The sequence below is a fragment of the Vanellus vanellus genome, assembly GCF_965231255.1.
Source record: "Vanellus vanellus genome assembly, chromosome: Z".
Taxonomy (NCBI): Eukaryota; Metazoa; Chordata; class Aves; order Charadriiformes; family Charadriidae; genus Vanellus; species Vanellus vanellus.
The window spans coordinates 58,303,785-58,447,963 of record NC_138908.1 but is presented as its reverse complement, the minus strand read 5'-3'; the positions used below and the strand labels follow the sequence as shown (position 1 = coordinate 58,447,963).

General features: G+C 39.4%; 3 protein-coding genes across 4 annotated transcripts; 1 reads left to right on the top strand and 2 right to left on the bottom strand.

Moving 5' to 3' along the window:
* Positions 1-1,368: 1,368 nt before the first annotated feature.
* On the top strand, positions 1,369-7,505 carry KCNV2 (potassium voltage-gated channel modifier subfamily V member 2; the record flags this gene model as incomplete). The annotated part of the gene is made up of 2 exons (XM_082497991.1): positions 1,369-2,793; positions 7,230-7,505. 2 exons carry the CDS (start codon positions 1,369-1,371, stop codon positions 7,503-7,505), a joined length of 1,701 nt encoding a protein of 566 aa, XP_082354117.1.
* Positions 7,506-20,835: 13,330 nt separating this feature from the next.
* On the bottom strand, positions 20,836-48,434 carry PUM3 (pumilio RNA binding family member 3). Of its 2 annotated transcripts, none has more exons than XM_082497420.1 (18): positions 48,371-48,434; positions 47,874-47,974; positions 46,146-46,328; positions 43,994-44,129; positions 43,192-43,267; positions 42,351-42,444; positions 42,063-42,129; positions 41,335-41,509; positions 39,525-39,628; positions 38,947-39,025; positions 37,081-37,179; positions 35,900-35,953; positions 34,249-34,329; positions 30,005-30,147; positions 29,002-29,224; positions 27,828-27,915; positions 25,829-25,919; positions 20,836-21,342 (listed from the first exon to the last, which is right to left on the bottom strand). In XM_082497420.1, exons 2-18 carry the CDS (start codon positions 47,962-47,964, stop codon positions 21,213-21,215), a joined length of 1,914 nt encoding a protein of 637 aa, XP_082353546.1. In that variant the 5' UTR covers positions 47,965-47,974; positions 48,371-48,434; the 3' UTR covers positions 20,836-21,212. The 2 variants fall into 2 exon arrangements, with proteins under 2 accessions (XP_082353546.1, XP_082353547.1); XM_082497421.1 differs by lacking the exon at positions 48,371-48,434 and adding an exon at positions 48,352-48,359.
* Positions 48,435-59,162: 10,728 nt separating this feature from the next.
* Positions 59,163-133,265, bottom strand: LOC309682902 (histone-arginine methyltransferase CARM1-like; the record flags this gene model as incomplete). Its single annotated transcript, XM_082497031.1, has 12 exons — positions 133,082-133,265; positions 107,538-107,663; positions 93,339-93,445; positions 93,027-93,131; positions 84,633-84,743; positions 73,601-73,778; positions 71,112-71,202; positions 66,749-66,830; positions 64,945-65,030; positions 63,462-63,551; positions 61,053-61,190; positions 59,163-59,256 (listed from the first exon to the last, which is right to left on the bottom strand). The coding sequence occupies exons 1-12, from the start codon at positions 133,251-133,253 to the stop codon at positions 59,163-59,165; spliced, it is 1,380 nt and encodes a 459-aa protein (XP_082353157.1). The 5' UTR covers positions 133,254-133,265.
* Positions 133,266-144,179: the final 10,914 nt, after the last annotated feature.

Below are 144,179 nucleotides of genomic sequence, written 5' to 3'. Positions count from 1 at the left end.
TTAATAACATGAGAACAAGAGCTTGAGGACAACAAATGAAAAACACTGCTGCAGGCGCTCTGGGATACGCTGTCCCAGCAGCTTGTGTGAAAGGGCAGGGAGCTGTGAGTGGAAGGCAGGCTACAGGATTGCAGATGGAAGGTTTTCCAGACCAGCGAGGGTTTTGCCAAAGCTAGCCATTCTCTAGTGTCTTGTCCCTTCCTGCACCAGCCTGGATACGGGTGGAATAATGAGCTGGTGTTAAGAAGCTCAGGGGCTAAGAAGCAGCCACCCATTTATTGTGTGTATCTTCTGCTTTACAGGAGCTCTGTAGTTCAGCTGAAGTGCTCCCAGTGACAGGGGGAAGTAACCTGGCTTTCAGGATGCTCGTTGTCACTGGAGATGCTTGTGCCAGCTCAACCACAGCTGAGGATGACACCTCCGTCAAAACAAAGAGAAAGCATCTCTCCTGCCCTGCTAGGTACCTAGTCCAGCTTTATGCTATTAAACATGCCCTGCAAGAGAAATAAGAGTGGCTTTACTCTGTTTCTCAGCATTTCATGAAGAGTTTGAAGTGAAGTAACATGCTGGAAACCCCTTTACACCCCTGCCCTTCACTTCCACTGGGTTGAGGGGAACATGGGAGTTGGGATCCCAGAGCACAGCCAAAGCTTCAGGCACAGACTGTGACTTTCCTCAGCCCTTAACCAGCTAGAGGTATTCTAACTGAGAATAAAATGGGACAACTTTTATTTGCTCACCTGTCGAAAACATTTTAAAAGCTACTGTAGTGAATACCTACCCAGTATCTGCATATCAATTATTCATGATTTTCATTAAGGAAAACCAAGACATGTTATACTCATGTAGATGAAAGAAATGTGTAATGTTCTCTCTCTCTCCCCCCTCTGTCCCTCATACATTTTCATTTTGAGATTATCTTTAATCCATATATACTTGAATTAGGAAAATGTATGGTTTTTATTAGCAATAAAACTTTAGGGTTTTTCTCCCCCTACTGATTTTTCATAGATTTATGGATCCATAATCGTTCACGTCACAGCCTGAGGGAGATGAGGCTGGAACGGGATAATAGCCCTTAAATCCCCTTCTCTAAGCACTCAGATCTTCCCTGTCAGCAAGATTAAAACGGTCAACAGCAGTCTTCATGTGTCTATATCCCACAGGGAGCTTTCACAACAACTGGAGTGGTGGCTGGCAGGGAGAAAAATGCAGAACTGCTGCTGTGCGTGATACTGCTGAGATAAAGAGGGAAGAAAACAGGATTGTCAGCCTTTGTAGTGTTGGACAGGACTGGTGTTAATTCCTTGATCAGGTGAATGCAAAGAAGGGAGAGGAGTAAGGAACAATAGTATGTTCCAGTTTAACATGCGGCAACAGTTTCCTTTCCTAAAACATAAAGGCAGAGACAGGGAATCACCAAATGTCCTCCCACAGCCTGACAAGGGGAAAGATAATGAAGGCATGCATGCAGACAAGCAGAGTGGCTTTTCTGCTACGGCTCCATTAAATTCCCAGCCCCTACTGCTCCTGGGACCTGAGGGGAATTACAACTATTATGTGGATGATGAAGATGAGGAAGAGGAAGAAAAAGAACAAGGAAAATGGCCAATCGGAGACACATTTGAGGGTGAAAACAAGCCCTCATCATCTATTCCTTGCTCTCCTGCCCTTCCGTCTGGAGCCCCAGCCACAGCTTCCACTTCATCTGTGCTGAACATTAACGTTGGTGGCCAAAGCTACCGCCTCACCTACCAGGCAGTGGCTATCTATCCCAAGACCCGCCTGGGCCGCCTGGCTACCTCCACTGACCGTCGCTGCCAGCTGGGCCTGTGCGATGACTACGCTGCCCAGGTAGATGAGTATTTCTTTGACCGGGACCCGGCCGTCTTCCAGCTGGTGTACAACTTCTATGCCTCGGGGGTGCTGCGCGTGCGGGACGAGCTGTGCCCCCGTAGCTTCCTGGAGGAGCTGAGCTACTGGGGTGTGCGGCTCAAATACACACCTCGCTGTTGTCGCATCTGCTTCGAGGAGCGCCGTGATGAGCTGAGTGAGCAGCTGAAGGTCCAGCGCGAGCTGCGTTCCCAGGCAGAGGCTCAGGAGAACGAACAGCTCTTCCACCACATGCGCTACTATGGTCCTCAGCGCTGGCGCCTCTGGAATCTCATGGAGAAGCCGTTCTCCTCTGTCACCGCCAAGGTGATGGCAGTGGCCTCCAGCTTCTTTGTGCTTATCTCTGTGGTGGCCCTGGCACTCAACACAGTGGAGGAGATGCAGCAGGTAGACAGGAAGAGCGGGGACAGCCGGCCTGTCTTGGAGCACATTGAGACCCTGTGCATTGCGTTCTTCACACTGGAGTACCTGTTACGCTTGGTCTCTACCCCAGACCTGCGCCGCTTTGCCAGCAGCGCCCTCAATGCGGTAGACCTCATTGCCATCCTGCCCCTCTACCTGCAGCTACTGCTTGAATGTTTTGCTGATGACGACCAGCCCCGAGGTCGGGGCTCTCAACACGAGCACGACATCGAGAAGGTGGGACGGGTGGGCAAGGTGGGACAAGTGCTTCGCATCATGCGCCTCATGCGCATCTTCCGCATCCTCAAGCTGGCCCGCCACTCCACAGGGCTGCGTGCCTTTGGCTTTACCTTGCGCCAGTGCTACCAGCAGGTGGGCTGCCTTTTGCTCTTCATTGCCATGGGCATCTTCGCCTTCTCTGCCATGGTCTACACAGTGGAGCACGATGTCTCCAGTACCAACTTCACCAGCATCCCCCATGCTTGGTGGTGGGCTGCCGTAAGTAAACGCATCTCACCTTGCTGAGTAGCCAGAGACCCTCCCTCCCTTCCCCTCCCCTTCCTTGCTAGAGTCACTGGTAGTCTTGAAAACAGCAGGCTCAGATCAGTGAACATCTGCTCTGAATTCTGAGCTCACAGGACATATGCACTCACTCACGCACACACACGCTTGCACACATTCATCTCTGTTGTAAGCTTAAATCAGGGCTTAATCAGGCAGACAGTGTTGAAATTCCCATCTGACCAAATGCAGGCAGCACTTGCACTTTTAAAGAAATGGGCAAAGAGACAGGAAAGAAAAGCATTTCCCCATTTAATCCCATTGTCAGTGTTGCCGAGAAAATAAAATAAAAATGCTTGCTTCAGGCCAGCTGGGTTCAGGTGGGCACAGGATTTTCATTCCTGTTCTTTTTGCAGATCTATTGTGACCTATTGCAAGATGGCAAGACCTAGTTTATTAAATATAGGGTGGTCACTCAAACTTGCAAAGCTAAAGCTGTCCCAGAGCTCCGGCCACTGAAAATGCATTAGGACCAAGAGTTGTTTTACACAAGAAATTGTGTTCTGTTCCTTAGTTGGCACATCTAAGGCTCACGTCTGCCTACACGCTAAACATTGGTGTTTTTTTTAGACTGTGCCAGACTTGCAGAGGAATAAATACAAAAAGAAGCAGAATGGCTCAAGGGTTTGATAATGGGATAAACTGCCTTCTACATCTAGGTCACTGGTTTGAATACCGCATCAGTCAGTACTGAGAGCTGGTTAACATCACCTTGAATCTTTCTTTGCGACCTCTGCCAGAAAGTGTGTGATTTTAGTCCCATGCCAAACACTTGGAGTGAGGGCAACTGGCTTAGCTGCAGCTGAAAAGCCTTAGAAATGAAGAGAGAATGACCTCGTTTCTGGAGACTGCCTCTGGGTTAGTGCTCTAAGGCATTTGGGCACGTCTCCTTGAGAGGTCTGAACAATTGCTGACCTGTACTATGCTGTGCAGAGGTGTTTTTGAGGCAGCATTTTCCAGGCTGTTGGGTTCACATCTTTCAGGGGCATGAAGATTTAGCCGGGAACAGAGACCTGTGAGATTTTAAAGTCCTCCACCTTGCTTAAATGCCTCCTGGCTCTGGCAATGTCCTGGCAGAACTGTTCCAGTATCTCAAACTCAGAATTCAACTCTAAAGGGTTTGGGAAGCTGTTAACTCCAGACTTGGATTGCATTAACACCCAAGGAGGGACATACATTCACTTATAGAAGGCTAACCAATACTTTTCAAACTATTGTAAAAACAAAATTATAGTTATACCCTTCAAGGTGAGCTGTGAAGACAATAGGAACACCCCTGAGTTTATCAAGACTAGCAGACAATGGAGAGGGAGCTGCAAGCTGTAAGCAAACGCTTAACAGATAATATTCACGCGCAAGTATGGCAGTTTCACAATGATAATTTTTACAGCAATGTTTTGGCAGGGAGGTGGGTGGTTTTATCAAGAGCATTGGGGAGAGGGGGAAGTTGATCCCTGCCTGTGCTGCTGCCTGCAGCCTTTCAGAGCTGGAAAACAACAGCTCTGTTATGCTGCCGAAGATGTGCATACCTATAGCAGCCTGGATCAAATCAGAGGGTAGGCAGAGGGGCCCATATCTTGGCTGTCCATAACTCTAAGGCTTATTCTAGTCTGTCATCACGTACATGTCGTTTGCAGCACCTGATGCTGGCCACCGTAATCCATGTTTATGGCAGGGCCCCAGGAGCACTTCTGACCTCCTGGGTCTGGCTGTGTCCCAGTCACTTCCCTGGGTAAGGAAGCCCATGCAAATGGGCTGGAAAGGAGTCAGAAGATCTTCTCATGCTGGTTGATCAGCGTAGGCACCGGAGACACCGAGCTGCATATGGAGCCCACAGGACAGCAACCCCAACCCATCCAAGGCTGCTTCTTCTGGCCAGCAGCCCTGGAAGCCAATGGCCTGCACTTCTGGTTCAGCAACTGCTGATGAGATGTGGTGGTTTCCTATTCATATATTTGTAGTGATTCAGTGCATGACAGATAACCTGGCCCTACAGACACACATAGACTTTTTTATATGCATATACATATGTACATGTGCTGAATACCCTTTAACCTGTGGCATGGGAAAGAGGGAAAAATCAGTGAGTAAAGGAAAGGGTCCTGTAGCATGACCTTCATGGGTCATTTTTAAGTGATATACACAGGTTATGAAAAAATTCATACTTCATACATCACTAGAATAAGGACATTAGCCTTATATTTTGTTTTCTGAACATGCAGGATATATGCAAAAACTTCAGGGCTCATTTCTGCAAGCTGGTGACACCATAATCATTTAGATGCTTCTAAGAAACCTGTATGACTATGACTACATGAAAAAAGCCTATTTAGCTGAGTGAGTGCCTCGAAAAGAGGAGCTGTAGCATGCACATTGCAATTCCGCGGCATAAAACTTTTTTAAAGCCTATTTGTTCTTTAAGAGTGAAAATTAAGATATCCGGATCACTCAAATTTCATTAAAATCCAACCGCATTCACAGTCTCACACACAGAGGAGAAGTATCTCTCCCAAACGGTCACAGCCGATGTAGAAGACTATGCCAGTGGAACAGAACCTTATCACAGGATAATGGTTTTGTCCTGGCTGGTAGAGATAAACATCTTGCCTTCATCTCAGTATTTATTTTTGGAGATATTTATCCTGTATTATCATTCAAATCCAGTGACTTAATTTCCATTAAACCAAGTGACTAATCCTTTTTATTCCACAGGAAGCACCAGGTGCATCCTACAAATGTGCTTACCCAGTGCTGCCTCTTGTACCCTAATGCTTTCTTCATTTGAAATAACATTTTATTTAGCATGTTAGAGGACGACAGGCTGCACACCGTGACCTTCCAAAGACTTATTTCAGTGTTAGAGCTACAAAGGCATTACAGTGAAAGTCCTACTGCCTGTGGTTTATTTCTGCCAAAGTTTTAGATTTCTGTTTCACGTTGAGATATTGTGAAAAAAAATTAAATACAGTTCATTGTCGGAAAAAGATACCTTGCACAGACTGGGAAGTGCCAGATGGCAAAAGTCTGCAAGTTTTACCTGCCAAAGAAAAATGAGTCATATTTACTAAATGTAAAAATTATAAACCATCAAGATATGTGCAGTGGAAGTATATAAATTAGGAGTTATTTTATGCTGAATGTTTGGGAGTACATAATTCATATGTAGCATCCCCATAAGCAAACATCCATGAACTTTTGAACCTAAATTTTACAAAGAAAATATCACAGTACTTGATATAGTACTGGCTCCATATAAAACACAGTTCCCTCGCATATCCATAAGCTAAAAAGAGCAAATGCTGATGGCAGGAAGAAAAAACTGGGTAAAACTAGGTAGACAATGTGATGGCAAAATGTACAGATATACTAAATACCAATACTCTCACAGAAATAAAAATAAACAAAAAAAAAAAAAAACAAACAAACCCACGTTTTAAACTACCCCCAAAGCCTTCTTCAAAAGGGAACTCAGCAAAAATTTCCCATCTGTGTACCTGTCAGCTAAAACAGGCACGAATATGCCTTACTGAAGGCACACATACACCTTTTGTAACGTCTGACATAGAGCTGAGCCAGAAAATCAAACAATTTGCACTATAAACATATATGCTGCAAGCATACAATATAAGATAAAAACTTACAGGCAACGGAGAACGACATTTGCTTTATCCACAGCTCCTTGCAGGTATGTAACCATTAATGGGGATTTTATCTAGAAACTTACCTAGAAATTTATCTAGAAAGTCCTAGGTCACTTCTTCCTATAGTGCAAACATTATAAAAATATATTTCACAATTAGCGGAAGCTTTTAATGTGTTTTTCAGTAGTTCATAAAATATATGTGCCAACCACAGGTAATACTCAAAATGCCCTCTGAATAAGTCCCCAGTTACTGGGTTTTATGAGCACACTGGATTTAGACACAGGGCATCTGTTCCAAGCGACACGATGAGGGAGCAGGGCTGCAGTTATCACTGGATTTTCGCAGTCAGTGAGCCACCTCTGTCCGCTCACCACAGTCGAGCAAACCCACCTTCTGGACAGACTGGTGTGGAAATTGTCTGGAAATTACCTCTGCAGGACAAAGCTTTTAAAAATCCCCCTGAACGCTGCCAAACTGCACTGTTGTCTTTCTTCACTGCACGAGAGGGATTTTATTTAATTAGGATTTTATTTAATTTTATTTCATTAGATATTTAATTTAATTTAATTTGCATAAAATGGATGCTACAAAAAAGAAGGCAGCAGAGAGTATTTCAGATTTATGATGCAAAGTGCAAAGATGCTGACTTTAAAATTGTCCCTGACCCCTGAACATATCTGTTTGTATGCTTCTTCTCAGCTAATAAGCTGAATGTTGGTTTGCCTGTAGGTCAGCATCTCTACAGTGGGATATGGAGACATGTGTCCAGAAACTCACCTTGGCCGCCTATTTGCTTTCCTCTGCATTGCGTTTGGAATAATCCTGAACGGCATGCCCATCTCCATTCTCTACAACAAATTCTCAGACTATTACAGCAAGCTGAAGGCCTACGAGTACACGGCTCTCAAGAAAGAAAGAGGGAAGGTGGACTTCACACGGAGAGCCATGAAGAAACTATCTGAATGCTGTGGAGAAGGTGCAGCCCGCCCCCTATCACAGCACTGATACAGGTTGTGGTTTGGATATTGGGAGGGAACAAAGAAGCCGAAGGAGAAAGAAGAGAAACAGATCAGCCAAGCTAATCTTAAAAGACCAAAAATAACAAAAGTAGATGGTGAAATCTGTTTTGACAGGGGTTGTTGTCACAAGAAAAAAGGTTCAGATTACAACTTTTTTTTTTTTTTTGGCTTTGCTAGGCTGGGAGCAGAATTTAAGTGCTCATCAACTATCTGGAATGACATTCTTCAGATTAACGACCCAGAAACTCTGAATTAGACACACATGAAGATGTAACCTTCTGCTAATGATTAGACCCACAATAAAGACCCACCATAATCAAACCAAAGCTAAACAAATTGCTGCCATTAAGAGTCAGCCACCTCACTGCTGTCAAGGCAGTCTCAAAAATTAAACAAATAGAATACCCGATATACTGACTGCATTGCTGAAATTGGGTTTGTACCAGCTTTCAAAACCAGGAAAACAGCCTAGAGCGCTTACCTGAATATTAGCAGCATCTATACTCCTTAAGTTTTCAGCTTCTGTTTTCACTGTCAGATAGTTATGCTTCACTTTTCCAATTTTATTTTTCAAATGCAGCCCTGCAAATGATCCCCATTTTAACACCTAGGCAAGCAACACACTGACTTTAGTATTTCCTCTAGCACCAGCTCCATAATCATCTTTCGTTATGCCAAGAACTAGTGAAGAAGTCTGGAGTCTGAGTTGATAAATGTCATTGATCAATTTTGAAAGCATTTCCAAACCAAAACCTTCTTTAGGTATAGGATTAAGTGATAAATCTGTTTTGCAACATTTAATGTATCTACCTATTGAACTGTTAGAATAATAACAGGCTTGTCACGGGACGTAAGTGTTAAAGCAGCATTTAAAAAAAAATACTCAAACGAAATGTAATGGATAATATCTCATAAAGACTTTTCATACAAAGGATCTTATCAGTACTTATCTGTAACCAATTTTAAATATAATTTAAAGTCAAGATACTTTGTCTGGTGGATACAGCCATTAAGGACACAATTCTGACAACTTAGCTCACCGCCAGTAGTACCTCCCTTCCTAAGGTTACCGAGCCTTCTTGCACAGCTGGATGCAATTTCTCATGCATCGGAAACTCACCGCAAAACCTACAAAACAAATAACAGCAGCAACATCAACAACAATTAAACAGCATCGGAATTTCATACATTAGTTTGCAGCACATCAGGAGTATTCTTTTTATGTAAAAGCAGCCATATCAGTTTAGAAATAGTAACCTGAATAACAGATCTGCAGGAATAATTATTTTATTAATACTCAGCTAGAAATAGAGTAGAAAAAAGGGTAACAAAAAGAAGCAATGGTAACAGTCACTGATACGATGCACGGCTGTTACTCAGCACCACTCTTTCTGCACAACAGCCTGATGGCAGAAACGTGTTTTAAAATTCTTGAACTCTCACGTTGTGTCTGCGCTGCCCTGCTGAATGTAAATGGCCGCATTCAAATCTCACAGCCATGCTGAAGACAATGGTGTGAAGCTCGCTCTTGGGACAGCTAAGGGTGAAAAAGTTCATTAATTTTGCCACGTCCATGCAAATTGTGTCAAGCATAGGGACATTTCTCCTTTCAATAGTGAAAAGGTAATTAGTAACCAAGTTGCTCTTCTCATTCTCTACCTCCAGACAAACATATCATAAGCCCATCTGTCATCTTGTTCTTTAAGAATGACAGTCAGCACATTGTGTGCTGATCAGTGCTGTTAAAAGCCAAACCATGTCTTTAAGGCACAGCTGAGCCCTGGGAGTTGAACGTGATAGATGTTTGCTGTTCTGGACTGCACACAGTGCAGCAGGCACAATCCTGGCACTCACTGAGAAGAATAGCTGCTTTACTTTGGCTCTAGGGATGATATGAATTTGCATGGGCCTTCTGCACAGCAACAATGGGATGAGGACCTTCCTGAAGCCACAAGAAGCCCCTCTCTTAGACCCCCACTGCAGTCCAGTGAGGTGGCAGGTTACAAGTGTGCAAAAACACAACTGTGCTTTGCTTTCGATAGGCAGCTTGGGTTAGATCCATTAAAAGGACTTAAATGTTGGTGACTACCCAACTTTCCAAGGTATGGGACACCCTAAATTAATGTCCTTGTCTGAAGGAGTCAGTACTTGCATATATCACGCAGATGGGCTGCAGATGCTCAGCCTTGCATGGCAAGCTCAACAGCTTCTTGCCACTTAGAGAAATCCAGAGCCTGAACACTTACTCTGCTGAGGCCAGACTTACCCATCACCTCAGACTTGACACAAACCACCAGCCTCGTTTTCCACCCCACTTGCCTCGCATGCAGCACCCATTCAAGTAGACGTTCTTCAAGACATGTAAGGCGATAGGCTTTCCACACAAAACATGAGCAGGAGAAAAAGGACTGTACGCTCTTTCAGTCAGGAGTCAGAATTGAATGTCCTCAGCGAGTGTTTTCTTGTCTGTCCAACAAGATTTTAGTGCACAAGTCCCATAGTACTGCTCTAACAATCCATATACAGCTTGGAGTGGGCCTCTCCCACCCGTCCAGCTGAAGCTGTTCTACTTTGCAGTGAGTAAATAATGACCCACCAGGTGACAGTAAAAGCAACTTTGCACAGCTCAGTGTTTGCAGCACTCGGCTGGGTGGAAAGGCGTGGGTCACAAGCCCTGCTTCAATAAAGAGCTATGAAAGTACCCTGACCAAGCAGAAAAATCTTACCAAAGGCTCAAACTCCTCTGGCCCAAGCCATTTTTGGTTGAAGGATTTAATCCAGAAGGACTCCAGAGTCAGTCCCCACATACTGCAGCCACACAAAGGCAAAACTTATGCTTAAGAGTACCTGACAGGCTACGTAAGCGAAAACACTTCCCAACACGGAGGAGACCAATTTCTGTGCCCTCAGGAGAAGACGACATTGTAACGGGTACCACCAGGTCCCATCTGGGTGCCCTCAAAAATGAGGCCATCACAGCTCAGCTTACCTAGCTGCTGCATCACTCTCTTCTTTCTCAATGCGCTTTGCTCCCTCACCCCTCCGCCATCCAGTCCCACCATCTCACTGATGGCAGCTTTGGTACCTTTTTGATTCCTCTTTGCACTGACTCAACACACAAATGTGACAGTTTGGGAGACCGGGGTTAGATTCTTGACCTCACTCAATTTAGAGAGCTCTGGCTAATGCTAGAGTTGACACAAGGTAGGTGGTAGAAGTGTGCAGTCTGGAGGACAGACCTCTGGCAACTGCCACATGGAATGTTAAGCAGAAGACTATGCAAAGTTGCTGTTTTTCTGTTTTGTAATTCCTGGCTCACCTGCCCTGCTGCATTCAGCAGGTGAACGGGTCCTTAATGGAGTAAGGCATTTTCCAGCAAATTAGAAGTTATTGGGGGGGGTGGGGAGGGTTGGCGGTGGTAGTTGTGGTGATGTTCATTTTCTTTTCTGGATTACCTTATGCAGCTTTCTGCCTTGTGGCTTAATTAGTCTTATTTTAGGGGTGGCATGCATAAGTGTGCATTTCAATAGGAAAGAGTATGCCTAAAGTTGAGGTACCAATATACCAGCCAGACATTGCCCTGAATGCCCAAAGCTCTGTCAGTTCCAGCATTTTCTGTGGATGGCTAACTAGAAAGGTCCTCCCACGAGGTCCTCTCCCCCTGTAAGATCCTGTCTGAGGCTCATACCACACAAAGAGGACCTCCAGCCAGCTCAGAGGAAGGAAGAAGTTCACATTCCCACAGAAAAAACTTCTGACAACCTGCAGAAGGCTGTGCAAAGCTGTATCAGCCGGTTTTGAAATAGGATGCAGCGGTTTTGCATTTTTTTATTGACACAATGGTTCCTTCTGCCACATCCAGTAAGACTTCCAGTGGCATCATCACTGTCCCTAGATTACTCAAATGAAACTGTCAAATGATACACATGATGACATCCAAAAATAATGCAGGACAGCCGTGACTGTCTTCCTTACTGAATGCCACAGGGCTTCGGCAATCAAAAGATTTCAAAATAACCACATCAAGGGAAAATACACTTGAACGCAACAAAGATGGGCAATACTATTAAAGCCAAAGTAGATAGGGCTTGGTTAATGAGATGTTAATTTGGCATAGCTGAGGTTTTGGGGAAACTGGGTGGAGGATTCTCAAACCACTGAGACATTAGAAACCTCTCTGAATGTGGCCACACTAAAATCTTCTATTTTAACTAGTTGCAGAGATTAATGAGCCCCAGAGGGAGAAGGAAAATATGTTCTATCATTATGTTCACTACAGATTCAGCAAACGTGTTGTGTCTGGTAGACAAAGAAAAAGTCAGTTATCCGGATGGCCCAGCTTCTTTTTTAGGACAACTAATTGTTGTTTCTTCTACTCATTTTAGGCCCGGGAATTATTGAAAAAAAATTTAAAAAAAAAAAAAAAAAAGAGAATAGAAAAAGAGAAAAGAGAGGGAAAAGAGAAAAGAGAGGGAAAAGAGAAAAGAGAAAAGAGAGGGAAAAGAGAAAAGAGAGGAAAAGAGAGGAAAAAGAAAAAAAAAATAGGGATGGGGCTGGTAGAAAACTAAAGTCTGCCCTTACATGAGACAGTGGAAAGAATTCCAACTAGAATATGTTTTTGCACAAATCCTTGTCTTAGAAGAACATAATTTTTTCAATGCAATTCAGCAGCTGTTTGCTTTTCTCATTCAGAAAGATAGCACTTAAAGGGGTAGCTACAGTAAGCCATGGATTAATGGGCATCTGGTACTATTCCCAGGCTTCTAAGGCAAAGAGTAATATTCAGTCTTTAAATATGTATAATTTTAAAGATTATAAACTAGGTATACTTCAAAGATTTTGGAGAAAAATAATGACTATCAATAAGCCTAGGAAGGAAAATTTGTCTCCTTGTTTAAAAAAATAGCTTCAACTGTTTAGAACATTCTGTTTTGTTAAGTAAAAATGTTTGATTCATGCTTATCTGCTATTTTCAAAACCTTTATTAACTTCTTTATTCAGTAGTAGAGAAATTACATGGCATTTGACTGTAATCCAGCTCTTTATCTTGGATTGAAAAAGGGAAAGGTCAGAGGTACTAGCTTTTTATGTACTTAGGTAATTTAATGGAAATATGCTGAGAAAAATTAAAGCATTCTACAGGTAGCTCCTGAAATACAGATTATCAAGGTTTTCAAATAAAACTTGTCAGAGTCTAATTCTACTCTATCAAATGACTCCGTGCTGTCATTCTAACTTCTGAACCAGATTCGCTCCATTTATAAGCAAAAGCATTTCCCCCCTATTACTAACCAGATAAACAAGTACCATACTTAAAAGCCAGTCTTTCGCCACCACTGATAACTGTTCTTCAGGCCACCACCTACTCCTGCAACACTATTTCCTTTGCTGGTTCTGGCAGAGGAAACTGCCCGAAAAGCATTTCTACTACCAGCTGCCAAAGAGAAGGCAGAACCTGCTTTGGCTGCAGCGCTAACGTAGCTCTACATGACTAAGACCAGCTAGCACTGCCCCTGCAAGCGCCTCTCTGCAGAAGAGCTTTTCCATACCCATATAAGAACAGCCTTGCTTGGTAGGATGCTAACACTTCTTTTTTCTCCCTTACCAAAAACTGCATGTGGAGGCGAAGGCATGGACTGCAGGTGAATGCAACAGCCCACCCGTAACAGAAGGGCTGGGCTCTGCGGTCAAGTCTTTGTGATCAAGGCATAAGTCGGATCCACACTGACATCAAAGGGACTCCGCGCTCCTCAAGCCTGCTCCAGCCAAGTCTTGAGGGTCAGGCTGGTCTGACTTCCAAATATCTTAACATCCAAATATTTAATTCGGATAAACAAACAGAAAACAAACAAACAAACAAAAACAACAACACCACCAACAACAAAACCAAAACAACAAAACAACAAGTTCCAGAAATTCGGAAAAATTCAGGAAATCACACACAGGTTGTGACAGCACGTCTCGTTGTGATGGGGGCCACAGCGCCCCGTGAGACAGGGCAATGTAGCTGGGTCTGCTTGTGGAAAGTACAGTGCATGGAAAATTGTTCACTGCTGCCGCCCGGAGGTCACAGGCTGCCAGATTCCCCTTTTCCTTAAAAATACCGATTGCCTGCTACTCCCTATATTAGCGAGCTCTGCTGCATCTCCTTCAGGTACAGCGTACCAAAAGCCTGCAGTCCTGCCAGCAGGAGTGTTTACAGTTACTTAAAATTTAATCTGTACTGTAAAAATCTGTATTATCATCCCTATGGACTAAATGAATCTTCACTTTAATGCTGCATTAATTCCACTGGAGGTGAATTCCCCCATTCCTTTTGTTTCTAAAAGACAGCTCCAATGCCTATAATATTCCCCAAAAGTCACGACAAAAGAAGAGAAGCGATTCTAGGCAGATCTGGATGATGTCAGGATATGTTTAATATTCAGTCTGCATATTTCCAGAACAGTTTAAACAAATAAAAATATCGTCATTAACACCGGAAAATCCGTCAGGGAACACGAAAGTTCAAGGGAGTTACCTTAACTGTAGGTTGAATGGATTGTTTTAGATGAACAGGGGGTATTGCCCAGGCTTTTATTGACAGGATTTAACATAAGCAATCAAAACACAGGTCTCAACCAATTGTCATTCTACTTTGAGGCGTGGCAGGCTTAAAATAATGCCGATTTTCAGGCAGTATTTTTCCCGGCAGTACAGAGCGTGTTCCTCTAAATCTCCATGTGCTGAAGAGAGAACAGTGCCATTTTATACACAAATTCGAAATACAAGTTTGATCACACGGCTCAGCCAACCCAGAAGATCAGTTTGACCCCCTGCAAAGGGAAGGTCTGCCCCTGGCTAATGCCAGACTTCTCATTGTATCACCCTCCAACGCTGCTGCTGAGCTTGTGCTCCGGTGTCCAAGCGGGTTGCCCTTTGTTCAGTGAATCTTATCAGCTCACTAATAGAAATTAATTCAACACCACCACACACAAACCTCTAACTGGTTCGTGAACTGAATCAGCTTAATGAATAGCCTGACAAATGCCAGAGCCGCTGTAAGGAGAGGGATGCAGCATCTTCTGTTCAGAGGCAAAAGAGAAAACACTGACTCGTGTTGCTGCAGGCAAGCTGCTGGATGCGAAATCACATTCATTAGATCAACTGAGGGGCTGGAGGAGGAGAGAGAAAGACACACAAGGTTTCAAGCACGCTGTTCCTGCTTTACCTCTTCCACAGGCCGCCACTACTCTTTACACAGCTGTAACACCCCTATTACACTTGCACTGCCCCAATGCAACTTGCTTTGGAGTGGCTTTTCAAAGGCATCTTTCCTTCTACAAGAAGTTCTTTTCCCCCAGTCCCTCCCCCTTCAGAAATCCGCAAACACCTGCTTGCTTACAGCTTTAGTCCATCGGTATGGCACAGGAGACCACTTCCTTACACGCCTGCCTTCTCCCTGCGTTTCTCCCTGCGCAGGCTGCCACCTCCCCTCTTTATTGAAACCCTACCACAACATTCACCTTCCGAACAAGTAAGATCCGCTCTCTGTGACAACGCGCACCATTACAGATGCAGTGCACTATCCTAAGGCACTTTGTGTACCTGTCTGAAAACAAATTTTCAGCAATAAATATGGTTTCTGTTCATGGTCAGTTATGCAGAATCCTCAGTAAAACAGTGATCAGTCCAGTGCTAACACACTTTCCCTTTGCAAAGATGAAATGCTTTGCGCTTCTTTCATACTCTTTAGTCTCTATTATTATATTTCCACCATTATTTTAAAAAGTCTAAAAGTAAGCTTGGTTTAATGAAACTTACACTGCTTATCTCATTTCATTTTCATGAAAAAAAAAAACAAACCCATGCAACTTTATATGGGAAACCAGTTAAAAACAACAGCAACAAAAAAAGCTTCCTAGGTATTGTGACACGGTGCAAGTTACTTGTTAGAAAGCAAAGTCTACACATTGCAGCAATTGCAGTCTGAGCAGTATCACACTGCCTGAGAGCGGGCAACTCATGCACAAATTCTCTACCTCAGTGCACCACACCAAGGTTAAAAGACAAAGTACGACCAGCAGCAGACACTCAAAGTGCACCCGAAGCAGAAGAAAACAGGTGATTTGAGATGCACTGTTACGGTGCTTATTCCATGTGTGCTCTCCATAGCTCTGACCCTCTCAAGGGCTGGTTCCAAGGTGCACTTCATAACACCCAAGCAGCAAACTAAAGAGGCAAATGCTCAGACACCGCAAAGCTGAATCGTCATCTGTGAAAGCAAACATCCTCCAAGTTGGGCATGATGCTGTGTAAAATAGGAAATAAAACATTATGTTTGGCATCTGTCATTGATGAGGACATTTTAAATCACTGGAGCTGCACGGAGGCTGGTGAGCTGCACTGATTCTGGAAGACAGAACCCTATAGCTCCCTCGTGCCTGGGCCTTGGCTAATAAAATACCTTGAAATCTGACATGTGAAACTGCAAGTGCAACCATTTTTAATTATTCTGAAGAGAAATCATACAGACATGTCTTTAAATTCGTACTGCCTGTTCTTTTCACTGCCCACTATCAAAAGACTTGGAATTTGAAACAGGTGCTAAATATTTTACCTCTTCAGATAAACACACAGAAAAAAATGCTTAAGTGGAAAAACTGATGGGCATCAATTTGTAAAACAGCCTCAGAAAGCATTTCAACCATAAGAATGCCATGAAAACCGGTGCTACCACCATGCTGTGAAGATAACTCAATAGCAGGTGTTGCGGCACCTAACCGCTCACTGGGAGCAATGCAACATATTGAACCAATTCTCATATTCCCTTATTACCTTTTTCCACAAAACATGTCTTATCAGGAATGCCTATAAATTGGTACATCTTTAAAATGAAAAGCTGTGATATTTTTTTTTCCCTACAAGTATCTTCATTGCATCTCTTTTACAGAGAAAAAACCTTAGTTCAATGCTTCCAGAACCTGTTCATATATACCTGCATACCCAGAGCTCCTGTCGGCTCCTTCCCGTATGCTTTTTGTGACTGTCCCACTATTCTAATAAAAGATGTAATCCATGTAGACACATTCTAGTTAGCACAGACTAACAAGCCACAGAAATGACAGGCAGAAGCAGCTGTGGGGAAGACAGAGCAAATTAGAGAATCTGTAAGATTTTTATATTTTGTAAAGCGCAGGTGTACTTGTAAGACACATTCTATTTGAAGGAGCACAAAAATCCAACAACCAAAACCATCTTCCATGACAGCAGATGACAAGATGACTAAACCCACTTCAATTAGTATGGCCCTTGACAAAACTTTAAATTAAATTTAAATACATTACTATTGCAAGAGAAAATCACAGACACATATAACGTTAAATTTGGCATATGTAAGGAATTACTGCTGATAGCTGAGTTTACCTGGCATATTTTCCAGTTTTCCAGCCATCAGCGGCTTTTCCCTCCCTCAGTCCCTCCCCCTAGTACAGCTTGTAAATGGTACTCTACATCTACTTCGGATGTTTGCAGAAAAGTGGGTTAGGGCCTTTGCATACGCTTGAAAGAAAAAAATCACTTCAAGAAAAGCTTGCCCTGCTGAAATTTGCAGTTACGGGGACTGGAGAAAAGGTGGAGAACACAGTACAACAGGTTCATATTTCTTAAATAGCAATGCTTCCCAGTAATGCCTGTTTCTCTTCACTAGATGGTTAGTACAATGGTATCTACCAGTAACAGATCTTGAAAAAGGTTACATATCCTGGAAGTCCAGGGTCTCAAAGCAAGACACAGAAGACAAAATAAGAGGCTTTAAAATAACAGCAAAAAATTGTTAACAGTGAAATAAAGTGCCACTTACAGAACAGAGCATGTAAGGGAGCAACTCAATACAAGAGCTTTAAACCCCAAGCAGAAAAGAGAAGTGCTGGAAGAATAACATGGTTAGAGTAAATGAATTTTTGCATTTTCACAAAGTAGCTGACAAATGGTGTGCACATTAGTGAGGCAAAAGGGACACGAGGTTTGACAATGATTTTGAACTTGATAATGCCAACTGGCTAATGGGCACTACATATTTCTTCCAAGAAGTCAGAAGGAAATGTGTGATTAATGGAATGAACACGTACATGACTCTGTTTTAAAGATGGAAGAAACAACAACAAAAAAAGCTACTTTTAATATTTTATTAGCACCGTTTTTCATTTTTTGACATACCACAGGAACAATGAGAACACTTATGTACAAACCCTGAAGCGCCAAGTGGTGTGCATACACGGATATGGCCCTGTGTCCATTCTGACAAGTTTACAACCCATGTAGGCAAGAGATGGACAGAAGTAAGAAAGAATAACTCCCAACTGATGGGTCACAGTCTGCCTGGAATGCATATTAGTGCCCCAAAACATTCCCCTTTTTTTTTTCCAGCTACTCCAATCATTCTGCATTTTCTGCTGACCCCACTTTGGCCTCAGTTCTGCACTCAGAAACAAACTCCGTGTCGTTGTGTACATTTTCTGCTTTTGAAGGAAAGGTAAGCTGGTGCAGAGCCAGTGGAAAAGTTAAATACTGCATGTTCTTCGTAGCTCCTGCTGTCAGCAGCAAAGGGGAACGCTGATCCCTTTGTACCTGGAACCAAGAGGTATTAAGTTGCAATAGTACCTATCTATATTCCGCTATTTCCAAGGTAATGGGAAATACACTACTAATCTACACTATTACCATGGTAATGGGTCCTCTGTCTTCTAAGAACCAAAAATAAAATAATCACGACCACCTCTTCTGTCCTCGCATTCACAATGATTAAACATTGGCTGTTCGCCCTCCAACTTCTGCTATGTAACATGAAAGAGAGAGGTGTTCGCTCTGGATGGCCAAGGAGATGGACTCTTTACCCCTGGACGACGACTTTAAAACAAGAGCCCCATAATTCCCGGAACAGCTTCTCTTCTGAGTGAGCGGCACAGACACAGATATTTGCTGCACATGCACTTCCATTGTCTTCTTGGCAATAAAAAAAACATACTGCTAGCCATATTAAGACACTGGCAATAATTAGAGCGGTTTGGACAATCTAAAGTAGGCAGAAGTCCTTGCCAAGTACATTTCAAGCAAAAGAAAAAGGACACACTGAAAAAAACACTTTTGCTTCAGAGTCTTTCAAACAACTTCTCTCTCAGCCTTCACAGCCACAGAGACACCGACAGCAGATGGGGACAGAAAAGGCACTGCATCCAACCAACTTCTTCAGTGGGAAAAATGAGTCCATTCTCTGAAGTACCTTAGGCAACTGAAAGAGTCTTTAGTGTCCCCCATAACTTCTTTTTCCTCTCCTTCCATGAGACTATTTCAGAATTCAGTTTCAACTGACATTAAAGACACACCTTGGCAGTAAAATTTATGTTCTATCCCTGGCAAGAAACTAGTCGCCTCTTTAGCATAACCTTAACTGTCTACTTAATCAAGAGTGGCATTTCTCAACCTGTGGTAAGGAAAATTAGTAGTTGGTCACTCCAAATTACTGCACATAATTTAAAATAAATACACAGTCTCAAAAATGCAAATAAACCACCTGGTAGACATTCAGTTAAAGCAACCAGAATTAAAGCACACAATCAAAGCATCAAATCAGATTCACTTAAGCAGACATTCTTACACAGCTTTTGCTATTCAGTTTATTAATGTCTATCTTTAGCTATGACTTACTTTCACTGCCCCCTTTAATTCTCTTGATTGGAAACATGTCTGTGCCAGATTCTAAGCATTACTTTATTCCCCTCAATAATCTGAAAATTGAGAAGGGCTGCATCAGACTTTTTTTTTCCCCCACTGTTTTGCTCTACCACTAATTATTCAGTCACAAATCTGTTGCATATTTAGTTCAGGTTGTTTTTTTTGGCAGTAACCGAGACTTCTTTATAAACAGTTCACTACAGTTTAAATTCATTATCTGTTGCTAATTAAAATGATCTGTTTTATTGTCACAAACGAAAATCCTGTTACAGAAACTAATGAGCTGCAACCTTCAGTAACTGAGAGGATGTGTTTACAAGCATGAACACTTAATGCCAGTGCCAATCAGGTCTAATTGGGATTAACCTTTCAGTATTTACTACTCCTCATAAACTTAGGTGGAATTAGAGGGAAGCAAAGTCAGCAGTCTCAGTAAATCAACAGATATAAACTGAAACAATGTCAGGAACACTTCTCCTAACTATAACTTTCACATACCACTTAAATCAACCGAAGTAAACTATGAATTATAATAGGGTTTATGATTTTTTTTTTTTTGGCCTATTATATTAAAAAATGTTCCCCCTTGACAGGACCAGTGAGAACCAAGAGGTTACTTATTAAGATGAAAAAAATGTATTTCATTGCTTTGGATAAACTATTTATACTTAAACATACACATCTAGAAAACGTACTTTACAATTACAGCACCTGTATACACACAGGTGCTCCCTAGAGAACCAGAGTATTTTACCTCATGCTAAGCATGCAAGTCTGGGTCTCAAGATGAGTAATCTGATTTTCATGGACGCTGAGCACTGCAGTTCCTGATGGACTGTAGGAGTAGTTGTGAATCATCACGACCTCTGACAATAAAGTAAGTAATTTAGAAGACTGATTTGAAGTACGTAAAATACGGAAACTTAAGCCAGTTTACTTAACCACTGGCAACTTCCAATTAGTTGCATTGTCCTTTAAGTTGAGGAAGCTGTATCTTAGGAGAAATAATGGCTAACTATCTGCGATTAAAAATGGAGCCACATCCTATCAGGCTAAGTGACAGTAGAAGAGTGACTCCTACAGTTGGAGATCTAATAAATTTGGTCCTCTGTTTGGATGAGTCTATCAGCATGGCACTAAACACCACCAGGGTGTTGTATGAATGCCTCACCAAGAAAGTTTTGGGGTTTTTTTCTTTCCTTGCTTAAAATGAGAAAATAAAATAGACTTGATTTTTCTAGATCAAAATAGGGAACAGTAGAAATCAGTATGATGCTTATTTGATAGTAAATTCATCCCTTCCCTATTATAAGACATCAACCACCCCTCCCCCACCACCCTGCCCCCCCAAATCCCTCTGGTTTATTAGGGCTTGAAAGTCTGTACTTTTCAGAAGACTTAAGAGAAACAAAACCAAACTGTGGTCCATTGACACAATCAGCCTCTCCTTCAGGACCTTCTTTGAAAAAAGTAGGAGACACTATTTTCATTCTATTCTTGTTAATTCCTGAAGGATGAGAGCCTCCATCACTCCTTCATAGGCTAAGAATGGGACTTGAGTTGTTTTTCTGCTTTTTTTTATTTTTTTTTTTTTTGAGGAAACGAGGAGAGAAGGGGATTAAGAACAAGTGTATTTGCCCTGTATATAAGAATATCTCTAGAACAGATGCTTCTGTTTCTATGGTAACTATGACAACATACACACAAATTTTAACAAGACTCAAATCATTTTTGTGCAAGTTATCAGGAAAGATTTAACTTCTTGATCACATGTTCAGAAGCTTCCACTAGCTCTTAAATCTTCTTGATATTTCAATCTCTGAGAACAACCACAACAGAATGAGTACAACAGAAAAGTTGTTTTAGAAATTATTTAATTTACAAATGCATACACTGCTTCTCAAAACAAGCATGGTGTAAAAATTTTACCAACTCTCAGTTGGTTGCATTGATGCAAATTGTCTTTTTAGCTTCATTTACACTAGGAAGTCAATTTCTCCAGTAATGCTTCAATTCCTTTTACATTTTTATTCAGCTTCAACTTTGGGACAAGCTTTTTCAGTCCTTTTTTGACTGTATTTGCCACTTTTTGATCGGTGCTCCGGAGAAGGCTACAAGAAACAGGAAAAAAAACAAGGATGTCAAAGGTCAGCATGTAGTCACAGGAAAAGAAGCTCTCCATGTAAGGAAAGAATAACTATTTAGGAAGAATATATGGTGACCTTTTCACCTCCTATTAGAAAAAGACTTAAAACTTTCTGGAAAGCATGAAACACCAAGTGAGACCACAACCACCACAGGATAAATCAGACTGGAAGGAACTGCAGATCCCCACTCAAAGCAGGTTCAAACATTGGGTCAGACCAGGCTGCACAGGGCTACACCCAGTCCAGGCTTGAACACCACCCCACCCCCCCCCTCCCCATGCAGGAGACAGCCCAACCTCCCTGAGCCCTGTCCTCACCACTGAGCTGGCCTCATGGGGAAAAGGCTTCTCCCTCATCTCCAGCCTGAGCCTCTCATGTTCCAGCTTGTGCTGCTGCCTCACCCTCCAGCCACACACGCACTGCTGTGAAGAACCCAGCACTCCTCCATCCCCTCGGGTGCCGGGGATGCTGTTGAGTGCCCCCAAAGCCATCCCTTCTCTCAGGTGAACCAGCCCTGCCACCACAGCATCTCCTTCAAGGCCAAGGAATCCAGCCCATGACTATGCTGGTCACGCTCCACGAAACTCTCTCCAGTTGTTGATCCCTTTCTTGTCATGGGGGTCCTAAAACTGGATGCAGTGACGTACATCTAATACACATTGAGTACTTTCACTATTGTACTTCTGTGCTTCATTTGACACAGGACTACATAGACTTACTAGTAACAGTGAAATGTTCTTGGATGATAACACAAAACCAGCAGAGGTAATGGTAAACTTCATTTGCTTCTTCAAAATGATGCATGAAACTCCCTAAAAACTGTCATGTCTTCTACAGCCAATGTGTGCAATCCAGAACAGAATTACAAGATCGGCATACAAATAAACTAAGATTGGAAGCAAACAATAACACCTGTGTACGGGTACCAAGCCAGCTGCATGATATTGTAAGTCTTTACAATCCCTAGGATTCTTCCAAACGGCTCCCCAATTTGCAGCTACCTAAAAGCTTGTTACTTGCCTACTTTTTAAACAAGGATTAGACATAGCAAGCTGAACTGAGTAAGACAGAAAAAGAATTAATGTAGCTTAAGGTGAGATTTAAATTTTGTCTCCTTAGGACTCCAAATCCTGTGCGGGATGGCAACACTACAGGCAGTAAAGCACGGGGTGCCCATCTGACATCACTGTTTTCAGCTACTTTATTCCTAGATTATTATGACTAGCTTACTTGTAGCAGCAACTTCTGTTACGCTTTTAGCTACAGCAGTATTATTTAATCAAGAGGCCTTCTTTAAAACTGAATTAACACAGGTGAGGAATGACACTTTTTCAGCTTTTCTGTAAGTCGTATACCCCTGCACACAGCAAGATAGTCAAGAGTACTGAAAAGGATGTGCTGAGCACACTGGCATTTAACATGTAGAGATTCACACAGTTCACCACCAGGTAAAAAAAGCATACAAAATAGCAAGCCACTCTGGACTGCATTTTATATATTTATAAAAAGGAATTTCATCTGCCAACAGCTGTACATGTAAAGCTGCTTTCACACTCTTGGTATCCACAGATATTTCAAGACACCATATTTTTAATACAGAACATCTACATGTCTGATAATACAGCCAAAAGACCAACATAGGTTAGGTGGTTGGTTTTTTTTTTTTTTTAATTATTATTCTGAAAGATCTTCTAAGATCTGATAAGTAGGCACCTATGTATTTTGTGGATATAAAATACAACTTTTACAGGTTACAGAAATTACACATAGAAATCAATTAAGTCATTAAGTCCTTTGGTGAAGTATGTTTTTATCCATTTTCTACCCTAATGTAACACATCACTGACAATTTCAAAAATACTGTGGAGGAGTCAGATGTAGAAACATAAATAGACCAGCATCCATGACATTCAAGTATTTACAAGGCTTTATTTACACTAAGCTGGACTGTAATGTCTGCAAAGAGCCCTCTCATTACCTTCGGACTCTTCACACTTGTACTAGGTCAGAACAAGGCCCCACATTTTTTATAAAAATCAAATTAAAAGCAAGTTGGGCAACGAAAGGAGAGTGTCCAGAGGACACCAGGTAACTAATCAATCAAGCACATCCGATGAACTGCTCATAACTGGTGAATAAGCTTAAATGACTAGAAAGCCAAAAATCTTCAAATGGACTGACTGGGTAATTCTGAGTTTCAGACCTGCACATTAAGTGACAGATGGCTTCCAAAAGCCAACAACAAAACAAAAATCAATCATAGCTTCAGGGAGAACTGGCAGCGTCTGAAAATTACCTCTGTCTGAGCAATGTGAGCTCCTTTAAAACAAAAAAGAATCTGAATATTTTTTAAACTATTTTATGTAAAAAAAATATTGCGGTTATTATCTATACCAGACTAAATTAAATTTACCATTGCTGTATGATTTAAGTAACCTTTCTACTTCAATGCATGCACGTAAACAAAGATGAGATTAATTACTACATGTTAGCGAGGTAAGCAGGTGTCACACAAAATGGAATAAAAGCAGCTGGTTATGTTTACAGGTTCTCAGCTGCCTAAACAAAAGGGCATTATGCCTAATGAGTCATCAAGAGAAGTTCAAACTACAAAGGATTCAGATTTAATTAAAATTAAAAAAAAAAAAAAAAAACTCAAACCAAAATTCCATCAAACAAACAATCTACCCCCCCTACTTTTATCTCTCTTTCCTGTTAGGTGAGTTTCAGTACTTGTGAAAAATGTTCTACTGGCACTCTAGGAGACAAGCTCCCATGCGTGGTAAGAAAGCACGCTCGTCAAAGCCCCGCCCTGTAATGCCACGAGTAATAGCAAAGAGAGGGAAAGATTGACAGTCTTCATAGACTTTTCCATAAAATACACTGCTCCTGTGCTTGTTTTTACTAATAAGCAATTATTGCTTTCCTGTTTTTTCTGTAAGTCTTCAAAACCAATTAAAAGACTGCTGTCACAGTGACAACCAAACAATTCTGAAAGTGTTATACTTGGAAAAAAATCCACTAATTTACTTCGCAACTTTCCTTGGACAATCAAAATAGCTTAGTACATAAAGCAGCAACACCACATGTTAAATTAATCTCCTCAGCCTTGAGTTAGAGGAAAAAAGTCCAAGCATTAATACACTGTCAATGAGCAAGCCTTTACAACAAATCTTTACTGAACAGGATCAGATAACTTAAAGGCATTAGATGGATTGATTGAATTCTAAAGGCCTGTTATGACAGGCAAAGAAAAAGTGTTATCATTTCAGCAGCTGAACAATCTTAACAGTCAGACCCATATGACTACTATGATGTTACGTAAACAGGTTTTGTATATGGATTGCAACTACTCTTCTACTACCAATTCTTCTCACCAGTGCTCTGAATGACAATGACTAAACAAAGGTAGAATCAAACTCAGATTAGAAGTCCTATTAGTGAAAATAGCTTTTGATTCACCTTGCAAAAGAGCACCAATTTCAAAGTAGCCTCACTGTGAAGTCATAAAGAGCAGACGGAAAGCAAACAGCAAGGACTCTAAAGTAACTTTAGGAGAGGGAGAAGTGGGGCAGAAAAAAGGTAGAAGAGGTTTTTATTTTTCAAAATCATATTGTCCCTTTGAATCGTTTGCTGATTTTGCCTCAGTGCAAGTCTTTATGAAGAGCCAGCAGTGCAATGCTGACCCAGCAGTTCCAGAACACAGACCATACACTTTGGGCTAAAGACAAAACCTTGGGTTTCTATGCCCTGACACTGACAGATAGTTACACAGTGAAAACAGGGATGATTAACACAGCTGTTGCTGTTCCCATTTGATAAAACAAAATGTTAATGTTAGTCCCCTTCCTGTGGGGTCTTGCTAATCTCACTAGTTGCTCAGTTCACTGCTTCAAAGTTGGGAGCCAGTCAGCTCATCATAAGCCTTTGTATGGTCTATTGCAAATACTTTTTTACTTCAGTATGAGACATACTTAGGTTCTGTAATTAAGGCATGAACATAAAGCAATAAATTACAAAAAAAAAAAATTTGGATTCTTTTATGCTACTGCCAGTCACAGGTATTTCCTAGCTAATTATTTTAACGTAGCTATTTGTGGAGTGCTCTTTTGAGAATTTTATGCTTGTCAAACAAGACGTGGTTGGCATGATTTTAAAAATAAATTTGATTTTTAATCTTAAAATTTCCCAACATTGAGCTACTTCCTAGTACTGCAAAAGTCTGAGCTCAAGAAATAACCTATGGAAACTTTGAATTTTTCCAGTATCCTGTTCCATTTTTTGAATTTTTCCAGTATCCTGTTCCATTGCAGACCTACCAGTGGCATGAAAGACAGTACACATTGAGCAAAAGCCAGCATTTTGCTGGTAGAAATTGACTGATGTTCTCCGAGCTGTTCAGTAAATTAACACTGGAACCTAATCAGAAATAGCTATGTGCCTTACATACCAACAAAGAATAATGGCACCTCGATTTACTTCTGCCCAGGTCTTCATATTCTCAATACCAACACGTTCCACCAATGTTCTTCCAAAGCAAACTATAAAATGTGGGAAAGGAGTAGGGAGAAGAAAAAAAATTAAGACAGCATCTTTATACAAAGAAGCCTGTTAAAAGTTCTCTGTGGTTGTGATTTAATCAATACTTTTTAGTCATCAAATATTCACAAAGTTTTGCTCTCACGAAATAATTGACTATTCAATGCAATGAATACCTTTATAGATGTTTGACTACTTCCAAGTATTGCTTAAAATTAGTTAGACAAGAGTGGCACTGTGTGACAGTTTACTAGTATAAAGCAGGCAAACTTGCCGCTTCTTTTTTAAAAGGGTGTCAAAAGCTATTCATCTCTTAATGAAGGCATCCACTCCAAAGAAAGAACTTGGTAAGAACTGACATAAGACATAATTATATGTAATGTACTAATACATACACAATTCTGCTGACAAATGCTACATTTAAGCATCTGATTCTACAACTGAAGAAACAGAATTTGCACAGATGAAATTACTTAAAGCTTCACTTCTAATCCTTTATTGGTGCATAAAAAAACACTAGGAACCTTATTTCTTTCAGCTGTACTAATGCCACAGGGCTCTATTTCTTCATTAGCTTTTAAAGCTTAAGATGACCTGCAGATTTATTGGAATAATGGCACACGCAAAAGAGAACCTAAGCTGACCTGAAATCCCCAGCTGAATTTGAAGAATTGAACTTCAGCAAACCTGCTCTGACAAATTGTACGCTGACCTAATGTATCAGTAAGCAACCCAAAAAACCCCAGCCAACCCCAGCGAACTCCAACCTCCAAACCACTGAAGCTATTTTTCACTGTCACTTTAGATCAGAATTCCATCTGAAGAATAGGTCAGTTTTTATTCAACTTGTTCCCTATGTGCTAACAATTTGTTTGTTTTTTAATGCCAGTTCCATAAACTCAGATCAACAATTCTGAATGGCGCACTCTTTGGAGGAAAACAAAGAAACCAAAAGGAACAGCTTGTGTTCAAAATGGGAATTGCATAACTTTAGCAGAAATAAAGCCAGATAACTATTATCATCTCAGTTAGGCTAGTCTTTGAAAGACACTCATATAAAACTTCTTATTTGCACATTTTTAATCATCCACTTAAGTAGCAAAACAGCCTCCTTTCAGAAATATTTAATAAAGCCAAACTAACCATTTTTAAAGGAAACAGTGGATATCTGAATGTAGTAAGAAGAAAAAAAGTCTGACAATTCTACTAAGAAAAAAGCCCCCTAAACAGAAAGAAGTTCCCTCCAGATTATACTATGCCACCCCCACCTCCTTCCATTTTTTTAGGTTTTTGTATGAGAAAAAGTAATCTCTATTAGGATATGGCGATTCACACAACAAGATTTTACAGTTATGTAATAAAATAAGTTTAAAAGCTAAATTAAGATGAGAACATCTGTGCCCAATCTCTGCCTTCTGGGATATAAAATAGCAAAGATGTCCTATTTTTGTGCATGAATTATTGTAATAACAGCTATAAAGCATTAACCCAGCAGCGATAATGAACACAGTAAAGATTACAGTTTGGCTCACAAGCACTAATGAAACAAGTCTTTCTGTTAGAAAGACTTTTTCTATTATTATCCTTTAAATTGCTGCGTAATTTAGCAAAGCTATCAAGACATTTTAAGCACAGAAATGAACCCTTGTCCCAAATATACAGTAAACCCCTGAGAAAAAAAAAAACAGACCAGTACATGCTTTGCAGAAAAAGCAAATGTATCCTTGGCATTCTGTTCATACAACAGCTCACAACAGCAAAAAGACAGAAACAATAACCTTAGAGAGTATGTTAAATTTTCCATATATTAGTATATTCAAAGAAATACATGTACCAATCTTATTTTAGGTCAGATAACTGATTACGGTGAAGTTATAATTTGATCAACTAAAGCTGAACTTCCAACATACCTTCTTTTCCACTCTCTCTCATTTTTTCATCTTGCTCTATTAACCATTTCAAAACTAGATGGCCTGCTGGATGCTCTGCAATGTGAAGCTTTAATGGGAAAAAAAACCAAACCAAAACAAAATTATTTAATGATGATGTTTCAAAATGCAGTTACAAGTCTGTCCATAAATATTCCCGCTTGATTTATCCACTCCGCCCTCGGACACCACATCACACTGATACATTTAGTCATCACCTATGCAAATAGCGAGTACCTGAATACTTACTTAAACTGACCAGTTTATTTTTTTATCCCCTTGCCTGTAACATCTAACTTTCAGTAATATAAACCGTATCAACCAATGTTTCATTTGCCCCTCCCCAAGGACTTCGCGCTTACTGACCAGAATCTCTCGGTCTAGCTACCTTTACAAGAAGTTCCAGACTTTCCACATTTTCAGAGACTTGAAAATTCACTACAGTACGGTTCACAGACAACATGAATAGTTCTCATAAAATTCTTTGAAATGCCCATCTTAAAGAAGGGGAAAGACAGCCCAAATTCAGCACAACTACAAAAATCTGGAGGCCATCTCTCTTAAATATAGTGTACACAGCATTTTGCATTTTCCAGTCTACACACATATCTGATTGAGCTTAACTCAACAAAACAGGAGAGGCACACTTTGAAGAGAAGGTCATAATGTAAAGACAAACAGCTATTACTGGAAGGACAAACACCTATTATCTAAGATCTTTCCCTGCATGGAGATACGCATACCTGAAAGCTAAGAGACCCTATCATTCTCAGTATAAACAGTCAAATGAACTGTAAAAATTTACTAACTGCTTGACTGCATAGTGGTAACATTAAAAGAGACCCTGTGTAACATGACTGTCAGCTACCTTCCCACAAAGTGCTTAAACCAGTTCTGAAGATTCAAGATCATGTAGCACCTTGCTCTACAATTCAGACAAAATGCTGTCTCAAGCTTCTATCACACCAGATGCAATAATTAAATAAACTACGAAAGGGAAATGTCAGAAAACAAAGACCATGCCTAATCTATGAGTGCTATCAGGGCAGCACGTTGACATCTTATGTAAAGGAAAAAGTGAGCAGACTTCATTTTAGTAATATAAAATAAGCAAACACTCTGCAAGATCTCAGCACCTTGTCCTCTGTTACATTACCTGTCCATCATGGCCACCTGGAACCAGCTCTTCTGCTGCTAAATTGGCAATTGCATCTAGTGCAGGCTGGATGTCACCAAGAGCTGTTCTTAAGATATCAGCAACCAAGACAAAGGTAGCTTTGTCTACCACTACTTCTTGGGTATGTTCTTGCAAATATTCTAGCAAAGGTGAGGAAATGGCTTCCAGAAGTTCACGGCGGCGGAGTTCAGTATTCTTCTTACTGATGAAAGAGACAGCACATTACTGTAGAAGACTTGCTCTGTACGCACATCAAGCAATAAGAAATTCAGAACATATATGCTATTTGAGACAGCTCTAAATTATTGGAAGATCAAAAGAAAGCATTATTCTTCCCTCTGTTTCACATACAATTAAACACATGTTGCACACACATTTTAAGAACACATGGAGTGAGGAAGTGTACAATATTTAAAGCTGACTGCCAGTAAACCTCAGTTTTTTGTTGACAACGGTAATTTAACCTCTTTATTTTCTACTCAGTCTGTTATCTCAACTACTGAGATGTATTTCTTAAACAGTTCACTAATCATCTAAAATTGCTCCTTCTTCAAAAGCTGATAAGCATCAACGTCAATACCACAGAATGAATTCAAATTAACATTTTCCACTTGTATTGCTAGATTTTGAGAAGTACTTTTATGGAACTCAAAACACCAATAATGTATATTGAAAATTTTCTGCTACACCAAATTTTATATATGAGTTTCAACAAACAAGACCTCACAATTTTTGCTCTTTAGAAAGGGGATAAACTGCCAATCACCGATACATTGCTGGTCACCAATCATCACATACGAAGATTAAACCAAAAATGCAAAAATAAGGTCTACAGATTAACATATCTAATAATACTTATGTATTATTTATATATATTTACATTACTTAGATATATTACAAAGAAAAGCTGAAATTAAATCGATCACGACAGAAAGTTGCATTAACTCAGAGAAAAACAACTTAACCTTCACATCTGAGTTACCTATAGGCATTTCCATCGCCCTGTTGCAGAAGTGTGATGATTTCTGGAACAAAATGTGCAGGGTCTCTAGGACTTAGCAAGTACAGCAAGACCTTCTTTCCATATTTGTTGTTTATTATATTGGGCAAAGAAGCATTTATTTCCTGTAAAAGTAAACAAACAGCAAAAAACATGAATGAAATAATAGTTTTGAGCCATCAGTAATTACTGATTACCTTTCAAATGCAAAGCTTACGAAAGGAAAACTACATACTATGAGTAAGATTTACATCTGCTTGTAAAATCAAATAAAAAAACTGTAATCAGAATGAAAGTTGGGCGAAGTGAGAGAAATAAAAAAAATATTAAGGTTTAAAATGTGTTCATCAGATGTATCAATGTCACTGATTAGAAAACACGACAAAAGGACAGGATTTGTTTTCACTAACACATGCAAGTTCAAAGAACAACACAATGGAATGTCATACGCTGTACAAATATAACCTCAGGAAAAGTTACAACCTTAGCAGACCAGACATACAAAGGATCACCTACCACATGACCTAAGAGTAATCACTGATACCCCACGCTGACTTCCAAGGGAGCATACATAAACACCTAAACAGCAGCAACAGTCCATGGGAAGGAATAGTCGAACTTAAACTGATCACAGAACGTTCGCCAAGAAAAATTAAGTTTCAATAACAAAATAAAGCTGACTTCTGCTGGGAATATTATTTGCAGTTTATTTGAGCTTTAACCAAAAACACTGGCATTCGCCAGAGGTTAATCATTAGCTAGGAGCAGTGACTTTGTAAACTATAGAGTGGGGACCTCACACGCTTGTGCACTAACGTGGCAGAGGAAGAAATGCATTAATATGCAGAGGAGTTTTCTTGCTTATAGAAGCATGTTGCTATATTCAGATGGAAGCACCTATATTAGCTGTTGGTACTCAAATTTTTGCCAGCTTCTCAACAAATGCCCTTTCATAGAGAAACATGCACTTTATGCAAGTTCCAAGTACCACTGGAGAATCCTGAATACCATCCGGTTACTCTTGACTGTTACGATAATCCATTCCTGGCAATTTTTAATATACATATAAAAATTATGACTATCAAAGCAAAGGAGGGCTGTACAGAGCTTTGGGCACTTTAAGCATATTTTGCAGGCCATAGCCCTTAAACCCCCTTTTTTTCCACCATGAAAATCCTTCCAGCCATAGCTAGAAAAAGATAAATAGAATAATTTAAACAAATGTCACCTTTTATTAATATGGAGCTCAGTTGGTTACCTTTGAGGGGATGAGAAACACAGAAAGGTGGTTGAAAGTTGGCAGGAAATGGTAAGACAACGTTCTTATTTCAAAAACATTGCTTAAACCTAGGTGAAAATGAGTTTTTGTAAACTGAGATAAACATCACTTTGATGAAGCTCTGGAACAATGAATAAAAACCTACTACTGCAACCTTCATACTCCAGGCATGAAAAAAAAATAAAAAATCTTTTCTCCGAAAAATGAAACCCAAAGCAAAACCACATTCTGTCTTCTCAGTGCACACATTCAAATTCAGATGTATGTGAAGTTCATTCATCAATTAAATGGATGACACAGGTGCTGAAATATTTCAAAACTTAAAACAGGTAAAGAAAACATTTTGTTTAGTACAAATAAGCACAAAAATCTGCACTTCAAAATCAACCTATAACACAGCCATTTTGTATAAAAGATAATAAACATATTTTTCTTTAAACCTTCCAGAAGTGTATTTCCCCCACTGATTTAGACAAATTACAGAATTTGGCCGCTTTCAGTGCCAGAACTGTAAGAAAGTACCAGGAGAAACTCTAAACGACACAGGCATGCTGTGTCTTGTTGGCAATGTCTCCCTAGCACTGCCTGCCTGGAGTCCTCATGAAAGAGAGGGATTTCCTGCTAAAATTTCCCCGAATCCTGACATGTGCCAAGCTCACAATGTACAGTTCCAATCACATATGAAGGTATAAAGCACTAAACATATTATTTGGTCCTGGATTAAGGCTCTGTGGAGCTGACAAGACGATGAGAAGGAAAGACTTTCCTTGAAGGATTTAAAGACCTTAAAATCTTCCCTTACCTACAAATTCCCAGCCATTCTGCAAATCCACGTAAGTGATCAGTTTTATAATAATAAAAAAAAAGAAAAAAAGAAAGAAAATACCTGCCCAAACACTGCTTTTTCTCCTCCGCCAAACCTTTTTTATTTTCCTTACATTTCTTAAGCTAAATTTTACTATTGTTGGAACGATCATAAGTAGAAGGTGTTTTAGACAGAAGTTTAACTGCTCTTCAAGATAATTTAGAGAGTTGGATTCTTTTTACAGAGTACGCTTCAATGCTTGATTTCTAGATGCTTCCACCTCATCCTCTGCTGCTAGTTTTCATTCACCATCTGAAAAGCTGGTTTTGATCTTATCTGCTTTTTGTATTTCCCTTTCCCCTGACATCCTTTCCCTGTTCCCAACCTCATATAAACCCAGACACACTGATTCTGTATGTGAAGGGCACTCCTCCGTATTCACCTTTATTATTCTGTTGAGATTGATGCAGTAGGATGGCCAAACAGTAAACACACTGTTATCTCTGATCTCAGATGGTGGAAAAACATGGATGATTCAGGAATTAAATAACACCTTGGAAGCTCAGCTAAAGCCAAACACAGTATCTAAACCAATAAACCCTCCAGAAAGCAGAGTGCTTGTAACATAATGCAGGAACGCCTCAGTGATCTTTTACCACGACAGCTCTGATCCGTCAGGGCTTATTTGCTTGGAACCTGCCCAGAAGTTGTTAGATTGCAGACTGGACTCTGGAAACAAAACCCAGCTGTGATTATAGCTAATATAACCGAGAAAGGCCATCTCCACACTGGGATGCTTTCATCTCTCCACACCCATCAGAGAGAAACAGACTTATGGCCAAGTCTCCATGCTAGGGTACAAAAACCCAGTTCCCCCCTGTGCAAAGCTGCTCAATGGAAGAACTGCTCTTTTAAAGCAAGACTCATCATAACAACCTTCTCATATTCCTCCTCCACATGCAGAGTATTTGCCTCCTCTTTACCTCCCTGCCACTGCCTCTCAGGCATCAGTCCTAAAAGCTATAGCATGAGTACTAGTATAAGCACTTTACAACCTATGCATCGATGTTAATTATCCTGCTTGCATGAAAATTAATTGTGCACTATAAAGTCTCTTTTATCAGTGTGAAAACATAACTTCATGGTAATTTACAGAGTAAAACATCTTAGAAGTTATAAATTTTGCATGCAAACATAAACTTAAGTATAAACACTTTATGAAACCCTATTAAGTAATATATGGAAGGAAGGTGGGGAAACGGGGCATTCCAAAAGGAAGCAGATGCAGACTAGATCATACTATCCTTACTGTTCATTCTGCAATTCCATGTAAGTGAAGCAAAACAGGTAGAGTGTTCTCATGTTTCACATATCTATCTGTATCCATTTTGGAAGCAAGATAAAAATATTGCATGGATTTTATCCAGAATATTAGTTGTCATTTAATTATCAATATAGTAAACGTCAAGTGTTGAGAATTAATGCAAATTAATGCTTTCAGCATCCAACCAAAAGTCTCCAAGTACTTTTTCTTGTTTGAAGTCATGGTGTACTATATTCAGGCTTTTTGCCACATCCCTGAAAGTTTAGTATAGTTCACCTTGAAGTATCACTTTCCGAGACACTACTTCTGCAAAAGAGAAGAGCTAAATGTGCTAAACAACCATTTTTACAATAATAAGTTTGCACAATAATGACATTCTAGGACCGGGTGTTCTTGACATTTTAGGTTTGCTTGTAAAGTGGATAGGTGACATCCTCACTGTGAAGTTTTCCACCAATCTGATCTTTTGAAATACTAGAAGAGCTCAAACTTCTATGACAAAGACCTTGACGTTAAAGAGACTCCAGTCATCCATTAGCCAGAATGAGCATGTACAAAACGGGTAATTTGAAGCAAGCACTGAATCTACCTTAAAAACCTAATTCAAATAAATAACTAAAGAGAACATACCAAGTGCTGAAGTCTTCTATGAAAAGAAAAAAATAATCATGATACACAAATACAATGAAACAAAAAAGGTGGTAAGAAATTAAATGGTTTGAAAAAAAGTTGATGGATTCCTACTTCATCCTCCTATACACTGACAAACACACTGACACTATTTAGTAGACTACTTTAGGAAAAATTCAATTACTTACAGATATAATTAACTGTTTTACAAGTTTAGTGTCATCGATGCAATCAAATGCTGCCAGCAAGACCAGATGAGAAAATTCACCCTGCAAAGATGAGACATCAGAAACCACATGCAGTCAAGTTCTATGAATATACCAATTGACTTAGAATCAACATTTCTGAGAGTTTGTCTTAAAACATGACACAACATGAACCACAAGCAAATTCTGTCTACTATTACAGAATGAGAGAAGCCCAATATTTAGGTGCTCTCTGAAAGCAAAGCTTGTTAAGAGAACCATGTTGTTAAATCAAAGGTAGATTAAATTGATCCGCCATTGTAAGTTGAGATACCGTTTTATCACATCCAAGCTATTAACCTAATCCTATTGTTTAATTATCATTTAAAATCATAGGATTTGCCTTGTAGGAACATTACATACAGACTTTATTTCTATGGTGAATTTGCTTAAAACTGAGATAAATCACATACTGTATTTTTGGAGATTGCATCTCTGCAATGAGCCATACAGTCTCTCCTGCATTGCTAGAGAGCAAGTCTAGCACGTTCAAAAGGGGACAACCCAATTCGCTTGTTTGTCAGTGAGACTCTACATCCAAGTGAAGCCAGACCTTCAGTGCTCCAGTGTTGTTTTAGCTATTATTTACCCACTGTATCATATTTCTATATATCTTATAACAACTAATTTATTCTGGTACTAGAAAATTATGGAGAAAAACAATACTTAGACTAATGACCTCCAAAGCAGGATGCACAAGACAATCCATTGTGGTGCAGGACAATTTTTTTTTGTAGCATTAATAAATATATAAAAATAACCACTGATTACCTTTATCTCATCCCTTTAATTTTTTTATTTCTATGTATGTTTTATAACACATACTAGTACGGTAGAACATGCACATAATTTATACATAAATATGTATGTCTTAAGGATGCATGCTCAGGGTTGTGGAATCAAAAAGTTTGGAGACCACTGATTGAGACCACATCAACTATTAGTGAACAGAACAATGGAGCAGCCAGGAAGGCAAGGAGTTTAAAAGGCTTTACTTCACAGTTGCAGTTTTGCCCAGCACTATGAAACCTGGTTCCAACCATTACTCTATTGGTGCCGCAGTCTTAAAACGTACAAGTTACTCAGAAAAAAATTAAATACAGACTTTTTCCACTGTATGTCACCTCAGCATTAATTCATTTTGAAGCTCCGTAACATAAAAAATTATTAAGCATCTTATAAGAAATATACTCATTCAGATGGCCTTTCCAATGACATCCCCAACACATCTTAATTTTTGTTCCTATTCTGTACACGTTATTTTACTCCCAATCAAGAAAAATTAATCAATGAGCCATGTAAAAATGCAATATAAAGCTGGGCTCAAAAAAATAAAAGTAGAAAAAAAATTTAGGACTTAATTATAATTAAGTCAGCTACTTTAAAGGATAGTACTACATGTAGTGCCCACAATGAAGCTTCTCAATATGCCTCTAAATATTCCATTAAGTTCAATATATTTCATATTATCTAGTCCATCATCACTGTTTTAAACCTACTTTTATTAAGATCTCATAGTTGTTTCCAGTACCAAAGCACATTCAAATCAGCCTGTACCAAATCACTATAAAATAAATGGTTAATGAACACTCACCGTTGCTATTTTTTCAATATATGTCTTCATAGTTTTCACAATTACTTTTCTGTCCTATCCAAAAGGAAAGAATAAACTCAAATAAGCCTATGATGCCAGTGATTCTGAATAACTAAATTGTTATCTACACCTTCAAAAAAACAACCTTCAATTTGCTTATTAAAGCAACAGTTATTTACCAAAGTTTTACATTTGTACTATTAGTCAACACCTGGAAACAGTGTGAAGAGTTAAACCTGAACTGTAAAAGACTCGATCCCAGGGAGGTTGTGTGATATGTTTACAAGTTCAGCCCACCAAGTGGAGATGCCAAAAGGGGCAACTTGAAAAAAATAAAACACACACCAAAACCCAAACCACCATGAATGTTCACCTACATCTTGTTCATTACTTACAGAAGAAAAATGGACTTGAAATCTTCATTTGTAAAGAAACATTCAACAGGACCTGAAACTTTAAGTAGCAAGGACTCTAGCCTGTTGCAAAACCCCTTCCCAGCAAGATTTTTTTTTGGCAGAAAGTTTCCTCAGTGCTTGTACTTTTGGCTCTTGCAATCACTACTCAGTCTTCTTTAGATGCATTACTTCCCCTAGATCTCAGCGACTTCATACTTTTTTCTGCACTCTTTAACAAGCACACTATTTTCATAGATTGTCTTTCTTTTTTTTAATACAGAAAAAGATAGGAGGCATTAAAATATTTCCAAGAGATAATGGCATACATCACAGCTAAACTGTATCAGGATATTGTATCTGCAGAAGAAACTATAACACAGTTCCTATAACATTTTCTAAGTCTTGGCATTCCAAAGCCAAACATCGTTCCACATTATGACTTCTTTACTGTCCTCTCCCTACTGCCAATTTCACCTGCATTAAGAAATCCACAGGATGACTGAATGGCCAATGATCTTAAAATGGAAAAGCTTTACGTGTCATCTCCAAAAACTCTGGTAAAAATAAAAGAAGATGCTTCCACTGTAAAAGTTCTAATGAAAGAATTTGATTCACAAAAACCTGCTGCTTATATTTGCCAATAGGTAAAGTGGGGCCACTTTTTAACCTTGCTCCCAAATACTTAATTGCATCTAAATGTGTGCTGGCAGACATGTGAGCAATCAAACTCACAGTCTCAGACTGGACTACCTTTAGAGGACTGGGTAGACAGAAATGAAACAATACCTTGGGAGTACCATGCCATAAGCAGTGCATCGCTACTCGGGCTCCATCATGAGTGTGTGCCAGGTAGATGACAGCCTCTCTGATAGCTTCTATCATTTCCTGGGGAAGAAAACATGATAAAGCAAAAAGGTGAAAGAAAAGGCCTGAGAAATATCAAGGCGGGTAGGCAAGGGCATGAAAGGATTTTTTGTCTGCCCACAACAACATAGAAAGCATCACTGGCTCTACAGAACCACTCTCATTGCCTTGACCTATGAAAAACAGCCTCAAAAGGAGTCCAAAAGACTGTAAATGACGTAAGCTTTCTCATTTCAAAACTACTCATATAATCATCATATTAATCTTGTGAAATCACTTGCTTTGAAGCTTGTCAGTTGTCCTATTACAGACAATTTAGAGAAGGGTGCTCAGAACTGAGACTAAAATTAGAGGAGGCAAAGACAAACTTTCATTTAGGAAGAAAATCTTTGAAGGTGATGCAATTTATTTATACATAAGGGGTATTAGCCAGAAAGGAAGAACTAAAAGGTTATTTAAGTACCAGATGATGTTATAAATCAGATATGAAAAGATTCAGCCAAAAGTTAGTCTTCATCTGAAAGGAATAAGGTTCTGAAGCCATCCGACAAATAACACCATCAGCCAAAAAAGCAGAACCAAACCAAACCAAAAAGCTCCCTCCCAGGTTACTAGATACTACTTCTGTTATTATTGGATAGATTCCTTTGAAATGAAGCTCCCACCTATCTCTCCTTCTATCCCTAGCTGCTTCTTCCTTCCTTCCCTTAGCTCCCTTGGAACTCATAGGTTCCAAGCATTCTACCACTTATTTAGAAACTGCTCAGTCACAACACCATTGGTGTCACTAGCTACATGCTCAGGAAGAAACAGATTTACAAAAGGGGTTTCCAAACCCCAAAGAGAATATCCATCTGCTACTGTGTCTGCACAAAAAGTCAAGCAAGGATGAACAGATATGCCCTTAGGCCCTCGATTCACACAAGACTGTGAATCCAGAAGCATTCCCTGACAAAGCATGAAACCACACACAGGAATCTTTAAGATCTGGACTCAGAATAGGCCACGAATATTCCACCCTACTAGCCTTAGGTTTGGGTTTGTTAACAGTGCCAAAGAAGAGTTCAGGAGTCCAGTCCAGCAGAATTAGGTAAGAGACAGCAAGTCTAGAAGGTTCCATCCACCTGGCCTGGAGTGAGATGGGGCTGAACTGCAGAAACAGAGCCAGGTTGATGGACACAGCCTGAAGACAGGTGAAGTCAAGCACGACACCAGCTTATACAATGTCACATCATGCAGATGGATTTAGGCCTAGTTTTTGCACGGATGGCTGGGGTAAGCTTAAAACTGGAATTCAATAGACACATAGTGATACAAGCCATACACTTGGTTCAGGAGGAGGCAGAAGACAAAGTTGTGGATGCTGACAGAAGGGCACAATCTGACTGCATTTTGGTCAAGATTTTTTTGGACAATGGCTACGCGTGGTTAAGAAACTACACACTAGCTAAACTACTGGAAGCAACATCTCTGGTTTTAATTATTTCCCAGCTATTGAGAAGGACCATTTGGCATGGAGAGAGAAAACATCGAAGTCATTCCATTAGATTTTTTTTTTTAAATCAATTATCACAAACACTATTGTTTTAGTGTTAAAGTTTACTGTGACTGTAAATGTCCATACAACACTACTTCCCAATTATTTATCTAGAATCACCAGATGTGTAGAACTCTAGAAATGTAAGATGTGTTTTTTTGTCTAGTTAACTTACAACACTTTCACGACGAGATTAAAAACACTCCACTGAAAGGTAAAAGAAGACAAAAAACCATACAAAACATACTTACGGATCTTTGTTTAGGAAGAGCGTAAGTGAAAAAGTCCAAAAATACTTTATGTACCAGTGAGTGCTTTATCACAGCCTCTCTGTATTTGGGAAAAGAAAAATCAGCAAAAGTCTCCCACAAGTGATGGTTTAAACATAAATTAGCAATACTTCACTTGTATTTAAAAAGAAAAAGTTACACAGTGTGGTGTGCAGAAAACATAGTCATTCTGGATTAGATGTTTAGAATTTACAATATGTGGAATAATCTACCAAAACTTACAAATTCTTAAACCGAGCAAAATATTTTCTCCTAAAGAGCACTGGAGAAGCTTATCCAATAATGCATTATGGAAGCACACCACAGTGTGGGATTTCTACCAATTATTTGACTGGGGCAGGGGACACTTTAGTTTATACAAGGGTAGTTAAAACTAAGATAAGATATTCATTCACTTTTGAAAAAAACATAGTTACTTACTATACAATACAGCAATGTTACAGCTTGCAAGAGTATCAATATCGCTGTCTGTTTGTATGACAGAAACAAAATGGTTCATGACAGATAGTCACACCTTAAATCATTTTTTTTTCCCTTACTTTTGTGCCATTGGTGTAAGAATCTGTTTCATTTCATCCAAGATGGCCTCTCTCTTTTCAGGCTGAGCTTCTAACACTTTATCCAGTGTTGGGACAACTGGTGTCTGCAATGAATGCACAGAGGTTTGATCGTTCCCAGTAAGTACTGGAGTTCACAGAAAACTATACTCTTCGGTCCCTTTTCAACCAAAATTCATGAACGATATCACAAACAAAATTAATTTTCTGCAAAAGTAACAGCTTTTACAATTTTAAAAATAAAAAACTTATCTACTTTAAGTATGTCGGAAGCTGTATACTTAAGTTTCTACAAACTGAATATTCATTATTAGCAAACAAAAGCTACTTCTATGGTTTGAACTGGTTTTTGCCAATTACAGTCAGCCCTTCATGAGACTGTCAGGTAAAAGGTAAAACACACAGAACTGGCATTGTCATAAGGGACTCCTAAGCTAAGTAGAAATCCCGCATGACAGTATGCATACGTTAGGGGGGCAACACAGCAAGAAGTCAATGAACTGAGAAGTTAACCAAGGCCCAAGAAATTCCAGTTCAAGAACAGCAGAGAGGAATATATACCATATACCTTAAATACAGAAATACTTGCTAGTATCTCATCTAAACAATCACATTGGTAACTCTTGTAAAAGAATCTGTTGTTAGAAGAACAGCCTGAAAATTACAAGAAATGTACTTCTAACCATCCCTGCTGGGCAGGGATGGAGGGTGGAGAGTTGGAGGCGGGAGGGGAAAAAGCAAACAACGCATGACAAAACTCCAAGAAACTCCGTGTCTTGTTAAGGATTACCTTGTAATGTCTTATAAACCCAAATACTGTTGAGCCTTGGGTTTGGACCACAACGTAAGACTACTTGAAGCATTCATGCCAAGAATATTAGAATGATGGAAGCTAACACTGCACTTGATTTCAGAGGCTGTTTTACACCCAGTACAAATTACAGCCCACAAACACTGCAAGCATGCCTTTCTATTAGCGTTGCAAAATGCTTTACTAAATCTTGTAATAAACTTTAAAGAAAAAAAAAACAATACAGTTCAGAAATGAGCTGTTAGTTTCTTACACAATTTTAACTGAAATCTTGGGTAAAGGTGTGCTGTGTTTTACACAGGGGTGCAAAGTCACTCTAGTGTAGGTAATAATTGCATAAAACAGTTTTTTACTTTGTAGAAAATAAAACTATTTGTGCCTCTAACAGAAACCAGCTTTTCAAGTCACCAAGAAAGGAGAAAGGAGGTTGTACTTTTTAAAAAGGTTCCCATTGCCTGATGAGGGTCTTGAAACTAAATAGTTTCAAGAGAGTTTGGACTCAAGTCCTGTAGTCTCCATGGGAAAAGAAAACAGCCAAAAATTAAGCCTACATGGCATACCATATATAGAAACAGGCCCATTCTGTCCACATTCAGTTCTCACGAGATATAAGGCAGTTCCGACACAAAAGCCATCTACAGCATTAATGGGGAATTAAGCCTAAATCTTATCTCAGCTAGGATGACCACTACGTGCTAGGCTATGACACTACCATAACTGCACCCACATGATATTAGACTGTCTTTGATAAGCAAAGCTAGCTCATACACGAACATTCAAACTGAAAAATCACATTAATCTAGAATAGAAATGTGCAAGTAATCATAACATTTAAATGTGATAAACTAGACTAGACTACATTTCAACAGCTGACAGAAAGGAATTTAATCAAAAGAAATAGTAGGTACAACAGGTAAGGTATTACTAACACAATACCTTAGATGCTAAAACACCTTAGACTAGGAAGTATTGAAACATCACCTTGTAAACCTGGAAGGTGTTCCCATATAGTTCTTCTGTCAGCATATTCCTCTGCTCCAGAATGGCTTTGTCATTATATGCATATTCCACTATGGCAGATGCTTCAGCATGACGGAGCATTTTTTTCACATGGCCTTTGAAACTTTTTATTATTTCTGCAATTTGTGGTTTTGTCCTGTTTCACAGGGAAAGACAGATAGCAAGAGTTAAAACTATGGGGATAAGCTGACCTATCAATAGTTTTATTTTTGGAAGCACATTTAGGCAGTAAGTTTTAGCACAGAAGGTAGAAAATCTGGATCTGCCTTATGGCATTGATGAAAATATGGCAAGAAAGCCAGGAACCTGGAGAAATCATAAGGCATTTTGAGGGAAAGAAAAGAACCCAGTGGATAAATTCTACAGAATAAAGGATGCCTTCCTGAAACATTCAGCAGAGAAAACTTTTAAAAGCCAGTTTTTCATATACGGCAAAGACCAACCCTGAGCATGTACTCGAGCTTTTTTTGGCATATTTTTTCCTTGATGTGTACAGCTTTAGCTTTGCTTTTTGCACAAGGAAAACTGCAGTTAGCAGTACCAGACACTCTTCCGTCTCATCACTACTATAAATATGTTTCCAGAGACTTATTTTTTTATTCACGATTGATGCAATATAGATTAAGAGCAGCATTCACACTAGAAATGAAACAATGCAACACAGCTAAGCAAATGCACTTCATACTCACCCATACATAAGAAACTTCTTCACAATATTTCTGGAATATTTTGACTTGCTCAACTCTACTAGGCTATCTAGAAGGAGGGAGAAACTTTCAGCTGGTTTGATTTTTCACAACATTAGCTCTACAAAACAAGATGCCTTTATTTAAATAAGTTTTAAGAGCTCACTAGGAAAGATGCACCATTTCAGCAGAAAGTTAAAAATATTCAAGAGAAAACAATATGGCTTGTTTTAATGCATCCTAACAACAACACAGAAGCACACAGGTAAAATGTAAATGGGAAGAAAGTACCTTTCAATTCTTCAAATGTCTCTTGCCTTTGTTTCTCATTACCATACTGAATAAAGCACTGGATCACTCGAGTTGAATCATGTGCAAACGCCAGCTACAGGACAGACATTTCATTATCCTAGGCCATTTAAACATCATTATGCACCAAATTTATTTTAATGCATTTGCTCTTTGATATAGTTTTATGCTGCATGTAGCATGTAATGCCAATTATAAAAGTAGTTACCTGTTTACAACAAATTAAGTTTTAAGGCTTTTTACTGCTTTACAAGTACTCTATCAAACAAAATATAGACAATACTTGCAGTTATTGACAATTAAGGACATGCATTAAGGTTTTGATACTGAAAGAGAGCCGTGAAATGCTATCTCCTTTCCTCTTTCTAATTTCAGAGTGAGTGTGACGATACAATTCTACTTCGGCATGGGATACCAAGAATCTCTTCAAAATGCAACATGTATGTCACTACAAATTTATTCATTTCAAGAATTAGGCAGCAAGACTATAGCATAGTTAAGTATCAGGACATTACTCTGACTGGCTGCTTTTGAACTGCAGTTAACACAGAATTTCACTAGACTAAAGCTGCTTAGCAAAACAGACAGCCTTATAATAGGCAGCCGATAGACAAAGCATCCCAGGACTACTGTCCTGAAATCCAGGTGCCAAATGCAGCCCTTCAACCTTGTTTTTGTTCTTTTTTACTCACAATTTAAAAAAAAATCCCTGTAGCTTTTGGAAGAACAGGTTAGTACAATACTACTAGAAGTTCATTTATATTTCACCGCTCTTCAAAGAAGCTTTTGTGAACTTCTACACTATGGCATTAGTTTTTCTTACACTTTTAATTTTTCCATGAAGAAGCTTCTGTAATTCATTCATTAGCTTTTCTCGCTTCTCCTTATCGCATTTCTTCCTACAAGCAAAAAAAGTAAAACAATCTAAACTGAGGAAGCAACTTTTTTGTAGTATGTTTCACTTATATCTATAAATTAAGAAGCAAGACAGTACAAAGTAAAATTAAGTTAGCTCCTGCTAATCCAAATTTTCATTGTCATTCATTAAACCCGTAGACAGATATAATTAAGCAGATTCAGTTCCCAGAAACCAAACCAGATTTCCACACTTTAAAATTATTATTTTCTGAGCAACAATATTATTAAGAACATAAACTCAAATCTGCATCCAGAGTCATTTACAGATCCCAAGATCTGTAAGCATCTTACAGCCAAACCTGCAAAGCACAGCAAGTAAAATTAACTCCTCCTTCTGATGTGGGACCCCACCTGCTCAGAAAGAATAAACAAACCTCAACAAAAACCTCATACAGTGATCCCACTGCAAGACCAGGCTGAATCAGTATATGCTCTGTGCTTCAGGATTCAAAAAGTAAGAGAACTCCCTAAGCATTTACTCACAAATTTTAGCCTAAAATACAAGTGAGCTAAATCCAGACATTTCTAGCACCATGGGTCACCACACTCTGCTTGAACCATCTACAGCACAGCATGTAACATTATTATTCACCATGGAGTTCCACTGTGGAAATACAGTTTTATATAATTACAAGAGGAGAAAGAGAGTCTTCTTGCAACTTATGACTAAAAGCCAACAGAACAAAAGAAAAAAAAATCGTTATTACCTTCTGACAGTTTCCCATATTTGCTTTGATTTTACAATTATGTCATAATTACTTTTATCATTAAGTTGTCTGGTTTGCTTTAACTCCTTCCTTTTCTTTTTGAAGTCATTCCACTTTGGCTTCTTAGAATCCGACCCTGAAGGCAAAAATAAATACATTTTATATCATCAATAAAAGAGGAGCAATGTAAATCTCTATGAGTATAAACTGTGGTAGCTCTGTGACTTGAATTGCTAACAATTCAGGAGCTTTGCCAGCAGTTACCCAGCTAGCTGATATGAAAGCATAAATATTTAATAAGTATGCTAAGCTAGTAATTTCCACTTCGACAATACTGGAAGAACAACAAACAATTATTTTTCCTCAAAGCTCTGGCAAAGAAAGCATCACAAACCTCTTAATAGGTTGAAAATAGACTCAAAATGCACCTAGCAGCCTATGACTGCCCCAAGTAATTCTCCTTTTTAGTTCCCCCTGTACTCATACATACCTTTTCCCTCTCTCAAAAGAAGAGCCCTAACTCAAAGATAGACATCTGAAGTCTCAGAGAAAGGCAAAAAATTAAAGCCTTTTTACATGCTTAATCTTTTTACTCAAATTCCTTAAGCATGGGATTTTACTATACGACAGCTATACACTGCCACACAACAAACTCAGTTAAGGTCACTTTATGGAAAGCGCCACAAATTAGTTATGGAAAAGCTTCAAATATTTGATTTTAGTTTTACTTGTACCTTGACAAAAACCCATCGTCTCGTATTACATGGTTTCACAGAAGCAAGTCATGGTAACCATTACTCCTATATAGAACATCAGAGACACAGCTTTATATTTTTAGACCTTGAAGCACTGCTTGTTGGTATTTAGCAGCATGCACTTAACTGTCTAACCCATCCAAAACTCATGCTCTCTTTTTCATCACTCTCCTAAAGTAATAGTGACAAGCAAAAGCAGTAACACTGCTTTGAGAGCAGCACCACTGTGCAATACACAGCAGCTTTCAGTTATTCTTATAAACAACATTTAAAGGTTTGCTTCTGGTTGTATGTTGTTTTTTTTTAAAGCAGTAAATACGAACATTTTGTTGCTACAAAATTTCCAGACATCTAGTGCATATTCCATGTGAAGCCATTCTGCAAACGTGTAACAACAGCAACAATAAAATATTCAACACCTTCTGCTGTCCTTCAAACAACTAACATTTTTTCTGCAGGACTTCAGAATCCCTTACATAAGATTCCTCTTTTCATTTTACAGTGCTGTTTAAGTGTCACAGTAGAGCTTTGCTTCACAGCAGAGAAAGAAATAAGAAGTTCTCATGCATCAGAAAAAGTTAAAAAAGAAATCCATCTAAACAGTTGATAAAACTAGATATCTATTTAGCCTTTTGTGTACAAACACAGTTTATTTAGTCTCTCTGTATTAACAGGTTGCCCAGGGAAGTTGTTGATGTGCCATACCTGGAACTGTTCAAGGCCATGTTGGATGGGGCTTTGAGCAACCTGGTCTAGTGGAAGGTGTCCCTGCCAATGGCAGGGGGGTTGGCACTAGATGATCTTTAATTTCCCTTCCAACTCTAACCATTCTAGGATAAGCTGTAAAATGTGAAAAGCAGTAATAACAGCAGTGACAGTTTGGGGTTTTTGTTTTGTTCTTTTCTTTTAAAAAAGAGAAACATCTACATAGTTTGGATCACAGAAAAAAAATAATATAAAGGATAATCGATTTTGTTTCACGAATTTTTGTTCTCCAAATTTTATAGCTGGTACTTTTAGAACGGAGGATTAAGTATCTAAAACTGTCTATGAAAAACTCTGTATGAAAACTTTGTATGAAAACAGCCAGTTTCCAGCAAGCCACTTAATACTGTCATTAAAATAATCACAGCCTTATGATGGCATACCAATTGTTTAAATTTGCTACTGCATCTTTACTTTTGACTTCCAAGAAAATTTCTAACTGTTGATTCTCATGACTTTGGCCTCAGGTGAAATAATTTTTTCCATAGCAAAGATGAAACATGACATAAACTTGCAGTCATTCAGACAATTTGGAAAGGTGATGACAAGGCAGGGGGAAAAAGGAAGGCCTAGATGAACAACATTCCCAAAATCTAGTTTCCATTGATATCCAGGCTGAAAAAGCTGCTCACCTCCGTCTTCACCATCCTGGAGCTTCCTCTTCTTTGCAAGCTTTTCTGATTGCTGTTTATTCTTGAATTGTTTGACACTAGCTCTTCCAGGTCTTAACTGTCCTTTCACAAATTTCTTGGAAACAGATTTAGGCTTTCCCTCCTCGTCTCCTTTGTTAAGAATTTTCTTTGGTGGACCTGAATCTATTAACCAACAAAACAGAAATCAAAATGTTATCCTAAAGCTAATGTTGCTTCAAAATAACAAATTACTACTGTAACTAGATTTAAATTACTTTGCAATAACAATTATACATACAACAATAATTCTTACATGCTTCCCAAAGCCAATGTTTTCATTGCAGTCCCTGGGTGTCCCAGTTTTCCCCAAGGAAGTTTTGCCCAGGCATTATTTTCCAGGCAGCAGCATAATGGCCCAGGCATAAAAAGGGTTATTCTAAATTAAGAATTTCCCCACCCCTAACATCAAAGTCATTAATCTCCAAATAATCTCTTCACAGTATGGTCAGAGCTGTTTTGACATCATCTGTTTTAAGTAGAAGACAGCAAATACTGAAAGGTACCTTCTCAATCTTAACCCACAGCACTTCACATGCCCTAGTTTCAACTCTCAGATAAACTTTTTTCTTAATGTGAGAAAGCAAAGTCTAGAATCAAAAAATTATCAACTTCAGATTTTTAATTAAAAAGTATTTTAGGTCAATCAAATAGAACTGAAGGGCTTGCAATGCAATCTATCTAAAGCACTTCAGCTTCACTTTTTCCAGGTTATTTGCTCATACAGTCAGTATAGTTTTGACTGCAAGATAGAATCATAGAATGACTGAGGTTGGAAGGGACCTCTGGAGGTCATCTGGTCCAACACTCCTGCTCACGCAGGGCCACCAAAAGCTGGTTGCGCAGGACCATGTTTGGGTGGATTTTGCTTGTGTCCAAGGTGGGAAACTCCAACATCTCACTGGGCAACCTGTGCCAGTGCTCAGTCACCCTCACAGTAAAGTCTTTCCTGATGTTCACAGGGAACCTCCTGTGAACAGCCCAGGATCCAAACAGCCACCTTTGCCACAAGGACACACTGCTGGCTCATGTTCAACATTGTGATCACCAGGACCTCCAGGACATTTGCAGAAGCAAAGCTGCTTTCCCCCAGCATGTACTAGTGCATGGAGTTTTTCCCCCCCAGGTGCACCTCTCCTTGTTGAACTTCATGAGGTTCCTGTCAGCCCACTTCTCCAGACTGTTGATCTCCCTCTGAAAGGCAACATGGCATCTGGTATATCAGCCACTCCTCCCAGTTCTGTGTCATCGGTAAACCTGCTGAGGGCACACTCTGCCCCATCATCCAGATCATTAACGAAGCTGTTGAACAGGACTACACCCAGTATTGACTCCTGGAGTACGCTGATAGTTATGCCTCAAACTAGATTTTGTGCCAGTGATTACTACTCTCTGGGCGCAGCCATTCAGCTGATTTTCAATCTACCTCACCATCTGCTCATCCAGCCCATAATTCGTCAGCATCTATGCAAGGACCGTATGGGAGACACTGTCAAAAGCCTTACTGTAGTCTATGTAGACAAGATCCACTGCTCTTCACTCATCTACCAAGCTAGTAATTTCAAGACATAAGCTCACCAAGATAAAAAATGAAGTCCGAGCATACCTGTGCACAACAATAACCACTCTGGCAGGACTCCTATTAAGAAGCCTTTGCCTTCTTACCGTTACCTTTTTTAAATTTCCTTTTCCCATGTGGCACTTTTCCACGAGGTGCTTTTCCACTCTTCCCCATGAACTTCTTTTTACCCTTAGCTTCCATTGTGCCAACACTGCAAATGAAGTAACAGACAGCATTACTAGACCACCGTGGCTCCCTTGAGAACCATGTGAGGGAAAGACTCCCTGCGCTTCCCTGAACAGAGGTTAACGCGCTTCTCAGTGGCGGTCGCCCGCCCTAGGTGGGTGGTGCGAGACCAGAAGAGGTCGCCCACAGACCAGTCAGCACGGAGGCTCAGCTAGGCAAGACCGCGGTTCACCGGGCCTAGGCGGCCAAGGCCCCGGCCCCGGCCCCGGCCCCATTCCCCAGGGATCCCTAGACCAGGCCCAGAGAGAGATAGAGGACACAGGGGTGTCCCGCGGTAACCATTCTCTGTCTCTCTGTCTCTCTGTCTGTCACCCCCCCGCCGCCGCCGCTCCCAACACGCACCGCCAACCCCAGCGCTCACCTCACACGTGCCCACCAAAGCCCGTGCTTTGCGGCCCCCTCCGGCAGGCGCGGCTCCCCATTGGCCGGCCTGGCCGCTGCCGCGCGTCAGTGTCGAAACAGCGTGCCGTAAAGCGCCGCTGTTATGGCAACCTCTGTTCTCCGGCCTTTGGCGGCGGCGGGTGCGGTGCTGTGGTGAAGTCGCTTTCATCCACTTCGGGATCCTCCGTAGCAGTTCCCGTTTGAGTAGGCTCACCCCGGAGCCCTGGAAAGAGCGGGCTGTTGTGAGGAGAGGCCCCGTCCCCTTCCCCCTGTTCCCGTCTTTGCCTTCTGCCCGCCCCTCCGGCAGCCCTGCAGTTAGGCCAGCAGGCATGCCGCCATCTTCTCGAGCGCGGCTTGCCCAGTGGCCAGCATAAATAAAATCCTGGCTTAAAAATAAGGTAGCGTACCACAGTACAGATTAAGTAGCGATGATGCTGGAGAACACTAGGTGGAGCCGTTACTTCACAGCGATGCAGACGTAACTAGTCGCGTGAAACGTCAGTGTCAAGAGGTTTTTCATATTCGGCTGTTTCAATAAAGTCATCGTTTCCGAATGGAAAGGGGATCCGTATATATAAATGGGGTAACTATTACACTTGTGTGATTACAGTATTTGCGATAGGAAGTCGGAGCATAGTAAATACTTTTGTAGTACCACCCATAGTATATTTGTCTAAAGAAGTGATGTAGAGAGAAATTATTAGAGTGGAGTAGGGCTTTCTCTTCAGTACGGCTGGTGATAGTACTAATTTTCTTTTGTCTTCTGGGAAGCATTTGGCAGTGACTTGCAAGACAGGACAGGCATAGGCAGGATTATGGTGTTTAGTTTTCTCACTGCTTGAAATGTTTATATCATGCCTATGAAAATTATGTGAAAATTGCATGTTTTAAAGGGGACAGGGGAAAGAGCATGTATTTTGAAGCTTGGCTTAAGTCAAGGGGCATAATATCACAAGTTTGCATGCTCCCACAGCCCAAATGCTTTGCTTCAGTATTTGGTACAATCTCTGTAGACATTTGAGATAAGTCTTTTCTCCACATTAATTACATTTTCTATTTTTTGGTGGTTTCTTTTCAAGAATTAAGACCATGGTCAATTCAGACATTAGAAAATACATTGCTGTGTTCAGCTTAGTTGCTATAATACAAACATCTCCCAGAGACTACACCAACAAAATTTTTGAATGTCAGTTGGAGATTTCAAGTCAACCAGCTTACAGGTTCAAGCATCTGTCTTTCATAAATAACTAAGGGTTCCTTAAAGATCTTCAGGTGCCTTAAAACAGGCTGTAATTGTAGAAGATAGTTCTTCACCTAATCATGTCTCCAGCATATTCCCAAGTGTGTTCAGTCATGTATCAGCACAGATGTTTTAATGTCTATTTTTTATGTCTGTTTTACTCCCTGGATGCTGTTTTGATTCCATGGAGATAAAAATCATTAAAGAAGCCAAAAGATAAAAATTCAGAATTTGTAGTCTGTGAACAAAATATGTAATGTTGAAATTCATTTTTACCAGTCTGTCTCTCGTGAAAGCTTCATCTCAAGATGCAGATTTACATTCAGATTCTTCTAAAAATGTGGCTTATTCATATAATTCTGTATTACTTCTTCAGCAGGAGGTTTCCAACTAGGTATCCCAAGCATGGGTTTGGATACTTTTGAAAATGTGGTTCTGACAATGGGTTTTTGAAACAAAAAGAAGGATCATGCTCTTTAGACAGCAAAAACGATCAGTAAGAATTCAAAGAGCAAGAAGCATGTTTCACTGAATAGTCACAGGCTGCATAAGATCATCATGAAGTCTCTGCAGCCTTTTCTTCTTTCACACAGTGCATCCACATCCATTCTGACTTGTCTGTCGAATATATTTGCTACAGTAATACCAGAAACAGTGCTAACGTACTTGTACTTGCAGCCAGTCCCTGATGTGGCACTTTTATGGCATTGGCTTCCAGCTCAAGGAGACCTATGGTGAATTCAGTAGTGCTGAATGCCATAGCACTTTATTTCTTAGCAGACTTAGAAGAAATAAGAGCTGTGGTAAATATAACAGGAAGTTTAAAAATGGCATGTCTCACATTTTACATAAAGATTCACGAAAGTGTGACAATATGTCCACTTACCTGTCCTAGGCAAAACAAGAATCCTGTAGTGCCTGTAGTAAATAAGTTAATGAAATATATAAATAAAAAAAAAGCTGGTTTTTATTCATGCATTGTTAATAGCACATTTATCTGACCATTCTCACCTCTAAAAAAATATTTCAGCTCTGAGACACAATAGATCTGGACTTTGTATTAAGGCAATTTTAGTGAAGACCACAACAATGGAGTGCTGTCTACTGCCTTGGTCAGAACTGCTCTGCTCACTTCAGTGCGCCTTCTTTAACAAGACACTTGAAGGTGCAAAGCTGTAAGAAAAATGGAGTGTAACCACAGCCATAACCTGACTGTTCTACTACCAAGGCAGTAGGAGAATAACTACCACATAAGTCAGGTAAAGCTGCGTAATTTCATTTTTATTTGTGAATGGTGCTGAAGGTACATTCTCAGTTGCTGAAGACAACTACATACACCTTGTCTAAGACTCTTATTTTTTACCTTACATTATTTGTGGAGAAGCAGACAGTTCTGCTGTTCTTGTAAATGGGTTGATTGCCATGCCTTTCAGCTGGTGGTCCTCTCTGGAGAGAGCACCACTCTTGCACAGCCTTCCAATTCATTATCTCCCTCTATACTTCCTACAGAATAGAAAACTTATTTTTTTTTTAATCTTTCTTGTCATCACAATGCAGACTTCTGACCTACAGACACAGCCAAAGCCATTTGTGTCTCTGCTGATCCAGTTGCAGTGTGCAAGAACCTCTTCTCTGTATCGCTTTTTAGGCACTGCAGGAAAGATGGTCATTAAGTTAGTCAGCAACACTGGGTATACTTTGCTCTGACTAAGTATACCAACACTTTCATAATGCAAAAAGAATTTATTTTTTTTTTTTTGCCATCAGCTGATGTGTAGGCAAAACTGAATTGTGTTGCCCCAAAGGATCCCCAAAGATCCAGATCTAAAGACAGCCTAGATCTGGTCGCTCCTCAGTGATGAGCAGTGGAGAGGCCAGTTACTCCTGCTGCTGTGCTGGAGTTGGAAGGGGTGGTGACGGCACATAATATTTTATGAGTGACCGTCAATTTCCTGGAGTACACCATAGCCGAGGAGGCAGTGGAGCTGCTGGTATTTCACTACCCACCACTGTCTACTCCCTATTTTGCTTTTGCCTACAGCTGCCTGCAAGCTTCTTGTATTATGGTTTTTTACTTTCTGAGTGATTTAGAATTCAGTACAATGTTTGTTAAAATCAACTGAGTTGGAAAAGATAATGAGTTGCAATTGTAAAGACATGGTGAATTCTTAGGAGCAATTACAGCATGTTAATCTGGGATATCTGGTTACTTGAGAACCATAATCTAATTTGCAACTATGTTGTTTCATTTCCTCACTTAGACTGTGTGAGAGAGGACTCAACTTACAGTCATTTTCCAAAGTACAGAGGCCTGGTAGAAGTGAGAGAGTGAATGTAATTTAGCCACCTCTTCAGAAAAATAGAGGCCAGGCTTCCCGCATATCTTGATACTTCTCAGTTGCTCTTGTTTCTAGTTAAATATACCTGCTAAGAGTTTCATCCATATGAAGGGAATTATATTTCCCTTTTTCCAAAGTTAGCTCAAAATGCTCAACTGCAGAGTAATTTTTTCTTATTTCTCAGCTCACTATGTTGAGGGTGGATAGAGTGTGGCATAGAACAAGATTCTTAATGTGCATGTCCTGGCATCAATATTCCTAGGAGAATTTCTGAGATCCTCTGAAATCCAGCATTACAGTTGAATGTTGTGAGTGAAGGCTGGCCTTTTTCTCTTGTACTGTTTTCCATATAAAGTCTCTTTGACCTACAGGTTTGCCAGACTAAGCCTTGCATTCCTAACACAACCTGGGAAGGCACTATTCACTCCATACTCTTTGGAAATTCCACCCAAATTCTAGCAAAACTGGATCTATGTTCCTGCTATCAGTATGTGCTTATGGAGTATTTCATATATTAGCAAGGGAAAACTTGTCCTGTTGGCATTTTAGGTGGTGATATATTTTAAAGGAAGTACCATGTTCAGTCATATTTCCTGTACTATGCTATTTCCTGAAATCAAGCATGTTTCGTATTTTGTGGTACCATACTTTTTTATTACTGCTTATATAAGTGTTGTTGGATGAATGTACATTTGAAGATCTCTGTCATGTTAGCTGTGGGACCTCAGCATAGAAAACCACCCTTAAAACTAAAAACAAGTTTCTGCTTCCCCTTCCACCACTGAAGAAGTGTTAGTTAGTGAAGTGTTAAGACTAAAGATTGCTTGGGATTTCCTCATGGATGCTCAAAAATGTTTGTTGTAGGCCAAATTCAAATGAAAGGCAGTGATTTGAAGTGAAACCTGAACACTGGCTGTTGTTCAGAGGCCATTAAACATAAGATTTATTACCATAAGTTCCAGCGCTATTGAGCAATACTTTGTTCAAAGTAGTTTTGAATCATGATCCACTGGATAGCTAACTACTGACTGGGCAGTGAGCTATGGGACATCTAAAGTCTCCTGTAAATTAGGTTGAATTCCCAGCAAAATCAGGGTGAATTCTTAGTTCAATGTTGCAAATTAGGCTGTAGTCCCAGTTTAGTGTTGCAAGATGATATGCCTGACAACTGGCCAAGCTAGGGAGGGGCAGCCACTTTGAGAAAGACATTTTTATACTTGTCACTCCCTTGTCTTTGATTTTCTTCACTTTACATTAGTTTCTTTTTCTTTTGTAAATATGTGCATCTGAATATCACTAAAATCAGCATGGGTCAAACCTGGTGAGCTGAACCTGAAGAGTTAATGTCAGGTATTTGATACCCTCTTGAGTGCTTCCAGCAAGAAATTAGTTTCTCTGCCTGCAGTCTCCTGTTGAACTGCTGTCCTCCATTCTATTGACTCTTCAGCTGCATCTTCACAGTGTAGCTTTCCCCAGTTTTGGCTCTCAACTGGGATCAGTGCAGAGTTATAAATACGTGTTTTATCAACTCAAGAAGAGTGAAAACCTGTGTATCACATGCCAAGGCTTAAGGAAGAATAAAATGCATACTGTCTGGAGACTTGTTTTCCAACCTCTAAATGCCTTTTTTTTCCCCCTCTCTTTTTTTCTTTTTTACATCTTGAGAAAAAAGCACAAATTGTAGAAACTTAGCTAAGCAAATTAATACCAATTCCATTGTGTTTCACTGCACTTAGATCCAGATCCATCAAGACTGCTTTTGGATGTCATAGTTGTCATACGTACTATAAAGAGTGCTATCACAAAGATTTCTGTGGGTCTAGTGCACACAATATGCAGTAAATCACTACTTCTCTTAGCAACCACCAGAGTAATAATAACCACATTGAATTCCTATACAATTCGTAAGGACAGAGTATTCTAATCATCAGTTCAGATGGGAGAACTCATATAGATAGACATTCAAAATGAAAGTCATTAGTACTAAAAATGCAGTTTATCATGAATCACTATGTATATATGAATGCTTACAAAAATTTAAATGTATCTCACTAGGGTGAAGGTAAAAGAAAATAACCATATGCAATTGTTGAAAAATAAGCTGTTAAAAGCATTTCTTACTGCTGTAATTTCTTGAAGATGAACGTTCTAAATGACCATGGATCCAACAAAGCATGAAAATTTACAGCTCCTTAAGATGATATTCAGTGTCTTTTCCTGTGGTGCTTTTTTGGGTCCGTGGGATGCATTTTTCAACAGGATTAATATAGCCTCTTTAACTATAAATGAGGAAATGCTATATTTCATACCATGGACAAATCTGTTCAAGAGTCTTGTGTTGTAGAACTAAGTCATCGCTGTTTGCTCCAGTATCCCCACAGTTCTGCTTTAGTTTCCCTACATTCTCTAGCATTCATTAATGTTGCCTTTATAAAAAAATCAAAACAAAACACCAGCATTTGTATCAATAAAAGGTTTTCATTTACATGTTGTTTCAAAAATACTTTACAAATATATTCCCGTATTTATACCCAGAAAGTCCTGTAAGGTGAAAACAGTATGTTATATTCCTTGAAGTCAGGGTCCTGTATACTTGAAAATCACCAAGGCTTCAAAACAGGAAAGAAGAAAAATGTTAAATGATAAGGAAATGAAGACATTCACAGGACCGTATTTCAAACTGCAAATGATGCAGTATCTAATGTCAATCTTCTCTTCGGTTTAAGCATACAATCTGGAATAAAGTGAATTCTTGAAGTGGAGAGAAATACAAATACCAGTCCTGGATCATCCAAATCACTTCAAAGTAGCAATTACTATGAAATAATTGTTTGTACTTGTTAGTGTGTAAGGCAACAATCTTCTCTGTACATATCGAAGGTGCAGTTATTAGATACATAAACCTTTTGTTCTGGAATTAAATAAAGATACACAATGTGACACTGCTGTCTGCTGCTGCTGTTTTTCCTCCCCTTTATTTACTTTCTTCCTTAAAAAGAATTGAAGTTGCCACATGAAATTCACAATGTAAGGTTCTTCCCTATGGAAAATATGTCTTTGGTATACAAATACTTTTTAGAAGATATTTGAGACTGAAATATGAGATCCAGGGTCAATGGGAAACATTACAAATCTGTAAGCTGAATTCAGATTCAAAATTCACAGAATCACAGAATGGTTAGGGTTGGAAGGGACCTCTGGAGATCATCTACTCCAACCCCCAATTCATATACTCCTTTCATAATTGCTGAAGAAACCTGCCAAACTCTAGAAAACTCTGAACTACATCTGTCTGGTATTTGGATTTGGACATTCCTTGATCTGTTCCCTTCTCTTTTATAAGCATAAAACCGCCAACTCCTGTACAGACTAAATTTAGGGAGGCTAGATACCCAACCACCAGACATTGCATCAGAAATCTCGTTACAGTGCTGGTGTGGGTTAGAATGATAATTTCTGTTATCATCGTGAGGCAGCAAGCCACATTAAATACTATTTTTTTTTAATATATATTATATATTTGTGTAACAAAACAGTCTTTTATTGTGCAAACTACATTTTCATACTAGAAGTCTCTCACGTGCTGTATTAAATGTTACTGGAAATAAGAAGGCAATAGTTTTCTAACACTAAATTCAGTGGTTTCATGGCTTCAGCCATGAAGTTCGTGTTACTTTTACAAGTTTCACAGTTTTAGGGACTACCCCATCAACTATCTTTAAATAGCTGCAAATGGCTGTTGACTTGGAGAAAAACCTCTGAAACTAGAGCTATTTCTTAATTACTCCTGGGCACGGATCCTTAGCAGGGGTCTTTTGATCAAATGCGTATTTAACTTCCGGAGAGAAGGGTCAGGTTTTGTGGGGCTTTTCATTCAAACCAGGCTTCCAACAGTGTGTGGAAGGCTAAAGGCTGATTATATCTTGCTAGAGGTGTCACTGCAGTTATGTTTTTGGTAGGAAAATGACATCTACATTTCTGATTTGACTCCAGCTTATTAATTCAGCCTAAGGTATTAATTCAGCCTAAGGCATATACTTTGGATGGCAGAAACATATTCTATAGAAGTCAGTATGTGCTCTTTATGGATAATGTTGTCTGGAGAGAGATCTCATTGAAATCTGTACTGTAACTCTATAGTCCTCCTCCTCATTTGCTAGGTATACAAGCCAAAAATACGTCTTTATATAGCTTGGATTAGCAATATTTCTCACAGACCTACAGAAAAAGTGAAAGTCACACATATCCTGTCATACAATTTTATATTACACTGTGCTGGGAGTAATTCACAGATGTGTCCTGTTACACTTCTACAGGCACAGAGAAATCTCTGGACATTTACAAAGTGTATGCAAGATGACTTTAGGTTCATATCTCAAAATGAACCAAATTAATGAGTCCATTGAGAGAAAATTGAAGTATTTAACACACTGCCCTGGTGAGCTAGAAGATTAACACCAAACATTGAAATACCTGGAAATAAGTGCTGCATGTTTAAAGCATGGACACTACATACTGCTCAAAGATCTTTTTAACTGTTACATATATAAGCATGAGGTAGGTTTTGTTCAATAACCTAGAATATTGGTAAGAATATTAAAAACAAACAAACAAAAACCACCAGTGAAGCAATGTGAGCTTACTGTAAAACAGAAAGAAAAAGAAAGGCAGAGAAATGTTCTATACCAAATGAACTTCCTGGAATAAAACTAAGTCTGCTGCAATTCAAGTCTGTAGATGTGAGCACAGGCTAAATTTCAATTAGAAAAAAAAAGGGATGGAACCGCAATATTCCCTTCTCATGTGACTCACGTACAATTACAGATAGTACAGTTACAAATTGACTTTACACAAGCACCAGTAGGCCTACTAAGAACTGAACTGATTTCAGTCTCACTGGTTGCTCAGCTTGGTGAGAATCTGACTTCTGTTTTCAGATGCCATATTACAATATATTCTAGGCATACCTAAAAATGGATGAAAGAATAAAATAGTTACAATAAAATATGCAATTCTTTGATAGCTTACAACACTAGCTGAACTAAGCAAACAATAAATTCTAATATAGCTTTTCTTTTACTCTGGAGTAAAAACTTCCTACAGCTTTTTGATATTTAATACTTTTATGAAATTGAAAGCGTTGTAAGCACAAAATTCAGCCTATGTATGTCAGCTAAGTCTCATTGGAATAAAGCTAGGAAATCAGTCCCCTGTGCTGTTACTGGATTTATTAAACGCAGCATGATTTCAAATTTAAATTGTAAGTCTCTTAATCTACATTTGCAGCTGTGCAAGCAAGTGTAAAATGCTACCAGATCCACTGTCGGTTATTTTACAAAGGCAGAGGCTTTCTTTTGCTCTTATGTATAGCAGCTTAGGCCATTGCCTTCACAGAAATGAAAGGCTTCCCAGTCCAGTCTTTTATTTTTACCTTATGCTATAGAATTAGTATGGAGTTGTTTTAAATGAGCAAAAAATGTCCAGAATGTCCTCTTCCCTACTGTCCATCCCTGTGGTACAGAGATAAGTCTTTGTATTGGGGACACTATGAAGCAGTGAAGAGAAGAGAGCTAGGCTGTACGTGTTGATATAATGTCCCCCCATGCAGAGTGATTTGCATGTCCTAGTTTAAATCCTGGATTATATTTTCATTTTTAAAAACCTTATGAATGCTTTGAAAGTTTCTTCATGTTTATAAACAAGCATTTTTCTTTTGGGAAGTCTTCTTTGCCTTTGCTTTTTTAACTCTTTCAGAGTTCTGGTAATTGCTATGGGAGAGCAGTGGCAAAATGGTGAAGGATCAATAAACAAAAAAACCTAATGGAGCCTCACGTGGGAAGGCTGTTAAAGAAGTTTAGTGTGTTGTGGCAGGATTTCACAACCAAGCACTCTAAGAATAAATGTATGAAAGAACAGCAGTCTAAATTATTGAACTCAATATGGTTAATTGGCTAGCAACCATGAAATCACACAGCGACATTTTTACATTCAATTTTCAAACTAGACTACCACTTCATATAACTTAAAGTACTTCTATGTGTAACACACAACTTGACCATTCCCCCCCCCCCCCCCCCCCCCGGCTTTCTTGCCTGAGTGATAGCATTCTGAAAGTGATTTCTATATTTTACATAAGTTAAAAACTTTTAACAAAAGCATCGTTTGCTTCTAAATGAGTAGACTGGTATCATCTTTGAAAAGTCACTCACAGTTACACAATGGATGCTGAGAGTAAGTACAGAGATTTTAGAAGACCAGTAAACTTACTCATAATCATCCTCACAAAAAGCTTTTAGATCTGAAACCAGTATTAGCCAAACCAAAACCATAAGCAACCTAGACACTGTCCATGTCACAGGTCAAATCTAAGGAAATTAATCTTTTCCAGTGCATGATTTTATTTATAGTTATTGCAAGTCTTCCATGAACAGTCTTTACTGCACTTTTACAAATGTAATCAAAAGGGCTGCACTCTAAAGACAAAACGAATGATGTGCTGCACATTTGATGTACAGATGAAAATTAATTTTCATCAGACACAAAGGACATTTTGTTTTATAGGATTACTGTGAAATTTTCATATAGGTCCGAGTCGAAAAAATAGGCAATGGGAAACACATAATGAAAGAGGGAAGGATTTTCCATGTGTACCTATGGAAAAAATCAATTCCACTAGCTCTATTTGCCTAGTTTTATGCCAAATACAAATACTGAAGGTCGCTGCTCAATAGGAGAGGATTGCAGCAGGTAGATTTTTTTTCCTCCCCTCATGTTTTATACAGAAAGGACAGGTCCTTCATGTCTAATATTAATATCAATTTATGTGCTTAGCAGAGTGCATTTTGGCATATTGGTGATTCCTTGAGTCACAACGATGGGCATCACACAACAGGAAACAGCAAAAGATTTTAAGTATACATTAGTTCAAGTAAGTAAAAGTCTACTATTTTGTCATGGCACTAAATCATTGCAGATCTTAAATACAGCTTTTTTTCTTTTGTTCTTTGTCACACAGCCTAAATAGGATGTTGGCTTATATAAGTAACTACTGCTAATACAAAACAATGATACCTGTAGAAATAAAATAAACTGTAAGAGGTCAGAAACTTGTTCTTCCACAGTAGATGTGCTTTGCTTTTTGTCATACAAGATGTTACCGCTCTACAATGGCATATTTTAGTCAAAAGTATTTCTTACCTAAAAAATGGATTCTTTAAATCAAGAATGTTACCAGATTTAAATCCTGTCTGGTCCACCATAGCCACAATCTGAATATCATAACTTTGTCTGCATCAGAGAGAGAAGTATAAAAAAGAGGGAATGGAACTAAAACAACTATAACACCATGTGTGAAAAAAATACCAGTGTAGTTACTGTCTGAATAATAACCACTTGGTATATCAAGCAAAGGAAATTTATTTGCAGTGGTATCAGTGCAAGGGCGTGGTTATTTAATCATCTCTAAAGTAAAATTTACAAGATGCTTAAGTGATTTTGCATCTGAAAAACATCATAATTTTGCACTGATAGTATTCAAAAGTGAAAGGTCTTTTTCCCCCTCTCTGTCAGAAATACTATACAGTTTAACATTAGCAAGTACAATCAGAGTATTATTTCATGATCAAAAATATCTAACTGGCCAAACAGCATTAAGTTGACTCTTGTCATAATCCCGGATTTCACCAGGATGCTATTTTTCACAGGGCTTGTTGCACGAAACTGAGCTTACGCAGAAAAGTAAAGAGGACCAGCTGAGAGCACACCAAAACACTGGAGCTGACCATAGCTGGTCCTCCTGCACGGAACAGCAACTGCAGAGTTACACAGAGGTGCTACATTGATCCCGAAAGCAGATCAGCTTTGTGGCAGGACTTGTTAACTCAGTGCTAGCGTGTGGTTAAAGTGCTTCTCATTCTCAGTCTGGCGAGGTCACTAGCTCAGGCAGCTCTGAGCCATGCTCCATCACAGATATGCCTTATGTATTGACACATTTACAGCAGTGGCTGTGTGAACATGTTGCGGCAGACAGTGTTTCTTTCATATATTAAAATGTGAATACATTTTAAATTTGAAAGAGACGTATCAATATCTGTATTATTTATTTTCTCCATGAGGAGTTTCTAGGCAGAAGATCTGGAAATTTCTCAAGTCCCAAATCAAGTATTTGTTGCAGATGTGATTAAAGAGCCCTAAAGTATTACTGACAGCTTCGATGTCACTGGAATCACATGACTGGTCAGCATGTCTCCTCCCCCACAAAAAAAAGAAAAAAAAAGATTCACCTTCCTACACCGAGGAGGCTGTTAAAACTACACATAGACATAAGTAAACCAGACGGCAACTTGTGTGACCGGGTCACCTGAGGATTGTTTTCAAAGCAAAACACAGGAGTGGAGTTACCAGACATTTTACTGACAGCAGGAACAGCAGAGAGGTCTGGTGAGGAAATATGCCCTTCCAAAAGCAGCCATCTTCACTAGCCTCAGGTAGGGAAGGACAAAAAACACACGAAAAGCACTGTTCTTAAACAGGGGAGCACTTCCATAAGGATTTTTTTTTTTTTTTTCCTCCAGAATTTAAAATGTAATGGATTTGGGATCAACCCCATTTCTCTTTGTCTCTGCACAAGATTTGCTGATAGACAAGGGATGTTGGGGCTTCAGGCAAACAACCAGGCTGCTGCTGAAGACATGGCCAGAGGTTACACTACCAGAACAAGGTGTGGAAAATGACTGGACATGACCTAAGAAAACTGCTATGTGTGAAAGATAGCAGAGTGGAACACTGACAAAAGCTGCAAGTAGCACTGTGAGGGAAGGCACGATGTGACAGGTGGCTAAGGAGAAGGTGTGTGAGAAGGAACATCACAGATGAGTGGAACATGGAGACCTTTTTGTGAGCAGTGTCACAATGTTGACCTTGTGAGACTACGTGACTGTATCAGTGATAACATGTAAATTGGTAATGGTACCGGAAATAACAAATGTGGGTACAAGTGTACCCCAAATTAACTGGTGTCTTTTAGGTACCTCTAACACAAACAGCCACACTACAAAATCTGCTTGGCAAGCTTTCAGACTTACCGCTTATTGGCAACAAATAAGACTTTCCCTGAGAGAGTTTCCCCCTCTTTAGCAAAGAGAGGTGTCTGAAGAAGGCAGCGTACTTGATACCAGTGAGTGAGAGGTTCTGTCGGTGCAGTGGACAACCAAACAGTTACCCTAAAACAAATGAGAAAAAACATCTAGACTTTCTCTCCTGTCTTCTCTTTTTGTTAGACCTTTATCTATGTGAGGTTCAACTTCAAATTGTCTTCAGGTAAACTGGGAGAGTGATTTTACCCTATGCTGGGAAATCAATGCATTATGCCTCATTTTCTTTCTTTATCTATACTGTGCCTGTCACCACCAGATCTCTGTGCCTAAGCCAACTATGGAGATTCAAAAAAGAGAATCTTCAGACTCCTGTTTTCTCTTCTTTCCACACTGCCAGGACAGAAAATACCAGTTTCTCTCCAGCCTTACTACTCAGACAATTTCAACAAATTACAAGAAATGAAGGTTTGTCCTGAATGTGGCAATTCCATTCTTCACAATGGTACTTTCATCCTTAAACAACACTCCCCAAGAAAGTCACGGAATCACGGAATCACAGAGTTTTCAGAGCTGGAAGGGACCTCTAGAGATCATCTAGTCCCACTCCCCTGCTAAAGCAGGATTGCCCAGAGCACATTACTCAGGACTGCATCCAGGCGGGTCTTGAAAATCTCCAGGGAAGGGGACTCCACAACCTCCCTGGGCAGCCTGTTCCAGTGCTCTGTCACCCTCACCGTAAAGAAGTTTTTCCGTGTATTTGAACGGAACTTCCTGTGTTCTAACTTGTGCCCATTGCCCCTCGTCCTGTCACTGGGAACCATTGAAAAGAGCCTGGCTCCATCCTACTTCAACCCACCCTTTAGATACTTGTACGCCATAATAAGGTCTCCCCTCAGCCTTCTCTTCTCCAGGCTAAAGAGTCCCAGCTCTCTCAGCCTTTCCTCATAAGGGAGATCTCCAATCCCTTAATCATCTTAGTTGCCCTTCGCTGGACGCGCTCCAGCAGTTCCCTGTCCCTCTTGAACTGGGGAGCCCAAAACTGGACACAGTATTCCAGTTGTGGCTTCACCAGTGCAGAGTAGAGGGGGAGAATGACCTCCCTCGACCTACTGGCCACACTCTTCCCTATGCAGCCCAGGATTCCATTGGCCTTTTTGGCAACAAGGGCACATTGCTGGGATATGGATAATCTACTGTCAACTAGGAACCCCAGATCCTTCTCCTCAGAACTACTTCCCAGCAGGTCCGCCCCTAACCTATACTGGTGCTTTGCCTTTTTTTGGTCCTACACCTAGTTTTCACTTGCAAGAGATATTTCCGTAATATACTGAAAGGAGCTGTAGGTGCAAAGGACGGGGTAACACAGGTAATACTGCAAGCCCAATCCACTGAGATTTTAAGGGCTAAGACAAAGAACTTCCAGAGTTGCAGAAACGTGAAAAAGCTGCTGATTAAGCAATTGCCAATTCCAAAATGGAGGCCTTCTCAGCAGAGGATTTCAGTGAGTTCCTACAAGTCTGCAATTTTCTGTACTGTTTCAACTGATGTGGAGTTTCTGGTTCCTCTTTTAAGATTAAAAAAATTACTATCAGCTGTTAAAGGAAATAATACAAACGCACATATCTATTTTCTTTTAATGGATATACTATTCTGAATTCTTGACAATCCTTATTTCAAAGGCTAATAAAAGGCATTTATCAACACGAATAAAGAGAAGTGCATTGTACAATTTATTGAAAAAAATCCTCATCTAAAACTAGGTCAATTTAACTGGGAAATCAACAAATCCTATCTAAGAGCTAAATACAGATAGCTGAAATCTAAGTATTGACTACCTGAGCAAGTTTATTTAATTTTTAACTACTTACTCTACCAGCTGAATGTCCCCATTTTGAAATAAATGCCTGGTGCTGCAATGAAAAATTTTCCCAAGCCTGGTGAAATTTTCTGCATTTCCATTTTGTTAGCTGGAACTTGCAACCTGCTCACCTTTTTTGCCCACAAACAAGACCAGCCCAAATGGGAAAATCCAGCTTATGTTCAAATGTTGCTGCTTTACTTAAAATGTGAAATGGAAAGGTCTATAATATTACAAAGAGTCAGTATTGTGTGAAACAGTGCATTTTGATGCTCAAAAATTCCTGGATGTGGTCTAACATAGGTAACGTGCACCCCAATCAATGGGAAGCAAGATAACCACCATCTAGTCATACTGCTGGCACTAGCTTATCACACTTCGTGTCACCTCTGGAAGAAGGCATAATTTCTTTAATATGAAGGAATTACATTACAGACAAGGTCAGCACCAGATAAAGGTCTAATTCTGGCACACTTTGTATGAAAGACGTGATTTTTTTCCCCTGTAGTTTTTCATAGGAAGAAGGAAAAAGTACTTACAGTGATCCTACAAATGCCACATCAAACCAGAAGGCCAGGCCATGGATTAGTCCAGACTGCATCATTTGGAAAACAAAAGGGATTTCCACTCTGCAGGAGAAAAAACAATATGCTGCCAAAATAATTTCCAAAAAGTACTGGAAATTCCACCAGAAACCTACCTTGTACTAATTTATGAATTTCCGTTCTTATTCATCAGTTTATGTCCCAATTTTCCACATATTTAAAAGGGTATGCTCTTTTTTTCTGGGTCAATAGAATTAACCAGTGGCACTGATCTAGGTGTTAGTTTTTTGTGTGTCTTATTGAATAGTATAATCAAATTTGCCACTACGCAAGTGTTACTGCACCATTTGTGGCAATACTGCAGACTGTTATAAATATAGGGGTTCAGTCTTTCCAGTGGAAGATTTCCCATCGCCAGTGAAGGACCTGGATTTAGTTTAAATACTATTTTGAACAGGGAAATGTTCCACTACAAATCTGACAAACAGAACTACTACTGGAACTAGAAGGAAAAATTGACCTGCTTGAGCAAGAGCTGGAATATTTCGCCTTCCAAAAGAACTATTACTGGCTACGTAGTTGAACCCAAATCTCACCCACTTTTGCAGAAACATGTCATAAAACTAGCATTCAGGCATGAACATGTTAATTCTGACAACCACTGCAGCAAGTCAACGCTAGCCAGCAGAAACTGGAAAACAATTCTCCAGCTGTTTCCCCTCTCTAAGAGCAATTCTCTCACTAGACCATGTCATTTATACAATTAGTTGTGAGTCATGTTGAAACAACAAGAGTTCAGAGCTTCACAGACAGTCTGTGATATCTTCCCCTTATGACAGTGTCTTGCGAGGACTTGAAGTACTCCCTCAAGTTCTTCCATATGGTACGTTTTATCTCACAGATGTACTAAGAAAGAGGCTTCTTTGCTGTCATTCTAGGACACAAGGGATGCAGGTTGGTTTATATATAAGACTTTCCAACTAAAGATTTGAAGGAGCTCTGGAGAGAAGTAAAGAGGTACAGCTGACTCCTGATGGACTGGAAAATGTTTTAAAAAAAGAGATACACAAGAGTTCAGCAAGGCAGCTTGTGATGACCCCATTTGACAAGGTCTTTTAGGATGTCTACAGAGAAAAACAAAAATTGCCTTGTAACTAGAATTAACGGTGTCCCAACGTATAATGCGGAGAAGTAAACACTGTCCTCCAGAGCCTGTTTTATCCCTTTCAGCAGGAAAATTTTGTGACCTGATCTCTGGTGTCTCACAGGCTCACGAACAGGCTTCTCCGCTAATACTAGACAAATCATCATGCAGATGAACGCTCTGGTCCATTATGAGTGGTGTACTAATCATTCTGTCATGACACCTTCCCTCCTCCATGTCCACCACCAAAGCTTCCTCTGTCTCTGAGCACCAACAATCAACAGACAGTTACAAAAATGACAGATGAAGAGTAGGTTGCTGGCGTCTGCTGACCTATGCAAATCTTCCTCAGCAGCTTCCATGAAGTTGACGGTATACTTCACTGTCCGTGCCATCAGAATTCTCACATCGAAAGTATCCTATGGAGTTTTAAAGAAAACAAAAGTTGCAAGTGTTACCATTCTGTCTTGTCAGCGTATAAACTTGTTTTCTGTTAAAAAAAAGTGGGAGAAAAGACAAAAATCATTCTTCACCCCAATAAGCTCGTATTTCATTTTCATCATTCTGTTAGATTTTGCATTATCAGGATTTAATATATTTCCTAGCTTATATACCTATCAAAGGCTGTTTTATTCAACCTATAAATAAGCAAATTTGTCCAGAAATTGATCAGTTGTGAAAAAAGGGTAAGTTTATTTGGCTGGTTTATTTGGGGCTAGTTTTTTATTTTTAAACTATATGCATTTTAATGTGCTTCTCTGCATCACGCAGTTGGGTAAGCCAAACTAAGACAGTACAGAAATACTTGAAAATTAAATAATCAAGTATAGGAAACAAAATTACTTAATACAGACTGGTCTCTAGAAAAAAGTTTGGAGTAGTCAGTCAGCAAATGAAAACTTTTCCCTTCACTTTTGTTTTTTTAACCACTTGTACTAATCCTAATCTATCACTGCTCACAAGCTCTTCCATAAGTAAAGCAAACCCTGAACGTAAAAGCTTGTATCACATCCCCCCAAGTGAAATCTAGCCAAGAACTAAAATCTATCTATAGAGCAAGGGGAAGCAAAGAAGAGATGTGTTTTTTAACAAGAAATAACAATTTAATGAGGTTTTTACTGGGCAAAGCATGTCTGATCTTCAAGGGAGGAAGAATCTCAGCCGAGAAATCGAAGCCAAACATGTGCTTCAGACAGGATGCAAGTACGTACAGCAGTCCTACAGATTACTCCATTCTCTGACTGAAAGCCAAAGAGCCCACACTGAGACTGACCATGATACAGTCAAAGATATGGCTGAAATTTATGAAGAGAAACGAGAGTTTTCTCTTATCCACTTCATGTACCAAAAGCAGCTGAGTGCCAAAGGTTACATCAGTAGTCTGAAGTTCTTCTGGACAGGTTTTGGGGTCTCCATGACACAGCAGCTACACTGCTATCGCTACTTAAACCAGTTAGCCTAAAGCTAGCCAAGATTTGTTGCAGCCAAATTTCTGAGAGCGAACCTTTTCATTGCACCTACACCAAAGCATTATACTGGGGCAGGGGTGTCGGTCAGGGATTGTTTTGGTTCTTTCCCCAGAGAGCTGAGAAGGATTTCTCCCACATTCTTTCTAACTAGGTACCACCTAGAATTTTACTAAAAAGAAAGAAGAAGAATGGCAGGCGCTAGATCCAAGTTACCAATAGAAAAAGGATCTTTACATATTTAAAAAAAAAAAAAAAGTCGTTTCATAATACAGAAACTTGTTTGGTTGGCTGCTTTCTCTTTTCCTTTAATTTGTGGATCAGAGAAGGGAAGGGGAAAATCAAGGTCAAGTTGTTCATTTAAGAGACTGGAAGCACCGGGGGAAGCTAGTTGCATGTTAGGAAGACAGCTGTTCAGGTACTGCGGCTTCCTAATGTGTGCATATCTCTAGACATCTGTTACTCATAGCAAAATCGGGAATATTACATATCGTAGTTAACCTTTGACAGCAGCTCTGTTCACTCTCGCAGAGTTTGTTCCTGGCTCTCTACTTAACAGCCACAGAGCTCTGTTAAACAAGGAGGCTACTTTACCTCAATCGGTTTTGTGGAGGGAACGAGATAGGGAGGGGGAAAAACACAAAAAATAACCCCCAGACATACAAACCTACCACAATAGGTTGTCGGAAATACTCATCCACAGCTGCACTGCGCAGGCTGGACAAGTTGACCCCATAAAAGCATTCTTGGTACCTAGAGACAGTAACACATAAAATGTTTAGGGAAAAGTCTTTTTTTCTGGGTTCCAACCAGACCCAGGCACAATAACAGTAAACGGCAGGTGAAGTGTGGCTCCTCTTCCCTTTCTCCCATCTGCCAAGAGGCCAAATTGCAGCCCTCCTTAGCTTACTCTACCTTTCCCACAGATGTCCTATACAGCTCTGAGGTGACATGATCCCCTCAAATGGACATAGGGAGACATTTCACCCTATGCTTCTGAAAGAATCCACACAGCAAGCAGAGAAGTGGAAGAAGGGCTGAGGCGCTCTTAAGCTACTTTTGTAATCTTGAGCTATTCCAGTGGATCTGTAGTGGGTGGATCTTGTATAAATCAAAATAGTGATGAGGACACCTATATTACAGGTCTGTTCCTTTTTATTGACATTAAAGAGGAAAATAAAGGTCATCCTTTACCAACTGAACAGGGAAAAAAAACAGTATTTTTATCTTCCCAATTTATGCAAATGTGCATATAATGTATATTCAGACTATTTCCAGTTTGAAATTTGAAATAAAAATATACATGCTTGCAGTAATCTTCCTCCTGTGTATAGACCTCTTATCAACTCATTGAAAAGTTTAATAGGTATCTTTACTTCCAGATAACATAAACATAAGGGGATGGAAAGGGGAAACAGCAAGGAAACTCAACTCCTTGTGATGGAAGTGTCGTCTGGATACAAAACCATGGTCAAGCCTTCCAAGTCTTCAGAAGCACTTAAAAAGGGAAAATTCAAATGTTTGTCCTCATTGTTTCAACATCATACAACTCCTAAACTATCATAACTTTTTTCAAAGTGGACGAGTTAGTCTAAACCAATCTGGCAATATCCCTTTAATATTGATAAACTCTGCACTACTAGTTCTGTGCTAATTGCATAAAGAGAAGAGGCCCAGATGACTGCATGCCTTAAAGATATCTCAGAAGATATCTTTAAGGAAAGAACTCAAATAAGCACAACAGAGGAAATCAGCTGACACCAGTACTGCAAATGATCTTTTACCCTTTTCCATATGTTTGCTGTACTGTATAATTGAGTTGCTTATTTATCACTGATGAGAAACACAGTCAAAATGCACACTATTTTTAACCACTTGCTGTATATTTATGCTTTGTATCTTTCTATCTTTGCAAGGTTTTCACCAACAAAGAGAGCAGTCTGCTCTTCTATGGTAGACTATACATTGTCACACTTTTAGGAATGATTACTGGGAATACAAATCAATATGCAACTCTGAAGCACAACAGTAAGCCAATCTATAGACCTGAAGAGAAACAAAACATACACAGTCTCATAATTATTATTACTGTACAGATCCAAGACATTAATCCTTAAGTGTATGAGAAACGCATAGCCTTCCCTTTGTACAGTAAACAGGCTGTGCTAACTGCTGCATCTAATGTTAGACGACACAGCATGATTTTTGCATGTGGTTTTGAATGTCTGTTAAAGTCTTAGTGTGGTTACCAGATGAAAGTTCAAATTGCAAATCTAGATATCCATTTCAGTCTTTTGCTCAAGTACTATCATCCAACTGCATCCAAAACTATACCCAATTTCTAAGACACAGGATATAGATTTAGCTAAATAGAAAAGGATTCAGTACACACAAACCACGTCTTCTGATCCGAGTAACAAAGCTGGACAATGAATGAAAGTTGTTTCTTGAGGCCTGGAATTTGAAGCTTAGCAAATCACAGGCTGTCACCAACTAGTTCCTGATGGTTTACTTCAAACATCCAAAAAAACCCTGAGGAAGTGCTTTGGCTAAAATAGGGCTTCTATAGCTCTGGATCTATCAGGATACACAGCCCTTTTAATAATAAGAACGTGAATATCCTGGAGTGGTGCAGAAGCAGAACTACTGCACTGTCACTCGGGACATTTTGGTCCCGTATTTGGTTGAAGACATTAGAAGCACTAATTTGTTGTCTTTAGAGCACTCAGTAATCTCAAGAGTATTTAATCCTCTTGCACAAAGTTCTGGGCTTTCTACATCCACACAAAACTACAACTATGTGGACTGACAGGACTGATACTATAGCCCTCTGCTCAGGGAACATCTCAAGACAGCAATAAATTACATTGTAAGCACACAAACTATCTTGTATAGGAAGATATCAAACAGAACCTGATATACAAAGAGTATCATCAAGGGTAATTGTGTGACATTCCTGTGGATAGTTTGGTTGAAATATTCTCATAAAAATATTAAAAGTAGGTAATAAAAAGATCTGTCAAAAATGGGAGACATCCCTTTGCACAGATGGGTGGAGGAAAGTCTGCAGCATGTTGCAACTTATATACCAACCTGATCACTGTCATAATTACAAAGTATTACTACAGTCTGGGATAATAATGTCAATGACAAAAACATTCTTGGTGAAAAGATAAATTAGTTACTAAAGCAGACTTGAAAATTCTGGTTTTCCCCTTTATGCAACTCTGAAAGCCTTGCAGTGGTTGACAGATAATTCAGCTTATTAAATGTATGCATGTAGAATAACTGAAATCATGCCAGCTAGATACAGATGAAGTTCTCTTAACTTCTTTTTTTTTTTTTAGAATGTAGGTGGTGTATTTTTGTTAACAAACTATAAGAAACTAATCTAGCTGGACTATTCAGTCCCAACTGTGCAATTCTTAAACAACAAAAGGCAGCAGATTTTTTTTCCACCACCATTAACATTACCATATACATCAGTGTACATGGAGGTACACACACATATTTAATCCTCTTGCCCACAGGTATTCCACAGAGGTCTTATATTTATTACAAATGAAGATGAAACATTCCAAGCAGTCTGAAATCAAATGCTTTCATATTGGCAGTAACATCCAGTCCTGTATAGACCTGGGGAAAAAAGCTATATTTCTCCTTCAAACTACTAAGTATGTAACTATTTTCTGTATTAAGTGATGAAGAATCTGCATTGTGGTACAACATTGTGCTTCAGTCTTGTAATTTACAGTTTAATACGTTTCATTGACATGTCGTGTATATAAGCAAAAATAACAGTAACTTTGGGAAGAGGGACCTGAATGACAGTTGAGAAGCTTATCAGAACTTCCTTCTACCTTCTTTTCTCAGTCTCTTAACATAGAAAATACTGGTGCAGGTTTTGTGATTGTAAACGTACAATGCAAACATTTCATAACTGGATCAACTTACACAGTGAGACAAAAGAGCACAAACTGGCTGTATAAAGTAACATTGCCAGTAAAGGTTTCAGCATGTAAATCACTCAAATTTCTTTCTCTCATGCCTTTAATCACTATAGAAATAGTAAGATTTTGTCATAGCTCTACTTCAGAGGAAGCCAGAAGAAAACTTCTAAGTATAAGCAGTTATACAGCAAATTGGGCATGAAAGAAAACTTTGTATTTAATCTAATCTAAGACAGCAATAAATAGGTTTGATGAAGACCAGTTAATGTTCACATTCCGCATTGCAAGCTGAAAGAACTATTGAAAGACTGTATTTATCATCTTCCAGAAGGTTTAAAAATAGTTAACCCTGGAGTTCCACAGTACCTTTTAACCAAAAATTTAAATAATAATCTATAAATGGCTAATTTATAAATTAACTGATCTGTATCACATGAAGGACTGGAGATGTTTAAAAATAAACCTCCTCTTTGCTGACATGGAAACATCTCAGTTTTTCATCATTGGAATATCACTGTAATGTTTCCTCCTGTAGAGAGCTCAGCAACAGCTCTACACTGGAAAACAGCAGTGGAACGCTCCAAGGCAAAAGCAGTACAAATTCTAGTTAAAGCTGCCTGAAAAATTTAGGTGGACAGAAAGTAACTCCCAAACTGGAAATTGTCCAGGGCATGGGAATTAACACTTACTCTCTGTGAAGACTGCCAAGGAATCTTTCCTGTGCTCACACACCTGGGACTTCAGGCAACACAACGCCCACCAGCCGCAGCATACTATGCTTTGGTGTAGCAAAGGAAACACTAGCACCTGATTCACAGTCAACTCTTTTTCTCACAGTGGATACTCCACAGAGTCAATTTCTCTTTCAAAAAGAGACCCAGTCACCTCTAGCACTTCCTGAGAGATCCTTCAGATTTGCAGAATAAACAGTAAGACTGCAGGCCAGAGCAGAAGTGAACATGGAAAACATAAAAGCATTCTCTTCCAATGTTGACAGATAGTTTATGCTGAACTAAAGAACTGATTTGATTTTTAACCTCTACTGAATCTTTGATAAAAATTAAATGACATAAATAATCATTACCAAAAATTTGCTCTGGAGTAGTGTTCCATGTACAGCTGCTCATCAGAAAAAGGAGCCAAATGAATGTCACTGTATGTTGGGAACATCATTCCTAGTAAACAAAAGACAATATAAAGTAGAAAGACAAGTGTTCAAGAAGCTTTTGGACAATGCCCTTAAATACATGGTTTAATGTTAAAGTTGCCCCGTGTGGAGTAAGGAGTTGAACTGGATGATCATCATGAGTCCCTTCCAACTCAGGATATTCTGTGACTCTATAGTCCCACAGATGTCTCTACAGGAATGTCTTCACTAGCAAGAAACCACCAGTTCAGAAGCAGCAATTGTCATACACCTCAGATATCTTAACATTTAGTTTCATTAATATATGAGTTACTGAAGTGTGAAAGCAGTTAGTAAAAAACCCGACCCAGAACAACTTATAGAACAGACCAGAATACTTCATAAAGTCCTAATAATTTTATGGTCCTATATCGGATATTTGAATTATTTAGCTTCCTTCAAATGAGGTGAAATGCTAGCTATTAAATACCTTCACGACACTCTCCAGTGGAGTAATGGCTTCTTTGCTTATAGATAACCTAATAAATATAACATCTGTGTGAAAGGATTTGCATTAAAGCTCAGCCTTGATCTTGAATTAAACTGCTGGGTACGGTTTTGGTCAAATTTGGAAGAACTGCTGTTAATGAATTAAGTAGTTATATGCACTTCACTCTTAAGACTTTTATCCAGGAAATTCATAGCAATTCAGAGTAAATACTGAAAATTTTACAAACACAGAAATGTGTATTACACCTTTTTCTTTTCTTTTCTTTTTTTTACAGATGCTGAAGTTGAGAAACAGGATTTTATTTGCATGAAGTGGCAAATCAGTGTCAGAGCAGGGGATGAGATCCTCATCTACTAGTTTGCAAGAATGCACTTTCATTAGGATCTTGCACTCTCATGGCTTGGGAAAGCAGAGGAATTACCTTCCATTATTTTCTGTGGACAGTGCATAGACTGCCTAGCAGCTCAAATGAAAGCCTCTGTATTCTACTGTGCATGTGTCAATGGAAGCAGGAAAAAAAACCTGGCCATTTTGAACTGCACTTGAGCATACGTCATCCTTTTTATAATCTGTTGTAAAACACTATGCAAAGTTGAAGGGGAGGACAGGTAAAGGAGGGGAGGGAAAAGGAAACAGCTTTCCATTTGTAAGTACATCATGTAGGCAGAGTCCACGGGAATTCAAGTAAAGAACAACACCCACTCACAAAATAGACATGCTTTTTAAAACTGGCTGTGGGGAGAACATTAACAAGTTTGCAGAGAATTTCGGACAGAGTTCCCAAACCTAACTGATACTAAATATTAGCAACTTACGCAAAATATCTCAAATTCAGCTCACTTCTCAGACAATCTTTAAGTTAAATAATGACCACATAAGATGATTCATCCCCACTGTACAAGTGAGCAATCAGAAAGTTAGGCACATATCTTTAAAAGCATTCATTCATTTAAAACTGAGAATAAGCTGCCTACTGACCACTTTTCAGAAGCCCTCCTCTGAAACAGCCCGAAGAATCTGAATGGGAGCCTTAAAATCAGTGGCTGAGTTGGAAAATAGTACCCAAATGGGCTTCACAAGTTTGAAACAACTTAACAGCAAAGTCATTAGCTCTCTGCATTGACGCACAGATTCAGCCCACGCTTCAAAAACTTCCAAGCTGCAGAAATTTTACTTGAGAAAGGTGTCTTTTAAAGAAGTCTTTTAAAAGGGAAACTTCATAGTTCATTTTCATCAGTTCATGTAGAAAGATTTGTCATTCAGCAATCTGATGGTCAGATTTGCCTCTCAAAGATTTCTCATGGGAATCTTCCCATGAGGCCCTGGAACTTACAGATTTCCTTCAAAACTCCTCCAAAACACAGGAGGAATAAAAGACAGAGCACTGAATTCTGTGAATCTCTCACACATCACTGAAAAGGCAACGTCCCAGTGTTAGAACAAGGTATTTGGCAGAAGCCCAATGAAAGGATGTCAAAAAAATTTGAATGTCAGTTTTCCCGAAGACAATATATTACAGTTCTTCCACAAATAAAAAAAAAAGCTCATCCTATTTGACCATTCTGCTCTAATCTACATTCCACTGTCTGGCAGTTGAGGCTAATGTGCCATCATCTATTGTGATATGTTGCAACAGAGACGCAATCGCACTGTATATAGCAGCAGGTTAAGATTAAAACACAAGCAGAACTCAGCAGTGCAACAGCAGTATACTCAAAAGCTATTTCCACCATGGAACAGCAAGAAGTCACAGCATAGTAAAATAGCAATGGTGGCTGCCTCATTCCCCTGGGCCCCCTAGATGTTGGTGGTAGAGCTAGAACGAGGGTATAAAACCATACAATCCCAGTCTACCAATTCAAGATTCTTTTTTCTTCTTTCAGAAGCTTTTCATCTTCCTTTCTCTATGCAGAGGGGTAACTGTGGTGACACTCACCATTTGGTTTCAACCATTTTTTGGAATGGAGGTAACTTTCTAACATCCTTTCGTTGAACAGCATATAACCCATTGGTTCAGAAATTACCACATCAACACTCTCTGGCAGGGAGATCTCCTCAATTTTTCCAGACAGAACTGTGATCTTGTCAGAAAGATTGTTGCTTCTCACCAACAGCTGGAGGAAAAACAAAAGCACACAGAAAGCGTTGACTCCTTTGATTCAAGGAATTTATATCAGAGGTATTTAATTAGCATTAAACTCCTCATAGTGTAAATCAGCTACCTCAGTCTGTTAATCAGAATAAGATAGAAAAGTAATATATTTTTCCTTGCTACATCAACATTTCTAGAGACCGGGGCTCACTGGAGAAAACTCAAAGAAATGCATGTGCAAAGAAATGTAGAATCAGCAAGTGCCAGTAAAACTACTGTTGTTCTGTAAGACAGAACTGTAATCAGTATCTACGAGAAAAAATATCTACCAGGAAAAGGTGGATATTTTAATTAAATACAGAAGACTACAAAGAATTCCTAATTCTCCAAATTTTTAAAAATACTATTCTTGAGTGAGTTACATTGTCATAAAAGGATGAAGAAACTCAAGATCTGAAAAGTTTGCAGTGAGTAATTTCTAAGCATAAATGGAGCACAGCACCATAACCACACAAACGTATTCAAATGGGCCAGTACTTAGACTCAGGATACTGGAGATTTATCCACCTCTGTGTGCATAGTGAATGATAGAGCAAAATGCTTAATGAACAGAAGAAATTGACCTAAAATTTTATGTTCAAATCAGCAATTTATTAAGGAAAAGAACAACCTTTTCAAAGCCTCTATACATCTACACAAAGATGCATACCCTATTTGGCTGTACTGTACTCAGTCATATGGGGAAGTATCTAAACCTCTTATGCTTAAATACAGAGTAGAATCTGGGTTCTTGTGGCACAAACTTATAAAGAAGCAATTATTTCACACTAATCTGAGGTGTCTTCCGGGAGATTCTGTAAAATGAAGCATGCTTTGCAACAGCGTGGTAGGAGATTTGTATTGATGGCCAGAGATACCAGGAAAAACAAGTACACACAGTCCAGTAAGTAACAGAAAACACTCCCTCACAGATCTACTTGCACTGGTATAATTGTAACATCAATAGGAGTGCATAATTACTTCAGCAAACCTTTTCCAAAACAGACTGGGCTTTAGGTGACAGCGATGATACGTATGACTCATTCTAACTAGAGAAAGACAGACTAATGTTGTTATTAGCCAATTCACTGAAATGTGAACATGTTAAAGCAGTTAGTAAAAAACCCGACCCAGAACAGCTTATAGAACAGACCAGAATACTTCATAAAGCCCTAATAATTTTATGGTCCTATATCAAATATTTGAATTATTTAGCTTCCTTCAGATGAAGTGAAATGCTAGCTATTAAATACCTTTGCAACACTTTCCAGCGGAATTGCAGCACATTATTTTCTTATAGCTAACCTAATAAATATAACATCTGTATGAAGGATTTGTATTAAAACTTGAATGAATGATACAATTAATGATTTTCAGCCATAACCTACCAATACAAACTACGTGCTAATACGACAATAAAACTACTAAACAAAACAAAAATCATTGTATACTAACATGCTCTCAATTTGGTAAATAACATTGCTGCTTCCTTTACTGACAAGTGTTTGTATCAATTTCCAAGAACAGGTTGAAAGATTTTATTTTAAAAGTTCTTTAGACCAGAGACTATGTGAGCAGACCCATGATGTGATTTCATTTTGGAAATGAAATTATCATTTTGCTCACAGGTGAATTCTGAATCTAAAAATAACTGTCAAATAACAGCTCAGCAGTAGCATGGATGTACAAAGGCAAGAAGCCTAAACCATTGGAGACCCTCACAGATGGCAGATGGCTCACATAGCTGGCTAGAGGGCAGCAGATTACTACAATATCTCTATCACATACAGTGGAGATGCTTATATTATGAAATTTTTTACTTTTACTGGAAATAGTAGCATGGAGACAAATGGAAAAGGTTTTTCATTGCTATCCTATATTATTATTATTATTACACAACTTAAAAAAGTAATCATCAATGTTTGTCTGCTTTCCTACCCTTAGATACAGCAAAACCAAACAAATAAAATTCTAAGAAATGCTGTCAATACTAATTCTCTCCTTCAGAGTGTAGCTATGACTTGGGAAAGCTAAATTTCCCTGTGCTTTTGGCCTTCTGAAGCTTAACACAGATAGAAACTGCATTTTTAAAAGGAATTTAGCTGATGTCAAGTTTGGGCTACAGGGCCTCAGGGAACAGAAACCTCTGCTTATTCACACAAAATTCTTCTCAGTGTCCCACCAATTTGCTCTGACAGTGGTGTGAAGAATCAAGGCAATTCTGCATCTGCCAAAATCTCAATCTGTGCACCGAGATTGTCAGGAAGCCAATGAATGCCAGTTTAAGGAAGTATTTTTACATGCATATCTGAGACAGACTAGTTTAAGATGTTTATTTATTTCAGGGAGAAGATAACTTGTATTATTGCACCTATTTTTTGGTGAATTTTACAGCTGTTTAATTAGAGTTAACAGGTCATATCTAGCTGGATTGGTGGCAACAAAAAGCTAGTTTTGAAAGTTTTAAACATCTAACTTTTTTTTAGTTATTCTTTAAACATAAAGATGAATTTATGAAACTGAAATTTACCATGCATTGACAAACTCTGATTAGTGGCTCATTATCAAAATAACAGAAGCAAAAATGCAATTAATTGACAATAAATATTGGAAAGCCACAGTTTCCCACAAATTCCGTGCATCTCTTTTGTACAAGAGTAAGATTCTACAGAAGTAACAGAAACAATTGACAGCAGATACAGAACGCAAGTCTATTCTATCAAATGCACATAAAACAGTGTTAACTTCTACTCCCAGGCAATATTAGTCCAAAACTGAGATTTAAAAATGAATAAATAAATAAATAAATCACTTTGAGGTCGCTATAAGCTAACAGCTATAAACTAACTCTTTGTCCATCTAGTTTGAACTGACTTTATTTTTGACAAGATTATTAAGTTAATTCACCCTCTGCAACACCTTCATGAACTGCAGGTTTTAATCATAGAAAGTTATTTCTGCCATCAACAATACAACTTTGCTGCTCAGGCAGGAATATTGGCCATGCCATTTAAAAAATATGCCTTAAACTATTTCTTCATCCCTATACTGATACCCCCAACCCATATCTTCATCTTGACAGCTTTCTGTTTTTACTAATCTAAATAGAAGCTTCTGTTATAATTATTAGCAATTTTTGTTCCTTGTAAAAAAAATCTTATTGGCAAATGAAGAACAAGCAGCTAAGGGTGATGGCAGTAAAGCTTTTTGATTCAGTGGCTTTGGGAATCAATAGCAAATCTGTGGCAAAAGGAGAGGAAATACATCTGAGTGGGTGTGTTGACAATGTTTTCACCTCCCACACAGTTTTTCACAAATTCCTGCAATCACCAAGTTATGGTCAGCACAATGTGTCTGAACAAAAGCAGTGAAGTGGTTTCAATATTTCATAGCTTTAGTGAAGGAAAAAAAAATCCACCCAGTATCTTATCATTTTGTCAGTGACTGAAAGGAGCGTGTTGTTTTCAACAGCTACGCTCTCTCATGATTATACTGGATTTCAGAAGACTTTGAAAGCAGGGCAAGATTACCATGATGAGGATGAAAAGGATACCATAAAACAAGGTATTTTTGTTAAATTTGTTCTGGTTAATTTTGTATCTGGTATTTGCACTCACTTCAAATGAATTGCATCAGTCTGCCAACAAACGTGTCTACCTTGGTGTTCTTGCTATTTTTTCCTTTACATTTTTTCATATGGCATTCATGAAAAATAAATGCTCAAAAGTCTTTGGTAAAATAGTAGTTCCTTAAGGACTATGTGTTTGAAATTTCTGCTATAATTAAGTTTATTAACATACTGAAGACTAGGGGATACAGAAAAAAAAACGGAATAACTTCTTCCCACTACATAGAAGACTCAGAGGACTCATGTAGGTGAAAACATACATACGTGTGTTAACAACATGCCTTTGTGCAACACGTCAAAAAAAACAAACAGAAATATAAAGTTAATCTGACATACACATTCTGTGTACACTTTTCAAACGCAAGCGGCAAAACTGACAGATGGTGCACCCAAGCCCCTGAGCAAAAATGCGACAGAACCTTTAATCGGCTGTAATCATCAATTGTCATAAGTAAGAGTACAGTCGTGCAGCTGCAAAAGAAAGTCAAATTAGTAGAGTTAGTCTATCAGGAAGCTTTATACAACTCCACCTGATCAGATTTTGCACCTCAGCAGCAGCTGCATTCATCCAAGATAAGAAGCCACTTTTGTGACCTCACCTAACAAGAGCTCTCAGAAGTAATTACACTTAAATCAGTACTTAAAAGATAAGGCTTGGTCCACACATTAGAGTTAATCTGAACTGCCAAGCCTTTTAAATATTGAGGTAAACTAAGACTGTATGAATGAGATGTTTCTTCTACACTAGTTCCAAGGAATACAAAGAATCACAGAACCATAGAATGGTTTCAGTTGGAAGGGACTTTAAAAGGTCACCTAGTCCAACCCCCCTGCTGTAAGCCGGAACATCTTCCACTCAAAGGCTCAAAGCCCCATCCAGCTGGACCTTGAACACTTCCAGGAATGGGGCAGCCACAACTTCTCTGGGCAACCTGTTCCAATGTCTCACCACCCTAATCATAAAAAAGTTCTTCCTTATGTCCAATCTAAACCCACCTTCTTTCAGTTTAAAACCATTGCTCTTTGTCCTGTCACTACAGCCCCTACTAAAAAGTTTCCCTCCATCTTTCTTCTAAGCCCCCTTTAAAGTATTGAAAGGCCAATATAAGGTCTTCCGGGAGCGCTCTCTTCTCCAGGCTGAACAACCGCAACTCCCTCAGCCTTTCCTCATAGGAGAGGTGCTCCAGCCCTCTGATCCTCTTTGTGGCCGTCCTCTGGACCTGCTCCAACACATCCATGTCCTTTTTGTGCTGAGGACTCCAAAGCCAGATGCAGTACTCCAGGTGGGGTCTCGGCAGAGTGGAGTAGAGGGGCAGAATCACCTCCCTCAATCTGCTGGCCATGCTTTTTTTATGCAGTTCAGTATACGTTTGGCCTTCTGGGCTGTGAGCACACGTTGTCCAATTTTTTGTCCACTGGTATCCTCAAGTCCTCCATAGGGCTGCTCTGAATCCCTTCATCTCCCAGCCTGTATGGATACTGAGGATTGCCCCAAGCCAGGTGCAGGACTTTGCACTTGGCCTTGTTGAACTTCGTTAGGTTCTCACAGGCCACTCCTCAAGCCTGTCAAGGTGTTTCTTGATGGCACTGAAGCCTATCAGCTGCACCACACAGCTTGGTGACATCTGCAAACTCTCTGAGGTTGCACTCAATCCCACTGCCCAGGTCACTGATGAAGATATTAAATAGTATTGGTCCCAGTAAAGGCCCTTGGGGGACACCACACTTTAGTAGTTTCAACTTGGACATTGAGCAATTGAATGTAATTCTTTAGACGCAGCCATCCAGCCAATCCCTTCTCCATCAAACACTCCATCTGTCAAACCTGTATCTCTCCAATTTAGGGGTAAGAATGTTGCAAGAAAGCTTGCTTTCTGGGCTGAAGAAATCTACTTGTAAAGCTCTCTACTTCTGTTTTGTTGGTTCTGGTTTCACCAGATTTTCAGCAGCCAGTGCTGTGTTTTTTTTGAAGTGAAAACCTAGTATTTATGTGTCTGTATTCAGCCTAACAGCTGAAATCCACCACCCACCTTCCCTGAGAGAGAAAGCGATATGTTCTCAGGTTTTACACAGTTGCTTTTTGTTTTGTTTTCCTTTTTGCATAGAATCATAGAATCATAGTATAGTTTGGGTTGGAAGGGACCTTTAAAGTCCACCCCCCACTACAACAAGCAGTGATATCTTTACCTAGACCAGGTTGCTCAGAACCTCGACCAACCTGACCTTCAATGTTTCTAGGGGTGGGGCATTTACAACCTCTCTGGGCAACCTGTTCCAGTGTTTCACTACCCTCATCGTAAGAAATTTCTTCCTTATATCTAGTCTGAATCTACCCTCTTTTAGTTTTTACCATGTATTATCACCATACCATATAAACTCCACCTCACAGCATCTGACATACCAACCAGACAGCAGACAACTTACCACACCATTAAATACAGTCAAAGTCTTTTAATCTAAATAACAGAAAAAGCAAACAGGTGCAGTTTATATGCTTATTGCACAGAGGACAGTAAGGTACACACAGGTATCACCTAACCACTCCATAGCAAGTAACTACAAACATTATGTTGCTCAGACAGAATCTTTGCAAGATTGCCCCCACAGCACAGAAAATGCTTTTCTAAATTCCTGTATGTGTCTTGCAGGAAAACTCAGTCCACCCATACATGAGCACCCTCACAGGAGTTGTAACACAGTCCACTCAAGGTTAATTGCCTTTCATTAAACGAATTCCCTCATATTTGGCTATCGCAACAGAGTAAACACCAGTCTTACATGTAACAACTCACTATTTAAGTCCCATATCATGACAGACAGACAAGTATTTTACCAGCAGTAATTACTTTTACTTCTAACGATCCCACCAGTAGCTGACCTCCTCAATACAATCACATTTTCCTCATGCACAGTAGCTCGCTCTTTCTGTTTATCCAAGTGCTCTACATACACATTTTTTCCAGTCTGCTAACGTTAATGTTTCCCCTTGGTCCTAGATAAGCTGCCTAGAGTCACATTTTCTGTTTAGACAAAGCAACTACCAGCACCAGTCACTTTCAGTGTTATTCCTCCTGCTCCCCACCATTTTTTTTTTTGGCAAAGGATTTACTGCAATAGTGAAATTAGCAGATTGAGACTGCTTTCATCTCACATCTCACACACCCCCCCCACTGAAGAGCACTGTCTATCATTCACTCTACACAGTTTCCTCCCTTTTACAAACTAGTTTGTTAGGAAAGATCTGTTTCAAATTTCTTTCTCTACCATGGACTGCATGTGGCAGGAGCCAGCTGCCAGCAGTTGTATATCCAAAATACGGAGTCACAGAACAGAAGAAATACTGGTGCAGAGTCATGATAAAGGTTCACAGGGTGTCTCTCTCCCCTGTTGAAGTTTTTGAAACACAAGAAACAGGTAGCTGGTAAAGCCTGGATACACAAATTCCAGACAGAAACTATTGTCTGTGTTAGTAAAAAAACAATATCCAATAGGTAGAGCAGACTGACATGAAAGTAAACAAAAGGTGACAATAATATTCAGAATTCCTTTGAGTGCTATTCATTTCAGTGTAGGGAAACAGCAAAGCACTGGAGGGGAGAATAAATATTACAGTCCTTGGTCTGTAATAATCACGGAATCATGGAGTTTTCAGAGCTGGAAGGGACCTCTAGAGATCATCTAGTCCCACTCCCCTGCTAAAGCAGGATTGCCCAGAGCACATTACTCAGGACTGCATCCAGGCGGGGCTTGAAAATCTCCAGGGAAGGGGACTCCACAACCTCCCTGGGCAGCCTGTGCCAGGGCTCTGTCACCCTCACCGTGAAGAAGTTTTTCCGTGTATTTGAACGGAACTTCCTGTGTTCTAACTTGTGCCCATTACCCCTCGTCCTGTCACTGGGAACCATTGAAAAGAGCCTGGCTCCATCCTACTTCAACCCACCCTTTAGATACTTGTACGCCATAATAAGGTCTCCCCTCAGCCTTCTCTTCTCCAGGCTAAAGAGTCCCAGCTCTCTCAGCCTTTCCTCATAAGGCAGATGCTCCAAGCCCTTAATCATCTTAGTTGCTCTTCGCTGGACTTGCTCCAGCAGTTCCCTGTCCCTCTTGAACTGGGGAGCCCAAAACTGGACACAGTATTCCAGTTGTGGCCTCACCAGTGCAGAGTAGAGGGAGGGAGAATGACCTCCCTCGACCTACTGGCCACAATGAGTTGCATTTTAAAATTATGTATATTAGGAATTAACCTGCTGTCATTTTTAGTTTAAACGCAAATAAAACTTGTCTATTGTAAGCCTGTATGAACTTCACTGGAATTATGTCAAACATATAGACAACCATAACAAAAAGGCTCAGATCTGTCTAGTTTTTCTGACCAGCTAATGACGCCATGGAACAAAACACAAATGCAAGCATATTGCAAACCAATGAAAAAGCCACCCAGCTACTACACAGAACATTGACACAGACATGAGATATTCTCCAGTGAATACCTAAAATGAATACGTGACCAAGCAACAGATAATATATGTCCTAATACAGCAGCTGTTACGAATTTTCCCTCCAACACACTTTTCAGATATTTTACCACTGCACTTCTGGACAGTTTTCAACACTGTCAAACAGACACCTGATTTCTTGTAATTGCATTGTAGTGCTAAATATTTAGTAACATTCTTTCAAAATAAACGTTCAACCATAAGAGGAATTTACTGTAAACCCAACAAATTGCTCAATAAAAAGTATTATAACATTAATTTGCATTGTCCAAATATAATTTCTCCTTAGTCTGTGGTTCATTGTATTCAAATTTTTTGTATTAGAACAAAAAAAAAGGAACAAGACTCATTAATCTCACATTCAGAATTATTACACAGACCTGAAACAGATGAAAAATGTAATAAATCCATACAGAAATGAGAAAGAAAATGGATGGAAAGTCATGCTCTTCTCATAATCCAGATACTTGATAAACCATACCAATGAAATCCCACTGTGAAATATTAACAGATGACAAATAGTATACCTAAGGCTAAGCATCTTTATACTCAATAAACTGAAACTCTTAAAAAGTATCAGGTGTTAATAGATCAGCTGATCTGCAATACAGTTCATGTGTGAACAAGTTTTCACAAGAAATTATGACTATAGAGGTCTATTATATTTCTTATGAAAACTGAGTCCCATTTGGGGAAGTAGAACAAGAAGGAGATGACCAAATCTATGAATTGTCACACTGAGGCTGACAATTTAGCCAGTATTCCCCAGTACCTACAGCTGCTTTAGGTTCTTTACTTCTCTTCATCAAACAAAGGTTCTTAACTCCTCTTTATCAGTCATAGTTTTAAGCAGTTTACTATTTCATCCACCCCAGGAGAAAAGTAATTCAATTTCTGAAACCAATGGATTAATGCTTTTCCTCTACCAATAAGTTGCCAGATATATTGCTCACATTTACATTGCATGAAAAAATACACAATAATTGATAGACTACAGATGCAGCATGTGCCACGTCACAACTAGTGATTTTGCTTACTTCTGACCTAACCTGTGACCAAAAGCTTAAAAAACCCATATACATTATACTCACTACTACACATTATACTACTACTAGGAAAAGCAAGTTCTCTTTTGCTCTTTTTATTATGTTTTCAGAAACAAAATTTCTGTCTATCATGAAACAAACATATTGTACAAAATCATATCTGTTTATAGCACCTGTCTGAAATAAGAACGACCCTCCACCATTCCCTCTGAGAGATACCTTCCATATATTAACATTTTTAATGTTTTTATTAGGTCTTCTGACAAGACATCAGAAAAAAATTATCTTTCATTATGAAGAATCTTTCTAATTATGCAAATTATAATAAGAAAACAGAAATGTTCTTTCAGTACATATATGCTAAGTTAGGCTAGTACATCCTCACCAACATCCTCACCAATTCCAAAAGTAACACACGCATAATAAGAAAACATTTGTCAATAGCAACACAAGTAAGGCAGAAGTAGAAAATGATTGTATGAAACAACACTTTTGCTCAATACCTAAGTTAATGCAAAATGTATATGGGGAGATTATCGAATTCTGTGTTTAAGGTGGAATGAAAAATACAAAGAATTTATACATTAATAACTTCTTTTATCTGGAGAGAAACAAAAAAGTCTAATATCCTAAACAGATAAGACCTAAACACATTATCTACATTTCCAATAGTAATGCTTTTCCTTCACATGTTATACTTGACAACTGGTGTTCATGAGCCTTCACCACGAGCAAGGCTGGATTGCTGCATCAGGACATGCAGGAGGAACTTTCACTGAACCACTGAATGCTCATTGTGTGGACTTAGAGGAACTAGGGACTCCTAATGTTGCTCATGAACATTTATATTCTAGATGAGTAATTCAAAAAGAAAAATTAACATCTAGATAGTGCAAACTTTTTCTAGGTATTGATGAAAAATCCTCCACTTCACCACTTTTCACACTCTTCCACATTAAAACTATTTTTAAAACTCAGCTAGAGGTGATCAGTGTTGACAAAATTTATAATGATAATGCTCACACTTCTCCCCACACATTTGGATGTTCACCTAGATAAGCACAGACCAAGACAAAAAACATGGAAATTTTTGCTGTTGCTGCTATTTAGGATTAATACTTTTAAGGAAGTGAACTTCTCCTAAAGTATTTCATTATGAATACTGCTTTGAATGCTTAAATGTTTTTTTTTTTTTAATCCTTCTAGAATGCTTAGGAAAAACAATGCCTGAAAAATATCTTTTAAAAGTAAGTGAATTCTTTGGACATGTCCTTTTTAAACTCTAAGAAAACATTTTCATAAGAAAGACCTAACTGATCGCCCTTAGCAGGAAACTAACTCATCTGTCTGATCACACAGATGTCATGAAAACAACATCTGGTTTAATTTTTTCTTCCTTTTTGAAAGTAAAAAGTTTAATCACAGTTATGACTCCACCATTTTTCACAGAAACAAGAATCATATGGTTTATTTATTTGACACATTAGAAAACCTAGAACACCTTCCAAAATTACCTTCCAAAAAGTGTTGCCCATTAGAGATCTGTCTCCTTAGAAAAAAGTCACACTGAAGCCTCCAGCATTACCCTTTTTGAGGCACAGTTCTAGATCTCTTAACATTTTTACTCTACACCATTCTAACACTTGGCTCAGGTGAAAACCACTTACCTCTGCATATTTTGCCATTGAACTGGCTTCAACTGCATAGACTTTTCTAGCTCCAGCCTGCACTGCAAAAAATGAAAGGATTCCTGATCCACAGCCAACATCTAGGACCACCTTGAAAACAAAAGGCAGACCGAAAGAAACAAAACAATCAAAAAGCCACTTCCTGACACCTCTTAAGTAACTAAATTTTCATAGCTGTACCCTGCATTTAGTAAGCCTAGCATTATGCAAAAATATTACTAATTTCACGTGGAAAAGTGAAAAGGCTCGTTAATGAAAAGTTTTAGTGCCCTTAATCTTTATTTTAGCAGCAACAGCTGCTAAAGACCGTAGATTATTGTCATGTGTAAATACATGGTTATGGTTTGGAGGTAATAGAATTTTGTAATAAAGTTTCTTTCAGAGAAAAATTTGAAAATCAAGCATAGTCTGAATAGTCTAGGGAGGGAGGGAAGACATGACAATAATAATTCTTTGAAGGACTACAGAATTGTGTCTTTCCGAATGAAAAATCACTCCCTGATGTGGAAGTATCTTGGATAAAAAAACCTGATGTATCTTGGTTCAAATATTGGTTCTGCTTGCTGACATTAGTATTAGACCTCTAATTGCACTGCTTGATGTCGTGTGTCTCAAAGGCCCTCAGTTAAACATAAATCCCAAAGCTTCATTTCCTCCATCAGTCAGGTGGCTCACTTGTTGCAAGCCAAAATGTTGACTGAAACATTTCAAAGGGTCAAAATTCTTGTTTCAGTGTATAGTGTAATGCAAAGCCGGCGACTGCTGCAACGGTCCAGACAAGCCTCCAGTTCCTAGCTTTGTTCTGTTGTACAGGTCACTCAACCCTGCTGCAGAGGCATGAGTACATGGAAAGAGAGCCTAACTGCTGGAGAAATGGTTAAGATGATGTGACTGATGTGACTGATGCAAAGCCCAGTTTTATACTGCCCAACAGAATTAGGCTAATACCAGTACCTTGCTTCCCCCAAATTTTAATACCAGCTTTGAGAAAAATCTCACAGAACCGCTCACCATTGGGGTTCCTCCTATGGGTTTGTGCTTGATTGAAAACAAGGATTGACAGGTTTTCCTGTTCCTGTAGCTGAAATTCTCATTAAATTCTGATCCAAGATATGAAGCTACCATTTCATGATTTCCCATGATATGAATCACCCGTTAGGTGATTTAAACCATCTGGAACTGGAACCTCCTAAGATTTCAAAGCATTTTAACCACGAAACTGAGCTACATCTCTGATCCAATCTCAAGAGTCAAGAGCAGAGAAGCTTAAATATAATACAGATTCAGAGTAACACTGCACCTTAGTATACCACTAGCTAGCCCTGTTCTTTATTGATTCTCTGCCGCTTCCTATATGGTGCACATTGCTTACCAGACTTTAAAAACACAAAGATAAAATTCTGTGTATTGAAACAAAATAGTTTTGACAGATAAATAATACCTTAGAATGAAGGCCACATTCCACTCCCCAAAAGTTACTCTACATGACATTTAGGTTATGTATTAGAGAATGCAGTCTAACACACATGGCCTAAATCTGTTGTAGATAATATGAATTTGTTACAGAAGTACTCCACTGCAAAATAAATTAACATTGCTTCTGATATTGCACATAGTCTCAAGTTTGGCACAGAAGCCAGAACCTTGCCTTTAATATTTTTCTTTTCTAGTGAAAGATTTTATTAAGCTCATTTTTTGTATCACAGATGACAGTCTGTTACAGATCCAGTTTTGTTTCTATGCTTTGGCAGGTGTTAGAACATGCTCCTATGCCCAGAAGAACCAGCTCTTCAGAACAGGAAGTGACAGTATCGGTCGCATAAGTAAGGAGGGAGACAATAACAAGTCAAGGCCAATTGCATTGAACCATAAGTCTGACAGAAGGTTCGGTAGGCTATTACTCACTACCCAATGGGAACCGCAAATGGAATAATGCTTTCTGTCTGCATATGTGTAAAATATAAGGAAGAGTCAACTGCTCAAGTTCAACTTAAAATATTCATTGGAGAAGTACGGCTTTTTGCACCAGACCTAGTTGTGATACCATTTCTTACACCATACCTATGTCTACGTCAGCAGGTTGTACAGCTATATTGGAACATATTTTTTTTCTGGATTATTTACTAACACTGGTCTGATTTTCTTATAGCTTAGTCCAGTTCAGTTTCATCCAAAATTAATCCATCTTGCTTACTCTGAGACCATTCCACAACGTGAACAGAAGCACCCTGAGTGGCTGTGATAGAAATTCACTGCAGAAGCTCACTCCTGATCCACATTAAGTCTCTAATGAAGACATAAATAAGCATTGCAAACTGAAGCAGCTGACACAGAGGTAGCATTTGTCCAGTAATTAGTGAAGCAAGGGGAAAAGGGGCTCTGGAATCATACATGACACAGCGTGGGAATTGCTGGAGGCTGCACAACAAGGCATAGGCATACCCTGTAAGTCTTGCTACATCAACAGCCCCTGGCACACCAGAGACCTTGATCCAGGACAGAACTTGTAAGGGAGGATGTTGCTGTGTGGGTGCTGGGCTGCATGGAATGGCTGATGGCTCTCCCTGAGGCTGGGATCAAAGGTGACCTGTGGGGGAGGTGGGCTCTGGCTGCAGAGGGCCACCAGGTATGAAGCAATGGGTGGAGAGAAGCAGACTGTGAACCACTGAGGAGGCTGAACAGAAGATAATGAGGATATTCACAGACACTTTTTACAGGCAAAAGCCCTGAGCACCAACACCTGGCTGTGTAACTGGTATCACAAACAGAAATTCAGCTTTTAAGAGCACAGTACATTCTTGGGGGATGAAGGCTGCTGGGGAGACACAGGACCATCTAAAAAGGTGGGGTGGGAGTACCTTTCCCACCAGTTTTCCAACCTAACAAGGAGGCCTGAAAAACTACATACGTGTTGTTGGGGGTCATCATAGCCTGAAGAGAAGTGAAAGCATGAGGGGAAGTGTTCAGCGGACAGCACACTGGAGGGTCCCTGTGCACCCCTTGTAAAAGCAGCACAACAAAGGAGCCATCTGACATGGACGTACACAAGCACACACAGTATGGGAAACAAATATGAGGAATCTGAGGTCCATGCACAGATGCACAGCTTTCATCTCAGGGATTACAGAGACATGGTGGGACAGCTTGCACAGCTAATGCTGCAATGGATGGCTACAGGCTGTCAGAAAGGATAGTCTGGGAAGGTCAGATGGAGGGGTTGTACTCTATGCAAAGAATGATTCAAGTGCATGGAGCTTTGGGAATAGGCAATAAGCTGGTTGAGAGTTTATGGGCAGGAATGAGAAGTCACAAGGTAGGGATACAGATATTACTGAGGCAGGCATCTGTTACAGACCACTTGATCAAAAACAGGAAGGAAATGATGCCTTCTGGAGGAAGCCTCATGATCACAGGCCCCACTACTTATTAGGAAATTCAACCACCCCAGTTCCTACTGGAAGGGTGGTATGGTGGGGCACAACCAATCCAGGGGATTTCTGGAGTTTCTTGATAATTTCCTGATAGTAGTGATCAATAAGCTGAGCAGAGGAGCTGTTCTACTGAATCTGCTGCTAACAGCCATTCCCAGCCTTTAGAGAGGGGACGACTGCTAGAAAACAGGTTTGTAAAAAGAGACTTAAGGATCCTCCTGCTGGACAAGTTCAATACGAGTCAGCCCTTGCAGCCAAGGTCAACTGCATACTGGGCTGTATCAGCAAGACTGCAACCAGCAGAGGTCAGGAAAAGGCCACTTTTTGGTTGACATTGGGGGAACTCTGTCGGGTTCTGATCTTCCCAGCACAAGACAGACACTGACATATTGCAGCAAGTCCCATGAAGGTCCACCAAGACAATGAGGGGGCTGGAGGAGATGACATATGAAGAGAGGCTTGAGAGAAACCATTTTGTCTAGTTTTAACATGAAGAGGAAGGATAACAGGAGAACTTATTGCTGTCTTCATCTGTGTAACAGGAGTTCAGAGAAAACTGAGACAGATTCTTCTTGAAGGATACACACAGTGATAGGACAAGAGGCAATGGACCCAAATCATTACACAAGAAATTCCAACAGATATAGTAAAACTTTTTCACTGTGAGTGTTGTCAGACAGTGGACCAGGTTGCCTACAGAGCCTGTTGCATCTCCATCCTTGGATCCATTCAAAATGTAACTGGACAGACCTTAAGCAGCGTGGTCTAGTTAGCTCTGCTTTCAGTAGAGGTTTGGACTAGGGATGTCCACAGTTATTTCTGACCTAAATTTCTTTAATCCAATGAACTTGCAATAGCACAACTTGCTCCACAACTGTCATTGCTGTTATCGCTGGCACCTCCCACAGAAAACTTTACTCCCTCTAGATAGGAAGAGCATCCTAACAGAGCTGCAAGAGCAGTCAATAAGACAAAGTGCTGTGAAAGAATACATGGTACCAGTATGCTTCTTTCTGAAAAGTAGAATTTTCAAATAAATAAAAGGCAAATAGTTGGGTGATGAGGATGTCATGCACACTGAGAGGAAAGACTGTATGCACTTCAGTATTTATTTCAGAATGTGAATGCAGCTACTTCAGCAATTATCAGAAAGCAAAGTCAGGAATAACCTATACCCTGCCCTCCTGACCACAGTTCAGTACTGCTCCTGCTTTCACCCGCACAGATGAATAGCTTTCCTAATGTGAATTTAATGGGAATTATTCACATGTGGAAATATACTTGTATGCTTGAGTACTTGCACAATTAGTCCTGAAAAGCACTTTCAAATAAAAGGGGTGGGGAGCAGAGGTCAAACAAGGAAGAGCAACAACAGGGTGAACACATAAAACTAAAAGCAAAAATGTTATATACCTACAATAACATTCGTAATTCAAAATTACCATGTATCAGCAAGATTATATACAGAAAATATTTTTTTGTTTTAGCATGTGTCTTTGACTGCACAGTGTGAATGGTTCATTTGTGTGATCCTTCATCCAGGATCATTGGAGATATTATAATTCTAATTGCTCTGCTTTTTAAGTAATCTATACATAAATAGACTACAAATGAAAAAATTCAAAAGGCTACAAATGAAAAAATTCAAAAGGCTCAGAACCTAAGACTTATTTTCAAAAGAAGTAGAAATGTGTCAGCCTTTACTTAGTTTGAAACAGCGTTATACACTCTTACTGTAAAATTTAGTTATAAGCATTTTTTTCATATAACCAATTGAAACACTTTGAACTCCCCCTTTTGGATCTATAACAATTCAAAATCTAAGAGAGAGTTTTACTAAAAAAATTAGTGAAAGCTCTAAAGTGACTCCTTCTAAGAGCAAATATAAAGGGCTGTAAGCCGGTAAGAATTAATGTATTAATGTGAAGAATTCAGCCTCAGATTCATTATATTCTGAAAGAGTTCTTCTTATTCTTTTAACCTTCAGTAGACATAAATGGTCAATCCAAGCAATATTCTCAGCTTGTCCTAAAGTAGCCTACCTCTAACAGACAACGTTTGAATTTATCACTGAGAATCCTTCCAAAGTGTCCAGAATTAATTTTGTCCAGCACAGCTCAGATAAACAGTTGCACTTTCTCATACAGATATTTTATCAAAACCAAACAAAGCCTAGATTAAAAAAAAAAAAAACAACTTTATCACCAGGTATCCCTTCACTATACGCAAAAACGTTTGTATAATACATCACTAGAGAATTCAGGGAAGGAGGCAGCAAAGATAAAGAAATATATTGAGGACTGCACAGCAGGTAGGAAACAATAAGACAAATAGCAATTGAATAAAACTTTTTCCAGTAATGAAGGTATTAAAATAATTATGTCCTTTTTTCCTTTGTATCTCCTCATTAAACGTTTCTGCCTGCCTTATAGTTTCTGGATGTAGGATAAATATAGTTGCGGTACTTCCAACAGATCAAGTCTCAGCACAATGGGTTTCTCAGGTACTGACAGGAAAGCATTTTGCTGCAATGTAGGTAGTTCAATTTTTTCAGCCACATTTATTCTGAAAATTGCCATTTCTCAACAAAATCAGGAAAAAGAGAGATCATTTTCTAGGTGGGTGGCCAACAACAGCCAGCCTGTAATAGTCTTACTAGTATGTATGCTGAAGAGAAGCCAAGGCACCTCCAACCGTTGGGAAAATAAATAAACCAAGAGCAAAAGCAGGCAAGCTGTACTGCTGAACAGCAGCAAGATTTCCCACAGAGGCAAAGAGTATGCAAAACCTGAATTCCTTAGTGCAGGCCCAAAAATAGAATGGATATGTTACCTACAGAGATAAATCTGCCTTTTGGATTATAACGTGGGAGCATCCTATTTGGCAGAAGCCAATGGCAAATAAAATACTCTCTACTGTTGAATTAAATAGGAGAGGAGGATTGTCTTAGGCCTGAAAAAAATTACAGAGACTGAAACCTATATGTTTCTTTTCTATCAAAATAAATAGTTAAGTGTAGTCTTTAAAGAAGCATAGTTTACCCGAGTTTCATGGCAAAGAAAAATTATCAGCTGCACTTGAATTTATTACTGAACTTAATTAATAGTTAAAACTTAATGATTTTAAAATGATTCAGATAAATTCTCCACTTACAACTCTCCTCATTTTGGCCATAAATATGCTACACATTTAAAGGGAATTTTTTTATTCAGTATTTGCTTATATGTTATTAAAGACTCTTCTCTGTGATGTAGTAAAGCCATTTGTGCTGGTGTGAGTTGAAGTCAGAGGCTCCTTTTAAAAGAAAGTGTACACAGAAAGATGAGAGAAAGGACAGAAGACAAAAAAACCCCACAAGGTAAAAAATATACTACATCTTCATTATCTCCATCTTTTTTTGTTTGCGGCCTGCTGCTGAAACATCATAAACAGAGCTTACATAGTCTCAGCTGACATTCTGAGACCTAGAAAACAGTCCTGATAGGCTGCTGCTTACAAACTGCCTATTTGCTTACAGAGGGTCGCATGCAGTCTGATATTTTTTTGCTATTTTTTATTATTTTATTAAAAGAGGTGAGAAGTATCATAGCAAGATATGCAAATGACATGACATCCAGTGATTAAAGAGCAAAAAGACCTAGCGAAGGTAGGCCACTGGACAACGCACAGATAAATTAAACTCAGTGTTGATTAATATTACTTTGTGGATAATACAAACTGTTCTTGTACCATCCAAGTTCTAAATGAATTGTCATCAACAGCAACAAAACCAAAGAGCCTAGGCACTATTATCTGTTGTTTGGTGAAGATCAACACTCAATGAACAGACGCAGTCCCAGGAAAAATAGTCAAGAGTTATGAGAAGTACAGTAAAGAATAACTAGGAAGTTAGAATTCTGCAATATAAATCAATCGTATGGCATTGTCTACGCTACCATGCATAACTCCTGCCAATCCTGCTCAAAACAGGTGCTACAGAATTACTGGTGACGCTGAGAAAGAGGACAACAATGGTAACATGGCATACACAATTTCTTCATACAGAAAAAGACAGAGAGGACTGAGAACACTGACCCCAGAAGAAAGACTACGTAAGAAGAGACAACAAAAATTGACACAATGGAGGAATGATAGAAAGAAAATTAGATCTTCAATCCTCCTTTGCCTCGCAACATAAGAGCAAAATGACAGAATTAGAAAGCTAATAAATTAAAAATCTTTTTAAAGGAGATACTTTTCCGCATAACATGATTATATTATGGAATTTGTTGCTGTATTAAGGGTGGAATCAGAAAGGAGTGAGCATAGGGACTGGTCCTGGAGAGGGTTAGAAAGTCTCTATTTAGTGTGACTAATTGCAATAGAAAAAAAAAAAAAAAGTCATTGTAAAATATACTAGTCCTAAGCTTTCCATTTCAAAAAGCCTAAAAATTAGAAAACAACTTAATCTGTGGCTGGGAGGTAGACTATCCTAGATATCCCCAGTTTTCTTTTGTCTTTTGCTGAAGTATCTGGTTTGGACAGTGTGAGAAGCAGAGGACTGGATAAAGAAGTAATAAACTTTGTTATATTTATTACAGTAGTCTTCAAGATTTATACACATATTTTAGAGATGAGTTGAGTTTGGCATCTGAAGTTTTAAGTTCCTTCATTTTTTTCAAATCTTTGTCTTGTATAAATGGAGTCACAGCAGCCACATATGTGCTTGCTCAGTTTGTAATGACTGTGGGGTGCAAAAACATTCAGTGCCTAACGATGTACAATGGTCATCATGGATTGAGAATAATATTAATAATATAAAGCACACGTGAATTAGTATATTCACACACAAAGTCCTAGGTGAGAAAAGGCTTCAGTTTGATCAGTGTTGTTTTACAGGGCAAGTTGAAGTTTAGAGCCTAAGCAGCATACTGGAGCATTTAAGACTCTTAACAGAGCTTACCTTGTTTGTAAAATCTATGTAGTTTTGTAGGATAGCTCTGTGATAAGTGGCTGTCCTCACAAAATCTTGCATCATATTCTGTTGTTGAGATAGACAGCCATAAAACTAAAAGGAAAGGAGGAGAGGAAAAACAGAAAAAAAGATAAAGCCCATCTTCTGTCAATCTTACCTTAAATTACTTAGTACTTAAATTACCAAGGGCCTGACTGCGCTCCAAATAAACCTAAGCTAAGTTTCTAACTGACCTGGTGACTAAGGTCAAGCAAACAACAGTAACTTAGATTTCACAAACTTGCATTGAAGTTTTGTTACCTGAAAATACTGAGCAGCGGATGCTTCATCTGTTCGCTGACTGAACACAGAATTATCCTTCTTTTGGCTACAGCATCTCTTCAATGTATTTGAAAATGTGTTGTATTCTGGAAAAGAAAAATAGAAAAGACACAAAGGTAGCAAAACCCACAAGGATAGTAAATCAAGATAAACATCCAATGACAAGATAAGAACACATTCAGTCACACTTGAGACAAATGCTTCATTTGGCTTATGATGTTCATAAATACACAGTACACAGTTTCAAATACACAGTAAACGGTTTCAGGCTGCCCAGGGAGGTTGTGGAGTCCCCTTCCCTGGAGATTTTCAAGCCCCGCCTGGATGCAGTCCTGAGTAATGTGCTCTGGGCAATCCTGCTCTAGCAGGGGAGTTGGACTAGATGATCTCTAGAGGTCCCTTCCAACTCTGATGATTCTGTGATTCTGTGATTCTGTGAAATATCATTAAACGGTCAACAGCTGTTGCAAAGATATGGCCAGCATCGAAAGGTTGAGGAAGCACCTGGATGCATGAAACATGTTGTCAAGGATTCTCCATTTGGGTTAGCTAACTCCTGCACCATCTGTGATGGTGAACTCTAACAGAGGAGTGGCTGAATATAAACCTCAACCTACTATTTGAGGTTAATCTACACTAACCCAAGCTCCACACAGAGAACCACCTAGGGTTATTGTGAAACACATGGATTTGAGTGAGGAGGTTTACAATTTAGAATAAAACACTCAAATTTAATTGGCCTAAAAAGCCAGATTGAGCACCATGCATCTTTCTTTAGAAGCAGTCTAGCTAAAAAGCTCATTTATAGCCCTTTGGCTTTTGTGGACAAGATCACTTCTGACATTAGGTAAGTAACAGGAAAAATCATGTGGACCTAAAAAACAAATAAACAGTTCACAGAAGGGCTTTTGTCTCCATCTTTTAAGATCAAACCAACCCCCCAAACATAAAGTAATTCCTTGATGTCGAAAAGAAAAGGATACGCCAGCAAGCGAAGAAAGTATCTAGAAGAAGCACTATAAGGAAAAATTGTCAGGGGAGAAGCATAGATGACAATAAAATCAGGGATATAAGTCTTGCATCTTCTATTCATACAAAAACAAGAGAAGACAGAGAAATCAGACCACACCACATTCATAATTTGCTAAACCAGAGAGACAGGAAACTCCTACAACAGTTCACAGATTTTCAAATAAAAACAGCTATTGCCTGAAGCATGTAAGTGTGCACTGGGAAGTACATGATAAGTGCTCTAATCATTTGGAGATAATTCAATAATTCAATACTTTGAACAGCCTTTGAAACAAAGGGTCTGAAGATAAAAGAAACAAATAATTAATAAATTTCTCAGTACGGTAACCAAGGAGAATTTCCCTCATCATTTCAGAAAATTTTGAAATCCTCAAACCAGACATTTGGTTGCACTGATTCTTTTCCACTGCAGAAAGCTGTCATATCCAAAAGGGAAGAGATGTAAAAGATAGCAAGTGACTTTCGCTTTAGCTTTGGAAAGCAGGACAAGTTCAATTTCAGGCTGTTTGGGAATGGAAACAAAGACCAATGTTTACACAATCCAACATAAGGACAGTTGCTGCAAAGTAATCTTAATGGGCCAAAAAAGTATTTTTGAGTAGGGTCTTGAGAGAAGGAGAGATCCTCCATAGGGAATTTTAAATTCTTGGGAAAAGTGTATAATAAAGACAGCACAGAATTCAGCAAAAGCATCACAATTTGCTATTATTGTTATCCAAGCTTTCCAGTCTTTATACAGCTAGAAATTACTAAAACTGGAAAACTGGATGGAGAAAGCTCCATCTTTGGGGCAGTCATATAGCATTTCACTGTAAGAATGTCACACTGAAATTGTGACAGACAGCCATACTTCTTCAGAGACATCCAAATTAATTGAGGGCACAGTTCCTTGAAACTCTGGGCTACTCAACATAAAAAAGTCCACTTGTAAGCATACAGAGTTCAAGCCATTTCTCTAAGTTGAAATTATAAGCTTCCTAATGAATGCAATTAAATAATTCTGTTGAAAGTCTGGAGCAATAGCTCTAAGAAGCATCACAGCGTTAGTTTGCTATGAACAAACAGGTCAGTTTAACCTTACTCTAGTAGAAGACTGTAAGGGTGGCAGAAATTGTAAAACACAACTCATCATCTTACTCAAATGCACTTCACCTGCTGAGGAAATCTGCCAGAGAGCTGATCTGTTGCCACTCTGCAGAATATTCCCATGTAATTCCCAGCTGGGAGAAAGTCCCACTTTGTTAATTCTGGCCTGTCAGCTCCAGTGGGAAGAAGATACCACATTCAACATCTGAATTTGGGGTGATATGGGGGTCTCAAAATAATTAAATTTTTCTGGAAGTAATTGTAAACTACCATGAAAATGTACAAATGCCATCAACATGCCCTTTTCACTCCCACACAGGGATGGTGGTGAGAATGAAAGAGTAAGTGACTGGTTCATGACAGTTAAGAGTGGCCCAAATGACAGACAATGCCAATTTTCTGCTGGAAGATGCAGAAATCAGCTTAAAACAGATCAGTCCTTCTGTTTCCTGCATGAAAAGACAACAACAGAAAAAAGTCAGACATTGGACAGCAGAGATTTTTTTCCAGGCAATCACCCTTCCTCCCTCCCCCATCTGAAGGCAACAGATGATGCTACAGATTTGGTGACGTGCTTGACTCCTTTCTTTTCTAGTCAGTATTCACACATTATTTTCATAGCTCTGCAGAGACTTTTTGGTAGCTCAGAAGAACATCATTGGTGTCTTTGGCATCCAGGAATGAGAGTGGATTTCAAAACTACAACACTGTAAAAAAAACTGGAAAAGCTTGCCTAGAGAGGTTACACTGTAGAAATTCACCTTAGAAGATTTCAAAACATAACTGTACAAAGCCCTGAGCAACCTGGGGCTGAGCCTGCTTTGCAAAAGAGGCTTGACCAGATGATCATATGAGTTCTCCTCCAATTGAATTATTCTTTGATTTTATTAAAAAAACTATGATATCCTTGTGATACAGTACTTCTTCATATACAAATAAGTTTGTTAGTTGCCAGAAGTCTCCAGAGTGCTGTCAAATTACAAAACTAGTACTCACTGAATTGAAGGGTACATCAAAACACAAGGAAAGAACAAGAGGTTGACGTAGTTCCTCCACAGTCTTTCATAATGGACCTCAGATGCCCTTTAAGTTTTCCTAGCTCAGTACTTGCAAGATCACAAAAGGCTCTGGCAGACTACAGAGGAAAAAAGTGTCTCATTTCATTCATGAACCTCAAGGAAAATACAGAATTAAAATCTTCTGACAGTAAAGATTCAGCAATAAAAATAAGAACAGCAGTAGATCTAATACATCTCAATGTTTTCACAAACTTTAAATCCCAAATCCACATTCTACACTTTCATTAGTGGCTAGTACTGTGAGAAAAACCATCTGAGCATAAAAATAGAAATATACATTTAGTTGCTGTGGTTGGATGGGAAGTGAAAAATACACTCTAGTGAAAAAAACAACAGCAACCAAGAGCACTGGTTTACAACTTATCCACAAAAATGATTGCACCTTTGAGAAATCCTCGTAGACCTGTCTGATCCTACGCTGATTAAATATAGTGCAAAAAGTCCCCTTACAGCATGAATTTGCTCCCCTTTTTCTCATCTGTTCAGTGGATGTTAGTTTATCCTCAGCATTTATAAATAAAACATTCACCAAAAATCTTTTAGTTGCTTCTACTGACTATTTGAGGGAAATTATAGCTAAGCAACTCCAAACTAGGAGTTACAACCAAGATCAGGTTGTAAGGAAGGAATTACTGTTGCAGATGTGAATTTGGGATGTTTTTTTTTCTTTTGAATGCAAACAGTCAAAGGATTCCAAAGGGAAATCTCTTAGGGAATACAAATTGCATAGGAATTATTCATAAGAGTTGCTACCAGTTTTAAATATTGTCTCAGGGTTCAGATACACACATTTGTGTGACAGGGCAAAGTGCCAAATAATAAATCTTTACCATCTAATGTAGAAAAATTGAATTATTGTGAATGCTCTGTACATGACACAAACACAAGAAATAAATTCAAAAGTAAGACATGATGAAGCTTTAAGAAATTCTCCCAAATACAGACCCCCTACTATAGGGGTTTGTCTTTCCTTAGCATGGACAAGGAACACCATGTTTCTTCCTTTTGTAGACTGTCCCAGAAGAAAGAAGGAAATCTATCTCAAGTCCATTTTCTATATCCAGCAAGTCTATTTTCTACATCCCACAACAATTTACAATAGCCTGTCTTCTCTCCATTTGCTTCTGCATGCAAATACACTACGCTATTTCCTTCCTGTAAATTCTGTAAAGGAACATCTCTTCTTATTAGCCAGTATCTCAATCTGCTTGTGATATGAAAAATGGCTTTATCTGCATATTGACCAAGGTCCTTAAAATTAAATTTAATTTTGATCTTCCTAAGAATCTGGGAATTTAATCTGCCATACATAGAAATATATCCAGAACTGATCTTGGCTTTTATGAAGGCTCTATTTTCTTCTTTATTTAAAGTAAAGGGAGTAGAAAAGGATCTACACCAAAACCAGTTTGGCTTACTGGCTGTCTAGAACACTGGTGGATCACGTACTTTGAAGTCTTTATTTTGCAACCAGGAGTCAACCATACAGAACTGAAAGTCAGTAAAATATTTTCCAAGAAAAGCTGAAGAATATCTTTTGTTAAATCCCAGCCCTATATTCTTCATCTAGCACTCTATGCATCTTTTCCTTTGCTGCTGTAAAGAATTGATTTTCTCATCTCAGGGAACAAACAGGTGGGCTCTTCAGATCTTCTATCACCTTTTCGAAAGCAAACTCAAGTACAAAGCTTTTTTACTGAAGAGTATTGCCTACTAATCTGAGTGTAGTGTTTCAAATGTCACCCCTTCAAGTGTCTTCTATCCAATTCCTTCTATTACCTTGAGCAAATTCTGCAGGGGCTTTGCCTGTTCATTCATTTATAAAGAAAAGGTCCTGCTTGCTTACAAAATTTTCTGGGTTATCAGGGGTTATATTTAAACAAAAATTAATCTGTCCTGTAAAATCCAAAATTAATGTGCTTGGGAGGAAGGGAGGGCACAAGTGCTTCTTGATGAAGTGCTTCTTTACACTACGCAAAGCCATTTTCTTTCACCCTTAAAATTCTTTCTTTTGCTTTATTCTCTGAAAAAAATGAAAATTGGGAAGATGGCCATGACTCTTCTTGAAGGGTTATGGCTCTCTTCAGAGAAATAACTTACAACTTTCACTGACTGAAAAACAAATCCTTAAGCTCCCACCACCCTAATCTCTTGAATCAATCTAAAGTTTTCCACTAGCAGGTTGAAAAAACCCTTGAAACTTTACAAGCCATGTTCCAAGAGTGGCAAATTAATTAATCAAGTCTTTAAAATGTAACTCTCAGAGTGAATTTACTCTTTCCCACTCATTGTAAGACCTCCAATAGCTACTCCAACGAGAATGACCTTATGTTCTTGAGGACAGAGGTAAGCAGACATTTATTGCATTCGATCTATACCTTTCCAGTATCTCAAACCCCCACCCAACTCAAAACTCTCCCAAAACCCACAGACGTTTCTGTCTGAAGGAGCCTCATCTGGATGTTGTTCTGAACACAATGGAAAATACTGGAATGAAGACCACTATGAGTAGGCAGCCAAATCTAGTTTATTAGCTAATCTGGACACTAGTTTATTTCCAGCACAGTGGAATAGGCTGCAAAACTTGCCAAAGCGCTGGGTGCCTCTAAAAGACCTGAAGTCACGGCGAGTACAACACAGCACTTAAATCTGTGCTTTTACCTGCTGATACAAACTGTTTTTAAAACACCTGTATTTTTAACTGGATCAGAAGTCCTCCTTAAACTCTTTGATGTGAGCTGAAGCTGGTGCTCTCTGGTCCATAACACACACGAAAAATGAAATCCAGCAAGTCAAACTGTCTCTGGTTTAAAAGTCAAAAAAAACCTTGGAAAATTATTTAAATTCATTAGGCACTCTTCAGTAACTGCCTATGTCTAAGTCTTTTACTTCACAACAACTAAATCTCCTTCCAGTAAGGGGTACGCTTCCTCACATTTATTGTACATCATATGATAAAAACATTCATGCAGGCAGTTACCAGGAAACAGCAAAAAAAGCCTAGTTCACATCCTAATGTACCTGTAATAAGCACTTCTTTGGAGCAAAACTCATCTTACACAATCAATTATTTGCTTTCAGAAGAAAAGTATCATTTTCTCCTTTTTTCTTAGTCATTGAGAAGGCAAGGAAAACTCCCACAATTGTGTGCTGAAGTGCTTTCACACAGATCTTGTTGAGGAAATTAAAAAAAAAAATTCCTCTGCAAATAATTTCAAAGAACATAAAAAATGTAACTCTCAGATATTTTCTCTGAAAGCCAATACCTTATTTATTTCTCATTTATTCCCTTTTTTTTTCCCAAATAAAATCTGAAAACAGAAATTAATTGGAAAACTTTTACCTTAAGAGAAAGCTGTATCTCACTGAAAAAAGAGGCATTCAGCTATAAAGTTTTAACTAGCTATGCACCTCAGCTAAGATTTGCTGTTGGACATTAAATCCATGCTAATCAATTATATGGTTTGGTAACTTGTCAGAGATATTCTGCGTGTATTACTGCACTGACAGCCTAAAAACTGAACTGTGTAGAAACTGAATAAAGGCCAGATAAAGCTGATTCCTACAATCAAAGACAACAGGAACATGCTTCCAAAAAGCCCTGCTTCTGGTGTCTTTTTTTCACTACTCCCTTCCCAAAAAGGAAAGCAGAAGCCCCAGGCTCCTGTAGCACTTCCCGCAGGCACATTCATACCCTATTCCTGGTAAATTGTCACTCAAATGGTTGCACTCTGCATAAGCAGAACTTTTGTACTGATTTCTCTTAACAAAATGCATATCCTCAAAGCAGAAGACACACACACACAAACACAAGCTATTAACATTGTGCACCTCAGCCATCTGCTCAAAACAGATGGAGTCTCTCACTACTCCAAAGTGGAAGAGGGTGGAGAAGGAACACAAAAAAAAAAGCCTCCAGTAAGAAACCTGGTTGGTTGTTGGGGAAGAAAGGAAAAAACAAAGCTATCCAACATACATAGAATAAGGGAAAGAAAACTCAATGGGGACTAAAATCCCACAAATTTCATGCAGCAGAAATCAAAAAAAATGCTACTTGCAATAAGTCATTAAATAAATATATTTTACCAATAGCTGTTAGATTTTCTGATCTAAGGAGATTAGCATAAATGCCATGGAGAAGAACTACTCTCACATTATTTTGCATTATCTGCTGCAGGCTACTATTAAAATGCAGTACCTACATTAAGCAGTGAATTTGGCCCGTAACTGATGAGAGGTGTACAATCATCACTTTGACCATGTTTGAAAAAATGAATGGAAGTAAGTCCATAACTTACCACAAGACCATATCAAATGATCAGACAGGTCAGGCTGTCTGCACCTAACAAGTGGGACAGAGTCTTCCACTTGGAACAACAGAATTGCAAAATACCCAAATAATGAAATGCCTGCTTTGCAAAAAAGTGAAACATGCAGTAAAAATATGGTAAGTTTATCCCAGCCAGGTTATTATCCAAGATGTCTGAGGTTGGCATATTATTTCCAAATGAGGAAGAAAATCTTTTTGTTTCTATTCATTTGTAGGTATTAGACTTCACAAATTAACAGTGACACCTATTACAAGTACCCTAGTAAAATACAAACAGAATTCACCTCACAGACTCAAAAGAAAAAGCTCCCAGAAATCCTTGGGTTTACACCAGTTTGACAGTATTTATCCCAAATATTTTTCTCTTTATGTTATACCTTTCAACCAATTATACAGCTTTTCATTGCCATAAACATAGTAGATTAGACTAATGGGATTCTATTCATTTTAAGAACTCATTTATTAATATTTCAGTCAGCACCAGACCATTTTGTTGCAAACATTACTGAATATTCAATCAAGTTTGCAGACTAGGTCACTTGTCACAGTGCTACTTCATAAGTGAATTTCTGCAGCCTTCTTTCAAACTTTTTTTATGAGTCTGGATTTGTGCAACAGAAATTATTTTGTCCCAAACACACTACAGGGTGAATCATTTCAAGTGTCATCACAGAAGAACTAGGTGCTTAGAAATTCAGTCAATAAGCACAGAGGGGACTCAATCAGTTGTGTATTTTTACAGGTAACATGACTGATGGCCTTGTGTCATTCCACATCAGGAACTGGAGTTCACATGTTCCAAATCTCATTATTCAGTTTCCTAAGTCATCCTTTTCCCAAAGACAAAACTTTTTCTATTTTTAGCACCAGTAATACATGCTTCCTTTGGTAAGCACAAAGCAAAATACTGCATCACCTCCAAGCTAAAATTGCATCACCTCCTAACTAAAATGGATAGAAACAGAAAATAGAAAATTGCACTCATTAGTAAGTGATTCACATTAATATAAAACAAAAATGAAGCCAAATTGATAAAACAGTTGGTTATCATCAAGAATATTAAAGGAGTGCCTTTAATTTCAAGCTGCAACTGCACTCCAAAGCAATGTGAACTAGCAGATGCGAAAGCTTCCCTCACTGTGTCAATCTCACACTAAAAACGTTACCAAAAGAATAGTCATGATTTGTAAAATGGCATTATAAAGTATCTAAATATAAAAGTTTCATTTTCTTTAGAACAGTCATTACACTTGTATTAGACAGAGAAATAGGTTTTTAAGTTGCAGTTAAATTTACATAAAGGTTGTACAAATTATTGTGATATTGCAGAACTTTTAAACTATACTTTGAGAACTATTAAACTAAGAATCATTAGATCCTTTCTTTTATTCTTCCTCAAAAGAATGGATGATTCTTATGTAGACAAGCTTCCTCAGAATACAAATTACATTTTAATAAAGGAAGACTATTTGGCTCAGTACAATACAATTGGACGAACTGGAAGTATTGAGATGGATATGGTTGATGCAGGTGGTTCACTAGTGTCTTCTAGTTTTAATTAGCAAGAATGCTGAAAGTCTTGGTTCATAAAAAATCTAGCAGTGATTAGCGAGAGCCTCTTCTGAACTGGTGGCCACAGACATGCCTCACATGAAACCACTGTCTGTTAGCACTGATTTAGTGGCTATTAATTTTCAAAATACTGCCAACATTTTCTAAGACGTACCTTGATTCCCTGGAATGAATAACTGTTTTAAACAATTATCCACCCAGGTACCCCCAATCTCTTCCACTCTTACCAAAACACAAGACATAAGAATTAAAGGGATTTTTAAACACTCTGAATGACTGGACAACTTCCCAGTACAAGCATGTTGCCACCTTCAACACAGAATTGACACTGCAATATTATAATTTACAGGCAGGCAGATCTAGCATTATTGAGATCTAGCAGATAGGAGTACAAACTCTAGAAATTTAAAATACTTCATATAGTAATTTTTTCTAAAGCTGTGGGAAAAATACGCTAAACTACTTGCCTATAGAAGAAAAAAAAATATTATCAGATCGTATCTGGAAAGCCAAACACTAACATTAACTAGAAAGAAAACAGCCCAGAATAATTCCAATGAAAATACCAGAATATTACGAGCTACTCAAAAACCGTGGAGAAGTGATTGACCTTTTTCCAATCCCCTTTATGTTGTCCTCCCAGGAATCAGACTCAATCAATACTTTAAAATGCTAATGCTAAAATCATTCCCACAGAGATGTTCAAGGAAACCCTGGAAAAACAAAAGGTACTGAAAATGGTGCCCTAAGTGATTAGGTCTGTAGCTTCCCTTAAATCCTACCACCTTGAACAGACTCAGTGAGTCAGCTCAAAACACGACAAAGATTGTGAATGGCTGCCTCTAACTAGATCAAGGAAAGCAATGGAAGAGAAAACCACAGAGCGAGACAATGGCAAACCCAGAGGTTTGAACAGTGAGACTAACAAACACAGACACAGCAGAAGGCATGGTTGGTGGCAGCCTTCTCTCTTAAGATTTGCAAATAGACCAGCGGTCTTCAAAATCACATCATGCGTATTTGTTCTTGCACATCACAGTCCTCAGCTCCAAATACAACCTAGAAAAATATTATCTTATTATACACACTTATTCTGGTGAAGCTGAACAGGTCAAACTAATTGCTGCATATTCCCAAAGCCCACCCAGTGGTTGGGACAGCCACGTAAATGAATTAACTCAGGGAAAGCACCTACAAAGCTTTCAGCCACTTTGTGACAGTGGAGTAAACTGGAGTATGACACAGAACCAAAGTTTCTGCCCCAGAAGTGAGAAGTGTGCATGTAGTATGCCTTAAAAGTAAAAATCTGGTTTTTAAGTCATTCTAGTAGTAGAACCCCCTACTGCTCTTTTGAGACTAACAAGTCCTGGACTTCACAATCATTATGAATTGCAGAGATGCAATTACAGTCAATGCATTTAGTAAATTCTCCTCTCAACAATTTGCACCTCATTGTTTACATGACTTTCAAGCTGCAAGATTAAAGACATTTGTGAATTTAACTGCTTTCTAAATTGACCCAAATAGAACAAGATTCAGGTAACTAAACTCTTCTTTTTTTGCTTTTCTGAAAAACAGAATCACCACTTCGAACAGAAACCAGCAAGCAAGCACAGAGTCATTTGGTCCCCTACTTAACAGTATTTATTATTTGACACAAATTCTTAGATTTAAACTGCTGAACAGCTTCCTTGCAACCTGTGGGTCTTGAGGCATATCAATTAGTTTTCCTCACTTACTTTGGGTGCATGACTCAGTGGTCTCAGTACACACTAACTGGAATCCTTCTGGATAAAATTAAACCGAAATACATGCTCCAGGAATAAAATTTGACAGTCAATGGTTATTTAGTCTATGTGACCAGACTAGATCTAGTTCAAAATAAACACACCCTTCTTTCTTGCCTCTTTCCCAAATGGGTATAATTTGCATACCAGGGTCCCAGCACTAATTGTTCTGTTCTACAAACTTGTTCCTTCTGGACTGTGTGACTTGCTCATGGAGTCATAGCTCATTAGATCCATATGCCATTATATAAAATAATAATTTGGGGGAAAAAAATCACCATAAGACATACCATGTTCCTTTCTTTGAATTATACTGCAGTAACAGCATGTACATTTACATATCTAAAACGCGATGTATGTCTTTAATATATATTTCACATACATCTCTCTCTCTCTACAGGCACACACACACTCCTATGTCTCTAGTTCAGTTCTGTATGTGGAGATCCACAAATACTACATGCTATAAATAACTGAAAACTGTAAATAACACTTTTTTTTTTCCACCTGCTTCTATGTAATTGGCACAGCTATTAGAGCTGGCAGACAACTTTCAAGGTAAGTTGTGCTCGTAAAACAACATCTACAGACACCGACTATCGGCATGTCCAATACCTGGATGGACTGTGAAAGTGGCTGGAGATCAGGGTTATGGGTTTGAAAGAGAAGAAACCTGCATTCTGCCACTACCTTGAAAGAACAATTCTTCCTATGCTCATGAACTAATTCTGTGCTGAATAAGCGGGCCATTTCCACCAAAGAGTAGAGCTACATACCAAATCTGCCACAGATGACTTACAGACTGGTTGGTTGGTCTGTTACAGATAAATGATCTTTGTTTTTGAAAGACAAGCCTGTAGGCTACTAACTTTCATTTTTATTGCCTGCTTGATCCTACTCAGATGTTTAACATATGTTCAGCAGGAAATGAAAGATACAGTCTATGATATATGACTGTCTATGCTGGAACCAGAACAGCAATTCTCTGTGTGGGCACAAGCAGGGCATGAATTTCCCTCTCCCCCTACTTCTCACTCTGTGTCTTCCTCTACCTTCCTAAAAGACAGAGGACTAAAAAAACCTAACACTTTTATAATGCATTTTCATAACAACTTTAATATATGAAAAAGGAATTTTCAGTCCATTGTTTTAATAACAGCGTAACTTTTATTTATTATACCCACATAAACATTTGCAAATACATAACACTGAGAGTAACACCCACAATTGTACACAGCAAACAACAAAGGGTTAGCTTCTGCTCTATAACCTTGACTTTGTAAAAACTTACAACTTTCTCAAGACTAGGTGCTATTTGATATACTCAACATGTAGAAGGTAACACCAAGCCATTCTACAAGTAACCTTCGACTTAACAGAGCACCCAACTCACTCCATTTGATATCAATATGCTTGTCATTTAATCTGAACAGACTCTACTTCAACCAATCCATTATAATCCTGTCATTTTATCAATGAGTTGTTGCATGAACTAACAAGCCATTTCAATTTATTTTCCCCTGAGTTTTAAAGATGCAAAAAATATAGAAAACACTCAATTTTGTCAAGCTAACAAACAATCAGAAGTAATAAATTGAGAGACTTATCTATACTGTTCTTATCTATTTCACAACATGTAGCTATACAAATAAACTAAACACAAATCACCAAGGCGTACAGCTAAAGAGAGGACTGAAATTATCACTTAATCTTCAAGGCGCTCCTCTCAAGTAAAATACCAAACTGTACAGAAATTAGCTGGATTTTTTTCAAATACCTGTTCGTAAAGGTGGGGAAGAACACTAAGAGAAAATTCTTTTGCCTTGGGATCCCAAACTATCAGTGCTTTTTGGAATCCGAACCTTCCTATGTAGACAAGACATGGTGGAGTTTCCAGACCAAAGAGTACTGAAAAACTTGCCTGACTCCTTAATTATTAGCTATTAATTATCTCAGCAGTGAGCTAATAAATTGCTAAACAACCTAATCTTAATTATCGCTTCAGTTATGATGTGGGTCTCTGTAAGAGACAATATTGTACTGCAGTCTCAAGAGAAATCACTAAAAGGAAACACAATACTGAATTTTAACACTCAGATACATAGATAAAAAGCCAGCAGACACTTGCAGTCATGCTTACCTTACATTCATATTGTTTTAGCAAGATTAAGTGGTTGAAAATGTGAATAGCTTTTCTTGATGGATACAGATGAAAGACTGTAATCAGGTAAGACTTCAAAGGCCACCAAGATTTGGCACCCAACTGAAAAAATCAGGTTAGTCTAAAGACTGTATTTTCTAGTAGAGCGGGACTCAAGAGTTCATTTATGTCTACATGACACAGGACTAGGAACGCATTGCGCAAACCAAATTGTCTACATCCAAATTCTCAGGCCTTGATACTTTGAAACATGTATGTGTCTTTAAACAAGCTTCCCCCCCCAAAAAAAATAACCAGTTGCTCTGTGCTTCAGTTTCTACACAATATAAAATGGAAATAACTATAATCACTTCCGGGAAATCCCCAGGCCTAATGATGTGGGTTGCTATATAAGAACTCCTGCTTATTGCTAAAGAGGAAGATGTGTGCTACCTATAGTTACACAATTTCAAAATGAGTGAGCTGCACACTACTTAGAATAAATAGGCAGCCTTCTGAATTTCCTTACACAAAAACTAAGGATGCTTTTCCAAAAGCCAGTCTGAAGACAGAACATACTAAAAAGTCTCAGCTGTTGGATTCACAAAAAACACAAGTCAGGTGAAAGTATGAAAATACAGATCTCAACATTTTACTAAAATACAGTCATGTTTCTAGAACTGACTGAGTTTCTTTTTCAGCATCACTAAACACAAAATATCTGTCCTAAGAACTGCAGGAGTATGTTAAACTACCTCAATTAATTATACAGGCAAACAGATCTGTAAGGCAATTTCTGAATGGGAAGCAACAAGTGGCAGATTGCCCACACCAAGCACTACATTTACCAGTTCTTAGAGTTTATGAAGTTAAATCATATGATCCGTTATCTGTATTTGCTTTCTTCAGAAACTTAATCTGCAGTTGTTTTGCAAAAATGTTATGTCCACTATGTGAATGGTGCATACTCCACAAAAGGCAGCTGGAGTGGGTTAGAGGCAAATGAAGTTGCACAAATGATCATAACAAAATATAATATTTAAATAGCCAACATGAAACAGAGGCAGAAGACAACATATTTTAGAGTGAACTTTACAAATACAGTAGCATGGCAGGAGGAAGAAGATGCTCACAAATGCAAGATGTACTTACCAGCTTGTGACTTGAACTGGAGCAAGGCACTGTTGTATCCCAGTGAAATTAACACAGACTGTTTTCCCACATGACAGTACTCAGTGTCTCTGTTAACCAAGCATTTAAACACACAGACTCCATCAGCTGAAGGGAAAAAATACAGAAAAAAAAATACAGAAAACTTTCAGCAATCAAAAATAAAACCAGGTAAAGAACTAGATATCTCTTTCGATTAACAATATACATAAGCACGTATCTGAAGTACACAACTTGGTGAAAATGCACTTTCTCTAACATGTTGCTTCTTAAGCTGATTTTCCAGTGACCTACAGTTTCCATCCCATTTATCATCCATAGTTTCTTGAAGTTTCCCTGTCCTCAGAAGAAAGAGAGAAAGCTGACTAAATTAATTTTACCTGGTTCCTAACAAGGAACTACTTCTACTTCTACTACTTTCTACTTCTTTTGCTTCCATAATCCTATGTGCCGATGTCCTGATAACCTCTAGAGATGTTGCTCTGGCAAATGAAATGGCAAGGTAAAGAATCAGGGATCAATTACAATCACCATACAAGAAGAAGTAAACCAGCTTTTTCCAGTAAACACACACTACGTTCCACACCATGTCTGACAACTATCAATAAACATACCATGTGAAAAAAAAATGCAATTTTTCAGACAATGAAGAACACATAAGTACTTCAGAACTAGGGACAGGAGCAGCAGAGGACAAGCCTGTGCACTGTGCTCCTTGGGGAGGGGGATCCAATATCAGAGGCTTAAGTGGTGCAGTACATAGGTACACACTGTCTCACTGTCAGCTTTGCAGCTGTCAGGAAGCAACTGTGTGAGCACATCAAGCAAGACGCACATTATCACTTTCATAAACCTGAAAGAGGTCTGAAAGGGACCTTCAGGCAAATGGCAGCTATGGATTTGGGCTACAATAGGTAAAGCTTTTAAATTATGGGTTTTTGCGTATATCTTCATCACTCCAGCAGCAAAGCTCCAGGACTTAATATCCCTGAACCATTCTTTCATACATTTTGGTCCGCTTTGCTGACAAGTGTTTATGATGTTTCTCCCACGCACATTTTATGCTTCTGGAGATAAATGATAAAACAAAAACCCTACCAGAACTAGAAAAAGTTAAAGGTTTAAGGTGAAACAGAAACAAAAAGAGAACAAAAGCAAAAGTTCACAAATTGGCAGTAACAAAGGAAAGTGATATAGTGCAATATACTAAAGACTGTGCAAGATTAAAAAACGAAGAAAAGCCAGAATGAAAGGAAAGAAAATACACATCTTGAAAAGCAAGAGATGTAATAAATAAATTATTATTAAAAGTTCAGTAGAAAGCTAATTATGCACTTCTGCACTATGCTACTCTGCTAGCAACATTTGAAGGACCAGAGCGACAAGGCATAGACAGACATCATACAGGCACCCAGTGCATTTTTTTAAACCTTACGCTTCACAGCACCTGCTGAGATGAGAAGTGAACAGAACAGAAAGACCACTACATGATGTTCCACATGTCAAGCAATGTTTAGTCAGGCAAAAGATGTTGTCAGGAAAGGGGGTGTGTCCCACCTTGGTTGGCCCACTTTTACATCTGCACGCTCATTTGTATATGTAGCCTCTTTCATAATTTAGGCTCATGAACAAACTGAAGGCAGACAACTGGGCTTGCAACAATCTGCCACCATTGTCCCTTTAGGAGGGCACACTCAGCCTTCTATTCCCTGGGCTGAACAGAGCTGGCTCCTCTGGTGTACTCTTTTTGTACACCATGTGCTGCAGTTCCCTAACTATCTGGGTTTACTACAGTTTGCCAAAGCATTTCATAGATTTCCAAATGGTCAGCACATGGACTTCTGGTCTTCCACACGTCCCGGCTGAAGCACATCTTTTTATGTTTTCTAAAACGCAAGCTTTTCTTCCACCCATAACTATCAAGGGCATCTTCCACATGAACATTTTAAAACATATATATACTACCTCAGTTACTCAGAATAATCAGTACTAAGAAAACACTCAAGCTAGTTGTAAAAGCAAAATGCTCTCAGTGTACAGCAATATAGGAGTGAATCAACCCATTTCTAGCTGTCTCTCAGCACACACATGAAATTGTCTTTTTACCCACGTCTCAGTTCATTCATACTGATCTGTACTTGGGCTGGGGTAATCCCAAACATGGATATAGGCTGGGTGATGAGTGGATTGAGGAGGACTTGGGGGTGTTGGTGGATGAAAAATTGAATATGAGCCCACAATGTGCGCAGGGTGCAATAATGGCACAGTGTTGCTCAGTAGATGTACTAATAGCCAGCCATCACAAAGCAAACTGATTATCACCATGTGAGAGCTGAACACCATCCTGCAAAGCATGGGAAACTTTATTTCACAATGGCTATTAATTTGTTCTCAGGATAGTCTAACTGTAGGGTAGTGGGCAAAAATGATGGCACCCAGCCAAGCCCAGGAAAAGCACCACATCCAAAGAGGTAGAAGGTAGTCAAATGTCTAGCAAGAGTCCCAAGGCTGCTTCTTCCTTAAGTGAATGATCAGTAACCTCTGGAGAGAAGGCTGATATGAAGTTAAACAGAATCCTAAACATGGATGCCTGTATGAAAAGAAACATGCAATCTGAGCTTGGCTTCTATATCGGTAAAGAAACATAGGTACACAGAGTTTGCTGAAGAACATCAGATGTGTCATTGGTAAGTTTCTTGAGAAATGATTAACTGGGAATATCTTAGAGAAAGAAAAAAACCAAAACAATTTGGAGTTGATCTAAACATGCAGACAGACATACGGAAATGCTTTAACTTTTATTTCTACTTATGTCCTTCTAGAAATGTGTATCTATTGTGTATATATATTTATATAAATAATATTGTGTTTATATATATATAAAATTTTTACTAACTGTATGGGTTGTAATTGTAAATTTATTCTACTTTAATTTCCCAATGTACAGTTACAGCGATCACACTAAAATCATAACAAACAGGTCTTATCATAGGATTATAAAGTGCTTCAAGTTTTGCTGGTTGCTTGACACCCCTAAAGCCACAGCCACCACATACAATTCAGAATCTCTACAGAAATCTCATGCATTCATTTCACATATTTATTGCCAAAAAAGCAAAAACATGAGTAATGAATCTATCTATCCAGCATGTAGGGCTGCTATTTGGAAAGCCAAAGTTCAGCTAGACTTGAAACTAGCAAGGGATGTCAAGGACAACAAGAAGAGCCTCTGCCACTACATTATCTTTAAAAAAAACCCACAAACAACTATTTTCTAAGAGAGCCAAAAGACTGCAATTCATAAACACAGATGAAATTCATAAACTACAATATGCATTGTTTATACCCAGGACAGGGTATAAATTCTGTTTCACACGTTGAATAAACATAAAGACTTATGGAAAGGAACTCATTTCTCTCACCAACAGAGAGGATGATGTATTTTATTTTATATTTTTGTATTTTCTAGAAAGCCCCTATTCCGGTCCCATTTCCGCGGAAACATGGTTCATGCAGCTGTGCTGATTGGCAATCCCATCTCTCCTAATTTTTGAACTCTTCAGATGATTAAAATCAAATTTGTCCAACATGCTAAAACCACGGTGTGTTTATTCAACCAAAGGGTGGCTGAATAAACATGAAAGGCGCAGTGTGCCTTTCTTGCTGAAGGAAATGATGAGACATGCTTAATAGCTACATTTTCTTCTCAGCCCATGCACGAGCCAAGTCCAGCATCAGTCAATGCTGATGGCACATGAGCAAGAGATGGAGGACTCATAATCATGCATAGCAGTGAAGTTACTTCAAGCAACCACAGAAAGGGTTGGGACAGAGAGGGGGACGAAGCTCTAAAGTAGACAGTGGGAAAGGATGAGGAAGGCACTAGGATAGATCTGAACAAAGCAAATAAGTTGAAGGAAAACCAGGCTTCATTAGTTCTGCTGCTCATGGAATAATTTGTGTTTATTTAGAGATGCTAGCCAAGAGAGTGTCTCAATAGGATTTATAATAATGTGTGAACTAAATCTCACGGTGCTCCTCTGCATTCATTACATTAGGAGATGTTGTGCCATGAAGAGAGCCTGAAACCTTCCTGGGCCCCCACAGAAATCCTGCAACCAGACAAAGTCTAAACCCAGTGTCTGCTAACATAGTACTTCAACCGCAAGATCTCTGAATCAAACCCAACTTCAAATCACAACTACGAAATCACAACTTCACTGCAGAAGAAAAGTATTTAGACTATATACACTTAATCTTATTTTAAGTTCACTTGCTTTACTGATTCTGAATCTGTACATTCAGGAGCCTAAACTTTCTCAAATAATGGCAAGAGACCCTCCTGCAGAAAGCCCCAAAGCCATTCGCCTGAAGTTATGCAGCATGAATCCTATACACAATGAGAGCTTCTCCCTCACCCACAAAACACTTCTAGAAAACCAATCCACTTACTGTAAGCTGCTTAAAATGTACGGCTAAGAAATAAACTTATAACCCCCCAAAAAAGTGCTAGTTTCCTCAGAATCTAATATTGGAAACACAACAGATGCAGTGGTTGTCCATATTGCATAACATATTATGCATTAGGAAAACATATTTTGAGTCATACACCCTACCCTCACTCATCAGGTCTTCTGCCAATTATCAGTTGCCAATTACAATTAATATTACATGATTAAGCCCCAAGTATAGTGAAATCAATTGCCTGCTAACTTGGAATATTCTACATGTTCACTGGAGCTTCTGTGGATGTTCCCCACATATTTTCTGACCTGTAAGGAACAGAGGGCAAACACTTAGACACTGGGGTCTTTCCTCCTACCGGCCTGTAAACTACAAGTACACCAATGTCCTGGTTTGAGGTAAAACAGAACTAATTTTGTTCAGTAACTTCGCTTCTTAGCTGGGCCTCTTCTAACTACTGAAATTAACTGCATATTGTGCAGCCAATGTTCACTCTCTCAGAGTAGTAAGACTTATGTTTATAGCTGATGCCCAGGCATGGTATGCAGAGAGGCTCCTGCTTATACTTACTGCTGTAACCCCCAAGGCCAACCAACTTTGTTATTTGCCCCCTTGGAGGGTTGGAAGCGGAAAAGCATAGTGGGGTCCCACCTGCAGGGAGGAGCAGACAGGACAGGTGACCCAAAACTGACCAACAGAGTATTCCATCCCATCTGCCTCAAGCTCAGTATAAAAGCTGAGGGATCAAAGGGTCAGCTCTCTTCCTTCAATGGCCAGTGTCTGAGGAGGACTCTGTCCATCTGCCTGTGATCCCGATCCTGAATCCAGATCCGGAATTCAGTTCCCGTCCGTCACTGAGTCCAGCCTGGGACTGCCCCAGTGCCAGCTGGTGACGTGATTGTCATCTCAGGAGCTTGATACAGTTTTGTATATTTTTCATTATTTCTTTTTATTTTATTATTAATATTTCATTAAAGTAGTTTAGTTCCTTCTAAACTCATAAGTGTCTTTTTCCTCCTCTGCCTCTCTCTTTGAAGAGGGGCAGAGGGGAGCATCTGTAGGTCCCATCTGGGGTCCCTCAGGTCCCCAGTAGTGGATTCTGGCCTAAACCACGACAACCAACATCAATGAAAATGTATTTCCCATGTACAGATCTGTACAGATCTTTCTTCATCTTGACAAACAGGCAGCATAATATTGTGTTATTGCCAACCATATCCTTGGCTGCATCAGAAGAAGTGTGGCCAGCAGGTCAAAGGAGGTGATTCTGCCCCTCTACTCCGCTCTCATGAGACCCCACCTGGAGTACTGCATCCAGCTCTGGAGTCCCCAACATAAGAAGGACATGGACCTGCTGGAGCATGTCCTGAGGAGAGCCACAAGGATGATCCGAGGACTAGAGCTCCTCTCCTATGAGGACAGGCTGAAAGAGTTGGGGCTGTTCAGCCTGGAGAAGAGAAGGCTCCGGGGAGACCTTATTGCGGCCTTTCAGTACCTAAAGGGGGCCTACAGGAGAGCTGGGGAAGGACTTTTTACTAGGGCATGTAGTGACAGGACAAGGGGGAATGGCTTTAAACTGGAAGAGGGCAGGTTTAATTAAAGATTAGGAAGAAGTTTTTCACTGTGAGGGTGGTAAGGCACTGGAACAGGTTGCCCAGAGGGGTTGTTGAGGCCCCATCCCTGGAGGTGTTCAAGGCCAGGCTGGACGTGGCCTTGGGCAACCTGGTCTAGCGGGAGGTGTCCCTGCCTATGGCAGGGGGGTTGGAACTCAATGATCTTCAAGGTCCTTTCCAACCTAAACCATTCTATGATTCTATGATTTTATTTCAGAACAACAACTAAAGATAGGAGAGCACCAGACTGTATTTTGGTATCAAGACTCAAGGCAATAAAGATGGCAGCCAATGTCATACCCTGCAGAAGTATTTGAAAGGGGAGGGGAATGCTTTATTTCCCCCCCCTTCAGTTAAAATGGAAAGAGAAAATATCACACTTCAAACTCAGTACATAGAATCAATACCATTTCAATTTGTTGCTTTTGCGTCGCACTGAATATGACAGCTCACTGCACGGCTGCAACAGTGAACAGCTACAGAAGACTAATAGGACTAGCAGGTTGTTATTGCACTGAAGTGGACAAGGAAATTGCTGATAGCACTGATTTTCTACTCACAGATGCATGAGATTCTCTATGATAGCCTCCATTTCCTCAGCCTTACTTTTAAAATAATTTCATATCCATTTTGCGTGGAACATGCCCCCAAGGTCTATGCACCCCAAGGTCTACTTAACCCATGGGCCCTGTGTTCACTCTCTCATTAGGACACATGTCAGGATACGGTTAAGACACACTTCACTATATAAAAAAGCAGTTTGTAAAAGGGTTTATAATTTTATTGTATACAGGAGAAACAAAACTGTTGGAGAAACGTCCTTGCTTCCCAGCTACTGGAACACCTATAGAATAGCACAGTAACTTTAAGTCAAGCTTCAGGGGGAAATTAAGCATTTCAGAACAGCATGTATTTTTCTTTAAACCATGTTGATTTTGTGGATCCTTATAAAGGCAACATAAGCAGGACTCTCTCAACTCCTAAACTGTGCTCCAAGGAACTTGAAGGACTCCTCTGGACAGAGCCCATTACTCACACACAGCCTTAAGAGACTTGAATTCTCTTTGCTCTTCCCCCTCACTTTATTCTTCTCAGATACACAGTCATTTTTAGGTTTTGTGCCTTTTTTGTTTTAAGTTGTTCGATGCCATCGTGCACCACTGTGTGGCTTAGCACCACGTGGGATGCTGCCCTCCACTGGGTCAGGCCCATCATGGATGCAGAGGGGAAGTCCAACCAAGAAGACTGTGTGAACACTGCCTTAGAGACTGGCTGCTGCAGAAGCCCAGGTGCCAGAATCGCATATTTTCATTCAGACTCTTCCCACTTTGTTTACAGAAAGAGAAAACAGTCTAGCAGGGAAAAAGCTATACAAACTTTTTATTAGGTCAGATTTTCATTACAAGAATTTTCTCCATTCCATCCTCCTCTTCCCAGGCATCTTTCTTCTTATCAGCCTAAACTTTATGGTGGAAAACAAATATAAGGCACCCATATTTCCAAGCAAGCTCAACAATGATATAGTAAATCCGAGACAGACAGCATTATTACATCATCTTTTCTCACAAAAGTGTGTAAAGCTCCTTCTCTCCTCTACATGGAAAGAAACTCATTTTCTATGTGTGTTTTCTGGTTATTTACTGTATAAGAATTGAAATACTATAGTTAAAATTAAAAGCTTAAAAGTTTAAAAAGTTACTGGGTTCACATCAGGAAAAAAACCCCACACTATGGAATTTCTTTTTCTTAGACTACTATTATTGCAATGGCAAAAATCTTTCAAGACTCAGACATATGTTTGTTTAAACCAGATACCAACAGCCAAAAGAATGTTCCATACAACTTATACCTAATTTCTTATATTTATGAAACATAGTGGGTAAATGCAATAAAGGCTCAGGAATAAGAGGATATTAAATTAGGGAGAAAGAAGAACGAAGATTCATATGATAATCTTACAGCCTCACTTCAAACTAATTCTTCTCTCCATAACTTTCCCTAATGTTGTTAGATGATTGTACACAGTGGCTGCAGGGCAGTAACATGGTAGTGTGGCACAAGGTGACTAATCAGTAGGCAGTTTAAAATACAAGTATTGCACTATACCTGCTCTTCCAATAAAAAAAGAGAGAAAAAGTGTTCTGCCTTGTTTATCCATACCAAGAACAACCACACTCAAAATATCTAAAAAATTTGCTCTTTCACATAAAGCAATTAAGGAAAAAGAAAAAGATCTTCTGAGATTTAAGCCTTGGAGTCTTGCCCAGTTAGCCATTATATTACCTTAACACTTCACTTGTTCAGAGCTTTAATGTTACTATTGCTGCAGACAAAAAGTCCTAAGATACTGTTTTGATGACAACAGCATAAACCTGATGCATACGAACCGGCTGCAACCCCAATGAGAAGCACAAGCCTAAATTCTGTGTAATTTAAGCACAGGTAGGTTACTACATAGAGGCCTAGATTATTTCAAGCTTGGAATAAACAGCTACCCTGTACCTTGTTAGGTAACAAATGAGTTTCTTGCAAAAGGACAGAAAAAACCCACCACAACCACAATCAATTAAAAAAAAAGAATTAATAAATGCAAATTGCAAAAGGAACTATATATTTCATAGCATTATCTCCTACCTACTTCACAAATAAACAAGCCAAATCATAAGTGTAGTAAAATAATCTGATTAAATACATTCCTCTAAAATCAATACTTGCTACATGATTTCTAGACAGAAAAATAACAACTGATTAACTTATTTAAAATCTTTTCCTTATTCAGCATACTAATAACAAAAAAAGAGTTAGCAGCCATCTTTTTAGAAGTACCAAAGCCTTCCTCCTTTGCTCCTCTTCAAAAGAAACCTTGATAAGGCTTTCCTTGGCAGAAAATCCTGGGATTGAGAGTATGAAAAGAAATACGACAAAGCCTGGAAATGGGGCAGAAGGGCCTGGATGAACCTAGATAAAAAGAAAATAAAGGAACAAGATCTGCAAAATTTCACTTTCACAGCTCAGTGCTCAATGTTAACAGAACTGAAAATCCCTTATCCTCTTGCTGGAAATATGTCTAAGCAGTGGCTGTTTACTTGGAAAATAAATTTATGTTGCAGATAACTGTACATACCCATAAATGCCTTCTACAGCACTGAGCACTAAATATTTACTTTTGTACTGCCCTTTCTCTGATTACAATGTTAGATGAACTATTGGGAACTATTTAAAAACTATTAAAATGTTTTTTAAATACTTCCCAGGTACACACTTTTCGAAACTAACTGTTATTTAACTAAAATATTTAATCACCAGAAAAGGCATTCGCTTCACAGAACGACTCTTCCTAAGTATAAGAATTCTTTCAGGGAAAGTTGCTGGTGTTCCCCTGCCAGTTCTCCTTGCCCTGTCCCCCATGACAAAATATTTTTCCTTTAAGATTTTCCTGGCCTAAGATGATGTTTACATTAATTTAACAATTTCTGCTAATCAGCTTTAGAACAAAGATAACCTGACACAGTTATCCACTCCCATATGCCTTTCAGCTGTTTTTTGTTGTTGTTCCCTACATCCGTATCCTTTTTTGAAAAAAGATCAGCACCTACTGCATGCAAAAGGCTAATGCCAAAAACAAATTTCCAAGCAATTCACATCCTTCAACATCATCTTGTCTTTTGCCATTGATGCAAATACAAAATGAAAGAAATACAGTTGTACCAATAGCAGGCTTCAAATATGCCTGCTAACTAAGCACCTGTATCACACCACCTGTTCCTTCAGCTGATTTATGACACCCTTTAAAACACCAAACAAAACAAAGACTGTTTACCCCACACAACTAAGTGCAATGTAAACATCCCTCCGTTAACTGAAGCAGATATACACTCACACAGAAAAAGACATCTTCCAAAGACACTGACTCAAGTCTGGAAGCTATCTGCAGGCAACGCAGTCTTGAGTTAATGCGTAACCTGACCTTTGAAGGCATAGCTGGTTTTTACCATGCACCTGTCAGGGTGCTGGTCTGTCAGCCTCAAAACAGAGCTCTGCCTTTATCTGCAGTCACGCGGCTTAACAAGTAAAACATGTAATCACGAGCAGACCAAAAGTCACCGACTGCAAGCAGTGTAAAAAGAATACTGTGGTACAGAACAATTAGTGCCAATTTTAAGAGTATTCTTATTTATTCAGTCAGCCTCAAGAAGATTTAACTGTCATGCTGCAATAACAACAAGAGACTAAAACAAGTCACTTCTAACTACTGGTGTAACTGACACATCCAAGTTTCAAAAGCATAACATGGCTTATAAAAAAAAAACCAACAACTTGAGACAGGAGGACGGGTTGGTATTTAGAATCATGGGATCTAATATTTTTCTGATATGCAAGCCACCCCATCCAAACACCCACCTCTGCCTGTAATCTCACTGGTCATACCTCCCATAAGTATTAAATGCACCATTTAAAGCCTCATACATGACTAAAACTGGCACCCAGAAGGTGTAAAGAATGTCTGTGACATGGATTCACAATGGTGACAATTGAGGACAACTGCCCTCTTGGTATCCTTACCGTCTTGGATGCAGTTTGTAAGGCAGTCAGAGCTCAAGCAAATACTCTGAAATAGCCACCACAGGAGTGTGCCTTGAGGCACAGTATAGAAGATCTGATTTAATCGTACTACAGCAACCTTTAGAGAAATCAGATGCTTCAAAAAAAAAAAAAAGAATATTTATTTAGATATATATTAAACTAGAAGTGTTTTGAGTCTGAGAAATTTATTTCTCAATTATACACTAGTACCTCTAAAATATTAAAGAGGTCTTTCTCTACTATAAACAGGCACAGTTTCATTAACTTCAAATCAGCAAGTATTAATCTCAGACTACCGTGGTAAATTACTGCGTCTTAGAGACACTGCAGCAATAAAGCACTGGGCTTTCAAGTAAGATAGGATACAAACAATACAATGCTACTACCTTGTACTTTTAAAGGACTTAGAGTAAGAAAATCAAGAATAGCATTTCATAACACCTCATACTGCTAGTCGTAAATTGATTTCACGCTGCTGGTGTCTACTCAGCTTGACATTTAATGAGTCAGTGCATCTCCTTCTTTACACAAAAACATCTTGGAGGGGAAGGGCCTGGTGTAAAGTTACCAGATTTGCAGAAAGAGAAGGCCACGCTTGTATTCTTACTTTGCAACTCCTTTTCTTTTCTAATTACAATATATATTTACTTTTACATTATTTTTGCTGATTTTATGTTCACATATTTTTAAGACCATCATTACATTTCAACTATAGTTACATAAATAAGACTTAAAAAGAATAAGCTACCATGAAAATATCAAGGAGAAGTTGCAGTGATACATGACTTTTGACCATTTGTATTTAAATTATAACAAAAAAAATCAGATTGAAAAGCACAATATCCTCTGGACTGAAAAGCCCAATATATTCAGCAGCAGTATTTTTTAAAGAATTGGTGGATGCAGCACAGCAAAAAATGTCAGCTGCAATTAACCTGCATCACTTTGAGATACAAGCTTCTTTCATTTTGCAGTGAGGACTAAACTAACATGTTACATCTAATGTCTAAATATTTAGCAACTAATGCAAAGCATCATCAAATGTAAACTTAAAAAATAAAGTTATATTTTAATTATGAGAAAAGAAAAGAAGAAGGGCAGTAAATTAAGAATCTCTTATTCATGGATATCTAAAGAAACTAGCCTTCTGTTTATGAGTGATGATTTTAAAATAGGGAAATTAAGAAATGTAGTGACTGACCAATACATACATAAGACTTGTTACATTTTAATCACCAAGTCAGATGTATTTTTTCTTTTTAAGCAGTGTTGAGAGGGAGAGAGGGAGAAAAGGAGGGAAGGAAGGAAGAAAGAAACAAAAGATGCAGACAAATCTTCAGTCATCACTGATCTTTACTGCCTTACCTCAGTACCCTGTAGTTAGCCACATAGCCTGTAATTTTTGTACATCTCCTTCTGCTACTTCGAAAACAACAGAAATATCTTATTTTATTACTTTATTATATTTTAATTATACCTAATATATTTGAAGTCATTTTCCCACTTCAGGAATGCTTTTTTGGCTTGACAAATGTTTTTAACAATATTATTTGTCAAACATTTAACCAGACAACAGAGTCTTCCTTTCTACTCAGAAACACACAGACACTGTGCATGGTAGATACCAAAGCATTAAAACCAGAACATAGTAACTAATAGAGATTGAAGAATTCTAGTTTTGGACAAAAAATTGGAACATCTTCCATGAAAAATCCACTGCGTGTGTTTGAACCTATTGTCACTCTGTCTGCACCAACATTGCCTTGTGCTCATTTTATATCGTGCTACTTTGGAAATCAAATCAGCAGACCTGCCTTTAGGAAAACTAAGATCCTAATACAGCATTTCTGCTACAGTTTTGGAAGCCACTGTAGGATCCAGGGCATATTTGGAACATTTCATACATGTGACAGTGTGAAATGAATGTAAACCCTCTCTCTAGTGCATACTCTTCAGCTGCCAGAAGAACCTGGCATACAAGCAGCTGGCACTGAAATGATCAGGTCATCATCACCTCAGTGCAGATGGTTTGCTTTCCAGATGTCTATTATTAAACAGTTGCAATTTGTTTTCTGGATAAAAAGAACATGATCCTATGGACACATACAGACGTAATGCCACCCATGCTACTTCCGGGAATACTGCCAACTGAAGTCAATGGCAATAAATCACAGAGGCAAAATTACCAGTACACATTTCTGCAGGATAATTTGTGCCTGACTCACTCAAAGCTATATGGCTAAACATAAATGGATGTAAGATTTTCAAGTTACACTTTCAGATGCAGACACCTTAATTAATTTATAGATAGCCTGTAAGATTATTGAAAGGAGAAAATAATTTACGTTTAGATTTACTTACCTCAAGATCCAAATATATTTACACTCATCTTCAGTTTCCCCTGCAGATTAAATAAATTAAAATTCATGACAGAAAATTCAAAATAGAACAGGAAAAGATCATAAAAACAACAGAGCTAGCAATATGACTCTTACTACGCTAACACAAACACGTGCAAGTGTCCTGTGACAGTAGTATTATGACACTACTACTATACAGAAATCCTTCCATGGATTAAAAAACTAATTAAGTCACCTGTAGTACACAGAACAAACCAGCAGTGACTTTTGGGGCACAAGAGACAGAACTGCAAGTCCACTGCACTAAATGCATTGTTGAGTACCACTTTTGCCAGCTATGAAAACATCTCTGTGATCTGTTTTCATTTGCCAGTTTGTTGCCTTTACAATAGACTGATCCCTTTAATTTGCTTTGGTTGGAGAAAAGGGACAGGCTCCCTTGAAGTGAATAAGAACCTTTCCATTAACATCAGTGGCCTTTAAATAAAACTCTCTTGGCGTCTATCCATTCATTTTCTCTCTGCATGCAATTTAGGTAATCCAGCAAAATAATCCCATGCACCTACAAGCACGAATAACCTCCCTTCTCTTGCTCAAAACAAACACAGAAAAGTAAAATTATTTCAAAGGGCAGTATTTCTCCTCCTTCAATTGAAAACATGTCCTAAACTCAATCTGAATATTTACTGTGACATTTAATGTCTCACTCCTAGGTTTAAAAAATTTCTGGTAGGATCCTCTTCCTTAGCTTTGTGTTCTAAAAAAGATGATTCTTCTTTCTTTCTTCTCTCTTTCATCTCTATGCTCTAGTAAGACTGGAAACTCCTTAAGAAACACCTGCTTTTATTAAAAATACCTGGGCAGCACTGCAAAACATTTAAGAGCAACCATGTACAAGTTTAAGCAGGTATTTTCATTGACATATTGTTGCCTACCTAGAAAGTAAGGAAAAAAAAAAGAAAAAGTGTACAAAAATGGAAAATCATGCATAGTTTTCTATTATACCAATTTCCATCCGCACAATCTCTTGTTGACATAAGCACTGGATGTTCAAAGTCCTAATCTAGTTCAGATGAAGCTGCAGCAGAAGTAACAAAATCCAAAAGTATTATTCAGCAAGGCATTTAATGTCTCTTGGTTCATTTAGGATTCTTACTTTAATGCTGTGAAAAGAAAATTTCCAGCAGTTTCATTTTACTAGCACATATTTAGGCTTGAGAATTTTTCAACTCTTTCTTCGAGGCCCTTCTTCAAAGCTTAAGTTCAGGAAGAGATGGAGTCATCTTACAAACTCACACGAGAACCTTTGTGAATCAGCCAAAGAAAAATGTCTGAAATTCTTCCCAGAAAGCTGTATTACTAGTAAGATTATAAGGGCCATCAAACTGCACCTTAAAACTGCAAGTTAAATTAGCACAAGAGAAGGAATTGGTTCAGGGGAGAAACACAGGGGAAGGAAGATAAGCCCACACAAATCATACAATGGTTTGGGTTGGAAGGGACCTTAAAGATCATGCAGTCCAGCTCCCCCTGCTATAGGAGGGGACATCTTCAACTGGATCAGGTTTCTCAAAGCCCCATCCAACCTGAACTTCAATGTTTCTAGGGATGGGGCATCTTTCTGAGCAACCCGTTCCAGTGTTTCAACACCCTCATCATAAAAAATTTCTTCCTAGTCGGAATCTACCTTCCTTTAGTTTAAAACCATTAGCCCTTGTCCTATCACTACAGGCACTACTAAAAAGCCTCTCTCCTCCTTTCTTATAAGCCCCCTGTTCTCCAGGTAGCAACTTACCAGAGCGGAGTACAGGGGCAGAATCACCTCCCTCAACCTGCTGGCAATGCTTCTTTTGATGCAGGCCAGGATGTGGTTAGCTTTCTGGGCTGTGGACACACATTGTTGGCTCCGGTCCAGCTTTTCAACCACCAGTACCCCGAAGTCCTTCTCAGCACAGCTACTATCAATCCCTTCATCCCCCAGCCTGTATTGATACTGGGGGTTGCCCCAAGCCAGGGGCTGAACCTTGCACTTGGCCTTGTTGAACTGCATGAGGTTCACATGGTCCCACTTCTCCAGGCTGTCCAGATCCCTCTGGCATCCCATCCCTCAGGCGTGTCAACCATACCACCTAGATTGGTGACATCTGCAAATTTCCTGAGAGCACACTTGATCCCACTGTCTATGTCACTGATGAAGACATTGAACAATCCTGTTCCCAATATGGTCCTCTGAGGCACACCATTCATCATTGGCCTCTGCCCTGAATCTCTTCATCCCCCAGCCTGTATTGATACTGGGAGCTGCCCCAAGCCCAGTGCAGGACCCTGCTCTTGGTCACCTCATGAGATTCACATGGGCCCACTTCTCCAGCCTGTCCAGGTCCCTCTGGATGACATCCTGTCCCTCAGGTGTGTCAACTGCACCGCAAAGCTTGGTGTTGTCAGCAAACTTGCCGAGGGTGCACTCAATCCCACTGTCTATGTCACTAATGGAGATACTGAAGAGTACTGGTCCCAATATGGACACCTGAGGGACATCACTCATCACTGGTCTCCATTTGGACATCGAGCCATTGACCGCTACTCTCTGGATGCAAGCATCCAACCAATTCCTCATCCACCAAATAGTCCACCCATCAAATCCATACCTCCCCAATTTAGAGAGCAGGATGTTGTGGGGGACCGTGTCAAAGGCTTTACAGAAGTCCAGATAGATGACATCCATAGCTCTTCCCTTGTCTACTGATGTAGTCACTCCATTATAGGAGGCCACTCCATCATAGGTTGGCCAGGCAGGACTTGCCCTTGGTGAAGCCATGCTGGCTGTCTCAAATCACCTCCCTGTCCTCCATGTGCCTTAGCATACCTTCTAGGAGGATCTGTTCCATGGTTTTCACAGGCGGAGGTGAGGCTCACAGGTCGGTAGTTCCCAGGGTCCTCCTTTCTACCTTTTTAAATATGGGAGCAATGTTTCCCTTTTTCCAGTCAGGGGGACTTCACCTGGCTGCCATGACTTTTCATGGAGAGTGGCTTGGAAGCTACATCAGCCACTTCCCTCAGGACTCTGGGATGCATCTCATCAGGTCCCATAGACTTATGTGTGTTCAAGTTCTTAGGTGGTCTCAAACCTGACCTTCTCTTATAGTGGGAGGGACTTTGCTCCCCCAGTCTGTGCCTTGCAGTCCATCCACTCAAGAGGTGTGGGAAGAGAGGTTGCTGGTTAAGACTGAGGCAAAAATATTGTTGAGTACCTCAGCCTTCTCCTCATCCGTTACCAGTTTGCCAGCTGTGTTCATCAGGGAGGTGTGCTTTCTTTGACCTTCCTTTTCTTGCTGACATACCTGTAGAAGCCTTTCTTAGTGTTCTTTGCGTCCCTTGCCAAATTCAGCTCCAGCTGTGCCTTGGCCCTCCCTATCCCTACACAACTGGGTGGCGTCCCTATACTCTTCCAGGGATACCTGTCCCTACTTCTACTGCCTGTGTGTTTCCTTCTTGCCCTTTAGTTTGACCACCAGGTCTCGACTTATGCATGCTGGTCTCTTGCCTTCCTTTTCAGATTTCTTACACCTGGGGATCAAAAGCTCTTGCAGTCTATGGAAAGGCATCCTTAAGATCTGCCAGATCTGTTCTGCTCCCTTGTTCCTGAGGGCAGTTTCCCAGGGTATCCTATTGACTAACTCCTTGAAGAGCTGGAATTTTCCTTTCCTAAAATTCAGGCTACTGACTTTATTCTTCACCTTATCTCTTCACCTCACGTCTGCGCACTCCACCAGTGTGTGATCACTGCAGCACAGGCTGCCTCCAATCTTGACATCACTGATTATCTCACTTGCCTTGGTGTCCATCAGGTCCAGTATCGCATCCCCTCTGGAAGGGCTGTCTGTTCCCTGGCTTAAGAAGTTATCCTCAATGCACTCCCCAGGAGTCTCCTGGATTGCCTACAGCTTGCCCAGCTACTTTTCCAGCAGGTGTCTGGGTGGTTGAATACACAGTGGCTTCTCAGCAAAAGGCATTATAGGCAACAATATTTACTGTAGACTCAGCGTAATGCTTCTAGTACCAGCACCAGCCAATATAAAGCTACTTCAGTCCACCTATAGATGGTCTCATCACAGTTTCCAAGCACCTCACAACTTTAAAACATTTAGATTGATCATATGACTGATGGGTCAAGAAGTGGTATCACCGCCTTTTACAGAAGGATTAGCTGTATTATTGATGCAGATGCTTTATGGGAGAACACAGAACTGAATCCAGGTCTCTCAGCTCCCATACTTGCATCCACAGCCAGAGGACCACATTTGTTATACAGTACCTGCTATGTGATGGTACAATACACAAGCACAAGGAGAGTTAGATAGGATAAAAGAAAGAAGAAACAAAACCAACTAACAAAACCCCCAAACCACCACCACCAAAACCAAACCGAGCTACCCTGTACACACTGTAGTCTCTTTCAGGCTCATTATTAAACTTCCTATTCAGTCTTTAATTTATTATCTATATATATATTAATCTACATATGTGTATAAATATACATATGTGTGTATATATATTTACACACCTGTATTGATACCACAGAATCACAGAATGGTCATAGTAGGAAGGGACCTCTGGAGATCATCTAGCCCAACCCCCCTGCCAGAGCAGGGTCACCTACAGCAGATTGCACAGGACGGCATCCAGGCAGGTTTTGAATGTCTCCAGCATCGGAGACTCCTCAGCCTCTCTGGACAGCCTGTTCCAGTGCTCTGCCACCCTCAAAGGAAAGAAGTTCCTCCTCATGTTTAGATGGAACTTCCTATGTTCAAGTTTGTGCCCATTACTTCTTGTCCTATCCCTGGGCACCACTGAAAAAAGACTGTTCCCATCCCCCTGGCACCCACCCTTTAAGTATTTATAAGCATTGATGAGATACCCCCTCAGTCTTCTTTTCTCTAGACTAAAAAGACCCAAGTCCCTCAGCCTTTCCTCATAAGAAAGATGCTCCAATCCCCTAATCATCTTAGTGGCCCTTTGCTGGACCCTCTCCAGCTGTTCCCTGTCCTTTTGGAACCAGGGAGCCCAGAACTGGACACAATACTCCAGATGTGGCCTCACCACAGCAGAGTACAGTGGGAGGATGGCCTCCCTTGACCTGCTGGCCACACTCTTCTTGATGCACCCCAGGATGCCATTCACTTTCTTGGCCACCAGAGCACATTGCTGGCTCATGGTCATCCTGTTGTCCACCAGACTCCCAGGTCCCTTTCCACAGAGCTGCTCTCCAGGAGGTCAACCCCTAACCTGTACTGACGCATGGGGTTATTCCTCCCCAGGTGCAGTATCCTACACTTGCCTTTGTTGAACTTCATAAGGTTTCTCTCTGCCCAATTCTCCAGCCTGTCCAGGTCATGCTGTATGGCGGCACAGCCTTCCAGTGTGTCAGCCACCCCTCCCAGTTTTGTGTCATCAGCAAACTTACTGATGGTACACTCTATCCCTTCATCCAGGTCATCCATGAAATTATTGAACAGGACTGGACCCAGTACTGACCCCCGAGGGACACCACTTGTTACTGACCTCCAACTAGATTCTGCACCACTAACCACTACCCTCTGAGCTCTATCTGTCAGCCACTGTTCAACCCACCTACTGTCCATTCATCTAACCCCCACTTCCTAAGCTTGCCAATATAAGAAATGAACGCTAATTACCAAAAAATAAAGATGAGGCACACTCCTACTGCAAAACTTGCATTCCTTGCTTTACTTTCTTGCTCTTCCAGGGTAAAAAAAAAAAGGGGCCATGACCGATTAGCAAACTACCTACATATTGCAAAAGTTCTGCATGAAAGAAAAAGAATAGCACTTGAGGTATAATAAAAAGTCTCTTGTGAAACATGAGTTTAAGAATTTACCTACTCAACTAACCACTGGAGTAGTTATTACTATGATATGAAACAGTTCACAGAAAATTTTGGGATTACTGTTTCTAATCATACGTCCTTCAACCACATTACTATTCCTTCACACAAACTATTTTGCTTCAAGAATTGTTTGACCTGCAATTTCCCCTCAGAAAAAAATAAAAAAGAAAAAGAAATAAGTGCTTTTTTTCTTCTCCCCTGAAATCCTTTTTGATGCCCTAAAGACATAGAAAGAAGTGGGAAAGGACAACTAAAAGCCTCCATGTCACCTGCATGTCAGAGGTTACATGAATTACATGTATAAAGTATTAACTATGTTGCTTGCTCAAATTTCCTCTAGCAACTGATTTTTCCCCACTAGGAAAAGGAAGATTTTCACAGTGGAAAAGAAAATGGCAAATGACGTCAGTTCTGATGTTTAGGACTATTGGCAATGATTGCCCTCTATGAGCACCCTGAGGCTGCTGATGCTAGTACTATCTGGGCAATGCATGTGAACATAGTATTAGAACATACGCGTTCATACTATTAATACATTTTCCACAATATCCAAACTTTATACTTTTGACTTTCAGCTGGTAAGTGACTTATTTTACTTTTTTAATCACCTAACGTTTTAGGATTTAAAACTGGTCTCAGTATGGGGTGGGAAAAAATTACACAATATATTCAATTGCAAGGTACTGCATGGGGGAAGCTAAGCAAGGGCCAAGTAAAAAGAATGTGGAGTTTCTCTCTTGTGGTTAATGGTTTGTATCCAGTCCAGCTCAATAGTGTCTGAAGCTCACTACCATGAATGTTTTGTTACCACTGAGTTGGTGGAACCTAACTAGCAGTGATGAATTTTCCAAGCTATAAAGTTTTAATTAGAACCCTTGTTCTGGAGCACAAATAGAACACATTCTCCTTGCGTCCAACAATGTTGCATACTTTCCCTTTTATGTAATTTTTTAAAAAGTTAAATAAATGGCCTATAATACCAGTACTTATTAAGACAAAACGCAGCAGGGCTTCTCTACAGCTATCATATCCTGTGAGCGCCAATACTCCCTACTGCCCATCCAGCTTGTCTGCAGTTTGTCTTCTGCCACAGCTGGGACAAGATCAGCGTATTTGAAGTCAATACAAATTTTCTATCTGCTTTTGGGGGCACAGAACTACCTCCTGAAGAGCAGGTGACATCTTTAAACAAAAAATATGTTATTAATAACTTGGTCAAAAATTGCATATCATTTCTCATAGAGTTCAAAAGTTGGAACTCAAAGAGGCAACTCCTAAGGAAGATGTGAAGGATCTTAAACAAATCTAAGTAATGGTGTAAAAATGTGGTAAAATACAATAGACTTTCCTCGGGGCTTTAACTTATTGTACTAATTCTTTCAAAATTCATGGATGTCCATAGAAACTTATACTTTCAGATCAGCAATAATTAAACAGTATTAAATAAAAATAAATAAGCATAAGTGAAGACTCTGTAATATCAACCTAAAAGGAAAGCATTTACCCAGTAGTCTTTCCTGTATGTGTAATGCCCCAATTTTTCTTCTTTTTTTGACTTTGCCTTACATAAAAAAAGAACAAAACAGAAATTTATTACAGACTTCCTCATCTTCTTTCAACTGTAAACAGATAGAAAATAATCTGCAAGCCTCACAATTTTTATGTCTGTCATTTACAACTAACAAGCTTAATTCAGATACCGGAACATAGAAGGCAAAGGGAAAAAAAGAATCAGACTTTCAAAAAAGACTGTTTGCTCATTTATCAAAGCAAAAGAAAAGCACTACTCTTACAGTTTCATCTAGATCCTATCCAGGTCATCTGAATAAAAAGACAGTTTGCAAAGCAGACTACTTAGCTATTGCTGAGTTTATTCTGGATATAACTAGAGAGAAAAATTACGTATTTCCTAGGCTGCTGTTGAATTTTGCCAAAATATCCATTGAATCAGAAAAAAATCCTCCTCTCTCTCTCCTTATCTCCAAACTATGAGGTACAGCCAATAACCCTTTCCTAAAAATATATCAGGGATTTTCATTTTCCTAGAAACCTCAAGCAAAACAAATTAATGAGTGAAGGGCTGGTATAATATGCACTTCTACAGAATTTGCACTTTGATGCAGAAATATGTGGATGCTGTGGCTGATAGGTTCCTGTCCTCAGCTTCAATAGCTTTAAACCTTGTTTCATATTAAAAGCACCACGACTGAGCACAATGTTATCTACTTCTGTTAGGTAACGGGGGAGTTGGGAGCGTTTTGTTCTTTGGAAGCTTAAATCCTGTCTGTGTTTATATCCTTGATACTTGTAAGGGACAAAAAAGTACAGTAATACATCAACAGAAGGAATTAAAATTAATAAAAGATTCCAAGGATTTTACAGTATGTTTTTTAAATTATTCAAAGAAGATCTTTCAATTGCCTGAAGAGCTGTCCGATGAAGCGGGGGAAAAGTACTTCAGAGAAACAGTAGCTAGTGGTCTTTCAGAGCAACTAAACAAGAACATAACAGAATTAAAGCAGAGCTGCTGTGGCTAAGGAGAAAGCTCCAGACATTGCCAATTTTTTACACCTTCAGTTAGAACTTCGCTGGCGTCAGCTTAAGATCACCACTTGTTTACATACCAATTATCACGGGAAAGGGAATCCAAAAGGTCTCCCAGCCCTGGAGAAGCCACCACACTGCTACATTTGCATCTTATGACACTCAGCCATCTGCTCCTAAGCTTCGTTTGATCCAAGTAGTTTGCAGCCCTGGATTTTTCTCTTGGTCTCCTGGGAACACTTCCTGGACACCAATTTTCTACTTTCTTCCCAGAAGTTCTCACTATACCAGAACTTCTGCAATTCTGTTATGATCGTTCCATACACCAGCTATAAATTATACTTTTAATATTCCATCCTCCCAAAGCACTGTGATGTGTCAGTCAACAGGATTTCTTCTGTTCAGCACCCTCAAAAATATTTTGACCCAAGGTGAGAGTTCTTTCAGCAGCAGTGGGCTACCTTTCAAGAATTTTGCAAACTACACTTTCATTTCCCAATCAGTGGTGAAGGAATGTCCCAGAAAATCAGTAGGACCAGGTGATCATCTATCTTGTTGACACCACCTTTGCTCCACTAAGATGCATCGGTCTCCAGCTCTCCTTGGGTTCACAGCTCACCAGAAGCCACTGCCTCCCTGATGGACACTGCTCTCAAACGGTTGTAGCTCCAGCTCAGCACTGGCTCCACTGCACAGCACTCAGAAGTGTACTCACCTGCTGCCTTTGGCATCTGTACTTTAGATCCAGTGTTTCTTCCCACTCTACGTGTATTAATACTACATTGTGGAGATTCTTGCCTTCTGTTACATAGCTGAAACAGAAACCTGATAAAGCTTTATTCGTTCTTCCTTGTTTTAACATCCTGTATTTATTTGTCAGTTTCTGCATCTCTCAGGATCATAACCCGTCGTTCCACTTACAAAGAAATTCTACTGCTTCAGGCTCTTTCCTGAGGAACAGAGTGGTTGTATTGTTTTTGCTAGACTTTAGACGCTGTGTTGCCCCAATGTTCATCCACAAGAAAGGGAAATGTTAAGGCCTGAGCTCGTGGAATTCTTACTGACACTGCTAATAAAGAGCATGAACTCCAGCAGCTGATCAACCACAGAAGAACCTGCTCACACGTTCGCATTTAAAATCACTCTGAGTACCAGCAATATTCTGTATACTATACACTATGCTATACAACAGTCTACATTTGTACTTAGCTCTATACCCAGTTATCATTATTGCTTTACAGACAATAACAGAACAGGTTCAGACAAATACAGCAGTGATAGCTGAAGTATAAAATCTACAGATAAACTGAATGTTATAACAAGGGTAAGAATGCAGTCCTAATGGACAGTCTAATCACAGATCAGTCTGAGTAATTATTGACGAGACAGTTTGACCCAGGGGTACTTTATCACTTTAAAATACACATAAAACATGCATGCTTCATTCTCCACAAAAGTATTTCCTGACAAATATTCCATTACCAGTGAAGAAAGTAGAAGGTATCCTAAACTAGAACTGTTTTTTTCATTTTGTTGTGTTGGGTTTTTTTTTGAATAATGAGAAAAGAAACAGCAATCCTCACTTCAAGATGTGTTTAAAGAACCACAGTAACTATGACAAAATTATTTTTTCCAAATGTACCCAATACATAGCTTTGGGAGACATATCCAGGTAGAAAGCTTGAAAAGAAAGTAATTTTCATCGCTTCAACATGAAGCATGGAGAGAAAAAAAACCATGTCAACACTTCAAATTATCCCAATTTCTTTTATTGCTTAAATAACCTGTATCTTACCAACAACAGCAAAAAGCACCACAGTATGATAAAGTCTATTCAAGATCTGTAAGAAAACAGTTTTTCTTTTCACAACAAAATTGTCCATCTTAGGCAAGATGACATAAATAATAGTAAGATCATTCTAATTAACAGATATTAATGCTAGAAAAACACACTACATTGGCAGTACTAATAATAGGGTATGTCATTTAGCTATTTTCAGCCTTTTTCTCTCACCTAATATACAAAGGTTTCAAGCATCAAGTTACTGAACTCCCAGATACCACTAAAAAGATTTGTGTTACACATAGGGTCTGATAGGGCACAGCTTGACCATCTTCATATGAAAGGAAAAAGATGAAAGAGGACAGCTTGCACCTCAAAGCAGGTTTGCAGTTCCCCACTAGTAGCAACAACAGTACACTCATGGTCCCTCATCCAAACTTATCAAATAGTCTTTAGTAAACCACTCCAGTATTGCTGGCATTATATATATATATAATATGTATATATATAAATATATAATATATATATATATATATAAATATAAAAGCCCTCTCTATCTTCAGAGTTTTCAGTTGTGTCCCAAGTGAGCCCTTCCATTTAAAAAACCCAACCGATAACTTTGAATTTCACTTGACTTCCAGCAGGTATTCCATTCACATGCATGCAAGGATGAGTGTGTATGAAACAAAAGACTGAGAGAACAGCAACTACAGACCAGTCTTCAAATTAATACAATGCAAGACAGAAGCACACCTCAGTTGTGATTAGTGGTCAGTTTTTGTCATTCATGCTTTCTTAAATGACTGATAGCAGAAGCATATATCCAGTATCAACTAGCATATGAACTGATTTATTTACACTGCTGATTGAAAACCAAATATGACTGTCATCCATCTATTCCAACAATCATTTCAGAAATTACTGAGATCAATTTTGAAAAATCGAAGTCACAAGAGGTATTGTGTATCTAGACCTGCTCAGGATTGGTCTTGTATTCACCCACCTCACTTGAGAGCATTTCTAATAACTTCCCACGCATACAGTAATTTGACTTTTTCCCCAGTCTTCCCAACACCCAGACTCATGAAGTTTGTTTTATTTTTAAATGCCAGCTCTGCTGCTACCCCGTAAAGACACAAATCCGAAAGAATGATTGCTTTGGAGAGTAAGTAAAGCGTGTGCATGCAGACATAACGTGCACATTTTAATACGGCCTACCTACAAGCAGCAGAGCCAGAGGTAATTCCTTCGGGGCTAGGCGCTGCCCTTATGGACCGGTTGGGATTGTCTCAGCAGCGCAGCGCATCCCCAGACAGCGCTGTGCTCCGCTGCCCTCTCAGCGCCGCTGCCCAACTGGCAGCAGCAGCAGCAGAAAGACAAACGTCGTCCTGTTCGTACAGCTACAGAGCAGCTTCTTTACCACCTCCCCGTCCAAGTTGTGTTACTTTGTCTCTTCCACTTGGCTCCGTAAATCAAGACCTTGTCCTTCAGATAAGGGGAAAAGACCTCTTCTGACCATCCCTGGCTAAAGTTACAAACTCAGCAACGCTCCAGCACAGAGAGGAAAAACGACCCCGGCGTGCCAGCTCGTACTTTTCCCCGATAAAGCAACTTCTTGGCGGCGACACGCAGCTCGCCACGGAGCCGCCTGTAACAGCCACGGGGAGAGCGGCACCGGGGGCCGCGCCGTGCGGGGCCCGGCAGACCAGACCGCGTCTCGCTCTCTGCGTGCCCGGCCCTCCCCTGGCGGTCCAGCCAGCTCCTCACCGTGACTTTATTGCTACTTCACTCCCTCGTCCGTCCCCGTGCCCGCCATGCCCGAGGAAAGCACCCAGAACGGCCACCTGCTCTGCTCTGACCCCGACGGGGCCGGGGCTGCCGCTGCCGAGCCCCCCCGCCGACCCATACCGGGGAGAGACGCGGCCCCGCCGCCCCCCCGGCCGTTAACGGCCGCTAACGGCCCAGCACGCGCCGCCCGGCTGCTACCGGCACCTGGCCGCGAGGCCGCCGGCGGCGCTGAGGGAAGGCGGCGGCAGCGCCCCCCCACCCTGCGCCGCGCTTTCGGCGCTGACAGCCCGGCGGACCACGGGGGCTCTTCCCTCTCCCCTGAACCGCCAACAAGAAGCGCCCGGCCCCCTCCAGGGCCAGCCGCTTCCCAGCGGAGGAGGAGAGAGCGGAGGCCGCGCCGAGCGGCGAAGTCGGTGGTTCCCTCGCGAGCAGGAGGCGGAGGGGGGCGGCCGGCAGCAGCGCGGCGGGGCTCGGTACTTAACCGTCTGTCACGGTCACGTCCGCGTCCTCCTCTCCCGGCTGCACCTCCAGCTGCAGGGCTTTCTGGCTGGGGCTAGCGAGCTGCAGCCCCGCCGGCAGCTCCTCCTTGGCGAGCAGCAGCTTCACGCTGCACCGCAGCAGCAACTGCTGCGTGTGCGGAGACAGAGCGGCCATGATCCCGCCGCCCCCCGCCACCAGCCCGACGAGTCGGGCTCCGGCGCTGCAGCCGCCGCCTGCTCCTGCCAGCCCGGGGGAAGGCAGCTGCGGCAGGGGCAGGTCCGCTCAGGAGGCCTCGCTAAGAGACCACTTCCACGCCTCAGACGCCTCCATTGGCATATGCACCCCCGCCCCCGCAGAGCGCCTCAGCCACTCCACCGCGCCCCGGCACGTTAAGCGGGGCGGACGGGCGGCGGCGGCGGGCAGCGACACCTCCCGGTCGCAGCGGCGGCGGCGGCGGCGGCGGCGGCGGCAGCAGCAGCGGCAGCGGCAGCAGCGGCAGCGGCAGCAGCAGAGGCGGCAGCAGAGGCGGCAGCAGCCCCCGGTGCCGGGCGTCCAGCGGGCGCCCTCCGCAATCCCTGTCCCTGTCCCTGTCCCTGTCGCTGCCGCGCTGGGAAGGTGGCGGGGACGCGTTGGCAGGGAGGCAGTGACAGACACCGTGACACCCTCGCTCCCCTCCTTCTCGCCGGCGGCGGCTCGGGCGGGCGGCGGCCCCTGCTCATGGCCCACGGCGGCCGGCGGGGAGCCCGGGGCCCCGACACAGCTGGTGGGGAAGACCGTCCGGCTGTGGTTACGGGCAGCTCCCGCGTGGGCATCGGGACGAGAAGTTTGTGGCCGCGATTTAAGGAGAAGGTTCGCTAAACCACAGATAATTGGGCTTTTCCTAAGTATGTAGCTGTAATATTAAGAGTAGGGCTCGCTCTTTTGCTAGGAAAGTTTTCCTTGGCGGTTGTTTGTTTGTTTGTTTGTTTTGTTGGGGTCGTTGGGGGTTTTTTGTGTCGTCCAGTCCCTTCTTGTGTCGTTGTCGTCCCGTACCCTTTCCTCCCCCCCCCCTCCCCCAGGTAGAAGGAAAAACCCAGCCACGCGGCGGTTACGTTTGTTTGTATGCCTCTGTGTCAAAGAGACACCATGAATGTTAATTAATGAATATTTGAGAAGGGCTCTGAGTTTAAAGGTACTGCATGAAGTTTAAACGGGACTCGGCTCCCTGACTCCTGACTTTCCAAACCTTACTGTAATATGTATGTCAGTAATTTTCTCTGGACCAAAATGCTGACTTGGGCTATCCTGTCTAGCTGGCTGGACAGGAAGCGAATATACCCACCCTGACTATATTAAAAGGAATGTCTTGTACAAAGAGATGATCTCCCAACTACACAGACACTTGTTCCTCTGAGCCACTTGAGCCACAAAATGTACTGAAGTGGCACACATTATGCTGAACCTATGTTTGCACTAATGACCAGGCTGGTTTGTCTATACAGAATTCTGCAATAACACAGTTCTCTGCCTGGATATAATTACCCCTTCTGAGAACAAAAATGATCTCTTGATCCTTCTGTGAAGGAATTTGATGTTATTTACCCCTGTATGAAGGAGGAATAAGGCAGTCTGCATATGCCACTGGGTGTTTGTGCATAACTTACTGCACACACTTGGTGCTTTGGGAATCAGCTGGATTGCTTATACCTAAAGCCAACTTCGCAGCCACTTAACTAAACTCCAGGACAGAGAACAGGGATTTCTGTACTGTCAAATTCATTATTGCAATGAAATGTTGAATAAATACAAGTAAGGCAAGACTGTGTTTATTGACCCCAGAAGAAAATATCTACAGGTAGCTGAAATCATCTACCTGGACTTGTGCAAAGCATTTGGCACTGACCTGCACAACATCCTGGTCTCTAAATTGGAGACACATGGATTTGACAGATGGACCACTCGGTTGGTAAGGAATTAGCTGGATGGCCGCACTCAAAGAGTTATGGACAACAACTCAACGTCCAAGTGGCAACCAGTGATGAGTAGTGTTCCTCAGGGGTCGGTATTGGGACCAGTGCTGTTTAACATCTTTGTTGGTGATATGGAGAGTGGGATTGAGTGCACCCTCAGCAAGTTTGCCAATAACACCAAGCTGTGTGGTGTGCTCAACATGCTGGAGGGGAGGGATGCCATCCAGATAGACCTGGACAGGCTTGAGAGGTGGACCTGTGCCACAAGGCCAAGTGCAAGGTCCTGCACATGGGCCCGGGCAATCCCATGCACAAATACAGGCTAGGTGGAGAATAGATTGAGAGCAGCCCTGAGGAAAAGGATGTGGGGGTACTGGTGGATGAAAAGCTCAATATAAGCTGGCAATGTGTGCTCATAGCCCAGAAAGCCAACCACATCCTGGGCTGCATCAAAAGAAGCATGACCAGCAGGTTGAGGGAGGCGATTCTGCTCCTCTACTCTACTCAGGAGTACTGTGTCCAGCTCTGGGGCCCCCAACATAAGAAGGACATGGACCTGTTGGAGCGAGTCCAGAGGAGGGCCATGAAGATGAATGATCCGAGGGCTGAAGCACCTCTCCTATGAGGACAGGCTGAGAGAGTTGGCGTTGCTCAGCCTGGAGAAGACTCTGGTGAGACCTTATAGCAGCCTTCCAGTACCTAAAGGGGGCCTACAGGAAAGATAGGGAAAGACTGTATCAGGGAGTGTAGCAACAGGACAAGGGGTAATGGTTTTAAACTGGAAGAGGGTAGATATAGGTTAGATATTAGGAAGAAATTCCACCTCTGAGGGTGGTGAGGCACTGGAACAAGTTGCCCAGAGAAGTTGTAGATGCTCCATCCCTGAGGGTGCTCAAGGCCAGGTTGGATGGGGCTTTGAGCAACCTGGTCTAGTGGGAGGTGTCACTGCCCATGGCAGGAGGGGTGGAACTACATGATCTTTAAGGTCCCTTTCAAATTTAACTGTTCAATGATTCTATAGAGGGTAAATGCCAGACCAAGAGTTGTGGAAGTCCAGTAGGTAAGCAGGAAAGTGTCATGCAGATAGATTTTGCCTCTCCTAGATGTCCAAGCCTGGTGGCACAGCAGCAATAAAATGGAGCAACTGGCAGGATGTTGCTGTTTCTCACAATGCTCTGAAAATGAAGGTGGCAAGGGTAGTTTGGGGGGGTAAATTTTTTTCACATGTGTAATGAGAGAGAAAAGTATCTTTTTCACACCAGGATCTTTACTGGATGACTACCTCACCTCAGTAGAGGTGTGCAACTGACGACCTAGTCCTCAGCAGTATTACTCCATCTCACACCCATAAGGGGTAAAACAGTGTCCCACAAAAGGGGCCTGTCCACTTCAGGCAATAGTTATTGCTGCTTTTGCAACCTCAGTTTCAACTTACAGCCATTCCTTTTTAGTCTCAGGCACCACCACTAAACCACTGAATAGCTACAGGGTGGTGGCTCCAGTACAGTAGTTTTTGGGCAAGTGTGATGTAGCAAGGTTGCTTCCTGAACCAAATATAGGTGCTTTTTTGGGGGGGGGGGGGAAGGGGGGGAAGAGGCATCAGGGCATGGGGGAAAGAGGTCTGAGATAATTTCTGCTTTACAGCCCTTTGCCAAACATACACAGAGCAAATATGTATTCTGAAAGCATAAAGTAACTTTAATTATCAAGTGCAACCAGAAGACGATGTCTCTGAAAAAAACAACCTGTATTCCTAAAAGTTTGAGTGATAACAGCTAGTGTTATCTGGGACTACAGAAGACAGGGAATTTTGACTATTCCTTTTAGCCTTTAATGCACATCTTGAATTGCTACATGAATCAGTAAAGAAAAAAACTTTCAACTGAATATCTATTTATATTGTGTTCTGCTTTTGTACTTACTGATCATTTTCCTATCCAGATTTCCATCAGTCCCTTTAAACTATGGTATTATCCAAGAATCTGAGGAAATAACTTCAAGGGTTATTACTCAAACCATGTACTACTATATCCCTCATATGGTGAATTCCACCAACATTTGACTGGAAACACTATTCAAGATGTTGCTCACCTGAAACTGCTACCTCACTGTGAATGCTTTACTGAGTAGAATGCACCATTTTTGTTTCAAAATTGATCTGTGGAAGTAATAGGAAAGCAATTTTTAATCCAGTTTTGTCTTTCACTAACTATCAACAAAGGCAGTAATATCAGTAGGTATTTTGGCAATTTTGTCAGCAGAAACATCCTACAAGTCATTTTCTTGCCTACCTGTAATGCACTTGGCGTAGTAGATTTGGATTTGCCAAAATAAGTGGACAGAGGTGAAGTGTACAGATAGAAGGATCATTCTTTCCACACAAAATAGACCCTCTACCAGAAGTCCACAGGAAGGGAATGGTATCTTTCATGTGGTGATGATTAGCCATATTTATGGATAAAACATTTTTGTATTTCACACATACAGCTGAAGTAACTTCAGAACAATTCCACGTTTCCTTCCTGTAGAAAAAAAAATGCACCTTTGAAAGCTCTGAGGACAAGTATGGTTACAAAAACTATTGTATGTCACATCTGCGACCATAATACACACTCTCGAAGTCTTTTCAGAGAAGTCTGCCTTGACCTCATAGCAAGGAGACAGCTGCATCTAACAAATATGAGCGAAAGTATCAGGCAGCTCTGTCTGAGCTCTAAAACAAGCAGCATTTTGGGATGTCTCTTTCATGCAGAGATGAGATCTGCAAGTTGGTGGGAGCATTATTCCAACAGTTGAGCAACAACGAAGTGACAGCTCTCCTACTTGCTATGTCATGCTATGAACCTCAAATGGCTTTGGTATCATGCTGGTCACTGATGGATCCCAGGTAGAAGTCCTTCTCCTGTGACCCTGAAGCCAGTGAAAGGATCCATCAAGAGTCTGGGAAGCATGCCATGCTACTTCAGCTCCAAGCCTCCCTTTGTTGGTGAAAGCGGGCTTTCCAGGCTAGGGCTGTCCCATTGCCTTGCTCTGTTACTGCACCTTTTGATTTGGCTGTTTGGCTTTCTTGGGTGAAACTGGAGGAAGAAAGGGAGTCTAAACTTTTCTTGGGCATAACAAACTGTTGAAACCCAGGGAAATAAAAGGATAAAGTGCTACCATTCTGAGCAAAAGTTACCTTGTAACTCACATGGGCCAGTACATTCAATGCCTGTGTTACAACTAGTAACAAAAGCTACTTTATATATGTATATTTATATATACACTAACTTCAATCAATGTGTAATCAACAGCAGCTTCTTCAGCTGTTTCTGCAGTCTTTCAATATTGGTAGAAGACAATACGACCTCAAATTACAGTTTCTGCAAAGGACCAGTTCGTGAACCCTTCTTCTAAAGTTTATACTAAAGCGTATTCAGATATTCCTGGTCACAATAATACTACCAGTAGCTCCATTAAACAGTGCTTTAACAACTCAAGTATTGTAAATACGCTTCTGCCAGTAATACTTCACTGAAAGATGATAAAGAATCTGAGCACTCTTGTGCTTTCAGCAAGTCGTCAGGATTTTCTAACCAACAAATGTCTCCAGCAGCAGAGATGTTAGTACAGACCATTTTTAGCAGCAGTTTGAGCAAAGATGGCTAAACCAGAACTGTGCCAGGACACCATCTATTAGTGTGACTCCATTGTGGGGAAAGCTGCAAAGAGAGAACAACTTGAGGTACCAATTTTTTTATACTACTTCCAGCTAGATCTCTGAAAATATGTCTGATTTATTAACTATTAGTTACTAAATAAATACTGACCTACTAGGTCTGTGCTAAGCTCCGACAATGAAAGCAGCAGCAGATTTTGTGTGCACTGTGCCAGTGGAAAATGTCTATATGCAGAGTAATTCTAGAACAGTTCTGCTTATAAAATTGCTTAGAATAAATTGTCATCAGCAGCACATTGTGATCAAGGAGGGGTTGTTTTGTCTTTTGAATAGAACAGTCCAATAGGTTAGGTTAATTCAGGCATTGGGGAAGAACATATTCAATGGGATTTAGCAAAATTTGGAATGAGATCAGCAGCGTCAAGTCGGAATAAAAGATCTCTCTAGCATACTCTTAACAGTGCCAAAAATGGATCAAGGTTTCTTCCTTGCCTTGGTCAGACGCCTTTGTGGTAAAATAACTGTCTTCTATTTCAGGTGGCTTTTGGCATAGAACTTGATATGGAAATAAGTGATGCAGATTGGATTGCTGCAGGCTGTATGACGTTACATAAAAGAATGAATGCTTTAGATAAGTCAAACTAAATACAGTTAAAATCTCTCTATATAGAATGTATCTTACTTATTTGATATCATTAACGTTGTGCAGAAAATGACCTTACAGAAATAATAAAAAAAAAACTTCACTCATAAGCCTTCTTACACTTGCATTTTCTTACAGTACCTAGTATTTCCAAATTTCTCCTACATTTCAGCTGTTTCATGCTTTGAGGTCTGGATCATCGTACTTCGGATGCTGAAATAAACTTGCATTGTTTAACTAATTAAACCACTTTAATTAATATCAACAGCAGCAGAGATTGAATTCTGCAGAGTCCTCCTGGTAACACTGTCAGTGGAAAAGAACTCAGTAATACATCCTGTTGGCTATACGAACTGTTAGTTAGTCTGAGATCCCTCTAGAGGGAGATGTCCCTCCACAGGTTTCTTTCTAGGCACAAGACCTATTTAGTCCTAGCAAGACACCAGCTAGGAAATGAAGTCTTGGTCTTGATTAGCAAACCAATTAGGTGTATTCTGTAAAAACAGGTGTGGCTGGTCTCTGGTGTATCAAATTTATAGTCTTGATTGGTAGGATGTGGCAGGAACCGGTATTGTACTCTACTAAGTTTTTGGTTTTTATTTGAAATTAAAGGATAGGCAACGACTGGACCATAACTTACAGCTGAACTTCCTAAGAAAAATAAGGTTTAGGATGAGGCTTTTCTATCTTTACCACAGTTTTGCGTGAAATGCCTGTTTTAATCTTGTAATCCAATGGCCATTTTGATATTCTAGCATCTATTCCTTGGTGGGTCCTCCCCAGTTAAAATAACATTCTGGCTGCAATGTGTAAGAGAGACCCCTAAGATATATGATCCAATAAGATTAAGCTTTTGTCTATGTTTTGTGAAACTGCCAAAATATCCAATGCATTAGCATGCTGCAGAATATTTAGAGCAAAACTTGCACAAGTAGATTCTGCTGGTAATGAATTGACACTACTAACTCCTAGGGGCCAAAGTTTGCATGCCCCATCACTGACAGCTGTAAAATAGCTAAATCTGTAATGGGCAATTATTGTTAATATTGAAATTGATAAGGATATCACTAGCTGCATTTACTGGGACCATGACAGCTACTTAGTTGAATTGACACTTCAAAATATGAGTTTCTTTTGCAGTCAGAGACACACTCCTTACTTAGTTCTGTTGCTGCTAAATATAAAATTGTGGTCTTATTTAAAAGGCCTAAGTTTAAATAACTTTTGTCTCAAAATCAATAGTACCACAATCCAAAATATCTGGCTATATAAAAACTGAAGCAATTCAGATATGTTTGTAACAAGAAAACAAATTTATTGATTTTAAAAGACAAGACACAATTTTGTTTTGAAAAACACAAGAAAGCTAGCCTGAGTTCAAGTCTGAAATATTCAGAAAAATCCTACTGTCTTTAGTATGTTCCAGTCATTTTTTTAAACAACACACTAAAAGTTAATATATATTTTTATAATTATAAAAGTTCCCCAGTTATTGTACAGTACACAATACAAATTGCCCACAAACTATTATTTAGCTCCTGCCAGTTTTGAGAGGACATGATATACTAAAAGATTTAGCATTTCTCACAAAAATCACATCAGGAAATACGTATTTACAAAATCAAATACATTATACAAAAAAAACCATCACGTTATTCTGTAAAGATGTCTTTTTTAAATAATTAAAAAGTATATTCAACTGTAGTCCAAAAACTGGAAAAGAACATTACATTATCTCACACATACAATCTACAAAAAGTTGCTTACCTCATTTACATAATATATTCAGTCAACTGGAAAAAAAAGTTTGAATATGTCCTAGTGTTATGATGTTTCTGTGCTGTGGGACTGAATAATGTAATCTGCCACTTACTAAGTGAAATTTAAATGATGGCACTTAAAAAAAATAGAGTATAAAATAAACGCAACAGAGGAAGTTTCCTAGAAGGTAAGAAAGCCCTGAGTGATGATAAAATTACTGATTGGTAGCTCTAGAATTAACCTAATTAAAGTTTACCACCTCAGGCACAATTTTCCAAGTTTTTGAAAGGCACTCAAAGTTTCTTTAACAGCCTCATTGGTTTTAACTGTAAATCCAAATTTTCAGTGAAGATGAGTGGAGATGGGCAACCTGCTTTGGTACAAAGTGGTATTTTCCTAGAATATTTTAAATTGCTTAATTGGGTTACTTTAAGATGGATATTTCATGTTTAAATACAAGGCAATCACCTTAATATTGTATTGAAGGGAACTTTGCTTGGGGAACCCTTTACGAATTCTTTGTGTAAAAAGTTCTTGCTGGGTATCAGTGAGTCCAAAAGAATTGAATTGAGTTCCTGGTAAATGCCAATCCACGTGGGGTTCTTCCTCCGAAGTCTAAATTCCTCTAACAAAGACATTTATTATTTCATAGTAAAATTCATCCAGAACTGAAAACTCCTGTAAGATGTTTGCACCATGATCAAGAAAGTGCTTAAGAACATACAAAGAACATTTTACCAATTCAGATTTAAGTGAGGCTTATTTGATGCTCATAGACTTGTTTTGGGCCTTCTTTTCTACAGTGAATTTCAGCCTTAATGAGCAATCTACAAGAACAATTCTTACCAAATATTTAACTACTCAGGGCTTCCAATCCCCAAATGCTAATTTTTTTTTTTTTTTCAACAGGAAAAGGAAAAAAAAATCAGAATAAAACAAGAGTTAAAATGATCATTTTTAAACTAAGGCATATTTTACTTCAAACAAACACTAGGCAGTCACTTTGTAAGTGGCTTTTACTATTTCTTAGTTAAACTGGTAAATTAAACTCAGGTCTACTGGCACATAAAATCACTAGCAGCAATGATCAAGGCATGCAAACTCAGAAGCATTTACAGTAAATTATGAATTCAAAAAGTTGTTAAATTAAAACCCTTTGAGTATTGCATTTATGTTAATTAATTATTCGTGAATTTGCATTAACTGACTAAAAATGTTTACAACTTAGTTGCACTATACTACTGACAATTCCATTAAATAACTTAAAATGAGACCCTTTCTTTTTTTGCCCTCAGCTGGACTTAAATAAGTACAGCTGCATGTAGTGTTTGCTGACTGATTGATATTGCAAGAAAACAGTAGAAAATGTATTGTACTCTCACCTAGTAAGGTGGCATTTCTATCTGTAAGTTCAAAGAATCTCTACTTGCTACTACACTTGTTCCCTTGTTCTTGTAAGCAGCATCTGTAAGAACAAAGGGGCTTTTTAAAATGGCAAAAGGCTTGTGCAATATTTAGGTTGCTTTTAAAATGCTGACATTCAATAAGGGCCGTCCAAACTGTACCCCTGTAGATGAAGATGAATAAAATACCTTCACCTTTTAGCTAGTCATTATTGCAGTGACTGAGTATTAAAAGGAATATCAATATAATAATGTACTTTTTGTTCTTGTTTATCAAAAACTGCCAAAAATTTCAATGCAAACATACCAAATACTCTGCAAAATTTATTCTTCCTCACTAAGCCTTCTTTTAATCCTAGAGATTCTCTTTTACAGTACTAGAGTATTCCAATACTAACCTACCTCAGGAGATTTTCAGAATAGTTTGAATATATTTTCTAAACCTTTATCTTCAAAAGGCATCTTAAAGTAGACAACTTCCTATCTGTAGAAACATACTTTTGATTTTCTTTATATATGTATGCAATTATGAAAACAAGGGACCTGAAGTACTGTTTTCTATCAGACAGTACACATCAATGGCAGTGACTATTTTGCCTACATCTATTGAGCCTCCTATAATAAAACTATTCCCATGTAGTATGCAAGAATTTACCTTGGAAATAATAAAAAAATATTATACAACACTATCAGTTATTTCAAAGTATATGCGCAATGGGCTAATTAAATTATCTAAAACACTTTGTTCCGATCATGTCACTTACAATGCTCAAAGGGTTAATGCAAGGCATTATATCAAATTAATTTTCTAATACTAGAACTAAGCACTGTGTGTTTATGCTTCTATTCCAGTTTTTATTGTTTGTTTGTCTTAAATCATCAAACAAATTAGCAGAGATACTAGAATTCCATTTATTGATTTCCTTTAAACCATATAGAAAGAGGATGTCCTGTTAGAGAGAGAAGGGCCCAATTTTCAGAAATTCATACTGCTCTCTTAAATGAATGTTTTAAACTCTGAAATTATTGTTGTACCAAATCATGCTTATATTACTAATAAATCTATTTTTTGTCAGCACTTTTATGGCTATCCATGGTTGTATTTATTTTGTAAAAATATTCTAAATTAAATTGGAATGCAGTGCATCTCTAATATAAATTTTTTTCTACACAGTGCAGATGTCAATTAGTGAGAATGACAAAGACCTCAGATCATTTCTTCTGGGGAAAACAAGGTGAACAAAAGATGTGTTTTAGATATTTAAAAATACCTCGCTTAAAATTAAATTTGTATATAGACCTATACATTCCTGAATGACAGAACATTATTTTCTTATTTTTGAACTAAAGGCAGTAATGCTGTAAATCACCATTTTATAGGTAAATAATTTAAAATCTATTTTCCAAATTTTTATGGATATTTTTTAAAAGAAGGTGCTTAGAGCATGCTACAGTACAAGAGCAAACCACAGAAATAATAATTGAAAACAGGGAAAAAAACAGCTTTAAAACTGACTTACCATGAAACAGATGAAAAAGTACCAACAAATTTTAATAAATATAAAACTTTTGAAAATTGGGCCCTGTGTTTTGAAAAGGTAGTTCAAGAATACCCATTCCCCCACACTGTTCACTGTGCTATTTGTGCTAATGGGGGAAATGCCTCTAAAATAATTATTTTGGATT

Excerpts from the sequence above, each read along its gene's own strand:
- PUM3 (XM_082497420.1), bottom strand. The coding sequence starts at position 47,964 with ATGGAAGCTAAGGGTAAAAAGAAGTTCATGGGGAAGAGTGGAAAAGCA. Across the intron at positions 41,510-42,062 it reads AAGAAGTTTCTTATGTATGG|GACAAAACCACAAATTGCAG; the intron begins GTGAGTATGAAG and ends CCTGTGAAACAG. Across the intron at positions 39,026-39,524 it reads CTTACACCAATGGCACAAAA|AGAGGCTGTGATAAAGCACT; the intron begins GTAAGGGAAAAA and ends TCCCAAATACAG.